At 39.7% G+C, this 109,575-nt stretch overlaps 3 protein-coding genes across 6 annotated transcripts; 2 read left to right on the top strand and 1 right to left on the bottom strand.

The window, feature by feature from the left end:
• Positions 1–7,195: 7,195 nt before the first annotated feature.
• On the bottom strand, positions 7,196–10,798 carry nutf2l (nuclear transport factor 2, like). The gene is made up of 5 exons (XM_036565752.1): positions 10,721–10,798; positions 10,473–10,584; positions 8,803–8,874; positions 7,876–7,974; positions 7,196–7,582 (listed from the first exon to the last, which is right to left on the bottom strand). Exons 2-5 carry the CDS (start codon positions 10,569–10,571, stop codon positions 7,466–7,468), a joined length of 387 nt encoding a protein of 128 aa, XP_036421645.1. The 5' UTR covers positions 10,572–10,584; positions 10,721–10,798; the 3' UTR covers positions 7,196–7,465.
• Positions 10,799–12,102: 1,304 nt separating this feature from the next.
• On the top strand, positions 12,103–30,432 carry ngly1 (N-glycanase 1). Its single transcript, XM_036567683.1, has 12 exons — positions 12,103–12,268; positions 13,345–13,459; positions 16,862–17,107; positions 20,428–20,590; positions 24,799–25,018; positions 25,873–25,994; positions 26,079–26,224; positions 26,489–26,599; positions 27,180–27,356; positions 28,189–28,377; positions 28,676–28,853; positions 30,068–30,432. The coding sequence occupies exons 1-12, from the start codon at positions 12,165–12,167 to the stop codon at positions 30,241–30,243; spliced, it is 1,947 nt and encodes a 648-aa protein (XP_036423576.1). The 5' UTR covers positions 12,103–12,164; the 3' UTR covers positions 30,244–30,432.
• A 385-nt stretch (positions 30,433–30,817) lies between these two features.
• top2b (DNA topoisomerase II beta) lies at positions 30,818–95,583 on the top strand. 4 transcript variants are annotated; one of them, XM_036567680.1, is made up of 35 exons: positions 30,818–31,028; positions 40,372–40,551; positions 44,721–44,811; positions 47,396–47,459; positions 56,737–56,882; positions 57,351–57,448; positions 59,769–59,981; positions 62,371–62,544; positions 63,609–63,710; positions 63,877–64,014; positions 64,390–64,528; positions 66,146–66,303; positions 66,910–67,035; positions 67,174–67,284; positions 67,396–67,501; positions 68,469–68,578; positions 70,327–70,419; positions 70,829–70,943; positions 72,569–72,690; positions 74,339–74,487; positions 75,886–76,117; positions 77,247–77,381; positions 78,401–78,601; positions 81,917–82,112; positions 83,437–83,528; positions 83,752–83,907; positions 84,720–84,803; positions 85,858–86,055; positions 86,996–87,155; positions 88,301–88,468; positions 89,951–90,140; positions 90,703–90,791; positions 91,987–92,082; positions 92,957–93,180; positions 95,074–95,583. In XM_036567680.1, the coding sequence occupies exons 1-35, from the start codon at positions 30,927–30,929 to the stop codon at positions 95,233–95,235; spliced, it is 4,920 nt and encodes a 1,639-aa protein (XP_036423573.1). In that variant the 5' UTR covers positions 30,818–30,926; the 3' UTR covers positions 95,236–95,583. The 4 variants fall into 4 exon arrangements, with proteins under 4 accessions (XP_036423573.1, XP_036423572.1, XP_036423575.1 ...); XM_036567679.1 differs by having other exon boundaries at positions 40,357–40,551; XM_036567682.1 differs by lacking the exon at positions 30,818–31,028 and adding an exon at positions 34,122–34,664.
• The last annotated feature ends 13,992 nt before the right edge of the window (positions 95,584–109,575 follow it).

Below are 109,575 nucleotides of genomic sequence, written 5' to 3'. Positions count from 1 at the left end.
GTGAAAGTGTCTTATTCCACTGGCAGATAGTCTTACATATTTGGAGAAATGGTTTTGATTGTTTCAAGAAATACTGCTTGAAACAAGTAAAATTTATCCGCCAATGGAATAAGACACTTAAACCATAAGATAAAATTACTTAAAACAATACAACTGTCTATAATTAAGTTAAATAATCTTGTAATATTACTACTACAATCACAAAATGAGAAATAGTAGATATATAGATTAGATTCAAGATCTCAATTTTTGCAAATAGCCATATATACAACTGAAAAGAAAATATCACTTTCACAAATTTTGTGAAAGATGAAAGACTGATAACACTAAAGATCATTCCAACATGTTATTGTATCTACATGTACAGCAAAACAGTGCACAGAAAGGCTAAACTAGGACCAAAAAGTAGCAGAATAAAGTGAAAATAGTCAAATAGAGGGGACAGAGAGGGAAAGAAAGGAGCTTGAGATAGGAGGGAGAACACAGACTTGGACAAAGCAGATGTAGCTTTATGCAAATTAGATGCAAATTAGGCAAACTATGCTCGCAGTTTCTGATTCAGTGTAGGATTGGTCCACATCCATAACACAGATCATCTCTCACAGCCAGCCACAACGGACAAGAGCACGAAGAAAACTCAGGCTTTAAGACGGCCGTTACTGTTTTTAGCCTGTGACCTACTTTAGTCCGTGTTTATAGATAACCGCACGTCTTACAGTGTCAGAAACCACACACACAAGTCTAAACACCATCTCTGCGTAAAAGCACTTATTCATAGACGTTTTATATCTTTTTCTCACTATGCTGACCTCTGCGGCTGCCCAAACTTACAGAGGCGTGCAAAAGCTTGGGCACCACTGCTTAAATTCCACGTTGTTGTTGATTTTGAAAATAAGCTGCACGTCCTCTACTTCTGCACATTTTAACCCTTGTGTGGTGTTGATGTGTTTGTTACTCAGTGGTCTGCTGGACCCACCACATTATTGTTTTTTAAATCAATACAGCCAGAAAAAATTATGTAAAAATACCAGATGTTTAAAATTTACATGTGGTCAGTGTAGGGTTCTCCTTTAGCAGCTGTAGCCAGTCAGCAGCCTGTCCACGTTGTCCTCCCTCACACACACACACACACACACACACACACACACATACACAGACACACAGACACACACACACACTAACAGCAGGCCATGTAGGAGGAGAACAGAGTGAAGGACACAGCACCTCCACACTTTTACTCCCCGTGGGTTCACCCAACACCACATGTGTGTAATATAAATGTGTGGGGGGTGAACAGAGTGAAGACACTGAAAATGGGTTATTTTATATGTTCTTCACAGAAAATGCCTGTGTGAGCCTGGGTTTGACTCCCGGCCAGGCGACCAGGGTCCTTTCTATGTGGAGTTTGGTGTTCAAAACCAGTCCAGTCCAAAGACATATGGTCAGGCCAATTGGACACGCTAAATTTGCTCCTAGGTGTGAGTGTGTGTGATTGTATATATATGTGTGTGTGTATGTGTGTGTGTGTGTGTGTGTGTGTGTGTGTGTGTGTGTCTGCCCTGTGATTGACTGGTTACCTGTCCAGTGTGTTTCCTGCCTTCTGCCCAGTGACCGCTGGGATAGGCTCCAGCTCCCCCTGCGACCCAGAAAGATAAGTGGCTTAGTGTGTGTGTGCAATTTACCTTTTTTTTTCAGCAAAAACAAATATACAATGTGCATTAAAATTTGCAGACTAATGCCGTATTTAGGTGTGTCCCCTATAGAGGATGTGTTAGCTTTTTCACTTAGGAAATCAACTAAAATGAAATTTGACCATGGGTGTTCAAACGTTTGCATACAGCTGTACATCCATATCCTCACAATACATTCATATATTTAATGTTCATGGTCATTCTTTCTACATAGCCTACATAGGCTATGGATAATCTGAACATTTCTGCCTTCCTCTGGCGCCGACTGTCGACTGAGGATGGGGAGGGGTTGGTTCCTCTCAGGGTTTTTCCTCTCGCTCTTAGGGAGGGTCGACCTCAGCAGCAGGACTCGCCCAGAAATCAAGCCGATCTGGCGCATTTCCTTTTTAACCCTGAAAATAATGGCAGATAAAGCCATTAATAAGCTGTAGCGGTAAACTAATTTAACATACTCCACATTTCAAAACCATAATATTTGATCTGCTGGGCTTTAAGTTCCAAATTACTCCATTTCTAAAACATGACTGCTGCTGATACAACTTCACCACTTTCCTCTGATAGCCTGCTGGGTAGTATTCTACAGCCCTGCTGAAAAAAGGCCATTAAATCCATTAGGATCAAAACCTGATAGTTGTGCTTCCTAATGGGAAGCCTAATAGCTTAATAGTCACCGTTAGATTGGTATGGAGCCCTGCTGGTGACATCCCGTATAAGTAAAAATAGTGGCCACGACTTAGTAAGGCATGGGAATGAGATAATTAAGTCGTGGCCATGACTTGGGAACAAGATCATGCCTTATTAAGCAGTAGTTAAGGCTTCATTTTTTCATTCCCATGCCTTACTTACTTAAGTCGTGGCCACGTATTAGGATCGTGTTCCCACATGTAAATACGGCATGGCCACGCATTATTTTTTATATGGGAAGTCACCAGCTGGGCTCCGTAGGTTGGTAACCGTTAGACTGGCAGATTAGAATGATTACCGTCAACATTAGAGATTTTTCAGCAGGGAGGAAACTCGACTAACAACGATGAAAAGAAAAGCACAACACTAAAGTTTATAGACAAACAAAAGATACGCCTAAACATGTATTTTGGTCTTTTGTGTGTGTCTCTTTCCTGCAGTCCCCATTCAGGGGCTGCGTCCTTCTGAGGCATTTGAAGGCTAATTGCGCCACAGCAGCACGACTAGGCTGTCCCATTTCGAAGGCTCCTTCACATGTGGCCGAGACAAGGAGGACCTCTAACCAATCAGAGGCCCGTTGGTGTAGAGGGGGGGGAGGAGCCTAAGCCTTAAAAGGTGGCTGAAGAGAGAGAGGACTGATCACCTGTGTGCTGTGTTTTAGTTTGTGTTTTAATCTTTGTTTTAATCTGTGTTTTAATTTGTGTTTTAATCTGTGTTTTAATCTGTGTTTTAGTTTGTGTTTTAATCTGTGTTTTAGTTTGTGTTTTAATCTGTGTTTTAATCTGTGTTTTAATCTGTGTTTTAGTTTGTGTTTTAATCTCTTGTGTTTTAATCTCCGTACTTCAGTGACAAAGAAAGACTCATTGCTTTTCTTTTACCTATTGAATGATTGTATATTCATTTTTTTAGTTTCAGCTTTATATTGCTTATATTGCTATATTTTAATCCAGTATGAATCTGCAGTGTGTGTAGTTTTACAGTCTGACAGTAATAATTGTGCAGTGATTTTAATCCAGTATGAATCTGCAGTGTGTGTAGTTTTACAGTCTGACGGTAATAATTGTGGAGCGATTTTAATCCAGTATGAATCTGCAGTGTGTGTAGTTTTTATAATCTGACAGTAATAATTGTGGAGTGATTTTAATCCAGTATGAATCTGATTGTATATTCATTTTCAGTTTTTATTCTTTATATTGCTCTTATGTTATTGTTTCACTATCTGGTGTCGACCAGAGGAGGACCAATATCCCTTTCTGAGTCTTCATTCCTCTCAAAGTTTCTACTTTTGCTCTTAGGGAGTTTTTCCTTACAGCTGTAGCCCTTGATGAGAACACACTCCCGCACATTTCATGCAGGATTGTGAGACACTGAAGGTCTTGAAGAACATACCAGTGAAGTCCTTTGATTTCTCAGCTGCATTCCATGCATTTTACCAAACCAGACAGTTTTCAGTGACATAAAAGCTGAGAAACGCAGCATCCTTGGCTTTAAAACATAGTTACTGTGGTATAGTCTATAGTGCTGTGGTCTGTTACAGCAGAAACGTTAGTAAAATTAGCAAGAAACTCCGCATACTGCATCTTGAGATTCGTGAAAAGTTCCCTTTAAAGGAGAATTCCACTATTTTTTCAAAAAGTCTGCATTATGAAATAGTTGAGATGTAAACAAAGTCATTCAGAGCGGTTTGGTGTGAAATGAAAAAAAATGTTTGTGCTGATTTTAAGTGAGAATAATATAAAAAGTGAACACATCCTCTACAGAGAACACACTTCTCATAGCACAGCATTTTATTGTGGTTGATTTTAATAAATTGGCTTTAAAAGCTCTATTGGCCTGTTCCCCCAGCTTTTAATCCATCATCACCAGTTCAGTATTTTAATGCCACATGTTACTGTTCCCACAGCACCCTAGACAAAATATGGGGCCATAACAGAAGTTATTATAAATTGTATGTACATTATGTTTAAACTTCTCAAAGAGATGTTTTACATTGCAAAATTTGCATTGCTAGCTGATTAGGGAACTGTTCAAGTGATTTTTACTGAACTATCCCTTTAGGTCCAGGCCTTGAGTGCTCTCAGATAACCTCCACAAATTCACTTTCACCCAGTTCCACAGCCCCAGGCCGCGCCGCCATGTCTTCCGGGACAGTCTGGAGATTGGCATGAACAAGTCCTTATCTCGATCGCAGTGACCTTCTCAAGGAACAATCTAGCCGCGATGTGTTCAGAAAACAAAGAGAAGAAACGTGACACCCACATCCCGCAGGCCTCACTGAGACACGACTAATGAAATATAGACGAGTCTGGAAAAAGCAATGTATATATATATACACATGTGCAGTAACACTTCGGCTAATGGAAATAAGTTGTATAACAAAGATTATATGGAGTCTAGCGATGAACACAGTGACTAGGACTCCTTCAGTTCTAATGGACAAAATCTGATAATGATTCTTCCCAGTAGTGTCTAATCTAGCCCTACTGGAGCTGGAGGAGATTTACCCGTGATTTAACTTATTACCAACAAGATTTTCATCCGGTATGAATCTGCAGTGTGTGTAGTTTTACAGTCTGACGGTAATAATTGTGGAGCGATTTTAATCCAGTATGAATCTGCAGTGTGTGTAGTTTAACAGTCTGACGGTAATAAATGTGGAGCGATTTTAATCCAGTATGAATCTGCAGTGTGTGTAGTTTTACAGTCTGATAGTAATAATTGTAGAGTGATTTTAATCCAATATGAATCTGCAGAGTGTAGTTTTACAGTCTGACAGTAATAATTGTGGAGTGATTTTAATCCAGTATGAATCTGATTGTATATTCATTTTCAGTTTTTATTCTTTATATCCCTCTTATGTTATTGTTTCACTATCAGGTGTCGACCAGAGGAGGACCAATATCCCTTTCTGAGTCTTCATTCCTCTCAAAGTTTCTACTTTTGCTCTTAGGGAGTTTTTCCTTGCAGCTGTAGCCCTTGATGAGAACACACTCCCGCACATTTCATGCAGGATTATGAGCCACTGAAGGTCTTGAAGAACATACCAGTGAAGTCCTTTGATTTCTCAGCTGCATTCCATGCATTTTACCAAACCAGACAGTTTTTAGTGACATAAAAGCTGAGAAACGCAACAATCTTGGCTTTGAGGCATAGTTACTGTGGTATAGTGTGTTATGTTCAGCAAATAAACCATAAGTGTGCATTAAAATGTGCAGAAGTGTGTCCTCTGTAGTGTTCCGAGCATATCAGCCTCAAAATTAACATTAAAATGTAATATTTAAAATGGCAATATGTTTATATATTCCACTCTAAATATGCAATATAGCTCAAAATCTTATCTTCTTAACCTGCTTGATTCAGCTACACTCTTAAAATAAGATGGTGCTTCAAGGGTTCTTTAGTAAAGAAAATGGTTCTATATAGAACGATGAACACTCAAAGAACTCTTTGCATGATTATAATTCTTCTTTAATCATGAAAGGGTTTGCATGATCGTGGTATAGATGGTCCTATATAGAACCTTTTTGAAAAGGGTTCTTCTATTATTGCAAGCTTGACATTGTAACAGCAGAAGAGCCCTTTTGGGTGCTATATAGAACCATCTATAGCACATTTTCCATCAGTCTAAAGAACCCTGTCATGATGCTAAGAGCTCTTTAAATCATGCAAAGGGTTATTTGAGTGTTCATGGTTCTATATAGAACCATTTTCTTTACTAAAGAACCATTGAAGCATCATCTTTTTAAGAGTGTGGGGTCACGGTTGCAATAGAGAAAGCTGTGAAGCCCAGACAACCCTGTCCCCCTGCAACTGCCTCGAGCTCATTCTTGGGGATCTCAAGCTGCTCCCAGGACAACTTGAAGATATAAGACCCCGATCCAGGAAGGGTCTTAAATATACAGCGATCAGGCATAACATTATGACCACCTCCTTGTTTCTACACTCATTGTCCATTTTATCAGCTCCACTTACTATATAGGTGCACTTTGTAGTTCTACAGTTACAGACTGTAGTCCATCTGTTTCTCTGCATACTTTGTTAGCCCCCTTTTACCCTGTTCTTCAGTGGTCAGGACCCCCATGGACCCTCACAGAGCAGGTACTATTTGTGTGGTGGGTCATTCTCAGCACTGCAGTAACACTGAAGTGGTGGTGGTGTGTTAGTGTGTGTTGTGCTGGTCTGAGTGGATCAGACACAGCAGTGCTGCTGGAGTTTTTAAACACCTCAGTGTCACTGCTGGACTGCTAGAATTGTCCACCAACCAAAAATATCCAGCCAACAGCGTCCTGTGGGCAGCGTCCTGTGACCACTGATGAAGGACTAGAGGATGACCAACACAAACTGTGCAGCAGCAGATGAGCTATCGTCTCTGACTTCACATCTACAAGGTGGACCGACAAGGTATGAGTGTCTAATAGAGTGGACAGTAAGTGGACACAGTGTTTAAAAACTCCAGCAGCTCTGCTGTGTCTGATCCACTCAGACCAGCGCAACACACCACCACCATGTCAGTGTTACTGCAGTGCTGAGAATGATCCACCACCCAAATAATACCTGCTCTGTGAGGGTCCATGGGGGTCCTGACCACTGAAGAACAGGGTAAAAGGGGGCTAGCAAAGTCTGCAGAGAAACAGATGGACTACAGTCTGTAACTGTAGAACTACAAAGCACCCCACTTTCACCACCCCTTAGAACCATTAAGGGCCAAACTGAAGAACCCTTTAGGATGCTGGAACTGTTTTTCTAACAACAGCGAAGAATTATGCATGATTTAATGAGTAACTATATGAGTGAGATAATCATAAAACATTATTTCAGACTTACTGATAAATCATCTTGAGTATTTATTGTTTGATTCAGGTTGTTTTGAAAAACATGCACATCATAAGCACACAGTTACCCAATATAATACTCAAGCTCTTCACTTTTATCTGGAGAGGTCAAGAAATTGTGGCCTGGAAAAGTGCAAAACAATTCTGAGTCTGTAGGTTTACAGGGAAAATGTAAGACCTGCATAACTTACAAAAAGTTCCCAGCAATGGATTACAGATCTATTTTGACTGGCTGTTATGGGAAGTATCTATTTTAAGCTACGCTCCAAAATTGTGAAGAGCTAATCGGAACATATCATTAGTGCAGACCCATTTATTATCAACATTCTTCAGCAAAAAGACTTGCTGGAAGCCCATAACTTGGTCCTGATCGGCCTGCAAAGAAATAGAAGGTATTAATTGATAATTATGTATTGCAATATCATCATCATCATCGTCATCATCATCATCATCATGCATTCATTTATATATTAGCTGAAAGCAGTTTTTTGGTCCCGCCTTCAATAACACATAAAAAAAAATAAATAAATAAAATAAAAAAATAAAAAAAAGCCATACAGCACCACCTGCTGGCCATGAACTCAAGTTACACCATCAAGACTTTCACACAGGTAACTGAAGTCTAATGATGAAGGACTTTGCTTTGATGGACTTGAAGAAACCATTACCTTTAACTGGCCCATGACCATGCTCATGACACAGCTGTCCGGCGTGGGGTGATGGTCCTGAGCAGTGATGCTGTGCTGAATTGTCTGAAAGGGCAGGCTCTGAAAAGTGGAAAGAGAACTAAAGTCGTGGATCATTCCTGGTTTTTATGGATCCCCAGCTTTTGACATCAGGCAATAAAGCTGGGACTTGAGACTGAGGGCGTTTCAGCTCATCTCAGGTTTTTAAATGAACCAAACTCTTCTGTTAATGTGAACCTCAAAGGGCTCCAGCTGCAAATGACCTCAGTGCTTTCATAGAAATGTCCCAAAATGGCTTGGAATAAAATCTCTTTACATTAACTTACATTAAAATTAAAGAATGTTTTTACTTTCTCCTGTAAAGCTGCCATTTTGGACTTGTTTTTCTTTGGACAGCTGTGATATATAGTTGGCAAGTTCTACACTCTCAGAAAAAAGGTACTAAACAGTCACTGGGGCAGTTCCCCTCTTGTCACTGGGGTGGAACCCTGAAGGGTCCATCTCAGTACCTTTAGTCAGGGAACATAACTGAACCATAATCCACTGAAATGATATGTTCTAAGCTGTACTGACTCCACACACCCCGTCTCGTCTCCAGGACTTTATTTTACTGTTCTGTTTTAAAACATTCGGTTATGAAAAGGTACAAATACGAACTTTTCACCTGGAAAAACGTATTTAAGGTTCACAATCAGACCTTAAAACCACTGTTGAACCTTTAAGGGAACATTTACATTGTTTGTACCTTGATGAATGAAAAATGTATTTCTAACAGTGTTGGCTTGGCTGAAATGGAAACCTGCAGCCACACTGGCCCTTCAGGGATAAAACTGGACACCCCTGATCTATAGTGACAGCCCTACTTCCAGCATACTTTGTGTACCTCATGGGTTAAAGAAGGTCACTCACACTCAGTTTGCCCATGATGGCGTTCTTCCCTTGAAAACCTTCTCCTTCCCATGTCAGGCAGGACGCATCAGTCTAACAGAGGAAATACTCCATTTAGCCCACACAGCTGTTTGACAATCACACTTCTACATTTTTGAGAAATGCATGTTGCAGAAAGCGCATGGCCACTATATATCCTTATATATGTATAAGGATATATATATATATATATATATATATATATATATATATATATATATATATATATATATATATATATATATATATATATATATATAAAAAAGGGAACTCCAACAGTATGTCACAATATCTGCATAATCACATGGTTAAAAAGTAAACAAAGTCATGCAGAGTGGTTTGGTGTGAAACGCTCTGTTCGAGAGTCAGAACTGTTCACAGTGGTGTTGATAGGAACCAGACGTCCACGTCTTAAAGCTCCCTCACAGAAAGTTATTACAGGAAATGGTTCTAAATACTCAGCCTGATGTCTGAGACATTGTGTTATGATAGTTTTGTGTTATGATTTTGGCTGAAAAAGTACTTCTAAAAAGGTGCGTACAGGGCGCAATGAGGCAAAAAAACATTGGAAGATTTTTTTTTTCATCATTACCAACGTTACATATAAAATTCAGACACATGAAGGATCTCAGGTCATTTTGGACTAAAAAAAATATTAAAATGGCTACATTGGCATTGAAGACATCGCAATCTTTGGTTCCCGTCACCAAATCTGACTCAGGAAGCTTCCATAAAATACTCAATTTATTCTTATACCACTTTGTTTACATCTAAACTACAAAGATGGTTCTTTGAGGGTTCTTTAGCAACGATGGTTCTATACAGAATCATGAACACTCAATAACCATACGCATGCCTAAATGGTTCTTTGCATGGCACAATGGTTCTTCAGATTGATGGAGAATGTGTTTCAGCATGCAAAGAACCATTTAACCTCTTCAACTCTCTGAGACCACCAGTGGTTCCAAAACACACTTCGTCATATTCTTCATAACTTTCATATTTCATAAGCTACATTCTAAAGGTGGGGGTCGTATGAGAGCTGTAACTGTCTTCTATCCAGTCAAATAGATGGGTGATGTAATTTTAAACCCTTATAATAAAAGAAGCTGAATTCACAATTTTTTGTCTACTGAAAGTCGACCCATTTTTCCACAAATCTGGGCTATAAACTATAAACAGATGGCGTCTCTTCAGTGATCTGCTCTGTAAAAACTATTTTTATAAAATAATACAAAGAGCGTCTAAAATTTTTGGCTTTCGGCTGTAAATTGTAAGCATATAGCAGTATGTGTGATCAGAAAACATGTTCTGTTAATCTGAGGGGAGCTTTTACAAAAAATAAATAAATAAAATAAAAATGTACATTTATTTCATGTAGTTACTGAATAATTTGCCTTACGATTTGGTCATGTCAATTCAGATGGACAAACCAAAATATACCCTGGTGAATAAGAGGTTAAGTCTTTCCTTTTCTAAAGAAGCACTGAAAAAAAAACATTTTAGGAGCGTAATGAATTATTCTGAATTTTGAAAATATCGGTGGAGTTCCCCTTTAAAGCATGCCTTCCCTCTCAACGCAGCTTTACTAGCACTGTTTACTTTAAAAACAAGCATGATAGCCTCACAAACACAGCAGCTGCTGAGCTTACATAGAGGTCAGCGAGTTTTCCCCGGTCTGTGTCGAACTGCTGATAGTAATGCTGCACGAATCCTGTGCCGATCTGCTCCCACACCGGCTTGTCTGCCATCAGGAGAAACGCGCTGCAGGGTCAACAGACAAAGCGTGAGGAAGAAGCTGAAGCCGCCAAGTTCAGTTCAGCAGCACTGATGCTTCTACAGTGAGTTCGTCCGGTGTAGATTATCAGAATATCAGACTATCAGACTGGATTTTACTCACCAGGAGTTCTCTTTCACGTGTATAGACGCACAACGTGGGTCCAACAGAGACTTCGCGCCTTTACTGCAAGCCAAAAAAAAAAAACTTTTGGTGTGTTCACAACACACCTGATTTCAGCTGATTAAAAACTCTTCCTTTTATTTATTTATTTATTTTTTTAGAAGAAAAGCTACAAAACACCGGATTCATTTTCAGCGTTGAAAATTACACCATGTGAGAATTTTGGTGAAAAACTAATGTTGCGTTTTCTTTTCTTTTCTTTATTTTTAATGAGATGTGCGCACAAATGAATACATTGAGGCCACCAGTTATGGAAAACTTAACTCGCGGTCTCTGCATAGTAACTTGTGGCCTCAATGTATTAATTCGTGGTCAAAAAATAGTAACCATGTCACCTTAGGGAGTGTTTCTTGAACGCTTTTAAACATTGTATGTTGAACGCACCACTGTGGCTGCTGCGAGCGTGAAATTAGCGCTGTAGTTTTATAATTTTATTACATATTTTATTAATAAAAATTGAAGTTTTGTTAGAGATACATACTTAATATGTTAACAGACAGATTAATAGAATAAAAGGTCCACACAACAGGTCTAGAATCGGCCCTTCCAACACAAGCTCGTTATGGGCGAAATAAACCGTTTCTGAAACGACAGGTCCGGGATCTGAACACCACGCCACTCTGAGGAATAACACTTTTTATTGATAATAATCCGAATAAAAATACACACTTGTTTCATGGGTGAAAAGGCAAAGTTTTGTTTAAGTTATCAGCGAATGGAGCGAGTGGGTAAGTAATTTGTAAATAGAGACTTTTATTTTGACATTAATGCTGTGGCTGTTCAGAGGCTTCCGTAATCGACTTTCGCGGACAGCAGAAAGAATATTTTAAATATTTACTAGAGTTGATAAAATAAAACATAGGCTGCGTCCAAAACCGCATTCTGCCATACTAAATAGTACGTAGTAGTATGTAATAGTATTTTTTTTGCATTTGAAGGAAGGCATGGATGGATCACAGAATTACAAATCCAATAATACAGGAATAATAATAATGAAAATAAAATAAATAAATAAATAAACAAATAGCTAAATAAATAACTGGAAGGGAAGAAATAACAGGAGTGACATTTTAAAAGAACTTATTAGCAGATAAGGTGGTAGTTAGTGTACCAGCGGTAAATGCAGACTTTTATTTAAAAATTTTATTTAGTTTTTTAAATTTTAAGGGACTTATACATACATACCAGATCTACACAAAAAAATCGTTTATTTATTCATTATTCGGCATTTATAAATGCAATATATAATCTCTACTAATTTTACAGCATTATCCACTTGTTTACAACCTGTATTACAAAATAAAAGCCTTTCTCCACGGCTTTTACCCGGTTACCGGGACTTTTATTTTTTTGTCTGGACGAAGTGTCAACAACTTTGGTGTAAATGATGGCTGGATTTGAAGGGGTTTCTGCGCTGTGTGAAAATACGAACGAGGTGTTTTTGGATGTGTCAAAATTGCTGTTAACGTATGCGGACAATATTCTGAGGTAATGCGGTTATAATGGGGTCTGACTGTGTTAATGCCCGTTGCTGAGTTTAGCGACTGAGCGGTAACAAGACAGACAAATGCACCGTCATCATCAACGTAGAAGGGTCTGAGAGACTAAAGGTGGCTTCATGTTCGAATTCCCCGTTCCACCTTAAATTGTGCGGCGGTTAAATTCTAAGGCGCCAGAATGTAACTGATGCACCATTTAAGGTGGAACGGGATTGGTGGAGAATGTGTTGTACATGGTTCTATATAGAACCTTTTTGGAAATGGTTCTGTGTAGCACCAAAAAGGGGTGTCAGGCAACAGTTGGAACAATAGCAGAACCCTTTTTGGTGCTATGTTCACATATATGTCAGAAATGGTCATTAAAGGGGAACTCCACCGATGTTTCAAAATTTTAGCATAATTCAGTGGTTAAGATGTAAACAGAGTGATTCAAAGTGGTTTGGTGTGAAGTGGGAGATTGTAGAGACTCAGATGTCTTTACAGTGGTGGTGATAGGAACCAGGGGTCGCCATGACTACAACACAAAAATAGACATTTTATTTACAGTGCAGATTGATCACTGAACCTACCTGGGGGGTATCATGCAAATTATAAAATTGTGATATAATTTTTTGGCCGTATTGCCCACCCCTAAACCTACTTGTGTCTCCTGCATGTTTATGTGTAATGTTGATGATGATAAAATCCTCAGGGGGAATATTTTGCCTTATCACGGCCTGTAATGTAGTCACTTTTGTGTGAGGGACCTTTTAGAGGCATTAAACTCTTCAGATGTCTGTTTGACTTCACTGCCACGGTGAGCAACTCTGAGTAAGATTCTCTAGAATGGAGCATTTCACGATCAATCAACTAATCCTAATGATTTAATTATGTAGGCGTTTTAAAAATTCCTCTTTAGGATGGCTGGCTCGAAGTGTCTTAAGTTCAGCCAGCGCTGCTTCCGTGCTCGGCTCAGAGCTTTAGAACCAGTTGTGCTAGAGTTTGGAACTTAATTCTGCATGACTGCTTCTTCAGGACCAATCCTGACTCAAACCTGTGTGCATGCATGTGTTTATCTCTCTACAGGAATCCCAATGAAGAGAAGTACAGATCGATCCGCATAGGCAACCCGACCTTCTCCACCAAACTTCTTCCTATAAAAGGAGCCGTTGAATGCCTCTTTGAAATGGGCTTTGAGGAGGTATTTGATTTTTTTAGATGTTTTCTGAATAGCTTGCTTGATTTAAATGAATGCAAAATGCAACCTTGTAGTGAATATTTGCTGCAACAAAGACAAATCTGGATTCAATTCAGTGTTTACTAGCTCTAGTTCCAAAAAAAAGCAACTATTGTTATTTAAACTTATGCTACCTGTAAAAAAGAAACATTCGGTTTATGTATCAGGTTGAGTTTACTAGGAGGGTTGTATCTAGCTCCAGGCCTACTCCCAGATTACCACAGATTTTTCAACATTTCTGCATAAATTAATGCGTAATATTTAAACAAAGACATCCAGATTAGTTTAATGCAAAATAGTTCACTGTAGAGAAACTTACCTACTCAGATGTCTTTACAGTGGTGGTGATAGGAACCAGGGGTCGCCATGACTACAACACAAATGTAGACATTTTATTTACTATCCAGAACCACCAGTGAACCAGTGAATGGATTTTAACCATATGTTTTGGGCCAAAGTAGTCTCCAAGCTATCATAAAACAGTGTCTCAGTCATCAGGCAGTGAATTCATAACCATTTCATGTAGGAACTTTCTGTGAGGGAGCTTTTAGAGGTGGACGTCTGGTTCCTATCAGCACCACTGTGAACAGTTCTGACTCGGTAAGTTTCTGTAGAACAGAGCGTTTCACGCCAAACCACTCTGAATGACCTTGTGTACACATTAATTATTTAATTACGCAGAAATTTGAAAAATGGTGGAATCCCCCTTTAAACCAGTGCCTAGACTAAAAACAGTTTTCAGTGATGAATCATCATTGGTAATGCTGTTTAATCCAAGACTAGGCTTAGTTAAGCTCATGCAGGCCTGGACGTGTTCCTGATAACTCACATATTAGTGTCATAATAGTCTAACTAACACTTAGTGATAGATCTTAAGGGGGATTCCACTGATTTTTCAAAATTTCTGTATGATTAAATGGTTAAGGTGTAGGCAAAGTCGTTAGAAACCTACAGTCAGAACTGTTCACAGTGGTGGTGATAGGAACCAGACGTCCACCTCTAAACGCTCCCTCACAGAAGGCTGTACACAAAATAGTCACAAGTACATTGCACAGTGCCAGAGACTACAGGTGGACGATATGACAGTATTTCATCGTTATCCTGATATATTTTGTTATTGTGATAAACTGCATGCTTTTCTGATTGTACTGTGCATTTCCTCAGTACTTAAGTAACACTGACTAACTGCACCTTTAATTACAGTGAGAACATAATTCGCCTGTTTAATTGGATTTAAATTATAATCATTATATTCATCTTTTCACAGTACTTAAATATGGCGTTGTGAGCTCGAGCTGAAAGATGAATCGTTTTTATAACGAATTCGCAATTTAAGAGAGTGCAAATTTCAAATTGCAAGAGGTAAATTTTTTTAAATTATAGTCTACATCAGAGGTCACTAATAGGCGGAAAGCGGTCCGAGTCCGGACGCAGACGCCGTCCTATGCGGACCTGGACCTAAAACCTATAAACTATGGAGAATTATTTAATTTCGAGGTGGTCCTGTTTTAATCGGCGTAGCTTTTCTAGCCTTTACGTGCGGCTTTAGCGGCCCAGGAGACTCAGACCAATCGCATGCGTTGTAAATATCACACATGGTGCTACTCAGCCAATCAGATCTGTGCATTATGATGAGCACTGAGACTCGAGTGAGTGACGCACACACAGGGGAGGGCCGAGGCGAGAAACAGCAGTCGGAGAGGAAAGTGAGTCAGAGGGAAGTTATTTATGTTGTTGAAATATGACTGAATTGTACTTTATTTGATTTGATATTCAGTTGTTGACTGTATAAGATGTTGATATACCTACTAGGCTACTTCAGTTTACAGTATATGGCACTGAATCATGATGTTCCGGACCTTCACTTGAGGAAATTTTCTCTAACTGGACCTTATTGAATTTTAATTAAAGACCCCTGATCTACATAATCAAAAAAGTTGTCCTAAGTATTAAGAGGGCAAATTTAACTTAATAACACAGAGCTTGTGACCTCCTTGTTGTCAGGCTCGAACAGAATTCAGACACTCGCAGACCTCGCTTAGGTAAAAAGGGTTTATTAACAAAGGGAGTATCTGAAATCAGAGTCAGCCAGTCCAACGTCAAAAACCAGTACACCAAAACCGGAACCGTGAGGAGAGTCCAAAAAGCAAATGTCCAAAAACCAGAAACAGGGTCAAATCAGAAATCACAACAATACTGAGAGGGCAAGACAAAAAGACAAGGTTCATACATGAAATGGGCTAAATGGAAGGCTCAGTAAGGCTCTGATAACAAAGGCAATGCTGTGCAATGAGCTAAGCTAAAGCCTGGGCTTATATAATAAACTAACAGGTAAATAACAAGAACCAGGTGTGAGTGATCAGTAGTCAGGTAAGGCAGAACATTGGAGAGTCATATGAGGGAGGTTGGTGGTCATGTGATCGGGAGTGGGGTTCTGGGTAATGGAGTCCGGAGGCTGGGAGGCAGAGACAGCAGGAACGGAGGGAAGTGTGACACTTGTAGATAAGTTAGAGCAATCACAAGCAACCAAACCTCCGTGTGTTGTGACATCACAACCGCAGCTTACTGGCTGTCTGGCACGCAACATTTTGGCCCCAAGCCTCAAGCCAAAAATGTAGATATTCTGGTCTTCTTGGACAAAAAAAACAGGCCTGAACCTAATTTACAAAAAATAATCGCAGTTTAAACTGCAGCTGCAGTAATAGTCACAAAAATCGCAATTACATATTTTCCACAAATCGTTCAGCCCTACTTTGAGCTCACTTTGTCTGTGTGTCTAAAAATTGTGATGCGTATTACAAAAATGTTTTTAAGTGTTGCAATGCACTGGTCCTCCCCATCGCCACTCCTGCCTCAGACATTGTTTTATGACTTTTTCGATGAGCTGTTGGCCTAAAACATGTTCTTTTACATGCAGAGTGCTGTAAGTCAATACAATACCCAAAGAAATTATTACTCAAAGTATTATTTAAGATTTTTCACTATTTTCCCATCATCAACACTCCATATAAAGCTCAGAAGACTCGTGTAGGTTCACTGGTGGTTTTGGATAGTAAATAAAATGTCTATATCTGTGTTGTAGTCATGGCAACCCCTGGTTCCTATCACCACCACTGTAAAGAGTCTCTACAATCAACCGTTTCACACCAAACCACTCTGAACGTCTCTGTTTACATCTCAAGCACTGAATTATGCAGAAATTGTGAACAATTGGTGGAATTATCTATTCTAAGACGAATAACTGAATTAGAAGCCCAGGGTTTAAGGGGTTAAAAGGCTTTTCCTGAGTTTGGTATGTTGTGTCTTTGATATTTCGTGAGGACAGAAACCTGAATTCTCCTCTTGTCACCTTATTGTTGCTGTCAGGCCGAGACGCACCTGGTGTTCCCCAAGTCGGCGTCTGTAGATCAGCTGAGGCGAGTGCGAGAGTCCATCGCTGCAGAGAGAGACCAGAGGCTTGGGACAGGCCAGTGCACACCAAACCCCCAGAGCGCCAACCCTGCCTCGGTTTCTCCTGCCTCTCCTACCTCTGCCCAGGCATCAGCACCCCAACAGCTGACACAGCCAGCAGCACAGCCAGCAGCACAACCAGCAACACAACAACAGTCTCCGGTAAGAATACATTAGTTGTTGTTGTTTGATTAATTCAGATTTACAGATAGTTCTAATGTCCTGATCCTGATGGTCTTTCTGACAATAGACTTCTAGGGACGCGGCTTCTATTTGTAGTTCACCGTTAGCGTCTGATTTAGCATCTGAGTCTAAGCCAGTTCTGCTTATGGAAAAAATAAACAGTGATTTCCAGAAAAGCACCTGTGAAACAAAAATGTTCCAAAACTGATGCATGTTGTCCCGTGTATGTCCCCTCAAAAGCTACTGGATCCTTAGAATTGCGAGGTTACTGAGGAGTCGAAATTGAATATTGTTACATATGTGATAAAAGCAAGACTGCCTAGCGATTATTTGGTGTCAAAGTCATTGATTTAAAAAAAAAAATACTTTAGAAACTATTTATTTTTATTTCTGTTGTTTTGGGGGTGTAATGATAATTATATTTATAGGTGATCAGATGTTCAGATGGTCAGTTCTTGATTTTGTATATTTTATTGTTAATAATAATAATAATAATAATAATAATAAATAACTTTTCATGACAACGTCAACTCAAGGTGCTTTTTACAAAACAAAAAAAAACAAAATTCATAAAAACACATCTAAAAAGAGTCTTTAGATTCAAGTTAAGATTCAAAGATTCAGAATGTGTTAAAACAAAAGAAAATCCATAAAACACATCTAAAAGGAAAAATCTTAAGATTTATTCTTGAAAGATCCAGAGTTTCTAAAACAAAGCAAAATGAATTAATAAAAACTAGAAAGAAAAGTCTTAAGACTATTTTTAAGATTTCTGACTTCTAACTTTTTAAATTCTTGTAATTTCTAACTCTTGACTGCACAGAGCTCCATTGATATACTACACAGGTTGGTTTGGCTCAGAAAAATACAAATTTATATTTCTAAACAAAATATGGCAAAGTAGAATGATCTTATAAGTCAGTCTTACATAAAACCTTATATCGCATGTTCACATTTTCACTTGCAAAATTGGGACATCAACATATCAGAATTTAAGCAAGTGCATGCAAAAAAATACATTTTAAATTACTCACAATACTTAAATAAACATATCTACTTATAATTGCTTACAAGAGAAAATGTTAAAAGAAAAAAGAGTTAAATTATCAGATGTTTAAAATAAGTTTGGTCTTTCATTGGGGGTGGAATAAGGGAAACTTTCCTGCATTCAGCACTGATCTAGCAAGTCTTAGCGGTGCAGATACAGACTGATGTGATTTTGTTTATTTTTGTTTATTTTTAGATCCCCATTAGCTGCTATTGTGATAGCTGCTATTCTTCCTGGGGTCCAGTAGACGTATCATAGATGTGATGTCTTGCATCATAGTGCACCATAACCTCTTAAACTAGCTGTATGCAGTGAAACTTTCACGCAATTTTAGTTGCTTGAAACCTACATGAAACTGAATTGTGCTTAAGTTACATAATATAAAGTGTCCTGCAATGTAGTGCAAAAGTTGCAAGCATCTCTGTTTCATGAAGGTTCATGAAACAGCCAATCAAAATGCAGATAACTCATCATGTGATCACAGCAAAGGACACTAAAGCCTTATTTACAAGCAATGCCTTATAGTTTGATTGGACTTTTGGACACCTCTGTTTTGTTCGGTCAGAAGGGAGATGCTCCAAACTGACTTTATGCAAAGTTATTTTTATTTTGTTATTTTTTTGTTTATTTATATGTTGTCAGTCAGCTGAGGGCGAACGTTTCTGTAACCAGCTGGGTTGATTACCCTGCTAACACTGACAGCTGTTAAACTCTTCTCTCTTTTCAGTAGCCAGTCCTTCACCCACATTTGTTTAGTCCTTTCAGTTCATTTTTCTTTGTGAAGCATATTTAAGCGCTAGTGCAGTGATCGTTCTCTTCCTGCTTTCTGATACGGCCATTTCATACAATAACAGCTGGAATTACACAAGGACAGTAAAAATGCTGCTAAATATTCACATATAGATTAAACATAAGTTTATATCACAGGAATGACACAATTCTACTGTTTTATTTGGCCAACTTGTGGAGTAACTGAATGTGTGTGTGCAACTTGTTTTTCAAATTGCATTGTGTAACTGTTTAATTGCATGGAAATCAGGTTGCAGGCAACTCACACCATGCAGCTAGTTGCATGCTAGTTTCACTATGTAAAGCCTGCCTTAAACTTGTTATTATTAATCTTATTGTTCAGTAACACTGAGTGTGTTTACTTGCACTTAATAATCCGATAATCAGATTTTGTCAGTGATCCAATCAATGTGTTTACATACATTTGGGTTATCTGATAATGGGGAAACTCCAGGTTTATGTTTATGTTTATGTCAGACAGTAATCAGATTTCTGCTTTGCAACCAGCCAATAAACTCACAGATGAAGACGTGATGTAAACGTAACGTAAAACTCAAACTTTTTTTAATATCGCGCCACTTTACCCGAAAATATGAACAGACATCGTCTAAAAGATGAAGAACATTTAAATCCTGCATTTCGTCAAGCATGTATTTGGTTTCAGCGTCACTCCAAAAGTGTTTTGCTGAGTCTCGCGGCGACGCCGCTCGCTTATTTCCGGTACCGCAGTCTGTTTTTGCACATGCGCAGACTGAGACATCCGAAAGAAATCAGAGTAAGAGTCTAGATGCACTGAGAAATCTGATTACTGAGCTAAAATCCAGCTAAAATCCAGCTCTCTTCATCGGATTTCTAGACCTTACTCTGATCTAAGAAATCAGAGTGTGCTGTTTACATGACCGTTGGAATAATCAGATAACTGCAGGAATCTGATTATGATTGGATTATTGAGTGCATGTAAACACACTCGTTATGAACTGTTTGGTAACTACCATGAAACTAATATGTTCTATAATATGAAAAAGGAATTTGAACTGCCATAAAGCTGGAACATGCATTATTGGACAGATGGTCGATAGAAAACGCTCAGTTCTACATTGTTCAGGGGAAAAATGGCCTTAGAGTTGAAGAGCTTAAAGATGTCTGCAATAAGTTATCGTACTGTAACAAACTGAAATGGCGTAAGAATGAATATAGATCTTATTATGATTACATAACTTTTCTTTATTTCACAACTTCATCAGTACACAGTGTGACCTCTGAAGTGAAGTGAAGACTATAGAAACCTGTCTTTCTCGTTCTCATACTTGCCCATAGAAAGAGATTCAGTGCACAGTGCTAAAGCTGTGAATAGGTACCACGAATAGGCAGGTGACACGCAGGCGCACAGTGTACAGCACTGAATTTGACTACACTAACATATTATATCTTGTTTTTTGTGTCGTGTGTTCTGGTATCGTAGCAGAGCAACATGTCCTTCCTGAGGACTCTGCGGTCAAACTTTCAGCACGTGATGACATACGAGAGCCCTGAACTTCAGCGGAAAGCTCTGAGCTGTATACCCCGGGGGCAGCTCTGCTCCGGGGCTGAAGAACGACTGCAGCAGGCCAGGAAAGCAGATCCAAGTAAGACTTTGCCACATTATTTGAAACCAAGGCTGGGACAATAAGTGATTTTGAGAAAACTATACATCGAAACCAATTAATATCAATAGTGTTGTTTTACAGTAACATTCATTATATCTACGGCAGTTTCCATTTGCGCCAGAGGGGGGCGACACAGCTGCAACGTATGAGTTAACAGACCAAAAAAGTTACTACATCCTCCACACAGGACACCTAAATGTGGCATTTTCTGCAAGTTTTAGTGCACAATGTCTGTTTATTTGCTGTGTTTTATATATTAGGGAGGTGAAACATAAAACACAGAGTGTGCTATAACTTTTTCACAGGCCACATTTTATAAATCGGCAGTAATTGTGTATTAAAATGTGTAGTGTGTTCTTTGTAGAGGATGTGTTAACCTGTTTGCACTTAGGAAGTCAGCAAAACATGCGATTTGACCAGAGGCGCCCAAACTGGATTCGCTTTTTTCTTCCTCATCATTTTTCTTTGTACGAGTGTTTAATAAAAAAACACATCACAGCAAAGGTTTTGTGCGTTAACCCTTGTGTGGTGTTGATGTGTTTGTTACTCAGTGGTCTGGTGGACCCACCATATTACTGTTTTTTTAAATCTATACAGCCGTAAAAAATTATGTAAAAATACCAGATGTTTAAAATATCACAAGTGTCCAGTGTAGGGTTCTCTTTTAGCAGCTGTAGCCAGTCAGCAGCCTGTCCATGTTGTCCACCCTCACACACACAGACACACACACACACACACACACACACACACACACACACACACTAACAGCAGGCCGTGTAGGAGGAGAACAGAGTGAAGGACACAGCACCTCCACACTTTTACTCCCCGTGGGTTCAGCCCAACACCACATGTGTAATATAAATGTGTGGGGGTGAACAGAGTGAAGACACTGAAAATGGGTTATTTTATATGTTCTTCACAGAAAATGAACAAAGGCCAAGAATCTGAGGTTGAAATAATAATAAATCACATAATTTTTTTCTTTTGGTAAACATCGAAAACGGGCTGTGGCGGCACGGTGGCGCAGTCGGTAGCGCTGTCGCCTCACAGCAAGAAGGGCCTGGGTTTGATTCCCGGCCGGGCGACCAGGGCTGTTTCTGTGTGGAGTTTGCATGTTCTCCCCGTGTTGGCGTGGGTTTCCTCCGGGTACTCCGGTTTCCTCCCACAGTCCAAAGACATGCAGTCAGGCTGATTGGACATGCTGAATTGCCCCTAGGTGTGAGTGTGTGTGAATGTGTATGTCTGTCTGTCTGCCCTGCAATGGATTGGCGACCTGTCCAGGGTGTATCCTGCCTTCCGCCCAATGACTGCTGGGATAGGCTCCAGCACCCCACTGTGACCCAGAAGGATAAGCGTTTTAGATGATGGATGGATGTATGTATGAAAACGGGCTCCACAGACCTGAACTTTTCCTCCATTAAAAATCAACTTGGAGTGAAAAGACCTCAACCAAACATTAGATTAACATCACGTGTAAAACATGCTGTTTCTGACGTCCCTCACAGGACAGCTCATTGCTGCATGTGTCAACAAAGTAAAGCCAGGACTGGAGTTTCAGTTCATGGATTGGAGCCCTGAAAACTCATGCATAGAAAAACGAATGGGGAAATAAAACAGATTTGTTTGAAAATCTACAGTCATCAGGTGCTAATGTTACCTGCCAACCCCTGACCACTGCTGCTGTAGCTTTGAGAAGGTAATTCTGACTTCGGTAGTGGCTTCTACATGACACATTTTCCTGATTCGCCTAACCAGTATTTCCGGTCTGAAAGAGGAAGTTATTTTGGTTCATCTGCTGTCTGTTTTCTGACTGTCCTGCTCAAGAGCCAGTTTGTATGTGGAGCATGTGCTGTAGGAGCTCTTCTAGAATATACTGTAAATTATACAACAGTTTCTTCCGGCCACGCAAGCTGATTGGTTGAGAAGCGTTCTAACTGTGCTGTTATTTCGCCATTCTCTTATAAACACTTTACTTTTTTGTTCATATTTGTAAGGACAAAGTCAAAAGTTATTATGTGTGAAGTAAAAGTGGATAAACGGATTGGAAGGATTTTTTGAACCCATTTTCAAAGACGTTAAGGCAGTAAGTGGAAAAGCAAAAAACAAAAAGTGATTTATAAATGTGCTTTGACCTGTTTTTGAACAAAAACATTACAAAGACAAGATACGTTTTAGCTTACCAACGTTATCGGGTTTCTTTTGTAAATATATGCTCATTCTGAAACATTCAAAAAAGCTGGGACAGGAGCAGTTTAAGACGGTGTAACGTAAAAGTAAAATATAATTTAAAATATTCGAAAAATATCTTAAAAAGGTGGTGCAGTTGTGCTTGTATATAAAAAGAGCATCTAGGAAGAAGAGTCCTTAATGAGTGAGGATGACCTGAGGCTCCCCAATTTCCAAAAAAATCATCAGCAAAATAAAATATAAAAATGGTTTAAAAAGGATTTTAGGTGTTTTATTCTCTAAGGTTCATAATAACGAGAAACGATTCCAGAGAAATCTCTGTGCGTAAAGGAAAAGGCTGAAAACCTCAACTGAATGCCTGTAACTTTAACCCTCCAGGCAGCGCTGCGTTAAAACCTGCATGCTTCTGTGATGGAGATCACCACGTGGGCTTAGGAATACTTTTAGAGACCGTTGTCAGTAAACAGCGTCTGTTGCTGCATCCACAAATGCAAGTTAAGATTACTGTACACAGTGGAGGTCATATATCAACAAAGTCCAGAAATGCTGCCAACTTTTCTGGATTCACGTTGTGTGAAATGGACTGATGCTCAGTGGAAACATGTACTATGGTCTGATGAGTCAACGTGGCTCTGTTACTGCCCTGTTGTGATTCCACAGCAGAATCAGATTTGTAGGTAAAAATAAAATAATCCTCCTTTACAGTAAAATAAAGCTCTGCTGATCGTTCAACACAGTTTAACAATAAATGGTCTTACAGGGCAGTAAAAGAGCCACGCATTGCCGACCCCTGGTCTGTCTGTTACTTGTGCTATACTGAGTTGCTGTTATGGTTTACATAATTGGAACAGTTTACCTGCTGAGGTCTGTACTCTCTTGCACTACTTACATTCTTATACACCGATCAGGCATAACATTATGACCACCTCCTTGTTTCTACGCTCATTGTCCATTTTATCAGCTCCACTTACTATATAGGTGCACTTTGTAGTTCTACAGTTACAGACTGTAGTCCATCTGTTTCTCTTCATACTTTATTAGCCTGTTCTTCAGTGGTCAGGACCCCCATGGACCCTCACAGAGCAGGTACTATTTGGGTGGTGAATCATTCTCAGCACTGCAGTAACACTGACGTGGTGGTGGTGTGTTAGTGTGTGTTGCGCTGGTCTGAGTTGATCAGACACAGCAGTGCTGCTGGAGTTTTTTAACACTGTGTCCACTCACTGTCCACTCTATTAGACACTCCTACCTTGTCAGTCCACCTTGTAGATGTAAAGTCAGAGACGATAGCTCATCTGCTGCTGCACAGTTTGTGTTGGTCATCCTCTAGTCCTTCATCAGTGGTCACAGGACGCTGCCCACAGGACGCTGTTGGCTGGATGTTTTTGGTTGGTGGACTATTCTCAGTCCAGCAGTGACACTGAAGTGTTTAAAAACTCCAGCAGCACTGCTGTGTCTGATCCACTCGCAGCAGCGCAACACACACTAACACCCCACCACCACGTCAGTGTTACTGCAGTGCTGAGAATGATCCACCACCCAAATAGGACCTGCTCTGTGAGGGTCCATGGGGGTCCTGACCACTGAAGAACAGGCTAATAAAGTATGAAGAGAAACAGATGGACTACAGTCTGTAACTGTAGAACTACAAAGTGCACCTATATAGTAAGTGGAGCTGATAAAATGGACAATGAGCGCAGAAACAAGGAGGTGGTCATAATGTTATTCCTGATCGGTGTATTATGACTGATTTTGGTACATAAGACCTCATAAGTGTTATAAGTGGACCTCAGGGGGGTAAAAATATAGTAATATAGTCTGCGTTTGTGCTGTGTGGTCCAGTAAACACTGACCGTCTTATGTCACGCGAGGTCCTTGAAGAATCTTATTTTGTTCCACTGTTTACTTGTACATGGATGGGATGACAGAGTTCCTCTTGACTTCCTCAGTGATCCAGTATAATTACCTTGTTTTCTTGCTGTTTTCCTTCCTGTGTCTAGGTTGTAATCTTGCTGAGGAGGACATGCTGCTGCTGGAGCTGTTGCAGTGGTTTAAAGGAGAGTTTTTCTCCTGGGTGGACAGCCTGCCATGCAGCCGGTGCGGGGGTTCAACGCAGTCCTTCGGCTCGCTGTCGCCCTCTGCGGATGACCTACGATGGGACGCTGGCCGTGTTGAGAATCACTACTGCAACGCCTGCCATGTCACCAACAGATTCCCAAGGTAACGTGTTAGTGAAATCCGTTTACGGAGCGATGTGCTGGTGCGTGCACACATGACAGGTCAAAGTTACTGGGGTGAAATCTCTCTAGGTAGCTGTGTTACTCCAGATGGGGTGCTCAAGAGCTATAAAGCTTGTGGAACCCGAGCAGAGTCACAAGCTCTGTTCCCAGACAAGACTGAGCCAAAGTGCGCTGAAATGAATATGAAGAATGGCCATATAAAAGTGCAAGAGAGCACTTGTAGAGAGGAGAATCACCACTCTGTAATGTCTTCTGGGTTGCTCAAACACTAGAGGGCGCTCCCGAGTGAGTCCAAAATGAATGGGTTGATATGGAGCGTTTGAGCAAAATCATAGTCCCTCCGCTCAAAACCCGTTTGCTGTAGAAAAAAGGAAACAAACAGGTGAGATTTCTTTGCTTTTTTAGTGAAATACATCCTTCAGTTTTTCTAAAATGAAAGAAACGTTCTGAGCGAGTGATTAGAAACTATTTTAACTTTTCGTTTTTAGCCGTTTAGCTCCATTTACTCCCATTCATTGAGAACACACTCGTGGGCGCCCTCTAGCCTACTGCAGTCCTGTTTTTGATATAACGGGGGAAATAGGAAGAGGCCAGACTCTCATAAACCGGCTCTGACTTGTACAGTCTGAGGGCGAAGGGTCTGTCAGACTAATATCGAACCATTGATGCTCATGTAAACATAGTAACGTGTGACGGAGCATCTGCCTGAGTGTTTATAGATCCTCTTTTAATTGTGTCGCTGTGAAGTGCATGTTTTGCAGCCTTTCTTATACATATCTCTTTTTTGTCTTTTCTCATTTTTGTCTTATTGTTTCTATATTCATTTCTGTTTAGGTACAACAATCCTGAGAAACTGCTTGAGACCAGAAGGGGGCGCTGTGGAGAATGGGCTAACTGTTTCACCCTGTGCTGCCGAGCGGTGGGCCTGGAGGCCAGGTACATCTGGGACTGCACAGGTATTCACAACAATATGCTACATATGCTGTGACGTATGTGTCATGTGACGTCACATTGCTCAGCCTCGTCTGTGTTGGTTTCAGACCACGTGTGGACGGAGGTGTACTCTCAGTCTCAGCGTCGCTGGCTGCACTGCGATCCCTGTGAGAATGCCTGTGATAAGCCTCTGCTGTATGAAGTCGGCTGGGGCAAGAAGCTTTCCTACATTTTCGCTTTCTCCAAAGATCAGGTGCAAACAAACAGCGTATACATCCTGTACATCAGGGGGGTCAGACTCGCCTCCCGGCGAGCCACAGCTCTGCAGAGATTGGGTTGATTCTTATGATTTGCATTATTTTGGATCGGATTACTTATAGTGAGCATGTAAACGGAGATTTCCATCAGATTGTTGAGTAGAGTGAGAATAAACACCTCAGTCTTAATCTGTAATCGGAATGTATTCAGTCAGATTGGCAAAAATTATTTATTAATTAATAATTATTTATTTTTGTAGGTGGTGGATGTGACGTGGAGGTACTCCTGTAAGCATCAGGAAGTGCTCTCCAGACGTACACAGGTTAAGGAGCCGTGGCTGCTGCACACTGTCAATGGGCTCAATGCAGTGGTAAGAAAATTCAGATTCAAGTGTATTAAGTTTAATAAAGTCTTGTAAAACTAAGTGAACTATTACCTCTCTTTGTAAAACCTCTTTTTATATTTGTTTTGGGGTCATTTTCCTCTGGTGCAAGAATTTCCTCTGGGATGAACGAAGTTCTACCTTATCTTGTCTTATTTTATCTTATTTAATGAGTTTGTGCCCTCCTTTAACACTCTATGGCTGCTTTGAAACAGTATCCTATATATTTCTTGGTGGAATTATTGTTTATTGCAATTTTTATTAACTCTAACTTGTAATTTATTGTAATTGTGTATATTTTGTCATAGTTTATGTTGTGGATGTTTGTAAAAGCACAGCCTCTCGTGGCTTATTAGCTGCTCAGTGTACTTTTCTCTATAGTTTTGTCACCTGATGCTCATTTGTGGGCTACAGGCTCCTATTATGTATTACCAGTTTGGACCAAACATGTCTTGTCTGATCGAATTCCCGGTTTGGGGTTTTGATGAATGCTGTGTAAATGTAATTTTTTGCTAAACTGCTGTTTTAATATCCTACGGAGGATGACTGCTGGTTTGTGTGTGCACAGAGGCAGCAGGCTCTGAGTGCTGAGAGGAAGCGGGAGCTCCTGGAGAGGTTAGTGGTGGAGCTGGTGGAGTTTATCTCCCCTAAGAGCCCCAAACCAGGGGAGCTCGGAGGTCGTATCTCGGGGTCCCTGGCCTGGAGGGCTGCTCGTGGAGAGACCGGTGCTTCTGGTTCTAAAGAGGTAAGGGAAGCTGGTATAGGTTATATAGGAGAGGGTTCTCATTTCCTCTCATCTATATATGGGGAAGCATTGTAGTCTGAAATGAGTAGGCCATTGATTACACTGATTAATTACAACTTCAAATATTATTTCTGTAATTTGGCATGTAGTAATTCATAGAACTGAAACTGATAATACGTAGTATACTTGCACTGATTCATTTTTGTCAGCTTTTTGATGTACAGGTTTCACTACGCTGACGTACTGCTGTGTATCTGTAGTTTATAATAGGCCTGTAAAACAAATAAAAATAATTTATCGCAATGAATCACATTATTTTGTGATTAAGTTTATAAATAATATACTGTAATTATATATTTAACATTTTTTGGTCAAGTTATTTGCCGCATCTCCTTGTTTCTACGCTCATTGTCCATTTTATCAGCTCCACTTACTATATAGGTGCACTTTGTAGTTCTACAGTTACAGACTGTAGTCCATCTGTTTCTCTGATACTTTGTTAGCCCCCTTTTACCCTGTTCTTCAGTGGTCAGGACCCCCAGGACCCTCACAGAGCAGGTACTATTTGGGTGGTGGATCATTTTCAGCACTGCAGTATCACTGACGTGGTGGTGGTGTGTTAGTGTGTGTTGTGCTGGTCTGAGTGGATCAGACACAGCAGAGCTGCTGGAGTTTTTAAACACTGTGTCCACTCACTGTCCACTCTGTTAGACACTCCTACCTTGTCAGTCCACCTTGTAGATGTAAAGTCAGAGACGATAGCTCATCTGCTGCTGCACAGTTTGTGTTGGTCATCCTCTAGTCCTTCATCATTTTACCTTTGTTCTTCCAGAAAGCCGCAGGGTTTGTGTTTATCCCCACGGAGTCTGAGAAGGGTGTGAAGCTGTTCCACCTGCAGTATAACGTGACCAAAGACTGTTACTTTCGAGTGCACAACGGCCAAGAGGAGATTCCACGCTGGGAGACGGGCACGTGGAAGAGTGAGTCCGTCTTCAGGAAAGAAGAGCACGACTGGCAGATGGTTAGTTTCTCTAATCTTCTCCGCTTACGATGAATAATAATGTTTTGATCACTGTTTGTTAGTGGAACGCATACGTTGTCCGCCAATTTGGATGATTTCCACTTTTGAGTCTGAATTTCTCTGATTGCCTATTTAGAAATGGCTCTATTTCCAAGGATAATCATTCCAGTCTGGTTGATTTTAGGTGTTTCTTCAGCTGATGGTGTTCATTCAGGGGTTTTCTGACCAGCCCTAAGCTATGCTTGGGTGCAGAACCCAATCATTTTCCATTGTTACATTAGCGTGTCCTCTGTTTTAGGTCTACCTTGCGCGGACGGAGGGTTCTTCCTCAGGCCGAGTGTGCTGGAGGGTTGTGTGTGCGCCTGTGGGGTTGAGGATCAAGGCGGTCTCTGTCAGAGCCATCAGTCAGACTTTCCACTCTGGCACAGTCCGCTGGAGCTTACGCTCTGCCCAGACCACCTTAGAGTTCCTCGGAGGTATAACTGTCAAATACACTGCAGAACAGATCACTCAGTACCGTAAAGTATCCCGATTTAATACTGTGTAGCTCCATTGAAGCTGTCACAATTGGCACTCCCGGATTGATGGGCTGATTTGAGGGTTTCCACATTCAGAATGTGGGCAGATTACAGTCTGTAGCCTGGTTTTATTGTCAGGTCCAATCAGAGAAAAGTAACTATAAAATTGCTTCTGTTTTTCTTTTTTTTTACATCATTTAACACTGCCAGCTGAGCAGGGTTACTTGGAAAACATATTGAAGGGGAATTCCACCATTTTTTCAAATTTTCAGCATGTCTGTGTCTTTCGGTCGTTAAATCATTCAAAGTGACTTGATGTGAAATGGTTCACTCTAGAGTCAGATTTCTTTGCAGTGGTGGTGTTAGGAACCAGAGGTTGCAATGTGTGTCTACAACATAAATATAAACAAATTTACTATCCAGAACCACCAGTGAACCTACATGTATCTTTCAGTTTATAGATGTAATGTTAATGAGAGATAGATACATAGTTAGATACATAGTTAGATACATAGATACATAGATAGATACATAGATACATACATAGATACATACATAGATAGATACATACATACATAGATACATACATAGATAGATAGATAGATAGATAGATAGATACTTTATTGATCTCGGAAGAAATTAAGATGGTAAAATCGTGGAAGTTCTGGAAGTTCTTTAAGTACTATTTTGCCTTATGTTACCAGAGCTGGTACCAGTGGACTAATGAAGAAATTAAAACATACATGATGATAACACTAGAGAGTAAAAGAATATAAGGTGCCTGCTGATGACATTTCCTGAGCAGTTATGGGTTCTCCATGCTCTAACAATGTAAAATAGCCTAGATCTGAAAAAAAAACAAAACAAAAAAGCAGCGAGAAGTTGACGTTAAAGATTTCTTCATTAACTTGTTCCAAATTTCATGTTTTTACAGACCTTGAATTTTATTAAGAGGTGATGGAAATGCAGCCGTATTCACTGTTTACGTTATACAGAAATTTTGAAAAATTGGTGGATTCCCCCTTTGACTCACATTAAAGGTTTAATGTTATTCTTTCTCCTGGAAAGTTACCATCAGTGCATTTGTGGAATAAAATAAAATGCACCAGACATTTAAGTATCAGTTGAAGATGCTCCTGTTCAGAAGCTCCATCACTGACTTATTTTCGCAGATGGCAGAATGCACTCACTGGCCGGCCTCTCAGGATCCACAGAACTGGTCGTAGAAGCGGAGCTGAGCGGAGGGGACGGAGACGCGGCGTGGCAGCACGCTCAGCTATTCAGACAGAGCATGAAGGAATCAGAGACCTCTTCATTTGAGATCCTTGTGGAAATGGAGGACGCTTGACGAGAGACTGGCTGGCCAATTCTGTCTCTTCGGACGTGAGAAGGGAAATGTTTGATGGTGGGAGAGATGTGTCCCCACTTTTTATTCCCCTTTTTATTTTTATGGATTTTTTATGGTTTGTGTATAAACACTCACTGAGCACTTTGTCAGGTACACCTCCTTGTTTCTACACTCATTGTCCACTTTATCAGCTCCACTCACCATATAGGAGCACTTTGTAGTTCTACAGTTACAGACTGTAGTCCATCTGTTTCTCTGCACCTGATTCTTCAATGGTCAGGACCCCCATGGACCCCCACAGAGCAGGTACTATTTGGGTGGTGGGTCATTCTCAGCACTGCAGTAACACTGACGTGGTGGTGGTGTGTTAGTGTGTGTTGCGCTGGTCTGAGTGGATCAGACACAGCAGTGCTGCTGGAGTTTTTAAACCCTGTGTCCACTCACTGTCCACTCTAATACCTGCTCTGTGGGGGTCCTGACCATTGAATAACAGGGTAACAAAGTATGCAGAGAAACAGATGGACTACAGTCTGTAACTGTAGAACTACAAAGTGCACCTATATAATAAGTGGAGCTGATAAAATGGACAGTGAGCGTAGAAACGAGGCGTACCTAATAAAGTGCTCAGTGAGTGTGTAATACACTAAGGTAAAAATGTAGTGGATAGGAAATCACTCTAATTAATGCGTAGCTGTTATGTTTATTTTAATTTTGTCACATTTTTTTTTAATCTGAGAACCAGAAACCAGATTGGCATCGTTTTGGAGAAGCAGAGCTGGAATCAGGTGAATCTCATGTATGATTTCAACCAATTCATGGCTTGAAAATGTTTTTTTTTTCAGTGTTTAGCTACAAATACTGGACCTTTTTTAGTGTTTTAATCTGCATGTGTTATAACTGCTTTGTTACAACTTTGCTGGAAACCTTACTGTAAGGAATACGGGAATGTATGGTATATTTTTGTTGATATTTTTAATGATAATTTTATGAAAGGCTGGTCTTGTTAGGTGTATTTGTTTAATGTAGCAGATGAATATATAATGAAACGTCCCTCCACATTGACTGTGTTAGAGTCTTTATGCGTCCCCTTAAGTACTGTAACTGTTTTGTGTTGGCTTTAAATTGTTTTCTCACTTTAACCCAGAAAAATCAAGTAAATATGTTGGCTGCTGCCTTTTAAAGGGAATTCCACCTATTGTTCTACCTTTTCGCATAAGTGATTGAGATGTAAATAGAGTCGTTCAGAGTGGTTTGGTGTGAAATGCTTGATCGTAGAACCGTCTATACAGTGGTGGTGAGAGGAGCCAGGGGTTGCCATGACAACAACACAAATATAGACATTTTATTTACTATCCAAAACCACCAGTGAACCTACATGTCTTTAGAGTTTTCATATGTAATGTTGAAGGTAAAACAATGGTAGGAAAACATCAGTGGAATTGCCCTTTAATATGTATTTACATCTGTAAAACAGGGTTCATTTATTGCAGTTGCTTTACAATATTAAGTGATTTTTACAGTTCATTTCAGTCGCTTCACTAAATACAGTGAATTTTTTCACGGTTTATGCATTTAAAAACTTTCAGAACTGATACTAAAGCTGTATTCTGTAATGCTTTTCTAAAATCTCCAACTCAAATGAGAAAAAACTCAAAAGACAATATAAAAATCCAAACATAAATAAAAAAGTAAAATTACAATTTAGACTAAATAAAATAAAAAAGTAATAAAATAATGATACTAATAAAAAGAAATTGACCGGTATATAAGTCATACATGTATATGATCTATGTTACTCAATGCAGCGCTTTAGTAATTTCATTTAACACAAGAGAAAAAAATTTAGGTCATTTAGGTCATCAACCTAAAATTAGGAAACCGATGCCATGACTCTGCAGTTTACCCAATAGCGTTTATAGTTTCATAACCTCATTTATTAGTGATTACGCATTGCTTTGCTAAACTTCATATCAAAACTATAAAACAGTGTCTTGAGCATCAGACGACCTATTCTTAACCATTTCATGTAAAGAAGGAGCTTTTAGAGGGCTTAAAAACACTTCTGCTGCCTGGGTCCCATCACCACTACTGTGAACAATTCTGATAAATAGGTGGAATTCCCCTTTAATATTTATTTACAGCTGTAAAACAGGGTTCATTAACAGCAGCTGGTTTATAATAGTAAGCGATTTTTTTAACAGTTTATTGCAGCCACTTTACTAAATGTAGTCTTTCTTCACTGCATTCTTCATAGCTTTGCAACGCGCAGCCTCACTGTAATCCGACGGTGCATTATTATTCTTTCTTTTATTTTTCTGCTGGATTTTTGTCCGCTAACTCATCCCTCAGTTTTCTACATATCGACACCATTCCAACTCCGGATTGCTCAGTCTGATTAGGAATGCTGCGCATGCATACAGATTTTTGACCGGATGAATGGTTTCCATACAGTCATCATTAAATGACAGTTTTTTCCCCATTGTGCACCCAACTTATGTCATGGTGATAAAAGTCCATTAGCAATACCCTATTAACCATGTCGAGAACCATAGCATCCATGTAGCAACACCATAGCAACCACCTAGGATACCATAGCAACCACCTAGCAACCACCTGGGATACCATAGCAACCCAACCACCTAGCAACACCCTAGCAACCACCTGGGATACCCAAGCAACACTCTAGCAACCACCTGGGATACCATATCAACCACATAGCAACCAACTGGGATACCATAGCAACCCAACCACCTAGGATACCACAGCAACCACCTGAGATACCATAGCAACCACCTAGCAACCACCTGGGATACCATAGCAACCCAACCACCTAGCAACACCCTAGCAACCACCTGGGATACCCTAGCAACACTCTAGCAACCACCTGGGATACCATAGCAACCACATAGCAACACCGTAGCAGCCACCTAAAATACTATAGTAACCAGAGCCGTTTTTTGAGGAGCCTGGCCACTTCCTATTCCCGCCGTTATATAAGAAACAGGACTGCTAAACAGCAGAGGGCGCCCGCGAGTGAGTCCTCAATGAATGGGAGTATATGGAGCTCAACGGCAAAAAACGAAAAGTTAAACTAGTTTCTAATCAGTCGCCCAGAATGTTTCTTTAATTTTAGAGAGTAGGATAATGTATTTCACTAAAAAGCAAAGAAAACGTACCTATATATTATCTTTTTTTCTACAGTACACGGGTTTTGGGCAGCAGGACGCTGGCTTTACAGCTAGTGACTGCTGATTGGTTGGTGAGCGGAGCAGCTCATTGGCTGTTTGCGCTCACAGACGTCATGAACGTATGTGAGGCGCCGTTTTAAACTCCTATAACTCGAGTTTAAAAGCTCTTAAAAATATAACAGCGGTGTTAAAATGTAGCTGCTCTGTGTTCAGGAAATGATTACGTTCTTTTACATTAAAAATGTTTCAGCATTTATAAACTATGATTTTGCTCAAATGCTCCACATCAACCCATTCATTTTTGACTCGCTCGGGAGCGCCCTCTAGCGTTTGAGAATCCCAGAAGACATTGCAGGGCGGTAATTCTCCTCTTTACAAGTTCTCAGATAGTAACCGCCCGGCAGACACCATAGCAACCACCTTGGATTTGATTAGGCTGCGCAATCACTGCATTTATTTCAGGAAATGCACTTTTCTAGTCTAAAGCTGCGTCCAAAGCCGCACACTACCACACTAAATGGTATGTGAAACATATACCGCCAATCGACGCCCATTCATTAGTGTAGTATGTGGTTTTGGACGCAGCTTAAATCTGCCTCCCGTTGCCGTGTGTGTACACGCAGGGTGGGCTTTCTCGATTTCTATTGGTCCACTCGGTGGCGCCTCGGACTTCCTCCGTTCCTATTGGCCGGCTGGGACTTCGGGGCTCGTCTGAAGCCGGACGGACGTAGCGGCACTGTTTATTGTTTCTGAATGAAAATCCAGGAATGTGGCAATAATCCAGCGGCACACATGAAAAGGGCATCGCAGCGGAGGAAATGTTATCGTTTTTTTACATTATTAGGATGTCACGGAAAAAGTAACGCGTGTTTTTGTACAGCGAACACCTTCTAGCCGGTAAAGAAGTCCTCTGACTTAGTTGTAGTAGTAGGACATCCGGGCCTTGTGCGGTAAGTAAGCGGTTGTCGATTTTAACAATAGCCGAAATATCACTCGCCTCTCCGGGAAAGCCGTCTCCATGTAACCGCCTCCTCGGGAAAAAAAACACCATCCATTTTTACGGCTCTCCTGTGCGGTTCACATGGGAGACAGCGTTTGAGGCCGTATAGCTGAATTTATGGAATTTTTTTACGAAGACTGATCATTTTTTAAGCTAAACATCACACCAGCCTTGGAAGACACAATAGGAAAATGTCCAACGGTGCTGCAGGAAGCGGGGCTTTGACCTGGGTGGTGAGTAAAAAAAGGATCATTAATAAGCTTGTAATAAACGCGTTGTAGCGTATAAACGTCCACACAGTGTTGTTGTTATTACCATACCTAGCTATCTTTTTCTCTTCAGGAAATGCGCGCTGAGCTCGCTAGCTAACATTAGCAGCTTTAGCCGGCTTGCCTGTTCGAAATCCCCCGTTCCACCTTAAATGCTCAGCAGTTAACGTTCTGGCGTTGAGGCGCCAGAATCGAACTGCTGCGCCATTTAAGGTGGAGCGGGGGAATTCGAACAAGAAGCCGACTTCAGCTTCGTGCTGGGCTAGCGTAGCCTGCTGTCGCTAATGTTAACTCCTACAAAATGACCAACTATAGTTCGCGAAGTGCCCAGAACTCAAGAAAACAACGATTTAGTAGTTTTAAGATGTGGTTCGTGTCCTTTTTCTCTGACATTAATACACACTGACCCGTTGTTTGGTCGGGTTCTCCTCAGGAGCTAACTAGCTAACACTACCCGTTCTGCAGCTAACAAAAGCGAGCTCTGCAAAGCCCTTTTGTTTGGTTCAGATTTGAGTTTCTTCTGGAAGCTTTTTCGATTTGCTGTTTTTATTCGGATCAATGAGAAGTGATCAGATGGGGTTTGAGATGTAAACAGTGTGGGTCTTGGCTGTTTTGGTAGCAGCCACTCAGTGTTATTGATTAAATAGTAATAAACGGGGGCAGCCAAGTAAGTCTTCGACGTGAACTGAAGTTCTCTGTGGACGAGCAGTTGGGTTCAGACTCACATTCAAGGGAAATTTCACCCGTTTTCCAAAAATTTCTACAGAATTAAATGGTGAAGATGTAAACAAAGTCACTCGGAGTGGTTTGGCGTTAAATGATTAATTGGAGAAAAACTTACCAACTTAGATTTAGTTACAATGGGAGTGATAGGAACCAGGGGTCACCACGTCTACTACCCTAATATAGCCAATTTTATTTACTATCCAAAACCACCAGTGAACCTACATGTGTTGTTGATGGTAAAATAGTGGTAAATCCGGAATATACATTTTCTTTGAGGACTGTTTTGTCTCACAATGCCGTACATGTACCCATGAAACCATGAATGGATTTTAAAAATATATATTAAACAGTATATCAGACATCAGGCAGCATATCTAACCACTTCATGTAATAAGTTTCTGTGAAGACGTTAAACAGTCCAGACGTTTGGTTCCTATCACCACCACTGTGAACAATTTTGACTCTGAAGGTTTCTAGAATGGAGCATTTCATATCAAACCACTCTGAATGACTTTGTTTACCTCTTAACCTGTTAATTATGTAGAAATTTTGAAAAATCGGTGGAATTCCCATTTAAGTTTTAGGTCCAAAAGTTTGTAGCTAGCTACTGAGGAACCTTCTCATCCAGCGTTTCTTCTGAAATTAAGTGTATTAATAGTGAGTTTGTCCCCCTTTGCTGCAGTAACAGCCTCTACTCTTTTGGAAGGCTTTACACTAGATGTTGGAACATTGCTGTGAGGATTTGATTGAGCATTAGTGATGTCAGGTACTGGTCAGTTCTGGATCACTCCAACTCATCCTAAAGGTATTGGATGGAGCTCCATCACTCCAGAGAGCACAGTTCCACAGCCCAATGCAGGTGGCTTTACACCCCCCTAGCCCTCATCTTGGCATTGGGCATGGTGACCTTAGGCTCATGTGCTGCTCCAGATTGTCCTATTCTATTGGTCAGTGCTTGTCTGTGGAGATTGTACAAGCTGGATCCGCCTCTGTCAACAGTAGGTGCACCTGAAAGTATCAGAACTGACTTATTAGAAGGCGCATCTGGATTTTTTTTGGACATATTAATATATGAAGTGATAGAAAAACTAAGCTAAGCTCTACTAGGTGGCTTGATCATTATAAACAACCTAGTAATGGTGAGCTCTGGATAAAAGCAGTGTTAAAGGAGTAGTTCACAGAATATTAAAATACACAACGTACCCCTTATCCCAAGTGTAGTTAGTCAGCCAAGACGTGTTTGGTTTCTGAAGTTTGTTTTGTCAGTTTTGCACTGAAACCGCAAGGCTGATAGCTCAAGTGGTGGAAGTCTGTGTTGGCCAAAAGCTTTTTTGGGTGACATAGAGTTACATTATATTAGCCTTTTAGGTACAGTGCACCACTAAAGAAGCAAACCAAGCATGTCTTGGCTGATCGCCTGTGCAAATTAGATTTGTTAGAGAACGATTATATTAAAAATGTGTTATTACTTTGTTATTATGCCTTTATTTACTATAACATGGTTTGTATGTAGTGCTTATAACTGTATTAGGCTTATAAAAGAGCATATTTGCACTATAACCATGTAAGTTAGAGTGATCCAGAACTAATAAATCCAACATAAGTTCCTTACCTCACTAATGCTCTTGTGGCTGTGCACAATCAAATCCTCACAGCAATGCTACAGTATCAAGTCTGAAACCTTCCCAGAAGAGTAGAGGCTGTTCTTGCAAGAAAGAGGAATAACCTCACTACTAATACCCTTCGTGTTGGAGGAGCAGTTGTCTACAAACTGTTTTTAAAGTCAAAACGACCTGTTATTTATTTATTTTTTCACAGTGTAGCTAGTTAAGTGTCTGCTCAGTAATTCAGTTGTACGTTTGGTTGTTTTTGTATGTTTCTGGCTCGTAGATTTCTGGGTGTAAATCAATCACAGTCAAATCTGACAGAACAGAAATGGCAGCTGACATGAATAAATTCTTATTTTGCCAAAACAGAGACATTTTTAACAGTTAATCAATCAATCATCCTTTGTTTTCACTCAGAAATACACAGAGAGTGACCCTCATTTTCAGTGTAGCTGAGCATTTACAACATTAAAGGGAGCGAAAAAGAAATTAAAATGGAATTTGATCAGGTTAAACTAAAATGAAATGAAAAATACATAAACAAATGAACAGAAAAGCCAAGTTAAAAAGAAGATGAATGGCAAAAGAAGTAAGAGAACAATGAAGATTTGATTACAAGAGAGAATTATAAAAAAACAAGGTAATAAACCAATTAATAGGCTTTCAGCATAAAAGCATAAATGGGCAAACTTAAATTTAAAGCAGCCACAGTGAGAGGAGCCAGTTCAGGTGGTTCAGGCCCCCTGGACGCCTCCCGGTGGGGGTTTACCAGGCACAGCCTACTGGGACGAGACACCGGGGTCGTCCCAGGACCCGCTGGAGGGATTATATCTCCAAGTTGGCCTGGGAGCAGCTCAGGGTTCCCTGGAGAGCTGGAGGAAGTTACGGTGGACAGGGTCCTCTGGGATTCTCTGCTCTCTCGACTGTTACCGCAGCCCTAGATTAAGTGTTTAAAGATGATGAATGAATGAATGAATGAACAAGTAAATAAAAATAGTAATAGAATTGAGATAAAATTATTAGAAAAAAAAGTAAATAGAAAATAATAATAAAATATTAATAAAGTGAAAAAGGAGAGAGGAAAAGTTAAACTCAACTAAAACAGTTACAGGCCGTCTGAAGGTGGTTAGAGACTAAGGCTACGTTCACACAGCAAAAGTGGCCCAAACCTGATTTTCTCACCAAATCCGATTTTTTGTTTGGCTGTTCAGATTATCTTTTAAATGTGATCTGAATTCGACATCAGTCTGAACAGATCAGCTCCTAAACTGAGCCGCATGAGCGAAAGAACAGAGTGTCACGCTGCTTCATGGCTCATCCAGAGGTAAACAATCATGACCGCCAACGGAGGATCAGCTTCATCTTCACCAGCATCACAGGAGCCATCATGAATCGTCACTGACTGACAGCTGGGCTCATCACCCAGAATGTGTTCGAGCCGTTAAAAGCGCTCGTTGTTCGGCGGTCACTTCTTTGGTTCGTGTCCTCGGATTCTTTAAACATTTTTTTTTGGCACTGTATCCTCGCTCTCCTACACAGAGGGTTTTGGATGAGTCTCAGCAGTGCGAAATGCTGACGAATGTCGAGTTGGATTGACGTAAAAGTCGCATGAATTCTGGTCTGCCTGTTCAGACTGAGTCGCATTGCCGCAGATCGGATACGGGTCGGATTTCAGTAACACATACAAAAGTGTCTCAAATCAGAATTGAAAATGTCTGATTCTGTTTGTTTTTTTGCTGTTCACACTGACACACAGACACACATCTGTGTCACATATGGAGAAAAAAATCAGATTGGACCACTTTTACCTGCTGTGTGAACAAAGCCTAAAAGTTTGTACTCCTGTAGTGAATTCCGGCTCACTGGTTCTCTGCAGCTAAAAGCAAATTTTGCCAGTTCAGTAAAAACTCTAGATACCTGACAGGTGATGCAGTTATTAGAGCAGGTCTCTGTTATTTATAGAGACGTTTTTATAAATAAAAATAAGCCAGTCTGTTTCCTGTTGTTCTGCTGTTGAGGACCAACCACCTTTATTATCCAGTCTGCAGTGGTGAGTGCTGTGAGGGTCGCCAGTAATAAACCACAAGGCAGATAGATTGATTGATTGAGTCCAGTGGTTTGAGGATACTGGTGGACTCATGTCTGTAGGCTACATCACCGTAGTCCAGTACTGATAGTAAAGTCGCCTCCACGACTCTTTTTCTGGCAAATACATTTATTCTGATATAGTAATAAAGCTTCTGTCTGCACTTCCTCACTAGTTTATTAATATGAGATTGAAATGTAATCTCTCATCCATCCAAATGCAAAGGTACTCAGGCCCAATCCCATTTCTTTTCGAGTGTCACTTTGCCCCTTGGAATTGAGTTACAAGGGGTAGTGGTTGAAATCTTCCTCTGTGAAATGGGACCCTCAAATAAAAAGAGCATTACTTCATTAACAGCTACCAGCGCTGCTCTGTAGGCGACCCTGCCAGTCTGCAGTGTCAGCAGAGGAGGGTAAAGTTCAGCTCCTCACTGCTGGGCTTTAGTTACATTTAGGGCATCATATGCCTTCAAAGAGGGGGGCAATTATTTATCACCCACCCCTAATTCTTCAGTGATATGAAGCTGAAGTCAGATATTCTCCAGCTTCTTGTTAGAATTTTCCCGTTCCGCCTTAAATGGAGCAGCAGTTACATTCTGGCGCTTCAGGCGTCAGAACTGCTGGACTATTTAAGGTGGAACGGGTTATTTCGCTAGCTAGCTACCGAAACATTAGCATGGTATTGGTGACTTTTCATGCTTGTCATGAAGAAAACAACCATAATACATTAAACGACATTAAACTAAGATAATACAGTGGTTATCGTAATTTTTAACTGAAAAATTCTCAGATTTGTGGGTTTCTTTGGTCGCTCGTTCAGCCGTCTGACCAGTTTTTCTTTTTTCTCATAACTCTCTGTTTGGAGTCTCTGAAAAACTTCTGTTTGGAGGGTCATGTAGCCCCAACACTTCGCCCTACCCCTCTATCTCAACAAGAATCGGGACCCCCTACCCCAAAGTGTGAACTTGGGCTAAGGGTGAAGAGGTAGGGGCGAGCGGTGAAATGGGATTGGGCCTTATACTCTGTGACTTGCCCAATGCTGGATCCTGTCAGTATTAACAGTATTACAAGCAATATTTGAAGATCTGGAGAACAGCGTAAACTTACTTTTCCTGGCGTTTAAAATGTTTGTGTTGTGTATAAGTTGTAACTGTTCAGAGCTTTCTATAAGGTGTTAAATGAGCCCTGGAGTCTTTCTGTTACTGCAACAAAAGTTGTGCCACTGTGTCTAACAACAGACCCTCTTTGATAAGAACAATGCTGCCAAGAAGGAGGAGGCGAACGGCAAAAGCGAAGGCGGGAAAAGCGAGCCGCCGAAGAAGGAGAGCTCCAAGAAGATGTCTGTGGAGCGCGTGTACCAGAAGAAAACTCAGCTGGAGCACATCCTGCTCCGTCCAGACACCTACATCGGCTCAGTGGAGCCCGTCACTCAGGTGAGGCTTGGCTCAGTAAAGTCAGTAGTGGAAATGTTCGGTTTGCTTCCATAAAGACCGGATCTCCTGTTTTTTAAAAGGCTGATATCATAGAAAAACAAATTTTGAATGAAAGTGTTTGATGTAGGGTTGGTTGAAGTTTCAAAACGTATTCTTCCAAGTGCACACAGTTCATATATGGAAGCTAAGCTGCAAAAACTGCGCGTTGCAAATTGTTTGATGCCACAAAAACCAACATGTTTACTACCTATGCATGAGGTTTAGTCTCGCCTATTCATAATAAAGTTATACAGTAGCCACATTTACATGCAGCCTAATAATCCGTTAATAAACTGACTAATAGCTCAATCGGAATAGAATACGTCCACGTATGCACTTCAATCGGAATAGTCTAGTTTGATTGAAGCCATTCGGAATACAGTTCCTATCCGATTGATCGAGGTGGGTAATCCTGTAAATAATCTGTTAAATAGAAGAATAATAACCGTGTAAACGCCTGTATCTGATTACATTCCCTATCGGAAAGTTTAAGCCCGTTCTGATCATGTTCGTCACGTCACAGTGAAAGTTTATACCGTTCAACATGGCGGAGCAGAAACTGGTCTGCAGAGGAGACGAAGTTTATGCTCTGATCTTTAAAAGACGGCGGTGGGACGGACGTCCAGCTTATGAGTCTCAGAACACGACGTCTTCCTCTCGGCCTTCTTTAATAAGGACGTGTGAAGGACGTTTTCCTGAGTCTGACATCATTTTAAAGCAATTAAACACAAGCACTGCTCACTGCTGCTCATCTCACTCTGACTGGACTCACGTGATGCTGGTTGTCATGGTAACGCCTACACCAAGTGGTTACTCCACGCATGCTCGTCATTTTGGATCTGATTATTTGTAGTGAGCATGTAAACAGAGATTTTCCATCAGATTGTTGAGTAGAGTGAGAATAAACACCACAGACTGAATCTGTAATCGGAATGTGTTCAATCAGATCGGCAAAAATCTTCGCATGTAAACGCAGCCAGTGTGTTTCAGCCTGGACTCCTTTTTGAATGGCGTAGCCAATCAGAATAGAGCTTCCCTTGAGGTCCACTGTTGAGGTTTGTGTGGTTTAATGTATCAGCCATAACTCATGTTCACATGACCATTTTCCAGCCTGACTATATCTCTTAGGATCAAACAGGCTGTTTTGCTTACTGTTCCTTTAAGACGGACGTATGTAAATGAGCTCTGTTCTCTTTGGCTGTGCCTCATTCAGAAAGCAGTCCAGACCGACCCATAGGATCTCAGAGAAATAAAGCAGATCTCTGAATTGTTTCTCCTAAACCCCCTTAGGAGAAAAGAGGAGATGAACATCAGCATCTCACTGTTAAATTCTGGTGATGAAGGAGAAAAGCATGAGTTCTCCTTTTGCATGAGATCTCACACTTTTCTTGTGGATATATTATTCAGCTGAGACAGGGGTGAGACGAGTCAGGCACTAAAGAGCCATACATCGATCAGACATAACATTATGACCACCTCCTTGTTTCTACGCTCATTGTCCATTTTATCAGCTCCACTTACTATATAGGTGCACTGTAGTTCTACAGTTACAGACTGTAGCCCATCTGTTTCTCTGCATACTTTGTTAGCCCCCTTTTACCCTGTTCTTCAGTGGTCAGGACCCCCATGGACCCTCACAGAGCAGGTACTATTTGGGTGGTGGATCATTCTCAGCGCTGCAGTAACACTGACGTGGTGGTGGTGCGATCGGTGTATGTGTGACAATATTTTGATCAAAGTGAGAAAATCTGAGGGTTGTTTCTCAGGAGCCGAATTTCAGAAACAGGAGAAAATGGCTTATGTCTCACTCCGATCTCAAACTGGACTTCACTGTGTCTAGGAGAAGTACCTGAGATCAAGAGGAGATCTCATTTAGAATATTTCTGTCCTCTGGGGAAGCACTCCTTATAGCTTCAGCCTTAATGGGTGGGGCTGACTCTACTGTTGTAGGGTGGATAGGCAGATGTGTTGGTTGTTGTGACATCACAAAAACAGTGAATTCAAAACTGTTTTTGCAGCTTAGCTTTCACGGCATGTTTTCAGACATTAGCAATGTTTACATGGTACATGTACGATGGTTGACAAGACTCTATTCACAGTACAATTAAAAACAAGCTCATAAATGCGCTGCAAACACAGAAAACACTTTCATCAGAATGACTACATCTTCGCAAACGCACTGCAAATAAATCAACACAGGCAACTCCAGAAAAACGCTGCAAAGGGGAGACTTAAAGAGGAAGGAATATCTATGATGGAAAAGCACTGAGAGAAGTAAATAAGACCACCGACACTCAGACACTCACACCCCCAGTTCATGGTCAGCCTGACTGGCTTGTTTGCTGTCTGACATGTCGCGGCTATGCTGTGGTAGTTAATCTGGTATTACTAGTTAAACTTGTACAGTTACTGTAACAGTTACAGCTAATTCCAAGTGTTAGTAGCAACTGGTTTACTTGATTTTCACTACTATTGTCTTTTTTTCATTATTTTAGTTATTTATTTTTTCCTGTTTATTTATGTTTATTCATTATTATTCATATTCTTATTCTCGTTTGTATTGTGATTATTTTATTTTTACTTCAGTCATTTTAATTAATTTTAGTTTCCTTTTTTAATCTCATCCTCCTTTTGTTTCATTTATCTTCTTTTGATTTTTATTAACTTTTACAGTTTAGTTACGCTTTAATTATTTTATTTTTTCTGCTAGTATTTTTTATTACTAATGTTTCACTTTTTTAATACTTATCTGATTTGAGTCATTTCTATTATTAAATTTACAAACCGCAAAAATCACAAAGCTTAGAATTTGTAAGATCTTCAGAGAAAAGCCCAGTCCAGGGGTCGGCAACATGTGGCTCCACAGCAGATTTAGATTTGTAGGTGAAAGTAAAATAATCCTCCTTTACAGTAAAATAAAGCTCTGCTGATCGTTCAACACAGTTTAACAGTAAATGGTCTTAAACTCTGGAGTTAATGTAGAACTGCTGATTCAGCCTTTAACCCTGAAGATCAGCACAGACTGCTGGTCACCATAGCAACACAGACAACAGTCTCACTAGTAGCTAACCTAGCTAATAGCTAAAGAAATGGCAAAGAGAAAGATTTAAGACTAACATCGATAATTTGGAGACGAATGGACTTATTTGCATTTATAATCACTCCAGCTGGTTTCCTGATACGTTTAATCTGGAACGACAAACTGAAACACAAAAAATCGCAAAGCTGAAGTCAGTTTTTCATTCAGGTTCTCCCGATCCACCTTAAATGGTTCAGCACCTACATTCTGGTGCCTCAGGCTCCATTTAAGGTGGAACGGAAAAATTCGAACAAGAATCTGGTGAATGAGAAGCAACTTCAGCCTCATAAAAAGTCAAACATTGAGAGACATTTTACAAGAAAATGTTCCACTTTTGAGGAAAAGTTTCCTGCTGGAGATGCGAGAAAAGCAGGTATAGCTGAGCTAAAGCTTAAAGCAGAGCAAAGTAAGTCTGTGTTTTTGTTTGTATTATATTTTTAACCTATACTAGAACATCAGCACACACTGAGACATATTTAGAGCCAAGATGGTAAAATGGACATAAAGTGTTGTGGCTCCCAAGGTGGTTTGATTTTTGCTAAAAGGACAAAATGCCTCTTCTTATCATTTGGGTTGCGACTCCTGGCCTAGTCATTTGAGGGTGGGTGGGTCCATAGCACAAGCCACGCCCACTTTACTCTGACAGACTGCACACAGATACCTGACAGTGTTTTCCTCAAAAGATGGTAAATGAGAGATGCTGAAAAGACAGCAAGTGGCGTATCAGACATGCAGTTTACATTTCCAATGTTTCACGCTGATTGTTTGGATTTTAAATGTTTACATTATTGATCATAATGGATTTCAAGACTCAGCTCCTGACATTTTTCTGTGATCAGAAACGGGAGCAAAGGACCGAGTAGTTTCTTTTAAAACACGCATAATAGACCTGATTGCGCTCTGATTGAGATTTCACTAGTCTACTCAATATGGCTCAGGCATAAACAGATGCAGAATTGCCCTCTGAGTGAGTTTTGAATCCACACAGCTCCGTTTTTACTCCCTGCACTCAGTTTGATCTGTTTGTACTTCTTGTCTGTGTTCTTTCCAGCAAATGTGGGTCTTTGATGAAGAGATCGGAATGAACTTGCGGGAGATCACTTATGTCCCTGGACTGTATAAAATCTTTGATGAAATCCTCGGTAAGTCGATATCCGCTACTTTCCCTAACAGGCTTTCTGTCTGTAATTCAGTTTATTTCTGATTTTCTTCTGGATACTTCACTTCTCCATTACATCAGATGTTGAAATGATGCCACTGTCTAGCAGATTTAGACAGCTGCTAGATCGTGATGGATGCATTGCCTTACTTATTCATTTTACAAGCATACATTTGTGCATTTGCTTGGCTGAAAGTGGTGTTTTGTCCTCTGAAAAGGGAATTCCACCAAATTTTCAGATTTTCTATGCATAATTCCATGATCAAGATGTGAAATGTTCAATTGGTGATGGGAACCAGGGTTTGTCATGTCTGCAACACAAATATAGCCATTTTATTTACTATTCAAAACCACTAGTGAACCTACACGAGTCTTCTGAGTTTTTATATGGAATGTTAATGATGGTAAAATAGGGGTAAATTAGAAAACTTCCTTTTTTTTTGGGACTAATTTGCCTCACAGCGTCCTGCATGTACCCCTTCACCATGAATAGATTTTGTAACAATGTTTTAGGCCAGATATCATCACAGAACTATCATAAAACAGTGTCTCAGTCATCAGGCAGTGAATTCATAACCATTTCATGTAGTAACTTTCTGTGAGGGGGCTTTTAGAGGTGGACGTCTGGTTCCTATCACCACCACTGTGAACAGTTCTGACTAAGTTTCTCTGGAACAGAACGTTTCACACCAAACCACTCTGAATAACTTTGTTTGCATCTTATTGAGAGAATTCCGCAGAAATTTTGAAATAGTGGTGGAATTCTCCTTTAAAGAAGTCATTTACTGTGGGTAATAACTAAACCAGCATGATTCATGACATTCTGAATTTTCCGTCCATTCGAATGTGTCATGCCGTGTTTTTCACTGATGTCATGGTGGAGCTGACCACATCAGAAAGGCCTTTTGAAGTCTTTGGAGAGGATTATTCTCCCTGTTAAGTGATTCATCTGAGTCTCTGCCTAAAAAATGGCCATTTCTGCCGTTCAGGAAAGCAGTCGTCACATTCGTTTAGATGTAAAGAACATGATCTAACATAGCCAAAATGATTTTTTTGAGAAAGCAAACGCATGGATAGGAATATCCGACACAAACTGCGCATTTTTACTGCGACTGCAGCTTAACAGGTCAACTCACTGCAGTGTGTGTAAATGAAGGACTGGACTTTTGGAAGTTAGATTACAGTGGTCATAAAATGTCATGGAGCTTCTTCCACACAGTGATAGAAAACACGGTAGTGCGCTGAAAACTAACCCCAGATTATGTTAATCCAGTGCTATAAATGGGCTACAGTAAAAAAAACAGGTTATATTAATCAAGTGCTATTATTAACCTGTAGAAATAACCTTATGGAAGTAGTTATAAAATGCCCATAGACATCACCCCAGGTTGTTAATCTTGTGTTTTAAATGCTCATGGTGAGTGAACAAGACGTACTGGCAGTTTTTGGTGTTAAGGACGTGCTAACGGAGCCGCTTCCTTGAGCAGCTGAGCTGCTTCTTTCAGTAATCACTCAGTCTGCCTGCTGTGTGGTCACTCACAGTCTGAGTTAATGTTGCTGAGAGAGCATAAGGAACCGCCGGACTCTCAGCGTAATGAAGCCTTTAGCCTTGTTTTAGCCTTTAGCATAGCAGCCCTCTAGCCGGGCCTGTGCGTTCACTATCTCTGCCTGCGTTGTATCTGCGTTAGTCAGCTGTATCACTCAGCAGCGAGGATTCGCGGCCCGTCGCTTCATCCGAGCCAGAAAAAACACTGAAGGTCGCTTATACTCACAGCGTAAACGACGGTGATATCTACTGAACTGATGTCAGAGGTGGAGCGCGAGTGAACAAGACGCAAGTGTGAGACAAACAACTCGAGAGATTTGAATGTGAAACTACATTCAGCTCCGTTTTTGAGCCAGAGAAGCTGCGGTGTGCCGATGTGTAAACACCACAGGTTTCAGTTTTGTTTTTAGCTGTTTTGATCAATAAGGATATTTTACATTTACTTACGTTGTTAAACGTGGTTCTTATAACTAATTATATAACAGTAAATACTAATTATATACAGTAAATAAACAAAAACAAATTTAAGTATCTAATAAATATAATCCAACAAGTAAATGCAATCTAGCCAAGCTGATTGTGTTTTATTTGTGACGCAGAACATAGATTTTACCAAAAATAAAATATTTTACAAATGTAATTGTATAAAAATCAGGTTAGGTTAGTATCGGTACTCGGTATCGGCCAGTACAGGATCAGGTATCCGTGTCAGAAGGGAAGAAGTGGTATCCGTGCGTCTCTAGTGTGAAGTCTAGCAATAAAGGCTGCATTGGAGCTTCTTTTATACAGTGATAGAAAACAGCAGCTCACACAAAGCTTCAGCTCCACTAGCCGATTCATTTCACTGTGACCAGCGTGGACATGCATGCTCGCCAGCTGCTCTGGGGGCAGATTTTAATGAGTTGAAGTTAAAGGAGAAAAAGACAGCAGCTCAGAACGGATGGTTTGTTAGGGTTAATGAAGCGGCCTGTTCATAGTTAGACGTTGTGTCTTACGTTTGCTTCTTCTTCCCTCTTTACAGTCAACGCAGCTGATAACAAGCAAAGAGACAAGAACATGTCCATGATCAAGATCACCATCGATCCGTGAGTACAGGGCCTGCAGTCCCTCTCCTGCGACGCTGTCGAGAAGTGTCAAGGAATTCCCGCCTATTCACACTTAAATTTCCATAAGCCAACATTCACCCACTTAATGAGTCATCCGCCTGCCGTGCTGCTGTATTCTCAACGCGCTCATGCTAAATAAAAAATGATGACAGCTCGCTGTGCCACAGTGGCTTATTAAGGCAGAGTGTTGTCGTTTCAGCAGCTTGGTCATAACTCTTTCAGCAGCGTGGAGCTATGAGAATGCACAGAAATAGCCCAATGATCCTGCGCCATCTTCGTAATTCTGGTGCACGAGTCCCTGGAGCACATCATGATGTTTGGCGAGGGTTTCCTCCTGCAGCCGCATGTTTAGAGACAGCTGGACGTGAACTGAAATAATATTTCTTTCTCCTTCTGTGGTTTCTGGCTCATTAAATGAAGACATGAGTGCACATCAACTTCATATGTACAGTATTGAGTGTATTTACATACCCACGAATCATACAGTCATCATCAGATTTTGACAGCTACCCCATTTTTCTAGCGTTCGTTTAAACAGCGTTTTACGATTTCTCACACTGGATTAAAGCTGTTATTGAATTTCAAGAAATCCGATAAAGAGGCCTGCATTTTGGCTCGATAATCAGATTAATCAGAGAAGCAGTAAACTCTTAATTTAGACTAAATTAATCACTTAAATACTCCTTAAATATAGTTTTTCATGCTTTTCATGGGTATTGTACTTATTACCGGTGCTCCTCAGTGGTTTCAGCTTGAATCCCACATGTCAGTAATGGTACGAAATGTCTGTAAATATTCCAGGAGCTTTTAACTGCTATAAAATGTCCTCTAGAAATAACCCCAGGTAACATTAATCCCGAGTAATTAAACAAACCATAGAAATAACCATAGGTTATGTTAATTCAGCTCTGTAAAACAAACTATATCAGTAATTCCAGGTTATGTTAATCCTGTTCTATAAAGTAAACAATAGAAAAAACATGGGTTATGTCAATCCTGTGCTATGAAACTAACTGTAGAAATAACATATTATATTAATCCCATGCTCTAAAATGAACAGGAGAAATAACACTAGGTTATATTAATCCAGTGCTATAAAACAAACTGTAGAATTAACCTCGGGTTATATTAATCCCATGCTATAAAACTAACCTTAGAAATAATCCCAGTTTATATTAATTATGTGCCATAAAATGGACCATAGAAATAATCCCAGGTTATGTTAACCCTGTGCTATAAAGTAAACTATAGAAATAATCCCAGGTTATGTTAATCCTGCGCTATAAAACTAACTGTAGAAATAACAGATTATATTAATCCCATGCTCTAAAACAAACAGGAGAAATACCACTAGGTTATTTTAATCCAGTGCTGTAAAACAAACTGTATAAATAACCCCAGGTTCTATTAATCCCATGCTATAAAACTAGCCTTAAAAATAATCCTAGTTTATATTAATTATGTGCCATAAAATGGACCATAGAAATAATCCCAGGTTATGTTGATCCTGTGCTATAAAACTATCTGTAGAAATAACAGATTATATTAATCCCATGCTCTAAAATCAGCACTAGAAATAACACTAGGTTATATTAGTCCCGTGCTGTTAAACAAACAATAGAAATAACTAGATGTTATGTTAATTCAGCTCTGTAAAACTAAATGTATTAGTAATCCCTGGTTATGTTAATCCTGTGCTATAAAACTAACTGTAAAAATAACAGGTTAATTTAATCTCATGCTCTAAAACCAGCACTAGAAATAACACTAGGTTATATTAATCCAGTGCTGTAAAACAAACTGTGGAAATAATCTCAGGTTCTAGTAATTTCATGCTGTAAAACAGACTTTAGAAATAACTCCAAGTTACGTTAATCCTGTGTTTATATAATATGTGTGTAAATATTCCATCTCGTCCTGTGAAAAATGAGTTTTTGCATTTTTTCTTAAGTATAGAAGCTCGAAGAAGCTTTTACTCGAGTCACTTTGGAGCCAAATCAGGCGTTTGACTTATTAAAACAGGTAAACGTGTAAATTGAGTATAATTTCCTAAGATAATGACACGTTGCATTTACTCGACACAGTTAGGTAGATGTTTGGGGAAATTGCTATTAAACTGCGATCAAATTAAATGCCTTTTTGGTGTGGCTGCAGTGTACTCGAGTAGCCACGTCCATCTCTGTAATTTATATTTTTGTCCCGTGCAGATTGGTCATAAACATTACAGATGGTAAAATCATATTACCTGCCTCCCCATGTAAAACTAATCCATCCTGAATAGTACTTGAACCACAAAATGGTTACACAGCATTATATGCAATTTAGAGCCATAAAAACAAAATAATAAATAAAATTAAAAAATGAAATAAAACATTTCCATTAAAACAAACCATTTAAAAAAGAATATTGTTCAGTTTTGCCTCGTATGCTTCTCCTTCGGCGGGTTTAAAAGGCTGCATGCGTCATTATTTAGAAAGAAATGCAGTAATTGTCTGACTCATGTACTCTGAGGTTTCCCATTATCAGATTTCTTCAGTGCTTGTAAACATGTTCGGCGAATCGTTGCCAAAATCTGATTTTCTGCCTTTATCAGATTATTTCGTGCTCATTGCTGTTAGTTGTGATCAGGGTTCAGAAGGGCTTGAGGCGTCTCCGCGTGTGGGAGAAGTGATTTAACAGGATGAATGTAGCGCGTGGAGCAGAAAAACAGTGTATTAGGGCAGGAGAAAGGGAACGAACGAAAGGAGAAGGAGGGATGGATGGAGGAAATAACGAGAGCATAGTGGTGGTGAAGAGTGCGAGGAAGATTTTAATGGAGGAATGCATTATCAGTAAAAGAGAGGGTGATTTGAAGGAGAAGCGCAGTGGAGGAGAAAAAAATAGGGGGATGGAGTGAATGAGGGAGGAGTGCGGCGGAGGAGAGACGGGTCAGAGGGAGGCTGATGTAGCTGGGAGGGTCCTAATGAGAGCATGTCTGGCACGAAGGCAACTCATTTCACATTCGCTTCACCTTCAGCGAGTTTCAGCCGACTGCTCAAACAGGCCCGCGTCCTTCTCTCGCTCTCTCTCTCTCTCTCTCTCTCTCTCTCTCCCTCTCTCTCTCTCCCTCATGCCTGCCTGTTATTCTCACCCATACAGCACTTCATTTACCCAGCCTACATTTAGTCCTCTCTGCCTTTCTCAAGCGTTTGGTTGTTTTGAGGAAACGTCTTCAGCTGCTGAGAATCAATTTTTAAGCAACCAAAGCTGCTGAAAGGTTTAATAGACCACAGATGTACTTTCCATTTGACAACAATTAAACATGATGTTCAAAGGCAGTTTCATGGTACGCTGTATATTTCGTGATATTTAATAAGTGCAAGAGTCTTTGGCTTCGTCCACACTGCAGGTAAATGTGTCCCAAATCTGATTTTCTCACCAAATCTGATTTTTTTTGTTTGGCTGTTCAGATTATCTTTTAAATGTGATCTGTATGCGACATCAGTCTGAACAGATCAGCTCCTAAACCGACCCGCATGCACTAAAGAACAGAGCGTCACGCTGCTTCACGGCTCATCCAGAGGTAAACAATCACGACTGCCAACGAACGCCAGTCGCTCCCAGAGGATCAGCTTCATCTTCACCAGCATCACAGGAGCCATCATGAAGCTTCACTGACTGACAGCTGGGCTCATCACCCAGAATGTGTTGGAGCCGTAAAAAGGGCGCGGTCACTTCTTTGGTTCGCGTCCTCGGATTCTTTAAACTTTGCTTTCAGACTTTTAACTGTTCTTTGACGCTGCAGCCTCGTTCTCCTGCGGCCGCGTTCGGACATTTCTTTCTAAATCTCTTTGAACACAGAGGGTTTTGGACGAGTCTCTTCTAAGTGTTTGTACAGAAACATCAACCTAAATATTTATGAGTCTCAGCAGCGCGAAATGATGACAAGTGTCGAGTTGGATTGACGTAAAAGTCGCATGAATTCCGATCTGGCTGTTCAGTCTGAGTCACATTGCCGCATATGGGATACGTATCGGATTTCAGCACCAAATTTTCAGATTCAGGGTGTTTTTTGCTGTTCAAACTGACACACAGACACACATCTGTGTTACATATGAAGAAAAAGATTTAGGCCACTCTTACCTGCTATGTGAACAAAGCCTCTAAGCAGATTAAAACCATTATCTGGATAGTAAGTGTGTTTTTACCTGTAAAAATGCCGCACCCCACTAGAGTGAATGCAAACAATCATTAATACCATAAAAAAAAAGAATAACGAAGATCAAATCTTCTTTTCAAAGTAATTGATATCTTTTTAGCTAGTTTGAAGAACAAAGTTTGGTTCTAGATTTCTTCTGGACGCCTCCAGATGTGACATGGATTTGTTAAATTCCTCCAGCAACACCTGAGTTAGTTTAACAAAGTATCGTTAAGTCAAACGTCGGCAGAACAAGGATGAAGGAGTTTGAAAAGATCTTCATGTGCAGTGATTTGTTGTATTGGATGATGGCTGCAAATAAAACTGGGCTTCCTTGAGGAGAGGAAGGTGTGGAAATAGAAACAAACACATTATTATTATTGTTATTATTAAATGCCATCAAGTTGTTTCCGACTCTTGGCGACTCTATGGACCGTGTTCCTCCAGAATAGCCTTTCTTCTGTTTGGGTCTCCTGGCTTTTCAGGCTTGTTTATGATTCCTCTGATTGTATCCTCCAATCTTGTAGCTGGTCGTCCTCTTCCTCTTTTTCTCCTTCAACGCTTCCAAGCATAAAGGTCTTTTCCAAAGAACTGGTTTTTGGAATGTGTCCAAAATAAGACCTTCAGTTTGACCATGTGGGCTTCAAGTGAGGGGTGAGGCTTGATTTGTTCAAAGATCCATTTGTTTTCTTTGCCGTCCAAGGAATTCTTAAGAAGTCTTTGCTAAACCAAACCTCAAAGGCCTCTATAAGTGTCCTGTCTTACTTGTTTATTGTCCAGCTTTCACAGCCATAAAGAACCACAGAGAAGACCACAGTTTGGACAGTTCTGATCTCTGTTTGTAGAGACAAAACGCTGCATTTAAAGATCTTTTAAAGCTCCTTCATCCTTGTTCTGCCGAGCGCCAATCTGGGTCAGAATTCTTGAGTGCTGGATCCTGGTTGTTAATAATTGATCCGAGTTATGCAAAAGCTGTCCACCACTTCCACGTCGTCTCCATCAGTGGTAAAGTTAGCCGTCTTTTTGTTGTCATAACCTCAGACTTCTTTATGTTGAACTGAAGTCTCATTGTTTCACTTCGTTCTTTAACTTTCCTTATAAGGGCCTTCAGATCTTACAGCTTTTTCTTCAACGAATCCTGAATCTTTGATCTTCTTCCTCCAGTCTTGCTTCTCTTACTATATGTTCAGCATACAGGTTGAACAGGTGTGGTGATAGTGGGCAGCCCTGCCTAACTCCTTTTCCGACGTGGACCCATTCTGTTTGTCCATTTTCTGTCATGACTGTGGCTTGTTGATCAGTGTAGAGATTCCTTATTAGAACAATTAGAACAGAGAGATGCTCTGGTATTCCGGTTTTCCCGACGATATTCCAGAATTTAAGGTTTTGCTGTAGTTAATGAAACACATGTTGACTTTCTTGTCGAACTCCTTGGCTTTTTCTTTTATCCAGCGCACATCTGCAATGATGTCTCTTGGTCCTCTACCTTTCCTGAATCCTGCTTGTACAGTGGTGCTTTAAAGTTCGTGAACCCTTTAGAATTTTCGATATTTTTGCATAAATTTGACCAAAAACTTAATCAGATTTTCACACAAGTCCTAATATGTGGAAGGACCTGACGCAGCAGTTCATGGGAGGAAACCGACCAACATAATAAAGCTGTGTTGATTCCATTAAGCCGATGAGCTGGACTAATCAACAGTTACCAGAAACGTTTAGGTGCAGTTATTGTTGCAGAAGGGAGTCACACCAGATACTGAAAGCAAAGGTTGACATACTTTTAGCCACTCACAGATAAAAACACATTTTTCTCGATAAATAAATGACCAAGTCTAATATTTTTGTCTCATTTGTTTAATTTGGTTCTCTTAATCTACTGTTAGGACTTGTGTGAAATTCTGATGAAGTTATATATAATATATAAAATATTAATTCTAAAGGGTTCACAAACTTTCAAGCACCACTGTACGTCTGGCAGTTCTCTTATCATGTAAGGCTCTAATTTACGTTGAATGATCTTAAGTCTGGCGTGTGATATTTGTGTGATAGTTTGTACACTTTTTCTTGTTTCCTTTCTTTGGTATTTGGATATAAACTGACCTCTTCCAGTCTACTGGCCATTGAGCTGTTTTCCAGATTTGTTGTCATAATTTGGTCAGTATTTTAACTGAACCGCCTTCAGAATCTTGAAATATTTCCATTGCAGCGTTATCAATTCCTGTGGCTTTCTTCTTTGGTAATGATCTCAGGGCCTGTCTGACTCATAGCAGTAGAGGTTCTTCTGTGTAGCCAACATCAACAAATGTTTATCTGTTATAATTTGGCCATTGACATCTCTGAGAGTACCGACTCGTGGCTGAAATATCTTTACAAATATTTTTTCAACATCTTCGCAGATGTTGTTGTTGTATTGTTCCTTGTCTTTCCTGCCAGATGTCTGGAATTAACGGTTTAGTTCTCCTAAAAGATCTTTGTTCTTCTTGATTTTGGCTTCTCTTCTCTTCTGCAGTCTCCACTGTAACATCAGTCATCCACTTTGATTTCTTTCCCCTCTTGATTCTTCCCAGGTTTTTCTACGATTCTTCTTCGATGACCTCTTTGAGTTCCATCCACAGCTCTTCTGGTTTTCAGTCCGTTGTGTCCAGCATCTAAAATCGGGTCCTGATGTTTCCTTTGAAGACTGGTGGGATGTTCTCCAGGTCATATTTTGGAAGTCTGATAGCTTGTTTTTCTCAGCTTCACTTTATGAATTCATGATCTGTTCCACAGTCGGCTCCAGGTTGTGTCTTTGCAATTAAAATGGAGCTCCTCCATCTCTTGGTGCCACTAATGTAATTTATTTGGTTTGGCTGAACTCTATCTGGTGTTGTCCAGGTGTACAGACATTGTTTTAGTTAGTCGTTCTCCTGCTTCACTCCTGTTTCCAAAGCCGTGTCGTCCAACTGTATTTCCCTCCTTCTTGTTTCCGACCTCAGCATCCCAGTCTCCAATCACCAGCATTACATCTTGTTTGCAGGTCTTGTCAACTTTAGCCAGAGTTTGACCATAAAACTGCAGTTTCTTCATCGCTTGCGTCTTCTGTTGGGGCAAAAACCGGCATGACTGTGATGCTGAATGATTGTGCACGAAATTGGATTGACATCAGTCGCCCGTTCACAGCTTTGTATCTAATAACAGTCTCATTGACATCCTTGTTGACAGTGAAAGCCACTCCAATCCTTTTTTGTTGTTCGTGACCTGAGTAGTAGATGGTGGGTTCCCCGATCTAAAGTGTCCTAATCCAGTCCATTTTAGCTCGCTGATCCCGATTCTGTTGATCTCCATTTCCATCTTCACTGCTTCCAGCTTCACTGCTTCCAGCTTCACTGCTTCCAGCTTGCCAAGATTCACGCTTCGCACATTCCAGGTTCCGTCAGTGATTTTGTTTTTTGCAGCTTTAAATTCTCTTTTCTCGCTCGTCAACTTCAGCAACTAGACATCCCAAAGGCTTTGATCCAGCCGCGTCAGACACACAAGCTCTTCCTCAGTAGCATCCTCTGGCACCTGACACTTTTTCTGTTGTGTCTGTCCATGAGGTTCTCTTGATTAAGTACAGAAGTGTTACTGTTTCCTTCTTCCGCGAAGTTGAATTGATGTCTTTGTCGTTGTCACCTCGGTGAACATCCGCCGATGACACTGTGCTCTGTTGCTGCTGCCCAGTGTATGTGGTTAGTTTTAGTCTGGCACCTCTGCTAAGTCTTTTCTGCCATGGGAGACACTGAATAAGTTAAAACTCCAGGCAGCAGAGCTCTGTGCTTCTCCGATGTGTGTAGCACGAAAAGATCTGGTATAGAAACATATTGAGGGGGTTTACATGCACTCAGTAATCATAATCGGATTTCTGCAGTTATCCGATTACTCAAATGGTCATGTAAACACCATGCTCCGATCTAGGAATCCGATAAAGAGAGCTGAATTTCAGCTCAGTAATCAGATTTCTCAGTGCATGTAAACTCTTACTCTGATTTCCTTCGGATTTCTCAGTCTGAGCATGTGCGAAAACAGACGGTGGAGATGGCAGCAAAACACTGTTGGAGCGGCGCTGAAACCAAACACGAAATGAAGGATTTAAACATTCTTCATCTTCTAGATGATGCATGTTCATATTTTCAGCTAAAGTGGCGCAACGTTTAAAAAAAAAGCCGCGGCATGAAGTCTGAGTTTTACGTTATGTTTATGTCGCGTCTTCTTCTGTGAGTTTATTGGCTGGTTGCAAAGTAGAAATCTGATTACTGTCTGACTCATGTAAACCCAGAGTTTCCCCATTATCTGATTACTAAAGTGCATGTAAGCGTGTTGGTTACTGACAAAATCTGATTTTCTGCACTTATCGGATTATTAAGTGCATGTAAACACACTCAGTGACGTACAAAAAATCTCTACTTATTGTATTAATTTTACACTTACTACCCAGATAAATTGCTTATCTTTGGTGTCTACGACTTTTGAACAGTACTGTGCAGTTTCGCAAAAGTTGGAACGCATCCAATGCACCAGTAAAAAATTAAAAAAGGAAAAAACATAGAAAGATAGATAGATAGACAGATAGATAAATAGGCAGATAGATAGATATCCAGTCAGCTACTTGAAATGCAGTTTATGCTGTTGCTATAAGCTGGTTGTTGTTTACAAACCCTCTATAGGGGAGATAATAGTTGATGATAATAACAATAAAACTGATTTAAAACGCGGTAAATTCACTAATTGATGAATATTACACGTCATTCAGTGTTAAAGATAGCTCCACAATGCTCAGCCTCCTATGCTCACTACTTTTGTGTTCTCTGCTATTACTATTTAAAGTAAAAAATGCAACAGAATTTAATTCATAATTTCTATCTGGCTGGCTAGAATAGTGCAAACTGAAAATAATGAAAGTTTTAAAATCAGAAGAAAGTTTAATCGTATAGTTTACACTCAGCTATGGGTGTGAGATCTATTCTGTTTGTTTCAGTAGAGATTTGTGTATTAGTAAGCTTGTTTGTTTATATATTTATGCGTCTATGTTATTAGATCAAGCATGTTCTTTTGGTCTGTCAGGGAGTCGAACACTATCTCTGTTTGGAACAACGGCAAAGGAATTCCGGTGGTGGAGCACAAGGATGAGAAGATGTACGTCCCGGCTCTGATTTTCGGACACCTGCTTACGTCCAGCAACTATGACGATGATGAGAAAAAAGTCACAGGTAAGTAAAACAACATATGGCCTGTGCAAAAGTTATGGCACATGTTTTTGATCGGAAGAAAACATCGTATCTCCAAAACGGTAGCTTTACAGAACAAGGAAAAAACACTACTTTACTTTTAATGTAAGTCAATGGAACCAGACTTTTTTCCAAATCATTTTGGGCCGTTTCTTTTGGTCCATTCATCATAAAATTTACACACAATGTAAAGAGCGACAGAAATTTGCAAATTATGTCAAAAACTGAAAAAGAACAAAAATGGAGATAAAAGGTTTTCTTCTGACAACAGCGATATATATGTATATATATATACACACACACACACACACACACACACACACACACACACACGCACACATACATGTACACAGGCTTTCTGCAGTGTGGCTTCAAGATCTGCAGCTCTGCTCTTGCAATCCGAATGTTTTTTTTTCTCCTTAAAAAAGATGTCTTATCTGTGCTCTCCAGGTGGAAGGAACGGGTACGGTGCTAAACTCTGTAATATATTCAGTACCAAGTTCACAGTGGAGACGGCCTGCAAAGAGTACAAACACAGCTTCAAACAGGTACCAACACCTTCCATTTCACTGAAATAATCATTGACCTGCTCCTGAAAAATGGCAGCATCTGCTTGAGACAATGTGACAGAAATGTTAGTTTCACATTGATTAATATCGGATAACGTACTAATAAAACAAATAACATGTCATAAATGACAGTGACACAGACATACGGTTGATAAATGATCTGGCAATGTTTTTATTTTATGAATTCTGACGTTTGCAAGTGTACGGAATACTGAAGTGTACGGAATACTGAAGTGTACGGAATACTGAAGTATCAGAGCACTGAGGATATATAGTATACTGAAATGTGTGGAATACCGATGTTTTTACGGAATACTGAAGTGTACAGAATGCTGAGGTGTCAGAATATTGAGGTATATGGAATACTGAGAGTTACGAAATACTAAAGTGTACGGACTACTGATGTTTTTACGGAATACTGAAGTGTACAGAACGCTGAGGTGTCCGAATATTAAGGTATATGGTATACTGAAGTGTACGGAATACTAAAGTGCATGGAATATTGAAGTATCAGAACACTGAGGATATATAGTATACTGAAATGTACGGAATACTGATGTTTTTACGGAATACTGAAGTGTACAGAATGCTGAGGTGTCAGAAAATTGAGGTATATGGAATACTGAGAGTTACGAAATACTAAAGTGTGTGGAATACTGAAGCGTACAGATTAATGCAACATATGAAATAATAAAACGTGTCTAATAATGAAATATACAGAATAATAAAATATATGGAATAATGAAATATATATAATAATGAAGCGTACGGAATACTTAAGTATATGAAATACTGTGCTGTTATGTTAATGTTATTTTTCCTGTGTTTGACAACTTTCGGTACACATTTGTGGTGTCAAGGCACAGTTAATTTCACAGTTGGGCGTCCACTATTGTGTCTGTAGCCGGTGCACAAGATAAGCCGTGTGGTCTGTCTGACTTTATCTTTTCCATCCAGACATTCCAGTCTTTTTAGGAAAGCAGGCCGTGAGCCTCTGTGGTTTAAGCTGTAATGAGCTGTCCTAATGCGCAGATGTAAGGATATCAATACAGCATCAAAAACTGAGCATCAAACAGTGAATGGAAATGTAGACCGTATCCCTGATATGCTTCGTCATGCTCTTCAGAGCGTCTCTCATTTACAGACTTTCATGGAAACCACTGTCAGTGATTAAAGCTGGGTGCCAGGGTGTGTCCTATCAGAGTGAAGTGGGCAGGGAGGGGCAGGACTTGGACAGACCCACATTCAAATGGACAGACCCACATTCAAAGAAGTGGGCTTTTTTTAAAAAAAAGTCACTTATGAATTCTAGGGGTTGTGATTTTTGGGATTTATTTTGATAGACGGGTGACGCAGCAGACGATGAAAAACGTCTGTTTGAGCTGTCTGAGAACTAAAATCAGGACATTTATAACATTAAAACATTGAAAATAGTCTGTGATCTTGATCTTACAGTTGAAAATCGCACATTACACACTTTGCATCATAAAAGTTCTTCAGATTGATGGAGAATCTGCTGTAAATGGTCCTATAGCACCTTTTTGGAAAAAAATTCTATATAACACCAAAAAGGGTTCCACAGTTTTACAAGCTTGGCATTGTAACTTTAGCAGAACACTTTTTGGTGCTATTACGAAAAGGTGCTATATAGAACCATCTACAGCAGATTCTCCATCAATCTGAAGAACCTTTCATGATGCGAAGGGTTCTTTGAGTGTTCATGGTTCTATATAGAATCATTTTCTTTACTGAAGAACCATCTTTTTTAGGAGTGTAGAGTTCAAAATCAATTTATATTTTATATATATATATATATACATCATCTAAACCACTTATCCTTCTGGGTCACGATGAGGTGCTGGAGCCTATCCCAGCTGTCATTGGGTGGAAGGCAGGATACACCCTGGACAGGTCACCAGTCCATCGCAGGGCACATATATATATATATATATATATATATATATATATATATATATATATATATATATATATATATATATATATATATATATATGTATATTGTGTCTCAGTCATCAGGCAGTGAATTCATAACCATTTCATGTAGTAACGTTCTGTGAGGGAGCTTTTAGAGGTGGACGTCTGGTTCCTATCACCACCACTGTGAACAGTTCTATTTTACATCAAACCACTCTGAATGACTTTGTTTACATCTGAACTATTAAATTGTGCAGAAACTCGCACATATAATAATAATAATAATAATAATAATAAGGTAAAAATAAATTAAAGTCAGTTCACTAACCGATGAAAATGATCCGTCATGTTTTCTCCCCAAAAGACGTGGCAGAACAACATGACAAAAACCAGCGACCCCAGGATCAAATACTTCGACGGGGACGACTTCACCTGCGTCACATTCCAGCCCGACCTCGCCAAATTCAAGATGGAGAAACTGGACAAGGACATTGTGGCTCTGCTGACACGCAGGGCCTATGATGTCGCCGGCTCCTGCAAGGGTGTTAAAGTCATTCTCAACGGAAAGAAGCTGCCTGTAAGTCACACCTCACTGCATTTACATTACATTTATTGGCATGTTGGGCTCGTATCAGACTCTGTATCACTGATAATGGCGAACTGGGCGAACTGCACATGTTCAGTCAGTCCCTCCATATTTTCCTATCACAATATATGTAATCGACATTGCCAGTTTGTTAACATTAAGAAATTAGAATATTTTATCATGTAATAAAATATTTGACTATAGAAATTTGGTGCTTGCTTTGTATGCAAGCAGTGTCGTTACATCATTTCAAATATTCATTTCATTTATTCACTTCATTTAAAATATTGAAAATCTGTTTCTCTGAGAATTTAAAACAGCTTTAAAATATTTTTAAATCTAAGTCTGGATGTCAGCAAGTTAAGTTACACTTAATTTCCAATTTGCTTTTTTTCTTGTTTTATGAGAAACTAATTAATTTACATTCAAAACAACAAAAAAGTGCAAAAATTGCCCACATATTTCAGCCCACGACGATCACAAAATCCTGGTAGGAATCGAAAGTGCCTGCTTAGCCTTCATGTCTTTTTTCCTTACATAGGATTTACGTTGTCCAGTAAATAACAGGCCAGTGGGTTATATATCTAGCTGTAAGCATATTAATGGCCCATTTTCAATGGGATGAGCGTATTTATACATACATGCTATATATTTTCAGGATAAATTCAAAATAGTTGCTGATACGTATTATTTAATACAGACTCTATACTGTTCGTATTACCCTAAATACTCGTCTGCTCTGGTTTCGATCACAGACGTTTTCTTTTTTATTTTTTGGCTGATCTGTTTATGGTTTGTAGTAACTCATTTGATATAGCCGGTAATCTTGCCAGCCCAAATCCTGCATGCTGCTAACGATTATCAACACCTTATCAGCCTGTGCAGCTTATCTCGGCTATCCAGAGGCTCAGAGTCACATGAGGATAAACCAGCCTGTCTCGCAGCGGCATAAACCGTAATGACTATAGCGAACCGTCCGAGCTGTTGGGCTGTCGTCTGATAGTTTGGCAAATCTGACCTCTGCTCAGCTCGTTAGAATAAGTGTCACGACTTTTCACGCTGATCAGAGCCTGTAATGGTTGTAGTTGTGTGTGAGCAGCTGAGGAGCGGCACGTTTGGGGAAGTCAGCTGCAGCTGGCGGCTGTTGTGGTTTTAACATTTCCTTCAAGCAACCAACGGGTCAAAACGCCCTGCATGTTTTTAGACGTTACTGACGGTTTGCAATGACAAAACATCCTGTGATGATGTTTACTTTGTTTTTACATTGTTATCATACAATACTTCTATCTAATCAATAATTACGTAAATTAAATCAAGAGTGGCAGTAATGGAATTTAATAAATTCTTGTGATGTCTGGATCTCTCTCTGTATATACATCTCTGCTGTTTCGTTTTTCAGTTTTTCACATAGTAAAAAAAAGAAAATGCCTGTCGCCTTTTACATTGTGTCAATTTCATGACGAAAAAAATTACTTGGAAAAAAGTGTGTGTGTATATGTGTGTGTATATATATATATATATATATATATATATATATATATGAAAATTGTTCAAATTGTTATGGAGGTTAATGGTGTAATTATTTATTTTATTATTTATTGGTCATTTTGGACCATTTCTATTGGTCCATTCATTATAAAATAATTTATTATAAATTATGTCAAAAACTCAAAAACGACAAAGACGGACATATGAGGTTTTGTTCTGACTGTGACTTTATACAGCGTGGTCTGCTGGCAATTCTGGCCCATGAGGACGCTTGATCTGGTCCACCAGGCAGTGACCCTAAACCCACCACCACTTATTTACCTTTTAATTTGTATTTTAGTAACAAAATAAAAGGATATATATATATATATATATATATATATATATATATTCTTTATTTGTATATTGTTTTGCCTTTGGGTCCTCTGCTTCAAGCACTGCTCCCCAAGATGAACAGTTTGACCACGCTTGATACACAGTACATCTGATAGACGTTATACATATTGGCACTGTCATAACAAAACCTTGTAACTCCAATTTTTCATTGTTTTTCATGTTTTTGCATACTTTGAAAATGCCAGCTGATGAGCGGACCAACAGAAATGGTCCAAAATGATTTTGATTAAAATTTGGAACTTAAGTATGTTTTTTTACTTCTCGTGTGAAGTTACTGTTTCAGAGATACGAGGTTTTGATATCACTTACATGCTGTTGTTTGTTTATTTATTTATCCAGTCAGCATTTTTGACACCTATCACAAGCCAGAGAACTCTGATCCTGGTTGCGTGTCTGCATAAAAGGCCACCTTCTCGCAGTGCCAGTTTGATATCACACTTAGCATTATCTGTACTTGTGCTCTCTCTCACTAATGATCCCTGATCTCCTGCTGTAGGTGAACAGCTTCCGCAGCTACGTGGACCTGTACGTGAAGGATAAGCTGGACGAGACAGGCGTGGCTCTGAAAGTGGTGAACGAGGCCGTAAACGAGCGCTGGGAGGTCTGTCTCACCATGAGCGAGAAAGGCTTCCAGCAGATCAGCTTCGTCAACAGCATCGCTACTACCAAGGTAGCCGGAGCTCAATTTTAAGCCCGTTTTTTGCATCCCTCAGAAAAGGGGTGGTTATATTATTGGGCTGATTACAGACCTGGGATCTGCATTTACGTCTGATTAGAGATCCGAATCTGTGATCACCAGAGGGTTCAGCTCATTGCTCATTTTCCAGGACAAACAAACAGTCAAATTCCAAAACTCATCCTTTTACTCATGATTTCAGTGGAAAATATCTGAAAACAAAAGGGACAAAAAAAGAGTGAATGAAAACAAAGTAGACCCACTAATCACTGACATTTGAGGCTAATTGCATCATTGAGCACTTAATCTAATCAGTATGGTGATTGTTTTTTTAATCACACAGTGACTTTACGTCCTAGTGGTTTAATCTAATTATCTGCATATACTTGAAAAAAATTAAGAAGAGGATTGCCTCACTTTTTCCAAGTAAATTAGCAAATAATTCAGAGTTCAGGAGCAAATGTAATAATATTATTTGCTCGCAATTTGCTGTCTAAGAACATTGCTTTTTCAAGCTTAAACACTTTGAGTAAATATCAGTTTATTTAAAAAAGAAGTAAACAGGTTTAAAAGGCCCATATCATGGAAAACCGAAATGTCCTCAGTTTCTAAAAATTTGATTTAGTGTGTAAACACTGTTAAAGTTTCAAAACGAACAGTTTACTTCTCAGTCCATACTAAGTTGCACCAACAAGCTGTTTAGAGTTCATTGCATCTGTGATGTCTCGAAACGACTCATAAATAAAGCTACTCATTACACATATCTGCTTAATCACTACTCAGAGAAGTTTCTTGAATAAGGACTCTGGCCAGGTTTTATTTACAAGGGCAATTAAGACTAATAAATTGTGTGATTAGCATCCAGGGTCATACGTTTTGTTCAAAGACGTGATTATACATGTTTTTAGATGTTGCTGACGGTTAGACTGTGACGTGCCCGATCCAGGCGCTATTATATTAATTGAAACAGCACTAATTATGATTGACTGTAGTCTTTTCTAGTCAGTAGGTGGTGCTGATTTTACTGTTGAGGTTCTAATTCCTTTTGCTTCTCTCAGGGTGGCAGACACATCGATTACGTTGTGGATCAAATCGTGGCGAAACTCATCGAGGTGGTGAAGAAGAAGAATAAAGCAGGAGTCTCAGTGAAACCATTTCAGGTTTGGGCTTTAAATACTAGCGTTAAACCATCTGGCGACATCGGCTTTGGTTTACAGTCACATCATGATGCTTTTTAAATGTTTATATCGTAATTCATATGTATATAACAGTCTGATTTTTATACCTCAGTGAAGTTATTGTTCAGTAACTCTTGTTTTATTTCAGGTCAAGAACCACATCTGGGTGTTTGTGAATGCTCTGATCGAGAACCCGACCTTCGATTCTCAGACGAAGGAGAACATGACACTTCAGACCAAAAACTTTGGCTCCAAATGTGCTTTGTCTGAAAAGTTCATAAGAGCGGTAAGGGTTCTTATGATAGTATGTTTGGATGATTAGATGATTAGATTAGATGAAGGATGTGTAGAACTACGATTAGAACTTCTTTTAAGGGCAACTTAACAAACTTCAGCCCAGTGGTTCTCAATCCCAGTCTTAGGAACCAGTTCTCCACTCATTTTTGTGTTTTCCCTGCTGTAAGAAACTTGATTCGGCGGGTGAAGAGCTTGATTTTTAGCTTCAGGGTTCAATCAGGCATGTTAGAGAAGGGAAAACACAAAAGTGTGGAAAGCCTGGTGCCCCCACTGCTTCTTTCACCTCTTCATCTGTGCATTGTTTATGTTTTTAAAGTACCGAACACTTTTTTGTGTAAACTTAAACTCCATTATTGCCATGCAGGCCACGAACTGCGGCATCGTGGAGAGCATTCTGAACTGGGTGAAGTTCAAGGCTCAGACGCAGCTGAATAAAAAGTGCTCTTCTGTCAAGCACAGCAAGATCAAAGGCATCCCAAAACTGGACGACGCTAACGATGCTGGTAAGCTCGGACAGCTCAGAAGCGCTCCCTGAATCCTCACTCATCTTGACATGTCACGTCCTTCATTCAAGAGCTCAGAGAGTCTGGAGGGGGCAGCACCATTTATACCAGGGGTCGGCAACATGCGGCTCTTTTACTGCCCTGTCGCGGCTCCACAGCAGAATTAGATTTCTAGGTAAAAATAAAATAATCCTCCTTTTGATCGTTCTAGCACAGTTTTAGCAATAGATGATCTTAAACTCTGGAGTTAATGTAGAACTCCTAATTCACCCTTTAACCCTGAAGACTGCTGGGCACCATAGCAACACAGATTACCATCTCACCTAGCTTGTGTCTAGCAAAAAGGCAAAGAGAAAGATTTAAGACTAACATCGATAATTTGGAGATGAATGGACTTATTTGCATTTATAATCACCCCAGCTGGTTTCCTGATACGTTTAATCTGCAACGAGAAACTGGCAAACACGAATTCTCCCGTTCCACCTTAAATGGCGCCTTCCACCTTATTCTGGCACCTCAGGCACCATTTAAGATGGAACGGAAAAATTTGAACAATAATCTGGTGAATGAGAAGCGACTTCAGCCTCGTAAAAAGTTAAACGTTGAGAGGCATTTTACAAGAAACTGTTCTACTTTTAAGAAAAAGTTTCCTGCTGGAGATGCGAGAAAAGTGGCTGTAGCACATCAGCACATACTGAGACATATTTACAGCCAAGATGGTAAAATGGACATAAAGTGTTGAGGCTCCCAAGGTGGTTTAATTTTTGTTGAAAGGACAAAATGGCTCTTCTTAACATTTGCTTGCTGACCTCTGGCTTATAAGTATGAATGATCAATTGTTTTTAAATTGAAACTGCAATTTTGAAAGAATGTTCAGATCACGACGGTGTGATTTCATAGCCTTCACTATTAACGATGTGTATAAGTGACCAGAAACAGCCAAACACCCTGTGGTTTGTATGTGACAACACAGCTACTCATTCTAACTCGCACTTTAGCTCCTGCTCTGGCTTCAAACCAGACAAAAGTGAATATTTTGACACAATTTATTAGTTTGCCAGAGTGTCTATGTCTTAAATTAGTTAGTAAAATACCTCTGTACCTATAGTTCTTTGACTGTCTCCCTCATAGTTCAGTGTTTTGGCGTTCGCTGCTTTTTATCCTCTTGTCTGTAGTCTGTCGTTTCCTAAATGGCTGTAAAAATGTGGAGCCTGGCTGCTGTATGGATAATATTGGCCAATATTGATCACCTGCACTTTTTTGTTATTGGAAAGCCTGACGTTTTGCATGAGAATAGCATATTAATATTACACTAATTACCTTTTCTATCAAGAGCATTATGATTAACAGAACCCAATTTGAATTTAAGAAATGCGTTAACTGAGAATAGTAATATTTCACAATTTACAGTTGACAACTGACAATCAAATCAGTCGACAGTTATTTACAACTAAAACTAAAGTGTAGAATATAAAACTATACATAAAATCACATCTGCTGATATAATATAAGCAGTCATCTGAATTTTTATCAATATTGACCATACAATGTTTGCACTGCTCAGACCTTATTATAATGTTTCGATGTGTGATTGATGGCTGTCTCTCTCACTGTAAGGTGGGAAACATTCATCCGATTGCACACTGATTCTGACTGAGGGAGATTCAGCCAAATCCCTGGCCGTCTCAGGGCTGGGCGTGATTGGACGAGACCGCTATGGAGTCTTCCCCCTGAGAGGCAAAATGCTCAACGTTCGAGAGGCCACACACAAACAGGTGAGCTCTGAAGCCCGATCACGAGTTCGATCCCTGGTGATGCTACAGCCGTCCGTGGCCGGGAGTCCAAGAGAGCACAATTGGCCTCGCTCTGTCTGGGTGGGTAGGATGGCCCCCTGCCCCCCCCCATCACTCAGCACAATGCTAGTCAGCACAGGCATCTGTTAGCTGACGTAGCAGATCTGGCGGTTGGCGCTTTCCTTCAATGACGTTGTGTGAGCGGCAGTTAGAAAAGATGCGGTGGCGCTTCACAGGTCTCGGAGGAAGCCTGTGTTAGCCTTCACGCTCCTAGCGTTGGTGGTATTGTGTGACTGGGGGAATCCTAACTAGTGGCTGGAATTGGAGACGACTAATTCGGGAGAAAATTGGGGGAAAAATCCCCAAAAAACCCCAAAAACAATGGTATAGAAATTTTGGATGCTGCATGGCTCTGCGTGAAGTGACTCGATGTGTGGTTGCCTTTACAGCTAAATTAACTCATTAGAAGGACTGTCAGGATATTTTTTGGCACTGTTATGCTTCATCCAGGTAATCTCTAGTGCCCTAAATAGTATTGGGGTGACTGTATTTTTGTATACAGATGCAGTCTTTCTCCTCTGTTTGTAGATAATGGAGAACGCAGAAATCAACAACATCATCAAGATTGTGGGCTTACAGTATAAGAAGAGCTACGATGACCCCGAATCACTGAAATCTCTACGTTATGGCAAAATAATGATCATGACTGATCAGGTATGTTACCTTTTTTTCACTTTATTTTCCTTTTTCTTTCAGGGAAATATACTTTTATATTCAGCAGGTTGGCTTCTTCTTGTGTAGAGTGTCCTGTGGTCTAATAATCTAATGATTTATTTAATTTTGTGCGCTTAGGATCAAGACGGTTCCCACATTAAAGGCCTGCTCATCAACTTCTTTCACCATAACTGGCCTTCCCTGCTGAAGCACACGTTTCTGGAGCAGTTTATCACCCCCATCGTCAAAGTACGAACTTCAGCCTTTCTTTTGAGATACTGCTGCATTTCATATACTGCTTGCACAGCGTGAAAGAAGTGTTCCACGTTTAATGCTTGTTTTGTTCAATATTTTGTGCAGGCCAGCAAGAACAAACAGGAAATTTCCTTCTACAGCATTCCAGAGTTCGAAGAGTGGAAGAAACAAACAGAGAACCACAAAACATGGCACATAAAGTACTACAAAGGTTTGTTTTATTTATAGTAAATTAATATGTAAAAAACAAATATATATACACCCATCAGGCATAACATCATGACCACCTCCTTGTTTCTGTGCTCATTGTCCATTTTATCAGCTCCACTTACTATATAGGTGCACTTTGTAGTTCTACAGTTACAGACTGTAGTCCATCTGTTTCTCTGATACTTTGTTAGCCCCCTTTTACCCTGTTCTTCAGTGGTCAGGACCCCCATGGACCCTCACAGAGCAGGTACTATTTGGGTGGTGGATCATTCTCAGCGCTGCAGTAACACTGACGTGGTGGTGGTGGTGTGTTAGTGTGTGTTGTGCTGGTCTGAGTGGATCAGACACAGCAGTGCTGCTGAAGTTTTTAAACACCTCAGTGTCGCTGCTGGACTGAAAATAGTCCACCAACCAAAAATATCCAGCTAACAGCGTCCTGTGGGCAGCGTCCTGTGACCACTGATGAAGGACTAGAGGATGACCAACACAAACTGTGCAGCAGCAGATGAGCTATCGTCTCTGACTTTACATCTACAAGGTGGACTGACAAGGTAGGAGTGTCTAATAGAGTGGACAGTGAGTGGACACAGTATTTAAAAACTCCAGCAGCACTGCTGTGATTGATCCACTCAGACCAGCGCAACACACCACCACCACATCAGTGTTACTGCAGTGCTGAGAATGATCCACCACCCAAATAGTACCTGCTCTGTGAGGGTCCATGGGGGTCCTGACCACTGAAGAACAGGGTAAAAGGGGGCTAACAAAGTATCAGAGAAACAGATGGACTACAGTCTGTAACTGTAGAACTACAAAGTGCACCTATATAGTAAGTGGAGCTGATAAAATGGACAATGAGTGTAGAAACAAGGAGGTGGTCATAATGTTATGCCTGATCTGTGTATACTGGATACTATCAGAATGGTACCATGCATAATCGTGTTGCGCTTCCTGATGTAATGTTGTAGGTTTGGGTACCAGCACAAGCAAAGAGGCGAAGGAGTACTTTGCTGACATGGAGAGGCATCGGATTATGTTCAAGTATGGGGGCACAGAGGATGATGCTGCGATTACTTTGGTTAGTAATGTCAGGAATGTTATTCTCTTGCATTTTGAGCTGAGGGAATCGCACAATATTTATAGTACTCACATATTTAACACACCTCAGATATTTCACACTCTGATATTAGTGTTAACTGAATGTAGCTCAGAAAGACTTGCAAGGTGGGATGTTTTGATCTGATCCAGTAGTTCATAATTGGAGAGAATCCAGGCTTATTTTCAATCAATCAGTCAACCTTTATTTCGACTCGGAAGTACATTAAGGGTGACCCTCGTTTACAATGTAGCCGAGCAAATTAATCAGGAATTGAAAAAGTTGAAATTAAATTTATCAACTAAAACAAATGAAAATCAGCAGGACAGGAATATTTATATATAAAAAATAGCAGCTCAAATAGAAAAAAAAGGCATAAAATATCAATAAAATATACGGTCACGTTATTTGGATGGTCCCCTATAGATGATCTAAAGCTACATAAATTCTTAATAAACTTTCTGGTGATGCTCAGTTAATTATCAACAACATTATGTTTAGGAGTAGATGTAGGTTTTGCCTTGAGGTTAGTTTTAGGGATAGATTTAATAGAATCTTTCACATTCAGCTTCAAGTTTAGTTGCATTTAGTAGATATGTAAATGTTAGTTAAAGATAGACTGAGGATCTAGAAAGCATCTACAGTGGACCATCCAAATAAAGTGTTAGCAAATATATAATGAAAACACAAAGTAAGTAAAAACACCTACATAGATAATAAGCAGTAAAAAACTTGAACTTTAGAAAAATCTAATTATTTACTAGAATAGAACAGTAAAGGAATTAACATCAAATAAAACAGTCAAATAACACGCGCACATTTTCTAAGCCGCTTATCCTTCTGGGTCGCAGGGGGAGCTGGATCCCATAATAAAATAGTAAGGAAACTGGGCAACACAGTGGCGCAGTGTGTAGCGCTGTTGCCTCACAGCAAGAAGGACCTGGGTTCGATTCCCTGGCCGGGCAACCAGGGTCCTTTCTGCATGGAGTTTGCATGTTCTCCCTGTGTCTGTGTGGGTTTCCTCCTCATAGTCCAAAGACATGCAGTCAGGCCAACTGGACATGCTAACTTGCCCCTAGGTGTGAGTATGTGTGTGAATGTGTATGTCTGTCTGCCCTGCGATGGACTGGCGACCTGTCCAGGGTGTATCCAGCCTTCCACCCAATGACAGCTGGGATAGGCTCCAGCTTCCCCCGCAACCCAGAAGGATAAGCGGCTTAGAAGATGAGAAAGGAAAATGTAACTAAAACAGTTACAGCCTGTCTGACGGTGGTTAAAGACTAAAAGTTTAAAACGATCGAGTGACACCAGCGAGCGAGTTTTAGAGACCTCTGTAGTGAATTCCAGCTCACTGGTGCTCTGCAGCTAAAAGCCAGTTTTCCCAGTTCAGTAAAAACCCCCAGTAACTAGAGCAGGTCTGATGATTACTGTTATTAATAGAGATCATAGATAAGACATAAGCTGGTATGTAGCTGGAGAGTGATTTATAATTGGTCAGGTTTCTGTTCCGCTAACAGTGCAGTTAAAACCGAGAGAAAGGAGCTGACCGCCTTACGCGTGTTAGATCAGTGTAAAGCTAGACAGTAGTGAAAAAGTGATTCACAGTGAGTTTAAAAGGCACCTTATAATGAAACATCTTCTCTGCTTGCTTTAAATGTTTTCCTCTCATTGTAAGCGTAATAAAAAGGATGGTGTGGAACTCGTCTCCCTCTGCTTTCTCCTCTTTTCAGGCCTTCAGCAAGAAGAAGACAGACGACAGGAAAGAGTGGCTGACTAATTTCATGGAAGACAGACGCCAGAGGAGGATGCACGGTCTGCCTGAGGTGAGGCCAGTCACATCCAGCAGTCAATCACCCATACTTCCAATTAGGTATCCTAGCAAGCAGCAGTGCAGTTAGGAGATTTATGGAAATGGATAACAGTGCCTCTGGGAGAAAGTGTCATTCAGGAGCATGATTCTTAGGAATAACATCCATGGGACGGTTTTTCTGTGGTTCCGCACTTTTGGATTGTTCTTCATTTAAGGCGACATTTGCTCTCATTTTGATTTGTAGTTCGAAAAGCACCAGTTTAGTTAACGCAGTATTTGATCTTTTGATATCCAGGAGTTTTATGCTTATTTTGTGTTAATATAGAGTTTTTTTCTCCTTTTGAAATGTGCACTCCGTCAAATGACAGACAACTGAAAGTGTTTGTGCTCATTTTGTAATAAGAAAACTTATCTTTTTGCAGCAATACCTGTATGGCACCACGACACGACACTTGTCCTACAATGACTTTATCAACAAAGAGCTGATCCTCTTCTCCAACTCCGACAATGAGAGATCCATTCCGTCCCTTGTTGATGGTGCGTCTGGTACTCAATAGTTATGCGAGCTGAATTTGGCAGGTTTTTAACAGTTTTATGGTAACAGAAGGAAACAGACTCTGTCTGAAACTTGTTGGACAGCAGGATTGGATGACATTGTTTTTTTTAGATTGCCGATAGGGCTTTTATAAATATCCCGCTGGATAATATTATTGTTCAAATTAGAAAAAAAGAGATGCTCATTAACAGAAAATGGTCTGTATCCATATGCATGACTCACACTACAGAATAATTGGGCTGATTCTGTGGCCAATTTGCATCTCCCGGCGAACTGAAAAAGATTTCAGACTCACAGTCCAGTTGTGGCCAATTTCTATTGTTCGTCATTCTAGACACACTGACAATTTCTTAATTTTTACAGCTTCCTACTTATTAATTGAAATCTGTCCATTTCTTTGCATTTTCTATTCTGTGTATTTGCTGAGTTTAATATATTGGAAAAAACATGCCATGACTTTTACACAGGCCACGTTTTATGCAAAGTTCAGCAAATAAACAGTAATTGTGCATTAAAATGTACAGGAGTGTGTTCTCTGTAGAGGACATGTTAGCTTATTTATATATAAACACCTCCTTGTTTCTCCGCTCATTGTCCATTTTATCAGCTCCACTTACTATATAGGGTCACTTTGTAGTTCTACAGTTACAGACTGTAGTCCATCTGTTTCTCTGATACTTTGTTAGCCCCCTTTTACCCTGTTCTTCAGTGGTCAGGACCCCCATGGACCCTCACAGTAACACTGATGTGGTGGTGGTGTGTTAGTGTGTGTTGTGCTGGTCTGAGTGGATCAGACACAGCAGTGCTGCTGGAGTTTTTAAACACCTCAGTGTCGCTGCTGGACTGAGAATAGTCCACCAACCAAAAATATCCAGCCAACAGTGTCCTGTGGGCAGCGTCCTGTGACCACTGATGAAGGACTAGAGGATGACCAACACAAACTGTGCAGCAGCAGATGAGCTATCGTCTCTGACTTTACATCTACAAGGTGGACTGACAAGGTAGGAGTGTCTAATAGAGTGGACAGTGAGTGGACACAGTGTTTAAAAACTTCAGCAGCACTGCTGTGTCTGATCCACTCAGACCAGCGCAACACACACTAACACACCACCACCACCACGTCAGTGTTACTGCAGTGCTGAGAATGACCCACCACCCAAATAGTACCTGCTCTGTGAGGGTCCATGGGGGTCCTGACCACTGAAGAACAGGGTAAAAGGGGGCTAACAAAGTATCAGAGAAACAGATGGACTACAGTCTGTAACTGTAGAACTACAAAGTGACCCTATATAGTAGGTGGAGCTGATAAAATGGACAATGAGCGTAGAAACAAGGTTTAATGCTATTTTACTTTAGACACTTCAGTACATTAAAACCAAGTACTTTTGTACTTACACTCAGTTATTATGTTACTGAAAGTACATCTCCTTTTACAAAAGCGTGATTCTTTGATACAGGTAGAAAGTATAAACTGCAGTTTTGTGCAGGTTCAGGTAGAATCTGTCTGTGAAAGTTACTCTTTGTGGAGATCAAAGGCAGAAAAACAAACAGCTGGATGTGAATTCTGATCAAAAGGCTTTTCTTGCTCGGTTGAATGTGTCTGTAGGTCTGAAGCCGGGCCAGAGGAAGGTGCTGTTCACCTGTCTGAAGAGGAACGACAAGAGGGAGGTGAAGGTGGCTCAGCTGGCTGGTTCAGTAGCAGAGATGTCTGCGTACCATCACGGCGAGGTGCGCACGAGTTTCTGAGACAGTCACTTTCAAGGGATCCTGAATTCCTTACATTGTATCTTAACATGAAATTAGATCTAGAAATGCGAAACGCCACAGAATGAATTACTGTAACCTGGTTTGCTGTTATATCATCTGTTGGTTTCATTAACATTACAGATTTTTTTCATTAAACAATTTAAATGCACTAAAATTCAGTATATTTCATGTATTTTTTTGCCGATGCCGACACAAAAACATTTTAAAATGAAACTGGGATTACATTTACCTACACACTTAAAAACGATGGTTCTTCATGGGTTCTTTAATAGAGAAAATGGTTCTGTGTAGAACCATGAACATTTAAAAAACCCTATGCATGATTAAAGGGTTATTTGTATTGTTATAGGGCTCTTCAGATTGATGGAGAATGTGCTGTAGATGGGTCTATGTAGAACCTTTTTGAGAAGGGTTCTACATAGCACCAAAAACCTTTCTTCTATTGTAACGAGCCTGACATAATAACAATAGAAGAACCCTTTTGGTGCTTTGTAGAACCCTTTTCAAAAAGGTCCTATATAGAGCAGCACACTGTCCATCGATTTGAAGAACCCCTTCATGATACAGAGAACCTTTTAATCATGCAGAGGGTTCTTTGAGTGTTCATAGTTTTATATAGAACCTTTTTGGAAAGGGTTCTGTATAGCACCAAAAACAAACAAGCCTGACATAATAACAATAGAAGAACCCTTTCTGGTGCTATGTAGAACCCTTTTTAGAAAGGTCCTATATAGAATCAGCACATTCTCCATCAATCTGAAGAGCCATTTTGTGATTCAAAGAACCCTTTAATCATGCAGAGGGTTCTTTGAATGTTCATGGTTCTATATAGAACCATTTTGAAAAGGGTTCTATATAGCACCCAAAGGGGTTCTTATGTTGTTACAAGCTTAACATGGTAACAAAGTAGAACCCTTTGGGGTGCTATATAGAACCCTTTTCAAAAAGGTTCTATATAGAACCATCTACAGCACATTCTCCATCAATCTGAAGAACACTTTCATGAAACAGAGAACTGTTTAATCATGCAGAGGGTTCTTTGAATGTTCATGGTTCTATATAGAACTATTTTGAAAAGGGTTCTATATAGCACCCAAAAGGGTTCTTATGTTGTTACAAGCTTAACATGGTAACAATACTAGAACCCTTTGGGGTGCTATATAGAACCCTTTTCAAAAAGGTTCTATATAGAACCATCTACAGCACACTCTCCATCAATCTGAAGAACTCTTTCATGAAGCAGAGAACCGTTTAATCATGCAAGGGGTTCTTTGAATGTTCATGGTTGTATTTAGAACCATTTTTTTTTTACTTAAGAACCCTTGAAGAACCATCTTTTTAAGTGTGTTTTTAAGTTTAGTATAACAGAGAAATGTAACATTTATTTGTTGAGGATTACAAACTCAATAAAACGAATAAAGTCCTGATATTTTAGTGCAGCAGCTCAGAGCACAGGAAATACATCATCAAACATCTGTCAGATATAAAACGTCTGTCTGATTCTTATATATTTTTATAGCAAATGTCTGTCAAATTTAATTCTGATATTCTCATGCATCCCTAATGTTTTCAGGATCTGTTTGTGATCAGATTGTTATTTTGTCTTTAGCAAGCTCTGATGATGACCATCGTGAACTTGGCCCAGAACTTTGTGGGCAGCAACAACGTGAACATCCTGCAGCCCCTCGGTCAGTTCGGTACGCGCATCAACGGAGGCAAAGATGCAGCCAGTCCCCGTTACATTTTCACCATGCTCAGGTCTGTCAGTCCCTACACGTCGAACAGTGTGTGTTTAGGTTCTTATCAGTAATTTAAACAGGATGTGTTTGGTTTTCATTGATAATCTAAACTGTGATGTTTGTGTGAGAATCGTGAGCTCGTCAAAATATAAACCATAATTTGTGGCAAAAAAATTGTTGTCTCAATAAAATGTAAAATGTTTGAGATAAATTATATTATTAAATAATTAACAGTTAATATTATATTAATTATTCAATTATTAAATAATTCATATTAAGAATATTAATTAAATAATATGTAATTATTAATAATATTAATTATTAATTAATTATTAATAATATTACTTATGCTTATGGGTACATTTTGGTTTTTCAATCTGAATTTACATGACCAAATCGTAAGGCAAATTGTTTAGTAACTGCTTGAAATGAATGTAATTTATTTTATTTATTTATTTTTTGTAAAAGTTCTCCTCAAATTAACAGAACGTGTTTTATGATGTACACATATTGCTATATGCTTACAATTTACTGCTGAAAGCAAAAAATCTTAGACACTCTGTATTATTTTATAAAAATAATTTTTACAGAGCAGATCACTGAAGAGACGCCATCTGTTTATAGTTTATAGCCCAGATTTGTGGAAAAATGGGTCGACTTTCAGTAGAAAAAAAATTGTGAGTTCAGCTTCTTTTATTATAAGGGTTTAAAATTACATCACCCATCTATTTGACTGGAAAGAAGACAGTTACAGCTCTCATACGACCCCCACCTTTAGAATGTAGCTTATGAAATATGAAAGTTATGAAGAATATGACGAAGTGCATTTTGGAACCACCGGTGGTCTCAAGGAGTTTAAAAGGTTAATTAAGTTACACTGTTTCTCTGTTTACCTTGTAAGGTAGTAATGTAAATCTCAAATAGTTTAGGAAGCTTCACAAAGTTGAGAATTTCAGATGTGTTCATGATGATCAACAAAGACGTAGAAGAATTCAAATAGAGAAACGTAAAGAATCAAGAATTATATTACAGTAAAATGTCTTGTGTAGGTAAAGCAGTGATTGCGCAGATACTTATGACGAAGATACTATAAGTACATAGCCGCATAATATTATGTATCATTTAATAACAAGAAGTATTTGAAATATTACGTTAAACATCTTCATTTTACATTTACATTGTATAACTTGATGAATAAAATTGCTAAACTATTGATATGACAATTAGTGATTATGAATTTTTGAGCCGTATCATTATTATTATTATTATTATTATTATTATTATTATTATTATAGTAATAATGTAATAATGATCTCATGTCTGTAAATAATAAGAATGTTATAATTACAGTTATTGACACTGATATTTTGGCTTTCTTTATGACTAAAAACATATTTTCAATCTCTCTCTCCCTCAGTCCGCTAGCCAAGCTGCTGTTTCCAGCTGTGGACTCCAACCTGTTGAAGTTCCTTTATGATGACAACCAGAAGGTGGAGCCTGAGTGGTACATACCCATAATCCCCATGGTGCTGGTGAACGGAGCTGAGGGTATCGGGACTGGCTGGGCCTGCAAGATCCCCAACTACGATCCTCGAGAAATCGTCAACAACATCAACCGCATGCTTGACCACCAGGATCCTTTGCCTATGGTAAAATCTGCATTTCACATTCAGTACGGGCCGATTTCCAGGACCAGAACTGAGTCAAATCTGGGACTATATTTTCCCTTCAGAATCTTCTGTAGTCCAGGTTCAGACTTAATCCCTGTTTGGAAAACTAGCTCTGTATGTCCAAAAGTTTGTAGACACCTGCTGATACAGCCTTTTCTGAAATGAAGGGAGTTTGTCCCTCTTTGCTGCAGTAACAGCCTCTGCTCTCTAGGAAGGTTTACACTAGATGTTGGACCATTGCTGTGAGGATTTGATTGAGCATTAGTGAGGTCGGGTATGATGTTGGATGGTCAGTTCTGGATCACTCCAACTCATCACGAAGGTATTAGATGGAGTTCCATCACTCCAGAGAACACAGTTCCACTGCTGGGGGGCTTTAATCGACAGGCGTGGGGACCTTAGGCTCATATGCTGCTCCTCCAGTGTCCCATTCTATTTATCAGTGCTTTTCTATGATTGAACCTCTGTGTCAGCAAGTGTCTTAAACTCGTTAAATTCACTAAATAGAAAGGGTGTCTGGAAACTTTTGGACAGAGAGTTGTAGTTAACCCTTGTGTGGTGTTGATGTGTTTGTTACTCAGTGGTCTGGTGGACCCACCGCATTATTGTTTCTTTAAATCAATACAACCATAATAATTTATGGAAAAACACCAGATGTTTAAAACATCACAAGTGTCCAGCGTAGGGTTCTCCTTTAGCAGCTGTAGCCAGTCAGCAGCCTGTCCATGTTGTCCACCCAGACACACACAGACACACACACACTAACAGCAGGCCATGTAGGAGGAGAACAGAGTGAAGGACACAGCACCTCCACACTTTTACTCCCCGTGGGTTCAGCCCAACACCACATGTGTGTAATATAAATGTGTGGGGGGTGAACAGAGTGAAGACACTGAAAATGGGTTATTTTATATGTTCTTCACAGAAAATGAGCAAAGACCAAGAAATCTGGGGTTGAAATAATAATTAATTGCATAATTTTTTCTTTTGGCAAACATGGAAAACGGGTCCCACAGACCTGAACACCACACAAGGGTTAAAGTGTAGTGGATCTCACTGTTTTGTTTACTAACTTCATGAATTCTCCCTCTCTTTTGTCCTTGCTCAGCTTCCCAGCTACAAAAATTTCAAAGGCGTGATCCATGAGCTGGGGCAGAACCAGTATATGGTCAGTGGTGAGGTCTCCGTTCTGGATAAGAACACCATTGAGATCACTGAGCTTCCGATTCGCACCTGGACTCAGGTATGAGCAGCCACTTAGGCAAAGCCAGTCAAATTAGTGAATGAACAAAATCAAACTCAGCTAACGACACATCGTCGCTGTCTGTCTGAAACCATAATACATTAAATAAAATCCTGTTACATTCACTTACATTGAAAGTTGACAGTGTTTTTGCTTCTCCTGTAAGTAACGTTTTGGGATGCAAGGTTTTGTTTCGACAGCGACGATATAGATAACTTGTAGATGGTCCATTCATAAATTTGTTGAGAGGTTTGTGTGTTTAGAAGGCTTTCAAACTGCTTATGCTAAGGAATATAACTGAATATATCTAATAAAATGTTAAATATATCTTTACTAAGAGCACTGATCTGATTTCACAGTCCAGTTGCCATTTTAGGGTAATTGAGTTCATTTTTGGGATGAGTGTGGGTTAATACAGGTTACAGAAAAATCTGTTGATTTTAATTAAGTAATATTGACACAAAGATTATATGGACATAAACCTCCGAGCATAAAGAATGTCTTAATAAAAAGGATAATTTTATTAAAAGTGCTCATCTTCAAAAAATAGTTTTTCTCAATATTTTTGAAATTTGAACATTATTAAAGTTTGAAAATGTACTGTTCATTCTCTACTGTCCGTAGAGTACAAGCTGCAAAAAACAGTTTGATTTCAATTCACTGTTTTTAGTGGCACAATATATATATATTCCCCTATTAAGCATACAGCAGTTAAGTCCCACCCCGGCCAGCTGTTTGAATGAGACACAATACAGGGCAGCCAATCAGACCAGAGGTCATTTACATACGTCAATCTTAAAGGCACAGTAACAAAACCAGCCTGTTCAATCCTGAGGCATAAGAGAGGTTGGGAAACTCGGTTTTTGGTTCAGACAACCACACAAATATTATAAGTGGACCTTGGTGGGGGGAAATAAAATGCTTGGAAAATTGTAGGATTTGAGCTCTTTAAGTCATAAAGTTCTAAAAGCCTTTGTTGCAGAACATCTTCTGATTTTTCTCCCGTCTCTTCCATGCAGGTATATAAGGAATCAGTGTTGGAGCCCATGCTGCAGGGCACAGAGAAGACCCCAGCTCTCATCAGTGACTATAAGGAGTATCACACAGACACCACAGTGAAGTTTGTGGTGCGCATGACGGAGGAAAAGCTTGCCCAAGCTGAGGCAGCAGGTCTTCATAAAGTCTTCAAGCTGCAGTCTTCCCTCACCTGCAACTCCATGGTGAGAGCATGCTGGGAATTGTATTTTTTTAACTGATTCTGGTTTGATGATGTTTTCCTACAGGGAGACTGCAAGTCCTTAAAGCGTCTTAATATGTCTGTCATTACAGTACGTCAGTACGTCTGTCTGGTTGTAAGATCATTTGTAGGTCTCAACCAACATATTGGCTGGCAGATAACATCGGCCAATATTAACACCTGTGGTTTTATCAGTATCTTGCAAAAATATCTCATAACGCTAACGATAACTTTTTGGTACTTGTAATGCTGGGATTCAAACACACAACCTGACAATAAAGCAAAACTCCAATGCTTAGCTATAATACAGCAATACAGGCTGAACTGGGAAGTTTGAACACAAAACACGTTAGATTTCATTTGAAAAGGTTTACAGATGGACATTTCAGTCAAATTTAATATTAGCTTTATTCAAATAATGTTCCACCAACACCAAAATAAGATTTCCTTTTTATTTATCGTTCATTTTATTTGTAGTTTATTTACCATTTAAAAAGCACAACAGTCTGAAATCTTGCTTCTTTCTTTCTCTCCTCTTTCTATCTTTTTTTTACTCTATACCATTTGAAACAGGGCAGCATACACTGATCATAACATTATGATTATGATTATCACATTACATATATGCTGCTGGAGTTTTTAAACACTGTCCACTCACTGTCCACTCTATTAGACACTCCTACCTTGTCAGTCCACCTTGTAGATGTAAAGTCAGAGACGATAGCTCATCTGCTGCTGCACAGTTTGTGTTGGTCATCCTCTAGTCCTTCATCAGTGGTCACAGGACGCTGCCCACAGGACGCTGTTGGCTGGATATTTTTGGTTAGTGGACTATTCTCAGTCCAGCAGCGACACTGAGGTGTTTAAAAACTCCAGCAGCACTGCTGTGTCTGATCAACTCAGACCAGCACAACACACACTAACACACCACCACGTCAGTGTTACTGCAGTGCTGAGAATGATCCAGCACGCAAATAGTACCTGCTCTGTGAGGGTCCATGGGGGTCCTGACCACTGAAGAACAGGGTAAAAGGGGGCTAACAAAGTATGCAGAGAAACAGATGGACTACAGTCTGTAACTGTAGAACTACAAAGTGCACCTATATAGTAAGTGGAGATGATAAAATGGACAATGAGCGCAGAAACAAGGAGGTGGTCATAATGTAGTGCCTGATTGGTGTATTAACCCTAACCATATTGCAACAAACATAACACTACAGTAGTAAAACAACCTAAATCTAATCTAATTTCATCTAAAGTGTCTACAAATCTAATCTAACCTAAAACGTCTACATATCTTTTCATCTTTTTCGTGGTCGTTCTCGTCTATTTTGCTTGTTTTTATCCACCTGCAGGGCTGTGGCTGCAGTAATCGTGATGAGACGAGCTCAGTCAGAGTTATAGCTCAACATGGCGATGTGGTCCTCTTAATGATGTAATCGAATACTATGAATACCAGTTATCGTGATTGTGCCGATATCAGTTTTACAAAGTTTTTCGAAAAGTAGGTCCGGCTCGATGTGTAGGCCTCAAATGCAAAATCTCTCTCTCTTTCAATCATCAGATTCAGCCGCTCGGGGAGTCTGAAGCACAACACGCTACAGAATGTTGTGTACAATTACTCATTCCCTCCAGAGAGGTCTCCAAATCCCCAAAACCTACATAGTGTAACTTTAACTAAAACTTTGAGTTTAAAATTAGAATCTAAGTATAAAATGCTATTTTTTGTATTCATCTGACTCAAATCAGTGTTTTTTCACCACATATTTTCACCTTGGTTGGGCCCTAGTTTTCATATTCGATATATCTGCACAGCAAATTTGGTCTTAAGTTACATTTGATGTGACTTTAAAACAGTATTTATTAGTATTCAGCCATTACCTTGAGGTAGGGCTGGGCGATAAAACGATAACGATAATTATTGCGATATAACTTTTCCTCGATAGAGCGATACGACATGTTCGATAAATGTTCGATATAATACACCATTCTCACACACGTTCAGCGAAAGCCCTGGTGGCGTTTTCTACTGCAAGGAAAGCGACACTACTCCGCTGTCGCCAGGAGAGGGCGCACTTCCGAATTTTTCTACATGATTAGAGAGGGAGGGGGCCACGAGTAAGATGAGTCTTTAGCAACGGCTGAAACGCAGAGTTATACATTCCCTGTTTGAGTGGAGCGACCGGCGATCTGCTCTCCTGTGACCGAGTCTGAGTGACGAGGTCAGTGGTGTAACTGAACTGTCCTACAGTGAACTCACCTCTTTCTGTACATCCTAACCAGCTTCAGCAGCGTTAAATCACATCTGCTCCTCACAACTCCAGCACTGTTACAGCGCTCAGTCATATTTTAGTATTAGTGCATTCCCAAGCAACGAACGTGAAAGAAAGGAGTGGGTTCATGTAAATTACAGCCTTGATATAAACAACAGTGAACTGAGGAAGCTGTGAGGCATTGGAGAGCGGGAGAGCGCTATCTTCCCAGGCTAGCTGTTTTTAGCAGCTGGCTAACTTGAAGCAGCGCTCTGCCGCTCCACAACACGGAGAATTGATGATACTGTAGATCAAACACGACACAAAAGCACCGCTTTCAGTTTAAACGTTCCTAAAAGGAGGACTCTGTTTGTCTGGTGTTGATATATTGAGGTTCACCACTTAAACTACTACAATTGAATATCCAGTCGTCTAGCTGGTGTCTGAATACTGTGATGTCATGTGTAGCGGGGTAGCCGAGCGCTCGGCACCAGCTCAACATAATCTGTTTTCTTTCTTAAATTATGACTCTTACAAAATAGCCGTGCTTTTCCAGCTGGTAAAAACAGCTCAGCAGACACTTTCTCCCACTCTCCCATGACAGATCTGTGAAATGTCCCACTGTTTGAGTGTTTGTCGTGTTCTGACCATAAAGGATAGTTTAAAACAGCGATTAACCCCCCAGGAGCAAAAATCAGCCTTCAAACTTGAAAGAAATAATGATTTGACATTTATAGCGGTGTGTATCGATATCGAACGATATGAATTTTGTTTATCGTGATAACATTGTTGGCCATATCACCCAGCTCTACCTTGAGGATGCCTGCAGACACTCTGTTCGTAAGAATTGCCAAGTCATGAGTTTACGAGTTGAAATAATGGGTCTTTAAACTTTTTTTGGCGTTCACTTCTCATTCGCTCATCTGTACTCTGTGCTGTGCCTCTTATTAGTCTAGAATGAGTTTCTCAAAGTCGGAAAGTTAAAGTGTCCTCTCTCTCTCCCTCTGTCTCTCTCTCTCTGTCTCTTTTTGGGCTTTGTATTCTAGGTGCTGTTTGATCACATGGGCTGTCTGAAGCGGTACGAGTCTGTGCAGGATATTCTGAAGGAGTTCTTTGAGCTGCGTTTGCACTATTACAAGCTGAGGAAGGACTGGCTGGTCGGCAGCCTGGGCGCCGAGTCAGCAAAACTCTCCAACCAAGCACGATTCGTGCTCGAGAAGATTGAAGGAAAGATTTCAATCGGTAAGAAATGGATGTCTTTTTTTTTTTGTTTATTTAGGAACATCATTCTTTGTGCCCTCTGAGTACACCTGACACGATTCAGTCTCTTTTGGTGTGCAAGCTCAGGCTTTTAAGATCTGTAACATTATTTACATTATAATGTACCAAAATTTGGGACACCAAAAATTTTGAGCCAGAAATGCTTCAGTTTTTAGCTAACAGAGAAGAAGGCAGAAAAAAAGCAAAATATTAAATAACTCCATAAAATTTAACACTTTACAACTCATTTCAGTATCAGTGAAATTGAGAGATTAATAAAAATGCAAAGACACGTTCAAACAGTTTGAGCAGCAGCTGATCAAGAGTGAATCATAAAAATGTCATGCGACCTTTAGCTGACATGCTTTTCAGCATTAAGTGATTTAATGAAAAGGAAATTACAAAAATAACACTAAATAGCTCAAAATCTTAATAATAATAATATATATAAGTAATAATATTTTTTTACCTCTGGATCTGTTAAGTTTTTTCCCAACATGACAGCACTGTCATCAATATTACATTAATATAAAACCATAAATGAAACGGCAGATTATATATAAAAGAACCCTTCATTTGGCCAAACATGTCCTGAATTTTCATTTCGTTGCGTCATTTATTGTTGTTTTTATGGATGCACCGATCTTGAACTTTTATGACTGATTCCAGTTCAGATTTCTTCATAGTCAAACTGGTCAGTGATCAGTTTAGGTCAGTTTTTGATGTTTGAGGACTAAATTAACACATGAAACACACACAACAATTCCAGACCTTTCCATTAGACAAAGTCACAATATAAATAAGACCATTTGCTCCAAACTAACATTTTAAATTATGCATATTTAAATAGATAAATAGGTATGCAATTTTAAAACTCTGTTTAAATAACATTATAATCAGTGCTCTAAATAAAGTGACATACTGAAAGTAAAAGGCAATTAGCTGCTTATACCAATGAGTCATACATAACGATGCTATGACGTTTTGGTACATGTGTAGCAGCAGCATTCAAATACAGCACAAGTGCAATTACCTTAATTACAGATTGGCCAAAATAAAAATAATACACTTGGCATTATTTGGAGCTTATTGGGAGCAAAAACACTGGTTATTTTAATTGTTTAATCATTATTCTAAGCTATGTTGAATTGCTGCCCTCACACAACCCTTGCAGTGCTTTTCATTGTCATTGCAGTGCATTTTCTCACCCACTCAGACCAAAGGCGTTAATCTAACTCTACCGCAGCAGAACCAAATGCATTACAGTTTGCTCACTGAAAGTTTAAATGATTTAATTCTCTTTCAGAAAACAAGAGTAAGAGAGAACTGATCCGGATGCTGGTCCAGAGGGGCTATGAATCCGACCCAGTGGCAGCTTGGAACAAAGCGCAGGAGAAGGTATATAATATACACAATACATCACGTTATTTTTTGTTTTAGTTACCACTACCTGGATCTGAATGGTTAACCTTTTAATTTCAGGCCAAATAAACGACTACTTCTGTCTTTTAATGCGATTTCTCAGTTCTGTTATTGTGGTTATTCTGATATGTAGAGAATTTAACAAAACAGAAAAGCCGCCTATTTAGGATCTAATCTTTCTGAACCTGCCCTTCCACAGGCATTGGAGGACGAGGATCACGATGGCAACGAGAGCGACAGCTCAGTGGACTCTGGCTCCTCGTCAGGGCCGAACTTTAACTACATCCTCAACATGCCTCTGTGGTGCTTGACCAAGGAGAAGGTGGATGAGCTTCTCAAACAGAGAGACATGAAGGTACATCGTTGTTGATAGTCGTCGTGAGCCGGTTTGGTTTTTCTTGCTTCAGGGAACTCCAGACATGAGTTAAAATTAGTTTAACAAACTATTTTTTTTCTGTCAGCCTGAGAAAATTACCTGCCTGTGGGTCAGAGACAGCCTCAGATAGCCCCATCACTGTGGCCCAACATAAGCTCTAGAAAAACAGCTTAAACTGATGATTATGCTGTTAGACGCACTAACAGAGCACTGTATGCAAGTAGAACCATTACAATAAAAACTGACGCCACACACTGACTGTTACTTGGTTATCACTAACTTAGATATTATTATAACTTAGAGAGTTAGTTAAATCTGCCATTGTGGATTCATTGAAGATACAGTATGTCAGAATTTAGAAATGAATGAGAAAATAAAGCAGATCCACTGAAATTCTAATTAACTGCTCATTTTGGCAACACTTGACTTACTTCCACTGCTTTCACAATTCTGCTGTTAAATGTAAGGTTTTTTGGTTTTAATTCAACATGAAATTATCTACTACTATTATTATAATAATAATAATAATCATTACTATTTTATTAGTAGCTGCTGAGGTTTGTAGTGACACAAATCTTGCTAATAAACATTGTCTAAGATGAAAAGAGTGCAGATAAGTAGTTAAAATTCATACTTGAGAAAAAAATTACCTTGTCCTAGTTTTAGTTTGCAGCATTAGGTAAAACGATGACAAACTTTTTTCCCACCTTGGAGAGGTTCACCACACCAGGTAATGTGGGTTTGGGATCCCTGCTGTTGCCAACACTGTTGTTTATGTGGTTTAATTCCAGAAAGCAGAACTGAATGACCTGCAGAGGAAATGTTCAGAGGATCTGTGGAGAGAAGACCTGGCTGTCTTTATTGAGGAACTGGACGTGAGTGTTGACAATACATTTCCTGCAGTGTTCATGCGTGTTTAACGACGCTTAAGGTGCCGAATCCACAAGTCGAGTTTTCACATAGGAGTGCGGCGGATGTACTCTGAAGCGTTAAGTGATAATATTTTAATGTTCATAATCATCACGCAGTTATCATGGTCTATTGCAGCTTAGACCTACTTTCTGTTCTGTTTTTAGTTCATATACTTTTTTAAACATCAACTGTTTTAAAAAAAAAACTGTTTTCAACTGGTTTATCATAAAAAACATTAAATAATGTTATTCTGCGTAACCCAACATCTAAAAACTACTTCACTTGTTGTCTCAATAGTTGTTAGTGGGTTCATTAGGTCCTTCTGTCATGGGTTCACGGCAACTTGCGTGCTAATAGTGCCCCTAGCTGGCAAAACTAAGGACTGGAACACATGCACTAAATCAGTGATTTCCAAAGCCATGTCTACTTGCTTTGCATACAAAAAGAGATTTCTAGTGTTGGAGATTTCTTCTCACCTGATTCTCTGACTCAGCAGGAGAGAGTTTATTTAGTGAACACTGAGATGTAAACAAAGCTACATGCAGTTGAAAAATTGTTAAGATAATGCAGAAACTTTGTAATTGGCTTTAAATACTAAAAAAAAAGTGGCATCTTGTCAGGTAAAATTACGTTAATTCTAGTCAATATGTGTAATATTTGTTTTGAGATGGCTGTGCAGTTGTTATAAGATTACCTAGCTTATTTCTAGACATTTCTTTACCTGTTTCAAAAAATTTCACTAAGTAAAATTATCTCACTATACTGGCAGATAATTTAGCTGGTTTCAAGCACATTTCTTATCTACCAATATAGTGAGATCATTTTACTCAATAAGATAACTTAAAACAAGTAAAAATGTTTGGAAATAAGTTAAATAATCTTAATAATAAGCTTGCAACGAACTTAACAGGAGAAATATTGGATATATCGACTTGACAAGATCCTGTTTTTGCAGTGAGAGTAGTCTTTCTTTATCTGACTACTGAAACTCGCTCTGTGTCTCTCCCCATGTTGCAGCGGGTAGAGGAGCAGGAGCGAGAGAACGCCAACCAGGGGAAGGGCGTGAAGCTGGTGAAAGGCAAGGTGGGCAAGCCGAAGGTGAAGAAGATCCAGCTAGAGGAGACCCTGCCGTCGCCCTTCGGCCGCAGAATAGAGCCCCAGATTACGTTGGCCATGAAGGCTGATGCTTCTAAGAAGATGACCAAGAAGAAGAAGGTGAGGCTGTAACTGTACTAAAAGAATCGACCCTCTAAATAACCCGCTATCTGTTAGGATAACAGTAGATCCCATTCACACACACTCTGATTTGTCCTCTAGCTGTTAGAATAACAGAGTAGATCCTGTTTAAAGACACTCTGATTTGTCCTGTATCTGTTGGAATAACAGTAGATCCCATTCACACACACTCTGATTTGTCCTGTATCTGTTGGAATAACAGTAGATCCCATTTACACACACTCTGATTTGTCCTGTATCTGTTGGAATAACAGTAGATCCCATTCACACACACTCTGATTTGTCCTGTATCTGTTGGAATAACAGTAGATCCCATTTACACACACTCTGATTTGTCCTGTATCTGTTGGAATAACAGTAGATCCCATTCACACACACTCTGATTTGTCCTCTAGCTGTTAGAATAACAGAGTAGATCCTGTTTAAAGACACTCTGATTAGCAAATATATTAGCCCGATTAGAATAACAGAAGATCCCATTAACAGACACTCTGATTTGTCCTCTATCTGTTGGAATATCAGTAGATCCCAATCACAGACACTCCGGTTAGCCCTATATCTGTTGGAATAACAGTAGATCCTATTCACAGACACTCTGATTAGCCCTCCATCTGTTGGAGTAACAGTAGATCCCACTCACAGACACTCTGATTTGTCCCCTGTCGCTCTTTGAGTATTGATCGTTTTATCCGCCACAGTAATGTAAAAATGCTTATTGGGCTGAATTTCCATTGACTGTTCCCAACCCTATTATTTACTACTATTTACCTGATTAACTACTAATAATTATTCAGTATCTACTGTGAAACCCAAAAGGTTCTGTAATTGTGAGAGTGTGGACCCACATACAGGCTCTTGGGGTTTAAAGGGTTAACCATGTTTTATTGCCTGTGCTTAAGTGTGTGTATGTGTCTTCCAGGGTGATGCGGATCTGGCGGTGAAGATCGAGTTTGACGATGATGGCGTGGTGGACTCTAACGGTGCTGCAGGAGAGAACTCTCTCATCTCTCCGTCTGGCCTTCCGAACCCTGGAGCCAAACCCAAAGCGCCACGCGTCAAAAAAGAGAAAAAGGAACCTGGTAAAGATTTAAGTGATTAGCATTATCATCTATACTGATATACCGTTATTGGTGTTACACAAAATACTAATTTTAGCAGGATTAAAAGATAACAAAACATAGTTCCCTTCAGTGGACGTCATTTATTATTTTCTATTTCAGACCAGTTAAAAATGCATGAAGATTAAAGAAATATAGTGTTTTCTTTTCTAGAAATCTGCTTTCTGTCTTCACTGTCAGAAAGAAAGGTACTGACTGGGTAAATTGTGGTTCCCCAAGTCAGAAACAATGTAGAGGTAACCTCAAAGGTACAGCAGTCATCTTAAGATCCAGTTGTGTACCTTAAATGAGTTTGAAAGGTATAATACATTCACAGTGCCAGAGGAATAGGACATATTAAAATAAAAATAAAATTAAAATATAAAATGAAGTGCAAACAGGGTGCGTGGGGTCAGTGTAACTTAGCACTGCTTAACTGCAACAGAATGTGGTATGATTTTGTTCCCCAATTGAAGGTACTGAATATGTGTCCTTTAGGGCACACAACAGTAAATCAAAACAAACTGTCAGGTTTGTAAGACATTTTTTTAGCGCAGAGTTAGGGCTGAACTATTTAGGGAAAACATCTAATTGCAATTTTTCTGACTAGTATTGCGACTACGATTTAAACTGATTATAGATTATTTTCTATAAAATAAGGTTCCGGCCTGTTCTTTTGGCCAAGAAGACCAGAATATCCAACTTTTCTGGCTTGAGCCTTGACCCCTGAATGTAGTGTGCCAGACAACCAGTAATTTGTGGTTGTGATACCAACAAATGGGGGCTTGGTTGGATCTGATTGGTCTAACTCATCAACAGGCAGTTCACAAGTGTGTTTAATTCCTCCACTTGATATTTTTGATAATGTAGGCTATAATTTTAAAAAATTGCAGCTATTGAAATTGCGATTTCGATATAAGTTCAGTAACTTGAATAATGCTAATGGAAATGTGATATTGTGATATTTTTGGAAAACAATTTTATACAGAATTTTATCAGTACCTCCCAGCACTGCTTCTTTTCAAAGCTGAATTCAGTTGCATGAATATAGCTACAAAACAACACTAGGAGACAGAATAACTGGGGAGAAGATTTATGGATATCTATATGATGTGCTCTCCTTTCAGGCGCTCCCAGACAGAGGAAGGCTCCAGGCGCAGGGAAAGGCCCAGCCAAGAAGACCAAGAAGAGGAACCCCTGGTCCGACGATGACGACGACAAATCTGACAGCGATCTGGAGGAGAACAGCGAGCAGCCGGTCATTCCCCGAGACACAAGTTCCAGGAGAGCCTCAGGTGCGCGTTGGCACATTTACGGCCATGTTCACATTAAAAGCCTTATTTCGCAATTACAGTATTTACTCAGATCTGATCTTTCTGCCTCAGTGGTTTACATTACTGTGTGTGTATCCTGTATCTGTCATCAGTGTGAACACTGATGAAAAGCCAAATGCGTTAGTATTTTTGCAGGTAATTCTGGCACTAACTTCAAGTGCCGCTTCTGCCACACTGGCTGTGTTTACATGCGAAGATTTTTGTCAGTCTGATTGAAAACATTCTGATTATAGATTAAGACTGAGGTGTTTATTCTCACTCTACTCAACAATCTGATGGAAAATCTGTTTTTCATGCTCACTACAAGTAATCAGATCCAAAATTATGCAAGAGTACCACTTAGTGTACACGTTACCATGACAACCAGCATCACGTGATGCCAGTCAGAGTGAGATGAGCAGCAGTGAGCAGCGCTTGTGTTTTTAATTGCTTTAAAATGATGTCAGACTCAGGAAAACGTCCTTCACATGTCCTTATTAAAGAAGGCCGAGAGGAAGACGTCGTGTTCTGAGACACATAAGCTGGACGTCCGTCCCACCGCCGTCTTTTAAAGATCAGAGCATAAACTTCGTCTCCTCTGCAGACCAGTTTCTGCTCCGCCATGTTGAACGGTATAAACTTTCACTATGACGTGACGAACATGATCAGAACGGACTTAAACTTTCCGATAGGGAATGTAATCAGATTCAGGCGTTTACATGGATATTATTCTTCTATTTAATGGATTATTTACCCATCTCGTTCAATCGGATAGAAATAGTATTCCAAATATTCTGAATATTCTATTCCAGTTGAGCTATTAGTTGGATTATTAACGGATTATTAGGCTGCTAGTAAACATGGCTACTGTGGTTCTGTTGTAACAAGACTGACATAATAACAGTAGAACCCTTTTTGGTGCTACATAAAACCATTTTCACAAAGATTCTATGTCGAACCATCTACAGCACATTCTCCATCAATCTGAAGAACGCTTTCACGATGCAAAGAACCCTTTAATCATGCAAGGATATAGACAGAACCATTATAGAAGCATTTTCTTTACTTAAGAACCCTTGAAGAACCACTAACATTATCTGTTATTTAATAAACCCCATTTTGAAAATGTGAAACTATCGAGACATTACAGTAATAAGTGTCTGGCTAGCAAACAGGCTTCCAGGCCAAACTTGAAGACCTGTTGGAGCACAGATAAAAGAACAGAAACTGCAAGAAAAGAACATAATAAATATGGCATGACTGAAAATGAGAGTTCCGAATGTTCTGGTGATCCTTAAGAACTTGGACAACTTAGTAAAATTCTGAGTAGTGAATTAAACATTCCTGAAAACTCCTTTTTGAGTTTCCACATTCAGCTTTGAAGAAAAGGTTGAGGAAATGTTTGGCTGATCGTTGATTTGTAAACTCGCTGCAGAATGACTCACTGTTTCGTTCCCTTCACAGCCATGAAGGCGAAGTACACCTTCGACTTCTCAGAAGAGGAAGATGAGGACGACGCCGATGAAGAACAAGAGAACGACGCACCATCCTCTCCGGTCCACTCCTACAAAGACAGCTTCCCCACCACACAGAACAACAACGATGATGAAGATGATGATGATGACATATTCCCTCCAAAACCAACACTGACTTCGTACGTGCTTCATTTTAAGCATCACTTCTTTCGAGTTTTTCGTGTAGTCGTTACAAAAGGCGTCACTTAAAGAATACATTTTGTTATTGTTTTTACTTTTTTTACTTTTGTACTTTTATTTCTTTACTTTTTATCATTCTTTTTATTCTTTTTATTTCTATTATTAGTATTCTTTTTACTTATTTTATTATTGTCAATTTGTTGTCTTACATCTATTTCTTTTATTTCATGAATTTATATTTTTATTTGATCTTTATCTGCTCTCTTACTTGGTAAGTTACTATATTGTAATTTTTATCGTCTATTGATTTAACAGTTTATTGGTACCTTCTTATTATTAAATCTTACTATAATGATTTTTATTATTTAATTATAACATTTGATTTATTTTTTACTGTACAACTTCTCAATCCCTGATTCCTGCATTACTCTGCTACATTGTAAATGAGGGTCTCAATGTATTCCGAGTTTAAATAAAGGGTGATTGATTGACTGATTATTCCTTTAATAATCGAAGCTTGTTTTAGATCTGATATGTAATCTTGTTTAATTTTGTCTCCAGTTCTGTCACAGAAGCCAAGAAGAAGAAGGAACCACAGAGCATATTCTCCTCGTCCAAATCCGCCTACTCAGAGAAGAGCAGTGACAGTGGTATGTGTTTGTGGCTGTGTGGCCAGATTTGTTTTGCATGGTTTTCATACATATTTCATAACAGTGTCAGGATATGTAACATTTCCCATTTGAGATTCTGCTCTAGATGTCTTCTTAGTTTTTTACTATTTTAAATTATTAAATCTAGTAAAATTATCTTATTTTTTGCTTTACTTCTTTAACAAGGAAAAATATCTGAACACTTTATTTGAGTGGTACTTTGTAGATGATTAATAAACCCATAAGAGATTATCAGTAACACATCAACAACATATCAGTGAAGTATCAGTAGTGAAGCATCTGAATACACTGAATAAATATCCTGTAGATGTTCTGTTGATACATTACTTACAGTAAGTAGATGTGTTGTTAATATGTTACTTTCATTACACAAAACCTAACCTTACCAACCTTACCCAACACCTAACCCTCACCCTGGCCCTAATCCTAACCTTCACCTTAACCTCAACCCAAAACCTAATCCTAACCCTCACCCTGGCCCTAATCCTAACCTTCACCTTAACCTCAACCCAAAACCTAATCCTAACCCTCACCCTGGTCCTAGTCCTAACCCTAACCTCAACCCAAAACCTAACCCTCACCCTGGCCCTAATCTTAACCCTAACCTTCACATCAACCCAAAACCTAATCCTAACCCTCACCCTGGCCCTAATCCTAACCCTAACCTAAACCTCAACCCAAAACCTAATCCTAACCCTCACCCTGGCGCTAATTCTAATCCTGACCTTCACATCAACCCAAATCCTAATCCTAACCCTCACCCTGGCCCTAATCCTAACCATAACCTAAACCTCAACCCTAACCTAATCCTGATCTTAATCCTGGCCCTAATACTAACCTTAACCTTAACCTCAACCCAAAACATAATCCTGATCTTAATCCTGGCCCTAATCCTCACCCTCATATGTTTCTGACATGTTACTGAGAGTCCGTTGAGTGTTTGTTTCATCTGAAAGGACACTCAAAATAAAGTGTCACCAAAATATCTGTATTATTTTTTTAAATGAGCAAAATTGTCTCCCAAACCAGAAATACTAATAAAATATAGCATCCAGAAATGTGTTAAACAATCGTATAATATTCTGACAGCAGTCCCAGAGTAGCTAGGCTTTTAGATGAATGAGTTAACATTTAATTATTTTTTCATCAGTATGTCTGTCTGTGTTTCCCTTAGAAGTGAAGTCAGACAGCGATGAAGATGACAGAGGTCCAGTTTTCTCATCCTACTCCAGCAGCTCAGCGTTTGAGAAACCCTCTCCAGCTAAGAAAGGTACCACAACACCGCCAGCAGGGGGTTCCCCTCTCACACACACTGGCCAGAACACTTCTGTGACTTGACCAGCGTGCAGCGGTATTTTAACACAGTAACACTTCCACCGGTGGTGCTTTTCAGAAAGGTGTTGCAGTGTTTACACCACTTTTTCTCTACTGAGCAATCAAGTTGGGAGATTTTCAGGGTGTTTTCAGCCTTGGATCGTCTCAGACTTTTTGCATATATGAAGATGCCACACAAACTCAGACGTGCGGCTTGTTTGTGAGGTTATTTAGTGTATTGCATTCAGTCGTATGCAAAAGTTTGAACACCAGGGGGGTTTTTTAATCTACAGACACAGAGAACCACATCTCCACAGAGAACAAACTTAATGTGGTATTTTTCTGCAAATTTTATTTGTTTATATGGGAAAAATAAAACTAAAGTACAAAATATGCTATGACTGTTGCAAAGGCCACATTTTATATTTTTGGTTTTCACTCAAAAAAATCAACTACATGTAATTTGACCAGGGGTGCACAAACTTCTGCAAACAACAGTACATGTGAAAATTCCCAAAGTGCCCTATTTGTATCCAATTCATTTAATTCATAAAATGACCTTTCTTAAGGGAAAAATATATTAGTGGTGTTGAGAAAATCCTTGCGACATCATTGTTGACCTCTTTAGTGAACTGACCGCTGACTCTGTCTTTGTGTCTTCGTTTATTCTGCAGCTCAGGCTGTTAAACCATGAAATACAGAGGTTATTGATGTTTTATGATGAGCAGCACAAAACACAATCATCCTTTTTCTCCTATTCAGATAAAGAAACACTTTTAAGACCGATTTTTGGGGTCAGACATTTAAATTTTGGTTTTTGTCCCCTTCAGCCAAGAAGCCGTCAGAAGCAGCACCCAAGCCCCGGAAAGCTCCAGCCAAGCCGAAGAAGCCCGACACCTCCGTCTGGGACTCGGACTCGGACACGGCGGCGAAAAAGCCTCCAGTGGCAGCTAAAGGCCCGGGCAAAGGCAGGGGGAGGAAGAGGAAGCCGTCCGGCTCTGAGGAAGACGAATACAGCCCCATGAAGAAGACTGGAAAAGCCCAGAGCAGCAGAGTGAGTCTCGCTGTACACGTTAGGCCAGCTTCACAAAACCACTGCAGTCTTAAAGAGCTCATATCACTGAAAACTGAGATTTCCTCACCTGCAGGAAGAAAGAGTTTGATGTGCAGTGGTGCTTGAAAGTTTGTGAACCCTTTAGAATTTTCTGTATTCCTGCATAAATTTGACGTTTGATTTAATCGTCCTAATAGTAGATGATAAAGAAAACCAAATTAAACAAGTTGAAGAATGTAATATTGTATCATTTTCCTCAATAAATAAATGACCAAGTCTAATATTTGTGTCACATTTGGTTAATTTGGTTCTCTTTGTTTACTTTTAGGACTGGTGTGAAAATCTGATGAAGGTTTAGGTCAAATTTATGCAGAAATGTAGAAAATTCCTAAGGGTTCACAAACTTTCAAGCACCACTGTAGTAGGTCAACATTGTAAATTTGTTGAAATCTGTTTATTCCTCACTCCAAACAGTCCATATAAGGAAACTAAGTGGATTAAGTGAATTTGAATGAATTGTTTTTTTGATGTCATGAAAATCAAAGCATTTGCATTACTGTTCCTATACAGCCTACAGCAGGGCTGTCAAACTGAACCGCTAAAAGGGCCATATTCAGAAATCTCATCAAATCTGGGGGCCAAAGAACGCCCATGTTTTTAGTTCATTTTTAATTAATGTTGTGCTAAAACCCGAACTGGTCATTGATTATTCAAAATATGGAAAAACTTCAGCAGTAAAATACAGACGCTTGTAGTAGAGTTTGAAATATTACATGAATACGTGAAATATTCAAAATTTTAATGCTGGGAGCTCAGTCTTTTAAACATACCTGTGTGCTTGAACTCGACACCTGGCATCCTTACTTTGCTGTTCGTGTTGGTTGAACTGCAGCTGAAATGCATTTTGGTGATGTGACTGGTGTGGAATAGAATTCTGTAGAACTGAGGTGAAACCGCTGTCCCATAGACCGTTAGGGGTAGCAGAGTCAGTACACATTATGTTGCAGTGCATGCTGGGAACTGTAGTTCAGTGCACTGTGAACAGGCTAATATTAATGAAAAATTAAAATACTTTTGCGGGCCGAAAAAAATTGTGTGGTGGGCCTGATCTGCCCCGCGGGCCTTGTGTTTGACACATGGGGCCTACAGCAACTTAGCCCCACTCATTTGCAGTGAAGTTATAAGAGGTGTTTTAGCCCAGCCTGATTTTAAATCAGAACAGAGCTCATTTGTATATATCAGGCATAGTAAGAAAATATTAATGATATTTTATTTTTGTGAATGTGCTGCAGAGGGTTATTTCTGATATGGACTTTTTGCATAAAGGGAAATTCCACCTTTTTTCAAAATTTCTGCAGAATAGAGCGATTCAGAGTGGTTTGGTGTGAAATGGTTGATAGTAGAGACTCAGATTTCTTTACAGTGGTGGTGATAGGAACCAGGGGTCGCCATGACTACAACAAATATAGACATTTTATTTACCATCCAAACCCACCGGTGAACCTACACGAGTCTTCTGAGTTTAATATGGAATGTTGGTGATGGTAAAATAGTGGAAAATCAGAAAAAAATGTTCTTTGGGGACTATTTTGTGAAAATTTGGCCAAAATTTTCTCAAAACTATGCTAAACATCATCCGGCAGTGAATTCATAACTGTTTCGTGTAGTAACTGTCTGTGAGGGAGCTTTTAGAGGTGGACGTCTGGTTCCTATCACCACCACTGTGAACAGTTCTGACTCAGTAAGTTTCTCTAGAACAGAGCGTTTCACACCAAACCGCTCTGAACGACTCTGTTCATATTGTAACTATTTAATTATGCAGAAATGTAGAAGAATCTCCTCTGCAGCCGATTCTGAAATGTCACAGACTCACGTTGGTGTGTTTTCCTGCAGAAGCCGAAGAAGCCGGCGTCAGACGAGGACGACGATGACATGAACAGTAACAGTTTCGGCCGCATGGACTCAGCCAGAGACCGGTCAGGCCGGGCCAAGAAGGAGGTCAAGTACTTTGCGGAGTCTGACGACGACGACGATGACGACGACATGTTCGACTAGGCAGCATACCGACACGTACACACACACACACACACACTCGCTTGTGGTATAACTTCTGTCCTTCGTCCTGCAGACTTTTGTACATTTATTGCCTTCCCTGTTTTATTTTTCTTTATTTGTGATGTTAAATGCTTTCTACTGTGTAGTTGTTTTACACTTTTTATTATTAATATTATTATTATTATTGTAATACATATACAGTTTGTTTTCCTTTCATTGAAATGTATTTGTCCTAAGCAGCTTTTAGAAGTTTAGACTGCGGTGCTCCAGCACATTTTAATTGTTGAAAGTAAGATACAAATGTACCTTTTGAGATGAACTTGGAAATAAACATGAAATATAAATGACCGTGTGCTTTCTACGAGTTGTCTGTAACAGAGGGTCTCTAAACGGGGTCCGTGGTGGGCATGCCTTGCGCCACATCCAAAACAAAGTTAGTGTACTTTGTCATTAAGTTCATTGCTCAGCACTTGCCAAATAACCTTATTCTAACTATGCAGTAACTATGGACAAAAATGTGAAGCAGCCAAATAGACATCTTTTAAAAAGGGGAATTCCACCAATTTTTAAAATTTTCTGCAAGGTCATTCAGAGTGGTTTGGTGTGAAACGCTCCATTCTAGAGAACCTTGCCAAGTCAGAATTGTTCACAGTGGTGGTGATAGGAACCAGACGTCCACCTCTAAAAGCTCCCTCACAGAAGGTTACCACATGACATGGTTATGAATTCACTGCCTGATGACTGAGACACTGTTCTATGGTAGTTCTGAGTGTTAAACATATTTTTAGAGTACATTCATGGCGGAGGGTTACATGCAGGGTGTTGTGAGACAAAATAGTCCCCAAGGAAAACTTTTTGTCAGATTTATCACTATTTTAGCATCAACACTGCATATAAAAACTTGTGTAGGTTCACTGCTGGTTTTGGATAGTAAATAAAATGGTGAGATTTGTTTTGTAGTCATGGCGACCCCTGGGGCTGGGTTTGCGAAAACTTTCTTAAGAAAAAACTTAGAGGTTCTTAAGACAAACAGTAAGAAGTTCATAAGAATGCTATTAAATGCAATTCTCAAAAAAAACATAAGTTTTCAAATATTCTAACATAATTATTTTCTTAAGAAAATCTTGTTTTCTTATGTAGGCTATGTCGCATTTTACCACATAACAAAAGTGACTTTGATCGACTAAGTTGATTTCTTAACCTGAGAAAAGATAAGATGCGGTAGGATAAGATCAGATTTGCTTCTGTAATACGATTTTGTGAAAATCTTATCCTCGCCTGTCAGATCTTAAGACAAAAAGACAGTAAGTTTCTGTATTTCAGCTCCAGAACTAGAGCTGGTGGTGGAAGAAACAGCCAACAGGACAAAATCCTCTTTGGAAAATACAGTATTTGTGTGGTGACGGAGAAAAGCAAGAGACGAGGACGCGCAGGAGTCGATAAACAGGTAAATTTAGACACTTACCAAGGAAACCACTTGTTCTTAGAATTATTCTTAAGAAAACAGGCAAGAAAACAAAACAAGATAATTCTTTTTTGAAGAAAACCATTTTTTGTAACTTAAGAATGAAGTTAAGAAAAAAACACATTTAAGAAGATTTTCATTCTTACGACACTTTCGTGAATCCGGCCTCGGCCCCTATCTTTTGTCTTAAGATCTGACAGGTCCAGATAAGACTTTTCACAAATTCATATTATAGAAGCAAATCTGATCTCAATTTAGGAATCTTATCTTACAGCATGTTTTCTTATCTCCAGTTAAGAAATCTTAACTCAATCGAAGTCGACAATCAACTGTCATGTGTTTCCTAGCAACCGACCATACGCCACAGCTGAAATGTAAACGTAACCAAGTTAGTTAGCCAGACAGCTAACATTAGCTACCGATACTGAGGTAAAAAGCTCAAATAAAACTAAAGCACGATAAACTGAGAGTTATGAATATTGTCTCAGCGCCCCCTGTTGTTTATCAGAGTCGCCGCTCTCAGTTTCAGTCTCCATTTCCCAAACGCTTTAGCCGAGCACGCTAACGTTACTCCTCCTAATAAACAGACACACGTTCAGCTCCGTCTCCTCATTATTCACCACCATCACTGAAATATTTCATCATCAACATCAACACGAAGGTAATCAGAGGGGCGGTGGAGATCGAGTCTGCAGCGTCTGGGGTTTTAAACGCTGTTAGAAAAAACTCTCAAGTCAAAGTCAAAGCAGCGTTTTCAGTGTAGATAAATGTAGCGTCATTATGCTGGTTATAGTGAACTGAGCTGCCTATCAGTGCATAAAACTATAGAAACAGACGGTTAAACAGAAGCTAACCTAAGACTTTTCTGGGGTTTATCTTAAAGTTAGGACAGTATTTAGGAGATTTAGTCTAGTTAGGATGTTTCTGTAATACTGTTTTCTTATCTGGAGTTAATGATGAGATTATAGACTTCAGATCTGCTGTTCTGTAATAACTTCTGTCCCAAATTCAGTCCTAACTGAAGTTGTCATGGTGACTGAACAGATAAGATTTCAGACTTGAGAAGTTTCGGTAATATGGCGAAATCTCCTAAATACTGTCCTAACTTTAAGATAAAGCCCAGAGGGTCTTAATGTCTGTTTAACCGTCTGTTTTATTTGTTTTATGCACTGATAAGCAGCTCAGTTCACTATAACCAGCATAATGATGTCACATTTATCTACACTGAAAACGCTGCTTTGACTTTGACTTGAGAGTTTTTTCTAACAGCGTTCAAAACCCCAGACGCTGCAGACTCGATCTCCACCGTCCCTCTGATTACCTTCGTGTTGATGTTGATGATGAAATATTACAGTGATGGTGGTGAATAATGAGGAGACGGAGCTGAACGTGTGTCTGTTTATTAGGAGGAGTAACGTTAGCGTGCTCGGCTAAAGCGTTTGGGAAATGGAGACTGAAACTGTGGAGCTGCGACTCTGATAAACAGCAGGGGGCGCTGAGACAATATTAATGACTTTCAGTTTATCGCTTTAGTTTCATTTGAGCTTTTGTACATCAGTAATGTTAGCTGTCTGGCTAACTAGCTTGATTATTTTGATTACGCGTTTACGTTTCTGCTGTGCGCGTATGGTTGGTTGCTAGGTAACAGACATGACAGTTGATTGTCGACTTCGATTGAGCGAGTTAAGATTTCTTAACTGGAGATAAGAAAACATGCTGTAAGATAAGATAAGATTCTTAAATTAAGATTAGATTTGCTTCTGTAAAATGAATTAGTGAAAAATCTTATCTGGACCTGTCAGATCTTAACTTAAGACAAAAAGATAGGAAATTTCTGTAACACGGCCCCTGGTTCCTTTCAGCACCACACTGTCAGAAATAAAGGTTCTGTTCAGGTACATTTTTCCTTCATCAAGGTACAAACAGTGTAAATGTTCCCTCAAAGGTTCAACAGTGGTTTTAAGGTCTGATTGTGAACCTTAAATAAGTTTTTCCAGGTGAAAAGTTCGTATTTGTACCTTTTCATAACCGAATGTTTTAAACAGAACAGTAAAATAAAAGCCTGGAGACGAGACGGGGTGTGTGGAGTCAGTACAGCTTAGAACATATCATTTCAGTGGATTATGGTTCAGTTATGTTCCCTGACTAAAGGTACTGAGATGGACCCTTGAGGGTTCCACCCCAGTGACAAGAGGGGTCCTGCCCCAGTGACAGTTTAGTACCTTTATTTCTGAGAGTGCACTGTAAACTGCCAGGTGATGACACTCGCACAAAAGTCCAAAAACGTCCCACACATCTTTATTTTAAAATAAATATATTTTTATTATTTCGCCAGGAGTTCATGGTAAACAGTATATGAACATACAAAGCATTGTTAATGTACAAACAGGACACTGATGAAAACAAACGAAAAACAGGAATGGACAAAAATAGACCAGATATGTTCTGCATCTTTTTTCGCGTCTGTGTTGGCGAAGCCAGGACACAGCCTGAAAGGGTTAATCAATAAAAGTCTTTAATCAATTTTTTTCTCCTTATTTAAGCCACAGCATCCTCGCTGTTCCAACCCTCGAGTCCTGTGATGAGAGCAAAACGCTGCATGTCTCAGAACACGACTACAACACTGAATGTTCCTCGAAAAGAAAGGCGACGGTAACGTTTCAACTTCAGAGATTTTTTTTTTTTAAAGATGTACATTTGTTAACGTTCCCTCAACGTTAGGAGATTGTTCCAACAGAGGCTCAGTCGAGTCCAGCCAACTGTTTCAGCTGATTGAATCTGAACCGGTGACAGTGTGTCGGCATTTTATTCCACAAAATAAAACCTAAAAAATAAAAAGAAAATAAAAATAAAAATAGCAATAATAAAGCAAACTTGCTCTGAATGCACTGTGAGCTGTGATCGAGTCCACAGCTTTAATCTCTTTAAAAGAACCGTTTTTGTTTTTGTTTACATTATCTTTTCTACTGTGGTGAGCGTTTTATAAAGGCAGTCTATGAGATGATGCCATTCAGGTCATCCAGAAGGGCAACAGCACGCGCACACAGACTTTTTACAGAAGAATGTAAAAAATACACACCGTCTGCAAGTAAATCTGCCCTGACTTGGCAGCAATTATGACAAATACAGCAACTATAACACATTCAACGTTAAAACAAATGACCAAAAACAAAAAAAGCAGGCCTACTCAGCATTGGCAGCCTCTCCGAAGGCTAGGATTACCACACTGAACGAATCTCTACCAGATTACACAACCAGCTATGAACATATTTTGAGAAAGAATATTCTGATACTGATAAACCATGATGACCATGATCATGAAAACAATCTCTCACTGCAAAAAAATGTTCTTGGCAAGTGAATTCAGCCAGAATGGACTCAGGATGTATCAAGATTTCTCATGATGAGGCTGCTGTAAGAATATTACCATCATATTATGACCGTTTCTTGACTTTCTTGCTTGTTTTAGTCAGGGAGAGCAGAGCACAGCCAAACACGGGGTACAGTGAACCCAACAGGCTTGGTCATCTCGTATTCCTAGATCAGTGTCATCTATGCTACACTGCAAAAAATGGTCTATTGTCAAGTGAAAGGATCTTAAATCTAGCCGATATATCTAATATTGAAGCAACAGAACACAGAGGGAGTGTGTTATAAATAACATCACAGCCGTGATGTTATTGGCGATAACACACTCCTCGAGTGTTCTATTGATTTTATACAACAGTTAAATAAATAAAGTAATAAATTAATAAACTGGGCTGTGAACGCGGCGTTTAATATGTTTTAATGTTCGCAGTTCCTTCACCAAATTATAGTTCCTTAATGAGCAGCTTGTTGCTACGTCAGAGTAACGAGCTCCGCCCACTCGCTGCACAGCCGGCAGTTCGTTCTCCAGCTCCTTACGCTAAATTCCCAAACTGTCATCACCACTGAGCAGCTTTTCAGTCGGCAGCTGTGACAGAAGAACAGCTAAACAACCTGGAATCAGCCAGAAATGAACCCAATACCATTCGCCAAACTAAATGGGCTGTAAGATGCTTTACAGACTGGCTGTAAAACAACATTAATACTGATCTGGCAAAACTGACAAAACTGAGCTGAACTTGATATTGTGGCAGTTTATGGCTCAGTCTGATTTGATCAGACTCTGAAGATCAGACTACACGTTTGGCGAATGGTATTGGGTTAATTTCTGGCTGATTCCAGGTTGTTTAGCTGTTCTTCTGTCTCAGCTGCCGACTGAAAAGCTGCTCAGTGGTGATGACAGTTTGGGAATTTAGTGTCGTCTCGTCTTCAGAGTCTGACCAAATCGGCTGTCGGTCAAACGTGATCTTAAAAGTGTCCATTTTCTGTTTGTGGCAAAGTAAGAAGTGAAAACGTTCAAATGACTTGAGCTCTCCTACAGCTGCCAAAGTCGTTGCTTAGCAACGGCCGCTTAGCGGAGTGATACAGCGTTTGTGAAATCCCGTTAGAACGCTTCTCAACCAATCAGCTTGCGTGGCCGGAACTAACTGTTTTATAATAAAGCAATAAGCCACCCGAGGCCGTCTTCTATAAAACGGCGGCCAACATAAAACATATTAAAATACACAACGTTTTAGATCATTTTTAGATAAAGCTATTATTAATAATATTCGACATAAACAAGTATTCCGCCAAGAAAAGTAGTTCCTTTGGAGTGCGGTATCGTTGCTATGCAACCACGGACCTCTGAACGAGGAGAAGAGCGTTCAGTCGCTGGAAACTGCAGACATTTCATGACTTTTTAAAACTTTTCTCGTATAACAGTGAACATGTGATAACAGAGCACTGTTTAATGCAAATACCTTCAGTTTATAAGCACTTTTTGGTCACCAAATCACCACCGCGAGTCTTCTGCCAGTCTGACGACGCCACTTTTCTCAGGCTGGGGCTGAATCTCAAACGGCTCCCTGCTCCCTACATAGTGGACTACGTAACGCTAGGAATTAAAATACCGACTCCTGCACCCCAACAATGCAAACTATCGCTAAAGATAGTCATTTGGGATTCATCCACATTCATAGTTGACAGGCAGTGCATTATTTGACAGCAGAAACTAGAATTTCTAAACTTAGTGTTACACAGCGCACTATTTAACTAGGGAGTAAGGAGCCGTTTGGGATTCAGCCTGGGTTGACTGAAACACGGACATTTGAAGCGCGTGAGACATTCAGGTGACGTTCGTTAGACTTTTATATTGCCGTTTTCATATCGTATGTACTTTAATTCAAGCCTGTGATATTAATGATGGAGTTGTTTAGCATGTCTTTTAGCTGACCAGCCTAGTTCCAGTAAAGAAAATACGTTTTTAGCCCCTCGATTTAAACATAAAACGGGTTCTTACTTCATCAGTGCACTTGGTGCTCTGATCGATCAGCATTAGAGTCAGAGAATCATCCATTAACAGCAGAAGGGTTTTTCGTGCTGCGGTGCAGTGATACAGAGTTCACTCGCTGTGATGCGGTCACAGCCGCGGTATATTGTGGATTTTACAACGGCTTCTAACGCGGCCCAGCCAATCAGATTTTAGGACCGGTACTATCTGTTTTATAATACCCATTTTGAGATGGCTGTGTACTTATTATAAGATTATTTAGGTTATTTCTAGACATTTTACCTGTTTTAAGTAATTTTATCAAGTAAAATGATCTCACTATACTGTCAGATAATTTTGCTGGTTTCAAGGACACTTTTTAAAACAAGCAACACTATCTGCCAACATAGTGAGATACATTTACTTAATAAAATCACCTAAAACAAGTAAAAATGTGGTAAATAATCTTAAATGAAGCTTACAGCAATCTGAACAGGAGAGATATTACAATTTTTGTCTAGATTTAAGATCATTTTACTTGAGAGGCCATTATTTTGCAGTGTATTTATCCAGAGTTACTTTTAGGTTCCCCTAAAATAAACAATGAGTCCATCTCCCTCATCTGAATTCAAACAGTTAATTTTTTTGCGAGTTTTTATGCCCGAATTCAACAACAACATACAACAGATGCCTTTAAACAAAACACATTTCAGTTTTATCGTGCTGATATTTGCTGTTGTGCACTCTTAAAAAAGATGGTTCTTCAAGGGTTCTTTAGTAAAGAAGACAGTTCTAAGTAGAACCATGAACACTCAAAGAACGCTTTGCATGATTTGCACTGTGAAAAGGTTCTTCTATTGTGACGACGTCAAGCTTGTCACAACAGAGGAACCCTTTTACCCTTTTGGTGTTGTATTAATATTACTTTTATTTTCTTGTTAGTTGCATTTTTAGTATTTTTTCTTTTTTTATTTATACTTTTATCTTGTGATTTTTATTTGTAATTATTAATATATGCTCTTTCTGCTATTTATGATGTGTTTATTATTTTCTGTTTTTATTTTTGATCCTTCCTCGTTTTTACTTTGTACTGTGAAGCACTTTGAGCTGCATGTTTAATGTAAGGCAGGTGCTGCATAAACAGTATTATTATTATTATTATTATTATTATTATTATTATATAGAACCCTTTTCAAAAAGGTTCTATACAGAACCATATACAGCACATTCTCCATCAATATGAAGAACCATTTCACAATGCAAAGATGCAAAGGGTTCTTTGAGTGTTTTTGGTTCTATTCCATTTACTAAAGAACCCTTGAAGAACCATCTTTAAGTGTGTATTTTGTTTTTGTCACTAATCATATTTATTTGTCTGGTTCAAATGACAGAACTGTACTGAATGAACTGTGTTTGCATTGAGTGTGTTTACATGCACTCAATAATCCGGTAACTACAGAAAATCAGATTTTGTCAGTAATCCAATCAACACGTTTACATGCACTTGAGTAATCAGATAATGGGGAAACTCCAGGTCTACATGAGTCAGACAGTAATCAGATTTCTGCTTTGCAACCAGCCAATAAACTCACAGAAGTCATCGTGACATAAATGTAATGTAAAACTTTATATCACGGCTTTTTTTAAACATCGCGCCACTTTACCTGAAAATATGAACAAACATCATCTAGAAGATGAAGAATATTTAAGTTCTTCATTTCTCCAAAAGTGTTTTACTGTGTCTTGCGACATCCACCGTCTGATCTCGCGCATGCGCAGACTGAGAAATCGAAAGAAATCAGAGTAAGAGTTTACATGCACTGAGAAATCTGATTACTGAGCTAAAATCCAGCCTCTTTATCGGATTTCTTAATCAGATTTCTAGATCGGAGTATGGTGTTTACACGACCATTTGAATAATTGGATAACTGCAGAAATACAATTATGATCGGATTACTGAGTGCATGTAAACGCACTCATTGATTTGATGGACCTTTCGAGCACTAAAGCAGCTCAGTGTTATGAAAGTGTTCACCCGTAGATGTGTGGCTGATCATATTGTTCAAATACTTAAAAACCAAAATGCATCTGCTCTGCCCTGATTTTATCCAGTGATAAATGCAACTGGCAGTAATTTTTGCTTATTTCAAGAAATGCAGTTATAATTTAACAGATAGAAACCTACAGCATCCTCATAAAGGCAAATATGACACATAAATAGACCAGATTTGTGATGATTTCTCCTGCTAAGATCGATTTTTGCAGCACAGGAGCCAAAACTGGACCTCCGTCCTGCTGAACAGCCAGACGCACTAAAACACACGCAGATCTGCTCAGACGCACGACATTCATCAGCTGTGAGATTCTCCTCAGAGAAACAGACGGAGCCTCAGCAGAGCGCCGAGACGTTCCCTACGCCTGCGTCTCCGAGAGAACCAGAGATGAAGAAGCAGGACAAGAAGAGCTGCTGCTGTTCCTCTATAACTGAGGAAGAAATACAGAGTAAACGAACACTGCAAAAAAAAAAAACATCTCTTGACAAGTGAAATAATCTTAAATCCAGCCGTATATAAATACGCCTCTCTATAAGACTGTCTGTGTGTCTTTATCTGTCTATAAAATAAAAGTCTCTTATTCAGTACTGAGCAGCTGAGAAGTCTAATCAGCATCCATGAGCCGAAATCTAGACTGCTGATTAGTTTAGCCTCTTCCAGCTGTAACTGGAAAGAAAATATGAAAATATCAATCAATAATCGGTATTGGTAAAGGTGTCGGTATTAGTACTGATATCTGTCTATCTGTCTATCACTCTGTTTGTCTGTCTATCTGTCTTGAAAATGAAAAGCAGTATATGGTTCATTCTCCATTTGGAGGGGAAACCATGTCACAGATAGACAGATAGATAGACAGACAGACAGACAGATAGACAGACAGACAGATAGACAGATAGATAGACAGACAGACAGATAAATAGATTGACAAATAAATAGATAGACAGACAGACAGATAGATAGATAGATAGATAGACAGACAGATGGACAGATAGACAGATGGGCAGATAGACAGATGGACAGACAGATAGATAGATACATAGATCAATAGACAAACAGACAGATGGGCAGATAGACAGATGGACAGACAGATAGATAGATACATAGATCAATAGACAGACAGACTGACAGATAGATGGACAGATAGATAGACAGATAGATAGATAGACAGACAGATAGATAGGCAGACAGATAGATAGATAGATAGATAGGCAGACAGACAGATAGATAGATAGATAGACTGATAGAGACACAGACAGACAGTCTTACAGTGATCTCATAATGATCAATATTATTGATCATGTATAGATTTATGATTATTTCACTCTCTAAAACAGTTCCTGCAGCAACACTGAGATTCATTCAGTTCTTACTGCTCACATTCAGACACGGTTTGACTGAAACAAGACACTTTGTTCCCTTATGATGATGATATGGATGATGGGGGTTGCAGGACTTATGCTCATGGTGCAGTAGGCTGGGGAAAACGGCCTGATGGGGAAAGTCTCTGAGGGAGTCTGAAGGTCTCCTGCGGTCCGGCCCCGTCCGATCGTCTCGCCCGCTGACCCTGACCGCGTCTGCGTCTGTCCTAAGTGTAGTTTTCTCAAAGGTCAGACAGGAACGCGCTCATCAGAGTTTATAAAAAGAAAATGATTGTTAGCAATTTAGAGGAAAATACAGGCAGAAAGTTACAGGCTTCAGACGTCCAAGGTCTCGGCTGTGGTCTCCTCGGTCTCTCAGGGTTTCACTGGTCTCGTATAAACATTCCATCATCCCCGTCAGCTTTAAGTGCCATTGTAATTTCCACAAAACGCAGAGTACTGAAAAGGAACGCTGTATACAGACGGACCGAGGAGAGGTCGGGATGGACTGACCGCTGCGTTTCTGACCCACAGACTCCTCACGAGCTCTTAATTCATAACCATGCAGATTGGGCAGAGGGTCCGTAGGGCTGACTGAAGTCACTTTGTTCCGTTAAGAGGTATTTTACAGCTTTAACCTGAGAACACAGAGCTTTTCAGGATCCACACACTGCAGGTTTCTGTTCAGGGGCCGAGAATCTCCTTAGCATTCAGTCTTTCAGTCTGAGGAGCAACCGACAGCACTCCACTCAGAAAAGAGAAACATCTCTCCATCCACAGAACGAGAGAGAGAGAGAGAGAGAGAGAGAGAGATGGAAGGAAAGATGGAGAGTGACAGATAGACAGAGATAGAAAGGGAGAGAGAGAGAGAGAGAGAGAGATGGAAAGAGAATGACAGAGAAATGGAGAGAAAGAGAGAGATGGAGAACCAGATGGAAATAGCAAGAGAGAGATGAAAAGAGAGAGACTGATAGAAAGATGGAAAAAGACAGAAAGATGGAAAAGAAAGAGATAGATGGGCAGATGGAAAGAAAAAGAGATGGAGAGATGGAAAGAGAGAGAGATAGATAGAGAGATGGATAGAGAAAGAAAGATAGAGATATGCAAAGAGAGAGAGAGAGAGGGAGATAGAAAGAGAGGGAGTGAGGGGGGCAGAGAAATAGAGGGAGAGAGAGAGAGAGATAGAAAGAGAGAGGGAGAGAAGGAGAGAGAGAGACAGAGAGAGAGATAGAAAGAGAGAGAGAGATATAGAAAGAGAGAGAGAGAGATATAGAAAGAGAGAGAGAGAAAGAGAGAGAGAGACAGAGAGAGAGAGATAGAAAGAGAGAGAGCGAGAGAGAGACAGAGACAGAGAGACAGAGAGAGAGAGAGAGAGAGACAGAGAGACAGACAGAGAGAGAGAGAGAGAGAGAGAGAGAGAGAGAGAGAGAGAGAGAGAGAGACAGGTTACACTCTGCCTGGTTCAGAACGGCCGAAGAGGCCACGTTTGAGAAGATTGCAATGTCCCCAAGTTTTACTGCCAAAAACAACAACAACAAAAAAAGACACGTATGTAAAGAAGGACTGTGATTCAGCTCATTAAGACACTGAATCGATGTGCGTTTGTGTGATCCAGCTGCTGCTGCCTCACTGACTCCCGGCCATAGACACGCAGTTACTGCGTCAGCCTCAGTTACAAAGCTGACGCCTCCAGAAACCTGAGGCTTTGGGATCCTATAGTTTTGATATTCTGAGTTACACTATGTACTTAAAAGGGGAATTCCACCTGTTTCTCAAAATTTCTACATAATTAAATGCTTAAGATGTAAACAAAGTCATTCAGAGTGGTTTGGTGTGAAATGCTCCCTTATAGAGTCAGACCTGTTCACAGTGGTGGTGATAGGAACCAGACGTCCACCTCTAAAAGCTCCCTCACAGAAAGTTACTACATGACATGGTTATGAATTCACTGCCTGATGACTGAGACATTCATGGTAGAAGCGCACATGCAGGGCGTTGTGGAGCAAAATAGTCCTCAAAGAAGCCCCTTAAAGGACTCGTGTAGGTTCACTGGTGGTTTTGGATAGTAAATAAAATGTCTATATCTGTGTTGTAGTCATGGCGACCCCTGGTTCCTATCACCACCACTGTAAAGACATCTGGACCATTTCACACCAAACCACTCTGAATGACTCTGTTTACATCTCAAACACTGAATTATGCAGAAATTTTTAGTGGAATTCCCATTTAAGGTCTTTCAGCAGGGCTGGAAACTTTATACCCACTGAATGATTTCAGTTCTACACAGTATGAATAAAATTCATATCAATTCAATACTGAATTTAATACCTAAGAAGTCTCATCAGCATCTATGAGCCAAAATCTAGACTGATGATTAATTTACCCAATTCCAGCACCACACTCCCTTTTCTGGTTTAAGCCACACCCACTTTCTGTTTGCAACTGAAAAGAAAGTATAAAAAATATCAATCAAGAATTGTTATTGGTGAAAGTGTCTATATTAGTATTGATCGACGTCTGAAGAGTTTAGGATCATTTTAAACTATAATCAGTCCTAGTTACAGGGCTGCCTGGTCAGCATCGGCCAAACAACTTCAAATATTATTTTTATTGTAGTGTTTTTCAGTGTTTGTCTAGCCCACACAGTGTGAGCTTTTGATTTCTATAAAGAAATCGGAATCTGAGCTGGCCACAAAAATTGGTGCACCTCTCGCTCTGACCACAAGTCCTCACTTTCTACCAATTGTCCTTCATTTTGACCAGTAACTGCTTGTCTATGGCCTGTTCCACCAGACCCCCTCCACTACTCACGAAAGGTAACAGCTGGTGGTCCACGCAGCCTGGGTACATGTATATGTGTTTATGTAGACTTTCCTCATCTAGACACATGAACGTAGAGCTTTCTTAAAAAAAAAACAAAACAAAAAAACAAAAACAAAATGCAATAAAACAAAACTGCATTAAATATACGAACGATATATAAAATATTAGACTTCCGTACTGTCTATATGCAAGAACATTCTATATAACTGTATTTTAAAGGACTTTATAATGAGCCCCGCTTTTAAAGATGTGCAGTTGCACTTTTTGTCCACTAGGGGCAGAACAGCACTGTCGAATATGAACACTGGATACGTAAACCACCGAAGTAGTGCGGCTTCATGTGAAAACCTTTCAGTTATTTTTATGCAGCATTTGAAAACGCCAGCTGCCCTTTACATAGACTGACGACTCGATGACCAATAGAAATGGTCCAAAGTTACGTGGAATAAAAGCTCTTTAAATTAATGTACGTCAAAGTTAAGCAGGTTTTCTCCTTCTCTAACAGCGCTGAGCAAAACTCAGGCATTTATTAAATTTCCAGTTAAAATAACCACTCAAAACAGGTTATTAACTTTTCAGCACCAGAAAAAAGCAGAAAACATTTATTTAACAGAAACTCTAAACTAAATATAATATCAGATTTCAAATAAAATCTGCAGGGAGATTTTTTCCACACCTCCAAAGTTCAGTCTTGGAAGTTGGTTTTGGATTTTCTGCTTCTCACGATCCAAATAATCCCAAACACAGTTTTCCAGGTGGTTGTTAGGAGTCGTGCTTTCTCTATATCTCAATTTCTGAACTCTAATTTTGAAAACTTCCTTATTGAAGTGGATTATTTTATATTTAATCTCCTCAGAAACGTCTGAAAAATGAATAACGTGTATTTATTTTGACTGGAAATTAAACGAATGGCCGTCTCTGCGCAGTAATGTATAGAGTTGTCATTTCAGAGATGCGTTTTAGTTACACCAGAGGCAATATTTACGTTCTCAATAGCGCCACTTCTCCCCCCTGGTGGACAGATGTCTTCTGTGCATCTTTAAACGTATTGTATCGCCTCAAACGATAATGTTTAAGTTTAAGACAATGAAAAAAGCACCACAAAATTTATCATACAGAGATCTACCCATACAATGGTATGTACAATGTATGCCAGCATGTAAGAGAAAGACAGAAGAGAGGGAGCGCAAAAATCACTTAATCAAACTCAGAGCCCGTCATGCAGGTTAAGGAATATACAGACGCCTGAGGGGTTTCACCTCCGTGATACAGGTGGGCATCCGGGACGCATACGCACATTCG

The sequence above is a fragment of the Colossoma macropomum genome, unplaced genomic scaffold (assembly GCF_904425465.1).
Source record: "Colossoma macropomum unplaced genomic scaffold, Colossoma_macropomum, whole genome shotgun sequence".
In the NCBI taxonomy this organism is placed as follows: Eukaryota; Metazoa; Chordata; class Actinopteri; order Characiformes; family Serrasalmidae; genus Colossoma; species Colossoma macropomum.
The sequence above is the reverse complement of the archived record's forward strand: the minus strand, read 5'-3'. Positions and strand labels throughout refer to the sequence as shown.

Coding starts and splice junctions, on each gene's coding strand:
- nutf2l (XM_036565752.1), bottom strand. CDS start 10,571: ATGGCAGACAAGCCGGTGTGGGAGCAGATCGGCACAGGATTCGTGCAG. Junction 8,875..10,472: donor GAAAACTCGCTGACCTCTAT/GTAAGCTCAGCA, acceptor TTCCTCTGTTAG/ACTGATGCGTCCTGCCTGAC. Junction 7,583..7,875: donor TGGTCATGGGCCAGTTAAAG/GTAATGGTTTCT, acceptor ATTTCTTTGCAG/GCCGATCAGGACCAAGTTAT.
- ngly1 (XM_036567683.1), top strand. CDS start 12,165: ATGATGGCTGGATTTGAAGGGGTTTCTGCGCTGTGTGAAAATACGAAC. Junction 17,108..20,427: donor CAACACAACAACAGTCTCCG/GTAAGAATACAT, acceptor CTGGTATCGTAG/CAGAGCAACATGTCCTTCCT. Junction 26,225..26,488: donor TCGCTTTCTCCAAAGATCAG/GTGCAAACAAAC, acceptor TTATTTTTGTAG/GTGGTGGATGTGACGTGGAG.
- top2b (XM_036567679.1), top strand. CDS start 30,927: ATGCGTAGCTGTTATGTTTATTTTAATTTTGTCACATTTTTTTTTAAT. Junction 70,944..72,568: donor CATTCCGTCCCTTGTTGATG/GTGCGTCTGGTA, acceptor ATGTGTCTGTAG/GTCTGAAGCCGGGCCAGAGG. Junction 74,488..75,885: donor TACATTTTCACCATGCTCAG/GTCTGTCAGTCC, acceptor TCTCTCCCTCAG/TCCGCTAGCCAAGCTGCTGT.